The sequence below is a fragment of the Platichthys flesus genome, chromosome 9 (assembly GCF_949316205.1).
Source record: "Platichthys flesus chromosome 9, fPlaFle2.1, whole genome shotgun sequence".
NCBI lineage: Eukaryota > Metazoa > Chordata > Actinopteri > Pleuronectiformes > Pleuronectidae > Platichthys > Platichthys flesus.
In genome coordinates, this window is record NC_084953.1 from 14,375,362 (window position 1) to 14,515,880 (window position 140,519).

Genomic DNA, 140,519 nt, shown 5'->3' on the forward strand with positions numbered 1-140,519 from the left:
GCACCAGAGGAGAAGCAGGTCAAAAAAGTCAAACGTATTCTGAAAACGAGAACAGGATGTTAAAGATTTGCTCTGGTGATGTCAAAGCCCTCTTTCGGTGATTGTATTGTTCCGTGTCGCCAACCTCGGGCCTCCCGCTGCCTGAAGGATCATGAACAGGCGGAGTTACTGATGATATTTCAGACAGCTTTCTCACATAACATGTTATCTGCCTCAGGTGGCCTCCTACATGCAGGCTGTGAACGACGTCTTCGACAAGGTGAACTTCGATGGATTCAACCTGATCAACTTCAAAGTGAAATCTCTCAGTGTAAGAGGCTCCTGTTCTCAAATAAACACACTGTCGACCCAAATCATCACGACTGCGTTTACATGGTTATAATCTGCCTCATTCTGAATAAGACATTACGGTGATCATAAGGTTTACATGAGTTGCTCATAGAATACTCCATTCATTTCCCCACTTACAGGTGTTATTAGTTTCCTGTCAACATAGACACATTCTTTATTGTCCCCCAAAGTGTAACCATCACAGCCAGCACTCAAACGTGCACCTGAAGCAGCTCCTGGTTGACAGAGGGAGACATTTGGTCCAACGTCACGTTGACTACATCATACTTCCGATGTTCCAAAGACCTTGACGAAAACATTGTGTTGGTTGCGCCCATTTGAAAACTCAAGTAATGTGACTTCATTAGAATACCAGTCCTGTGTGCACTCAAACCCAGTACATGCATCATCAATTAGATGACGTATCATCATGTTGCAAAATGCAGTGAATACTCCACATCTCTTATTTGATGATTGGTTATCACACTATACTGTTCACATTATTGTGTTAATCGCGTTAATATAGGAATATTGGCGTCCATGTTAACATGCCTACTGCTGCGCCTCAGATGCAGTCATCTGAAAACTCCATGCAACCAGTGATCCTGCCTGTCACACACTAAATTCCTTCTCCCTAAACATGGCATGACCCTGTTAACATGAATGGGAGGTTTTTCAATGAGGCATTGATTAAGATAATCAGGTTAAGCCACTGGGTGTCAGGCGCTGCCCATACGTCTGCTATTAGTCGTACTTTCTCAGCGCTGTGGAGCAGTGAGTGAATGTTTGGGTCCTACGGCTCCTCCATTGATTTAAGAGTGTGACTCCCTTTCTTCCTCAGGTGATCACAGAGGAGGATGAGAGCAGTCCTCTAAGCCCTAAGTTCATTGGGCCTGAGAAGCTGCTGAGTCTTTACTCTGAGAGGAACTGGGGGAACTTCTGTCTGTCGTTCCTGCTCACTGACAGAGACTACAGCGGAGTGCTGGGACTCGCCTGGGAGGGCAGGGCCGGTGAGTCACTGTGTTAAAGTGTCCAGTATGACACACTGCGCTGCTCCATCTCTCTGGCCTGCATGTGTGACACAGGATCACTGTAGGTAAGGTTCAGTGTCTCCAAATAAGTGCCACCGAGACACCGAGACAGAGCTGAAGATGATTATAGAAAAGGGAAAGCAGGTGTAAAAACCTCTACAAATTCACACTGGATCTCTAGTTCATGTTTGCCAAGGCGATGCAACAAGTTGTTTACAGTGCAGCTCCAATGCTTCCGAATCCAACCTTGGCCGAGATGATGTTGTGGCACAGAGAGCTGCAGGACTTATTCAGCTTCCATGTCAAGCCTGTTACTCAGGCAGGGTTTTGGCTCCAGAGAGCAAAAGCGAAACGTGACTGAACTCCTCAATGACCAAACCTCAGTGATTTGCATAGACATCTGCCTCGAACTCCACTGTTAGACTCCAGCGAAGTGTGATTACAATTACAAACAACATTAGAGACATTATTGGATAGATGTACATTTTTTTTTTCGTTTTTTACATAAAAAAAGAAAGAAATAAGAGTGAATCATTTAAAAAAAATGGAAATAATTTGGGTTGTAATAAGAGCATTGAAAGAAATGAGAAGATGAAAAATAAATTGTCATCCAGAATTTTTAATGAAATTATAGATGATAATTAAATCTGGAAATCAAATTGGATACTACAGGTATAGCAAAGATGTATACTATATAAGAACATAGAGGAGTGTTGGATGTGGTGATGTTGGCCTGTGTCACACTGAATGTATGACAACACTGTGTGTGACAAGAGAAAAAGAAAATATATAAAAGTTTGCTGAGCCGACTCTGAGTTCTCGTCAGTGCTGCCCTCTAACGTTGCAACAGCAAAAAGTTTAAATGTATGTTTCAATCCTCAGGGAAATCTGTAGGAAATAGAGACATAATATCACAAAAAAGAGAAAGTCCCAAATGTCATGTCATCAAATTTTTCATCAACTGTCATTGATCGCATTCATATAAACTGAATCTGATTTAGTCTGAAAGACTAAAAACTTTGTACCAAAAGTTACTAAACTTTCAGTCGACTTTTCCTGTTAGTTCATATTGTTTCATGTGCAAAAATACAAATATTGAATTCAACATACCAAAACCACAGAAGAACTAAGATGACACATGAGTTTTTGTAGTGGTGGAGGAAGTTGGTAACATATGTGGGAATTGTTGTGGTGGGAGGTTCTTCTTGCTTGTCTATAGGACATTGTCTCATACGGGGGCTTTCGATTGGCTGAACAGAGGGGCGTGAGATCCGACCACCAAAATGACATGTGATTAGGGTGCTCTGAACCTTTGACACACACACACACACACTAACACACACACACACACACAAACACACACACACACACAAACATATATGGGACGCATACACACCACACCCAGACGTCTTAGTGAGGATCGGTGACTGCATTCCACAGCGTGATTGCCATGGTAACAGCTTATGTGAGGAGCTCACACACGGTGGATTCATAGCAGCAGTGACATTGTTGAGACTTCTCAGTGTCATGTGACCGAAAGAAACAGCCGAGCAGTAAAGGTGGATGATGTTTGACCTCCATGAAAACTCCAGCGTCTCACTCTCCCACCTATCACCAGGTCATCAGTGTTCATGGGTAATGGGAGATATTCACCCACTGCACCTTAAACTCCCAGACCCTGATGCCTCCTCAGCTACAGCAGGGTGCATCATGCACAAGCATGCAGACACACTAACACACATACACACATACACACATACACACACAACCCCCATCCATCACAGCGGGCTCCTCCACTGCCCTCTCCAAGTCGCGTGTTCATAGTTCAGTGGATGGTTGGGGAGTCGGGGGTCGGGGGGTTAGGGGCCAAACGTCTCCAGATTTCGACGAGTAAAATTCCTTCTCCTCCTGTGACTAATTGAGCGACAAATTTTCCACACAATGTGTTTTGTAGTGTCTATAGGGGGTTTTACACCACTGGCTGGAATCACTGTCACGTCAGTGTGAGTTTTGGATCCTCAAGAACAATTCAATAAAACAAACGTTACCGTGAATGTTAATTTGTATGCCTCTCTATCGTTGTGCCTGTTCATTAAGTTTAGAAGATCAGGTCAGGAAGTGCAGAGTAGTTATACAGGTTAGGCTGTGAGAGGTGTTGAGAAAGGAGCCGCTCTCAGAGGAGATGACTCTTCAAAAGGTTCTGCTTCTGGCCTCTGCTCGGATTTCTTTATCTGGCAGCTCGTTCCATCACAGAGGAGCACAATCAAGAATAGTCTGGGCTGCGATCGTCCTGTGTGTGTTTCTTTTGGCCAGAGTTTTTCTATTGCTTCTGGTAAAACAGCAAAACCCTTCAGAACCTCTCAGTCTTTACTTTCCAGGTTTCTGTGACAAACTTTTTCTTTTGCATTTTCATAACTCTTACCATCCGAGTGTAATCCATCACTCTGGTAGGATAGGACCCATTGAGTAAACGTTTGGAAAAAGCAACAGTTTTGCAACCTCTGTTGGAAAATTAACGCAATCTATCAGATTTCAGACAGTTTGGAAAGTCTGTCTGTGGACAAAATCTGAAACTGTAAAAGTGGTTGCAGTTATTCCCTAAGCTGTCTTTTGCAAATGTTGTAAAATGTGTCTCATAAATTATCGACAAATCTGTTTTTTGCAATCTTAAAATGATATCAACTGTGATTTTGATCCACATTTTAAATTGAGTTGTTTTATATTTAAGTGTTTTCAATATCAACATTTCTGTACTTTGATTAAATTAGTATCCTAACTGTTATCAGTTCCCAGTGAGTGGTTCATATGGCCAGACATTTTATTGTGATATATTTTTCATATCTTTGATATTGATAATTATCCGTATAAAAGTAAAGTTATTTTTTCAGTTAAGTTAAAAGACTGGAAGGTTATGGTTTTAAACTCTATGAGAAGAGAAAGACAAACAGTTGCAAAACACCCTATAAATCTGAGGCAGATAATTTGTTATACCCCCTCGCTGTGTTTGCGCAATGCATAAAAATATATTGATACTTACTGGACTTTTGGTATATTGCTGTTGATGAGAAACATATTGGGATGATTATTGCTATGTTTTTATTGCCCAGCCCAATCAGTGACACAAACAAAGAATAAGACCCAGGTTAATTATGATGTGTGATTCGTTCCAGACACATTACGTCTTTTGTTTTCTTTGAAAAGTTACAATACGTCTCACGATACTGTGGCAAAAATCCCACTGGAGTGTTCAGCCTGAAGGTCAGTGAACTCTGGAGAGGAAAGGAGCAGTGGAGTCACAGGATGTTGTTAGATTATGTACCTGCGTCTGTCTGTAGTTTTCTGAGAAGTGTGACCGGTGTTATTCGTGGTCCGAGCGAAGGCCACGTCTGTTTTTGCTGTTAAAGGTGAGACTGGGACGCTCGGACTCCCCCCGCGGGTTTATGCAAGGAAAGACTGCGCCTTCGCTTTTGTTTGTTTGTCCATAATAAAGCATGTGAAAGAGATTTGTTTAGAGTGTGTGTGCATTAGGTGCCAGTGATCCACAGGATTGTTTGTTTCGAGGGACCGTGTTTATCCAGCGAGCTAATAATAGGCGTCTTTCATTACGGCTGCTTTCCGCGGCAAAGACGAGCAGGAGGAGGAGGAGGAGGGGACGAATTCACTGGCCCTGTCAGCTCCTGCTGCCAAAAACCACAGCGCAGGCTTCCAGAGAAGTTCTCTTTCTAGGAAAACCCAGCTCCTTGAAAAGCCCACCAGGAGGGACATTTTAGGTCAAAAGCAGGGAATGCTGGAGAAATGCATCCAGAATTCTTGATGAAAGTGGCCTGGGGGGTATTGCTTGGCAGTTTTGGGGTATTAAATCACTGTCTTTTGGCTTTTTGCAGTGAGAGGCTCCATTAATAATGACAAATCCTCTTATTTTCACTACTCTTTGCATTAAAACGTACAAATCTCAGCTTTTTACTATTTCTGACACAAGCTATCATGTGGTATCAAAATACAGAAAGTTAAAAGAATCTCAGGTTACAGTAATGTTGCTGCAGGCTCCTCCACTTGAAATGTTGCCTTCTGACCCTCACGGTTCCCTCATTGTATCTACAACAGCAGAGATAGGGGGCACTTTTGTTTTGTGTTTTTCGACCTCTAAGCGTCCTTCACTGCCCCTGGACGTCACCCCGGCGCCCACCGCATAAGAAAAACATGCCATTGAGAGATCCAGATGTCCGTGACTGGTTCCCACAGTCCTCAATGACACAGGGTGAACTCAGATTTCTCTGTAACAGCATTGGCTATACGCAGCAGACGTGGACTTCACAAGCCGAGCCCACCCCCAACCTCCCCCAAAATGGTGGTGGTGCTGCTGACCTCATTGTGTAAGAGGCGTTACATAAGGATATCACAGCCCAGCCGTCCATGTGAATGTGTTCATGCAGCTGTTTGGAATTGTGGGAAATCGCTGTCAGGGACATTTTGTAAACTGAAAGGTAAAGAAGTCCATCAGTGAGAAAATGGCTGTGTAGGCTTTGATGTGAAACTAGAGGAGTACAGCAGGAGGTCTACTGGTGTGTCTGTCTGCAGCCCCCCCCCCAACCCATCCCCCCACCCCCCCAGGACCCAGGGGCCTCACAGGTCAATAACACTGCACTGTTGGTTTAAGGTATTTACAGTAGCTCACTGTCAATTATGAAACCTTACTGTACTACAGAGTATCAAGATGTAGTTTAGGTTAATTTGTAATAAATGTTAACTAAATACATTAGTTTTTAATAAGGTTAACAGCAGCCATTTCTATTGTGTCTCCATTGAGTCTGCATGCTCGTCACATTTGTTTCAATAGGATCAGGAATGTGATCAAATGTGAGACTGTTATTTGAATACACTCATAAATATCAGTCACCTAAATTTGTACAATTGTCTTCATGATGATCCATGAAGCTTCTCAGAAAAATCAGAAAAAACTGTGAAAGAAAAAAACCTTATCCCAAAATGTTAAAAACAATTCCTGGATTCTCCCCCTAATCTGATCCACACCAAGATTTAATTGGTTCTTCCCTGACCAACACCACACGTGGGAATCCATTTGGCAGTTAATGCATGATCCCGCTAACTGACGAACATGCTAGAGGAAAACTAAAACATGTGTTCGAAAACATGTGCAATGGCTTTGTGAGCTGTCAACCTTGCAGTCAAGGTTCTTGACTTTACTGTGATCTAGTCTGCATCTAATCATTTTTCCATTATCGACGCAGACTAGATAGCAGTAAAACAAAATTGCTCCACCATACACAGTGACAGGTCATCAAAGACACAGCCTGATAGCTCTATGTTTATCTTCTGTGTCATTCAGGTAACTGGGGAGGAATATGTTCAAAACACACCAGGCTGCGTAACGGAGGGATGTCCACCCTGAACACAGGACTGGTCACAGTTCAGAACTACGGACAGTTCCTGCCCCCTCGACTCGTCCAGCTGACCCTCGCTCATGAACTCGGCCACAGCCTGGGATCTCCGGTCAGTCGCCGTCCGACAACCTCTTCACCTTCATCTGCCTGATTCACACAGTCCACGTTCAGTCAGTCAAATCAAGCCAAACACTGCAGAGCGCCCAACATAGCAAACCCCTGACATGCACCTAACAGTTTTTATTTTTTAAGAATACACAGAAATAAATGATGATGTGAATAAGAAATGGCCAGGCCTAAGATAAAAAAACAGAAGAGGATGATTTTTTTCTTCAAGAATGAAGTCAAAATGTCAAAAAAAGTCAAAGTTGAGAATAAAGTCAAACTGAATCTTATAAATCTTGAGAATAAACTTGAAATTTCAAGATTAAAGTAGATCGGGCTGCTTCTACAGAGGAATAAGCAAATTTGTAAAAAGGAATTTCTTTCTATAATAAATCAAGACTGTGTGAATATGCACTTCTATAGTTTATAGTATGTATTAGGACTCAGCATAAGGAGTTTAAGAAGAATGCGTCTGTTCAGCAGGAGAAACAACACAAGCTTTGAAGAGGTGGCTCCTTCTGTGCAAACCAAAATAGCTGGTCATGGACACATGCAAGGATATTGATGGATACACCAACACGCAGAGAGCGGGTCAGCCACTGCTCTAATTCCATGAGAAGTTAACTTAGTTATCACCTTTCCTCTTTATTCACAAAAAGTAATTCAACTTTATTTTTGAAATTGTTAGCATTCTCCATACCGAACACAAGGGCAGGTTTAAAGGATTTGATTCCATTTTACTTTATTTATGTTGGAGGGGAACAGGCTGGTGATGCGGTGGCAGGCTGGCAGTCAAACACTAGACATAAATAGTAAAAACCAACAGAAACGAACATATAAATACACAATTCAAGGGGCCAACTCTACATGTGACAGTAAGTGAGCAGACAATCAGGCAAAGAGACCGGATGAAAGGCCGGGTTTATATGTACTGCAGGGTTGATGTAGATGGGAAACAGGTGTGCGGTGAGAAGGAGGAGGAGGAGGAGAAGGAGGAGGAGGAGCTGAAGAGGCTTCACCAGGTAATATTATTCTTGAAATGCGAATAAATCTTCCTCTGATTTAGTTCAACTTAATTGTTGAATTGTTTTTTTACTCCTCCATATGCCCTGAAATAGAACCCACACATTATATTATTTTAGATGTGTGGTTTATATTTGTGGGAATGAGGGAATGTGAGATCATTTCCTGGCACTGCCTCACAGACAGTGAATAATGGAACAACTGTAGGACGACATTGAAACAACCATGGTGATTTCACTTGTAAATGACCACTTTTCCCTCTGTGCCCTGCATTCATTTAACTTGGATGTAATAAAAGATTTTACAAAAACTCCAACAATAACCTGCTGACATGAACTTGAGTAAAGAGGCTCAGATTTGACGTTTCGGGTTCAGCTGCTGTTAAAAGCTACTGAAACAACAGTTTAGGCGGATTATGTATTGAGATTGTTGTGCATTCAGATCAGGACATATCATTAGTAGTGTAATAGTAAACAATATCATGCTGCTTTGTGGATGTTGTAGGTGCTGCAGGCTAGACGAACATTTTAAGGTCACATGGCAGGTGAGCAGTGTGGGGCACAGTGAAAAATCGATTTATTATAAAACTGGTGTTAGTAAGCCCAGCTTCTTCTCAGTCTCCTAACTCATATGTCACATATTATACAGTTAACGCATAGAAACCAACAGTAGACAAACAAAGTCGCTCCTCAGGCTCTGTTTGAAACAGCGAGAACGGAAAACATATTAAAAATCTTTATTTAGTCAGGCATATTATGACTCAGCGCGATTTGGACCTCATAATATGGCAGACACAGTTAAAACAGCACCTGGTACTCTTCGTGTACGAGACAGCAGAAGTAGCAACAATGAAAAAACATATTAGATCTAGAACGGCATCTCCCGCAAGGCCCAACAGTCCCCTTCTGAAATCAAATTTAAATTCCGCAGGTCCAGATTTTGTTTTTTATTTTGATCCATCAATGATTCTCTGAGGAATCAAAGACAATGTTGAAGTGATTAAAATCCTTGATACGCACTCAAATGTAAGTGGTGCTTTCCTGACCCACACCACATCATTCCACCAAGTTTTGCGGTAGTGCGTCAGGGGTAGTTTTTGTGCAATCCCACTAAAAGACAAGCAGATAAAAACCTAACTTCCTTTGAGGAGGTATGAACCTTCAAAATAACATCAATATAAGTATCATAAAAGAGAAAAGAGAAATTGTGGATGATGCAAATATGTTCTCTGATCGAAAACGGTGTCCGTCGCCTCATTTGCACATCAGTGGAGCTCAGTGTAGTATTTCAAATGTTTGCTAACATTTGGCCAGTTTAACTCTGAATCCTTCTCAGGGCCTCACTCAGCGGTAATTCAAACACATGTTAGCTCTACACGAGACCGTGTGGGTTATGTGCTGAATGATAATTCCACATGACGAATGAAGCTTGCCTCACGTAATTCTCACAAACACGGCTGTTGGCTCTGCAGCTGGACATGTGTGTGTCACTGATGTGGATGATCTGAATTCAAACAGATGCATGCACCTGTCTCTGTGTGACACAAACACCTGCAGCCTTTCTCCCACTGCCCAAAGTGACGGTAGGGCCTCCCGTCCTTTGTCACCCTGCTCCCTGTTATTCACACTCACACGGACCACAGGGTGTTGAGAGTCGCTCCTGAGCAGATTCGTTCTGCTGTGTCAGACCCTGCAGGCCACAATAAGTTCTCCTGCTCTAGCCTGGTGTCTGTGCTCCTGTGACAAGCGTGTCTCATTGTTTCCAGGCCGCACTGGTTGGAGGAAGCACATGAAGAGATTATAAGAGCGGGTTTCAACTGAGATATGTGACCGGACAGTGAAAAGGGCGGGCAGCGAAGCAGAATGAATTCTGGGTAAAGAGCTGCTTTAGCCTTTGCCCTACTTTCCCCTTGCAACTGTGGATCTGTGCTATGGCTTTAAAAAGTTTACACTGTCTATCAGTTTGTTTCATAGGAACATTAATAAGACAGATGTTCAACACAGGTCACAATAAGTACAATACAAAACACAAGATTTAAAGAAGATTATAGAAGAAATTTAGGTTACATCAAACCACAGGATAGACAAACACACACACACACACACACAGTCAACACAAGCCACTTTGTGCAGAATACTACTAAAATACTGCTGATACTATATAGGCTGCTAAGAATGTGAATTACCTTTTATTTGAATAAAGCCAATGCTAGCTGACATTGGGCCTGGACAGGTCACCAGTTTAGCGCAGGGCCAAGTCAAGTAACCAATCATTAGTTTAATTTGGTCATTTTAAATAAAGAAGGAAGAGCTCTTTGTCCTGCGATTCAGATTTGAAAGTATACAAAGATACCTGCAATGAACATTGTACCTGAATACAAACATTAACTGTCTGCAATTACATATACCAGGATTCTGAAATAATAAAGGGAGTAAATTCTATATTTGAAAATGATATGTGAAAATTGCAGAATAGTGAGTAAAACAAATAGGTTTTCCCACTGTTTCTGTTAGCGGCTGAGCATTGGGAAAGGAAATTACAAAAACCTTAACCTATCCTATATCTAGAGAAATATCAAGAAAGCCTGAGTGTTCACAGACGCTTTCTGTAATTTTGTCTGTGTTTCAGCACGATGAGGGCACTAACTGCGGGGACCTTGGCTCCAGCGGGGGTAAGGGCAGGTACCTGATGTTCCCTCACGCCACCGACGACGTGCGTGAGAACAACGACAAATTCTCCCACTGTAGCATCAGACACATCAGCAAGATCCTCAAGCTGAAGAAGGACGACTGCTTTGTGGGTGAGGAGGAATAAGATCTGAGGATGTGGTTTTGCATGTGCAGATTTGGTTAAAATATTTACACGGATCATGATTCACTGTAAATCGTTTATCTCGACTTTCAGTGTGTGTGTGTGTGTGTGTGTGTGTGTGTATACATGAATACACCTGCTGTTTGTGTTTATCTGTATGTTTACTCTGGTTTTGGCCAGTCAGTGATCAGCCCATCTGTGGAAACCAGATTGTGGAGGAGGGTGAGGAGTGTGATGTCGGTCACAACCACACGGACCTCTGCTGCTACAGTGCTAAAGAGCAGACGGGAGTCCAGTGTCGCCTTAAGCCCGGTAAAGTCTGCAGGTAACGTGCACGTACATTTATACACAACATGAAAGTGTGTGTGAAGCTCTACCGAAGAAGATCACAATAACTTGCAATATCTGCCTTCAGACCATACACTGTAGATGAAGACGCACGATTTTACAAAAGTGAATCGGTCAATGACTCTGGCTCTAATATGATTTTGTCGCCGCAAGTCTAATTCAGCCTTGTTGCGATGGTTTGTTCTGGCATTGTTTCAGTTTTTTGTGGGATATTGTATCTTCAGGTTGGAAAAGTAAACCTGTCTTTCATGACATTTCTTTACACAGCAGGATATCATTTCCAACCCTTCTTCTCAGCTGTTTTGTCTCTACTTCTTCCTAGTACTGTCTCTGTCGGGTTAATATGTGGTTCTTACGAGTAGCTGTCACCCTGACCGTATGTGTGGGATGGCTTTTCTCTCCTCCATCCATCAGTCCGAGTCAGGGCCTGTGCTGTGCTCAGGACTGTGGTTTTAAGCCGGCCGGTCAGACCTGTGACGAGGAGACGGACTGTCTGAGAGAGAGCGAGTGTTCAGGTCTCTCCCCGCTCTGCCCCGAACCATTAGCCAAGGAGAACCTCACCGTCTGCAGCAATGACACGCGCGTCTGCATGAAAGGGGTGAGGGGGCTGATTTACCATCCGCCATATTCGTAAATAAGTTACAACAGCTCTTCTCTGTAGTTTACTATGAAAAAGTATCCTCAGAAGATTTAAGAACATTATTTGGATCAATCTCTTCTGAACGTATCTGTGTCTGTGGTCGTACCTGCAGGTGTGTGCCGAGTCTGTGTGTGTGAAGCACAGCCTGCAGCAGTGTGACTGTCCTGGAGACTCCATGAGAGAGAAATGCCACATGTGCTGCCAGCAGCCCGGTAACCACAGGGCCCATATGTGCTCCAATACTGAGGAATGTGTTTACACTTTGCGGCCCAACAAATCAGCCTGTGTCAATTTGTACTTGGGTTACACTCGCACATTATCGTTTTCCATTAGATGACATCACAGGCACTGCAAGCCAACCCATCTGCGGCGATGGTAACAAACAAGGAATCTGGTGTTTTGAAATGATTTATGAATGTCACACTTTTGAAGTGTTTATTATTGTTATAAGTTATTAGTAAGTAGTGATTGTTTCTCAGAAAAATTGTAAAACGGTTTGACCATCAACAGGGCGTCAGATGTTCTCAAATTCAACCCTAAAAGACCCTAACTACTTGTTGGCGGTAGATTGCAACATGGTATGCACTTTTGTGTTGTAATTATCTTTTCTCTCTGTCCGTGGCAGATAAGCCAGAGACATGTGCCAGCACCACCTCCTCCGTGCTGTCTCGTCACTTCCAGACAAGATCGCTGCCACTGGTTGATGGCGCTCCGTGCTCTGGAAACCAGGGATACTGCGATAGGCTACACGTGTGTCGCCTGCTGGATGCCGATGGCCCCATCGCAAGACTGAAAAACTCCTTTCTCCATTTTGATGACTTCGATGACATCGGAGAGTGGATGAAGGTGAACATTTACTACGATTCGCCTTGATAACACATTTAGCGGATATGAAGTCATGGTCATGTCGTAGCATCATCCTTGTCAGATGTAGAAAGAGCTTTCTAACCAGTCTTAAGCAATTCAATGCACTTTTAATCAACCATCATAAAACAATCAGTGCCATGAACACAGGAAACAAGAGCAAAGACAGATGTAGTTCTCTGATTTGCTAAACACAATAAACAAAGGCTGAACTAAGTCCTGCAATCAGATGACAAAGGCCAACCTATCGATGATACAGGAAGTGACTAGGTCATGGAGCTGAAGGTGACTAAGTGTAACAACTGACAACTGAAAAGGGGAAACACAAGGTTATAAATATAAAAAGAACAAATTGCCAAATGAGTAAGAGGGCAAAATCACAATAGACACATTAGGACAGTCATTTCAAAATAAAACAGGGAACACAAACTGGCAGTGAGTCTATTAAGAGGCATATGTTAACACCAATATAATACAGTCAGTGGTTTTGCTGGTACAATCTTTCTTAGTGTGGTGTAACCAGTAGCTCATGGTGGCTAATATGAGCTAATGCTTGAAAACGTAGTAACTTCAATTTCTTTGTATAACTCATGTTAATTAGTTTACTGAATGTCAATCTTCTTTACTTAAGCTACAAGTGAACCAGAATTTAACGTCATCCAGTTGTTGACTCATGCACGTCGCTAACGTTCACCTTAAAGGCACAGTGCAGAGTTGTTGACTACTAGTAGTGCTGTAGAGCAACATTTGATTTAGTTTAGTTTAAATCTTGTGCAGGCTACCAACAGCTGCTAGGGATGACTAAAGGATTCCAATCCAAGATGTGTCAATAAATGCTTTCAACAAATATGTTTGCTACAAGGAATACACATTGTGAAAACAAACTTAATGGGATATTTTAATCAATATCACATTACTATTTTTAAAACATCCTCTCAATCAGGTCCTCTTGTATTAACACTACAGGTTTGGACCTCAAGCTACTGCATGACTTAAATGATCTGAACATCAGGTCAGACTAGGGTTTCCACATTTCTATTGTGTGGTTGAAAAATGACCTCCTGTTCTAGGTGAGGAAATCGTCTTTGTAAAGAAGCAGCAGATGTTTGCCAGAGGTCGCATCCTCAGCTAAATGTGGTTGTTAGATTTCCCATCATGTCGTTCAGATGTCTTTAATGGTTCAGCCGAGCTGCCTTTGAGCTTGAGTTTCTCACGACAGCACGGAGAATCAGGAATGTTCACGTGTGTTTAAATGCAAGCATCAGCCATGACTGGAGGCAGAAACCAGCCTTCACTTCAGGAGCCACCGTTTGTATTTCACCGAACCCTTCTCTCTGTTTTGTATAACATGGACATGGAATTTTCTTTATTTCTCCTTTAATTGTATTTTATAGAAATGAGTTGTAAAATGAGCTCAAACTGAACTTGTTACCAATTGAATCAAGCACTGCTGCACACTAATAACAGAACAGTATGAAAAGAAAAGCAATAGTGTTAAATACATTTTAAAGAAAAAACTGCATGAAATAATTCAATATTTAGTCTTATAATCCTACACTGTGAAGGTTGTTATCATTACAATATTCCTCTGTGAAAACAGATGTTTTGAGCTGAGGTGATGAACTAAAGGTCATTGGTTGCATTTCTTATTAATTCCAGCTGCAGGTTTAGTAAGTTGGAGACATACTGACACTAATGCAATGGGATTAAAAACTGGATACTTTTGTAAATAATTTGACTGATGTGTTGCTGTGAAATATAGTCATCAGTAATCCGACTGTGTTAGATCTCCTTAGGTCCAGACCATATTGAAAAGACAATATCATGTGTGTGTCTCTGCAGGCTCATTGGTGGGCCATCCTGCTGGCTATCCTGACTCTGTCCGGAGTGATGGGCTGCACCGTCTGCCTCTGCGGCCGCCCCCTCGACACCAGCGACCCGGAGTAACCTCTGACTGTTGATCTCTCTCACCTCTGGGGAGACGACTATTCTCAGGATGACGCACAAAGTCACTTAGTTTCGTTCATAAGGGATTTTAAATGGTCAAGGCCACATTGAGCAGATTCCTTTTTTCAACTTTGTTCCATATCTGCAAGAGTGAGCGCCGTGCGAGTGACTTGTGAACGCCCCTCGCTCTGTTTGGTTAACTCTTTTTCAACTTCATTATGCATCAGACAGTTCGTTTCCTTGTGTGACTTTGTCCCCATTTAAACATTCTACCGTGCCATCCATGTGTTGTGGAAAACGTTACTGTAGCTGTGGAACAGTCGGGCATTAGAGGGAAAACATACCCCACCAGTTCACCTACAGTCATTTAAAGCCAAGTGTCCTGACAACGACTTGTGGAACTCGTTTTAGCTTGCTATGTCCTTGCGGCTTTGTGTGAACTTGACTGCTAATTTCAGCCTCGATAAACATCCAGCTGTCTGTCGCAGATATTTTTAATGCGGTCACAGGACGATAAGATTACAAGTTGGTGGCTCTCTACTGTACTGACATTTACATTGTGTGTTTGAATATGGAAAATGCCCTGATGAGGTAATAAAGCAACACTGTGTTTATCATCTTAATGAGTAACAGTGATGGTACCACAAGCAAGGAGGAGCGGAATACTGGCAGGATCAGGTTCTGAATGATGGACAAACAGGTAAGTACAGACAAGTAGTCTGTAGCAGGCACATAGGTCACATTGAGACAAACTGTTGGTTGGACAAGGCACTGACAGAAATGCCTGGTTTAAGTGCTGGCTGATATGATGTCTAGCAGGGTTGGCAGACAATCAAGTCAATTAAAGGTTCAGTGTGCAAGATTTGGGTGAAAGGGATATATTGGCAGACTTTGATTATAAAACAATCCCAGTGTCGTGTTCCGAAGTGTGTAATCATCTAAATTGTGCAAAAAGTTTACCCTAGAATGGACCCTTTGTTTGTGAATACATTATACTTACATCGGGAGCAGGTCCTCTTAATGGAGAGCGCCATGTTTTTAAACAGGGGCCCAAACTGGACAAACTAAACCCCTCTTGAGTTCTTATGACAACTGCAGGCTACCACAGTTTCTCCATCATGTTTGGAAGGAGAGGGTGAGGTGAGGTGGTATTCAGCTGCAACATGCAACTTCACCACTAGATGTCACTAAATTCTAAACAGCAGGATGCTAGCTGACTGAGGCCTGGTGCAGACAAGGTCAATTGGTATTTTTCTGTTGATTATAGTCGCAGCTACATAAGTACGCAACATCCGGTTGGTGACGCTTCCCGTTCAGCTCACTCTCATTGGCTAATGTGGAATTATGCTCAGAATTGGCAAACATGTTTTACGAAGATATATCAAATATGTTTCCGGTTTTCGATATTTCAGATCGGGAAGGCCACGACACAACCTGTGCCATTAAATTGATTTCCTTAACCCCCACACGTCATGATTATTTGGGCAGATAATCTGTTCCGACTGTTGTCAGGACTGATTGTCGGTATGGGCAAGTCGGGTCAAAAATCGGTTATGCTCTAGTGGGCTAGAGCCCTAAAGTGCAAGTTAGAGGCTAGCAGGCCTGGTGCCCACCAATTTAGGTGAAGGTTAGAGGCTAGCAAACCAGACGCTAGCGTAATGAGAGACTGGCGGAGCATTAAGGCTACGAAGGAAGTCCTGAGTCCCCGAACAGATTCCTTAGCAAAGGCTCAGAGGACTTTCCTCCGGATGACATAGAGCAGCATCTTTGTACCCTCTGCTATGAACCTCCTCTTCCTCTTCAAGTCATATAACAATTGTTTTGATAAAGCCACTGCTCGCTCCATGGCTGACAGTCCAAAGGCAGGTTCAGGAACCTTTGATTGATTGAATAATGACAGTCACGCTTACAGTCAGACAGATGGACATAGAGTAACAGACAAAAGTTTATAATTTCACTGTTATTGTAGTAGTATTTTTAATAAGGTAAAAAAATGTGAACATAAATGATTTAACTGTTATAGCTACAAGCCAAATTGTGAGATGACTCTAATGCTGTCTTTGGATTTTACTAGAAAATTGACTACCCTGATTCATTCTATCTCTTCGTCACCTTGACACAGTCAACAGGCATGTGGTGTCACACCTGCAACTACACGAAGGAGACTCAAATCTATGAATTTTAACAGTTCCTACAAACTTTATATCAAAAACAGATGTGTATCACAGTTTAAATTGTCAAAATGTTTTGCATCGGACACATTTGACTTCGATAATACGTTGAAAAGTCATAACAATGGAGTCTTTACGGATTAAATTTAGGATGAATCAAAGCTTGTCATCATTTCACTGTTGTAGCATTAAAATAAAATGTCAGAACGACCTCTCAGGTGGCAGATTTGGTTTATTAAAGACTTTATATAGCACAGCGAATATTTACATTTGGTACAAAAGATTGTAGAAATATATACTTTACAGAATAACTTCCTCCAAAGGTGAAAACATATAACTAACAGTGTTCCATACTACAAAACCAAACCACCATTATCATTATTATTATGGTATTTACACTAAATTTACTGTACAACGTCGTCCAATGTTTTCAGTGCAAAAGTGAAATATCTCCTCTTTTTAAAAGTAGTTGGAAATGAAATCACAATGTTTACAGTACCGATCTCTAAAAAACTGAGGTTTAAATATTTCTTATAGGAAATTTACTAGTTAATATTGGAGAAATCTTTAGCACAGAAGGAACTAAGGCAGCAAAACAAAGTCACAACACTGAAGCCTCTTTTATAGAGTGTGCTACATTGCAGTTCAGAGGACCCCCTTATAGTGCAGTATAATATTTAAAAAGAGGTGGAACAATAATCCCCCCATTACCATGTTTGTACCTTTTATTTGCAGTTTGAACTGACTGCATAAAAGTGGCTTGTGATTAACCACAGCCTCTACGTCACACCACATACCTCAAAAAGTTTAGACACAATCATAGAAAAATGTCAGACAAAGTGTCAGGCAATTCCTTGAGGTAACAGCTTTCGAGTAACGTCTTCCTGCAGAGTTGCTGCAGTAAAAGAAAAGGGTGTTTGAGGATGTTGGGGATTGTACGTTTGTACAATAAAAACAGCAAGAAAGCTCCAAGTTGAGAGACAAGTGTTCTTTTAGCGACTGTTTCCAGTAAGGCACACTGATCCAGGTCCCACAGTCACGATTTGTGCTGAGAGCCACAGTGGTGAATGCTCTGTTGGATAATCCATTGGGTAATAAATTGTAACCTATTGCATAAAACACCTAAAGAAATTCACATTTCACATTATTTTCCTCTCCTCTTAAGAGGTGACAGACGTCTGGGGACATTATTGTTCACAGTGCTTGATATTGACTTAAAATGTAACTAGAGGTATTTTACACAATAGGACATTTATACCGCCAGAACGATTATGGTATGTTCAGTCATCAGGACTCAGTCACTATAATCTGACTGAATAATCCATATCTATCGAAAACATTTACTTTTTGTACAACAAACAAAGTACAACAATGATGTTAGAGAATATTACACGGTAATTTACATACACGTCGTTTTAAATAACCTCTTATTATTTATATATATATATTTTTTTTTAAGTGCTAAAAAAAAGAACCAGAGAGTTTTCAACAGTTGGATCTTTTCTTCAAGGTCAGTGGTTCTCCAGAGTTACTCTACAGACGGAGACAAAGTTTAAAGTTTAACAAAAGTTATTTATCTGTCATTAATAGTAATGGTCATAATGTAGAGTAAACACAGAGTCTAACTCACCTTTTGGGGATTGTCCTCCACGAATCCTTACATTTAACAAATGTGACCTCCTGTGTTAAGCTCTGAGCTTCAGGGTCTTTTACACAGAACACTATCCTGAGGAAGAAATTCATGAATCAGTTATATTTATATATAAAATAAATAAATGGAGTTCCTAACAGGTCTTTTTTCCTTTTTTAATCCACCTACTTTTGCTGGGTCTCTCCAGTTCGAATACGGATCTTATGAACCGCCATGTTCGCGCTGTCAGAGTCGCCGGACCACCAAGAGGAAACCATCTTCAACATGCTGGAGGCCGACCAGCCGTTTGTCTCTTCCCATTTGAACTTCAGCATCAACAGGTCCCCGATGTCCTTCTCGGTCACCAGCAGGAATGAATGTGTCTTATTTGTCGCTAATTTCTCTTTTCTGCCACAAACAAACAGAGACAAATGTTACAACAAGCTCTTGATGGTGTTTTATTGGTCTTAGCTCCATAAACTATAATATCAACAGTGGCTGTGTAACAGTTAATGGTTGGTTCTATAATGGTTCTTCAGCTACTGTGCAACTGTTACAAAATAGCACATAACTCGTAAGACACAAGTCCCTGTTGTGTAACTCTGTTTTATAAAAGGTTTATAAACTCACAGTTTAAGCTCAAGGTTCTCAGCGTCTCCTTTGGCTCCATACAGCGAGACAGTGAGCGAAGGCTCCATCTCTGAGCGGTTCACCTTACTGGAGAAGTGGATCTTCAGCTGGTAGTGGTAAACTGCAGAGCGAGAGAACATGTGGGAAACTGTAAACATGCATGTAGACTACTGAAGCTGTAAGATGTTCCAAATCCCTCAGTTTAGCAAAAGTAAGTTGCAACGGATCCGCAGCAGCTGCATTCAGGATTTGAAATTCCACTAAGCATAGAAACTCTTCACATTATTTTAAAAATGTCTATTATTTCAATACAATTTTTTTCCCTCTGTCAATAAGGTTATGTTTTTACCCTTGGTTGTTTGTCTGGTGGTTTGTTCAAATTTCAGATGGATTATGCAAAAACTGCTGAGCGAATTTCCATGCATCCATCTATAATTATCTCTAATACTGCGACATTGTTATCGACATTTTCGACCAATTCTCACTGAATAATCAATGTATCTTGATGAAACATTTGTATACTGATGTATATGATTGTATGAAATTGGGTTAAGATAGTGTGTATCAATTCTATTGCATCAGAGCGACGCGACTACACTGTCCTGTTTCGTTGAGTGCTTCAAATGCAGCCAACAAGTGACGAACCCTTTTTTTAAAGCGGTAATGGCAACGGTAAGCGACGAGGCATCAGACGCTGTAGTATCATACTTCAACTCAACGAACCAGCTGACTGTACACATGTTAAAACACCAAGGGGCATTGAAACGTTCTCATCATGTCCAACTGCAGCTCTGTTGCAAGCCGACAGCAATAGGGGCAGGACAAGATGGTGAAGGCGATGTTGGAAATCCTCAGTATACCGGACCATCTCATTTTGATTTAACCTTTATGGTCAACATCAGTCAGGAAGAATGAATTTGAAATTAGCTGAAGTGTTTCTAGATTTGGCTGCTGGACCTTGTTTTTGCAATACAGTACAATCAGATGACTTGACTGGAGCAAGTGAGGAAACAGTGCAGTCGTTTGTGTGTGACAGCAATGATGAGTTGACACAACACATTTCTACTGCTGAAGTCCACTGACCTCTGAAAGGCATGGACGCCCGTGTGTTGGTGTACATGTGAACGCTGCGCGCCTTGCGGACCTTGCTGATGTCGTAGCCCAGCGTGTTGCAGCGGTTTTTGCGGCAGCTGAGACACATGCCGCGGTTGAACATGTCGCTGCTGCCGCATCTATAGGCCTTGGCGGCGTCCTCCTTGTTCAGCAGGGAGTCGATGAACAGGTGGACCGAGCGCTCGTGTTCACACTTGACTGCATCCGTGATCGCTGAGGGGGGAAGAACGATGGAGATTTTAGAACGTGTGCTTCTTAAAGAACACAGCAGACACATAAGCGTTCTCACTGCCCTTGACTGATCAATCTGAAGTTATCCTCACCGAGCATCCCAAAGTTGGCAATCTTCTCGAGGGCGCCCCTGAGGTTGCAGCCCGGCTGGAAGCTGCCACCGTTGGGGTAAATGTCCACGTGGCCGACCGGCTGCTCGATGCCAATGCTGAGACCCAGGGAGCCCCGTGTGAAGGTGTGGAGGACGTCCACGAAGTAAGCATCATCTGGGGACAGGCGCCTGTGGGCGTGCTCCCCCTCAAAGTCAGGACCAGCCGGGTCCAGACCTGCAGACATAGAATTAACCAATCATCCGTCAGTTCACCTTATTCACTTATCATCATTGACCAAATCACACGTCACATGTAAGGTGTTGGGGTCTTCTGTAAATTTTACCAGTTATTCTTCCGACTTTATTGGTTGCATGGCTGCCAGCAAATCCCGCAACATGGGCTCCGAGGCTGTAGCCAATCAGGTGGATGTTCTCAAGAGGCATGTTGGTGGTTTTCTAAAACAATAAGGGAAATGTCCCCTTTATTTTTCACAGTTTTCACAGTTACACATTTTAAGCAGTCACTAATACATGTCATCTTGTGTCAGAGAGAGTGTTTAAAAAAAATGGATAAGGATGTGAACGCCTGCTCCCACTGACCTCGATCCAGTCGATGAAGCGAGCGATCTCCTGCCCCACTGCTCTGGTCTTCTGAGCTGCGACCAGATAGTGGTTCTGTGCCGAGCTGAGCCAGTCCACTACGATGACGTTGGCCGTCTGTTCTCGCTCATACAGCGCTAACACCAACTTCTCCACCCAGCCTTCAAACATACCACTCAACTGTTGAAATGACACATAAAAACACTGACTTTACAATGTGTTATCACACTGCAGCAAGGACATTGATGCTGATAACAATAAGATTGTTGAAGGTCCAGGTATTTAGCTTCTTTGATGTGTAGTGTCAAATCAAAGCCAACTCCTCTAGTATTAACTACAACATGTTGTTGCATGACAAGAAACTTAGACATTGTGGGACCAGAATTTTGTGAAATAATGAAACACTAAACCCGTCGTCACAGGTGTTTTGGAACCAAGCCCTCTGGGGTTTTAAGACCAGGGCAGGTCACAACAGGCTAAAGCATCTCCACTCACCGTCCATCCGTGGATTACTAGAAAGGTTTTGGCGGTGCTGTTGAAGGTGCAGGCTGCCAGGGACTCAGGCTTTCCAGGAACAATGTAGCACAGGTCATCGTCGGGATGGGATGCTTTGCGGAGGGAGAATTTGGCCACAGACTGATTGCTGTCATCTTTGTGGTTGAAGAGGTCATTCAGAGGCTCGAGGAAGTTACCTGAAAGACAATAAGGTTATGTTTTATGTTTGTTATTTTAAACCATTTATGAAGAGACAGAAGACACTGGAGCTTCCTGTGTGGAGCCAATGCTTTGGTCAGATGTGTGAATCGGATCTAACGTTCTGGGTGTTTGGAGATGCCTGACTAGCCGACTGAGTGACTGTTTCCAATAAGCTCCAGCCCCTCGGGGCCCCTCAGTAAATGAGCTTCTACCTTAGACCAGATCAGTTCTCAGGGGTTACAGGGGTTCACTTGGTCAGACCGAGCTCCATAGAAACCACCTTCTCCCAGCTTTGTTCCTGCCACCTCACCGACTATAATCTGCCCAAGTTTCAGTGGTCCTCACAGAGTCAGCTGACTCAATTCAACTGCTGTGCTGGATTACAGAGTGGGGGTGGATGTAGGAACCACAGAGACATTTACAGGGATTGGAGATGTTTAAGGATCATGTTGTAAACATAAAAGAGGATGTTTCCACTTCATGTTAATCGTTTGACAATTAAGTTGCCTGGACTTTTTTAGCACATGGATATTCTTATTGTATTTTTCATTCAGACATCTAACAGCCAGAGGAAAGTTGGGTGTGTGCCAAGACGCACAAAGACCGGTTAAGTCATAGACACGTGATGTATAGTACGTCTCATAAACCGTTTAACTTTTTCTCAGTTTCACTCACACACACACACTCACACGTGCGCGCACGCTTTTATTAAACCCTCCAGTCCTATTTTAAACTCTGCCATTGTGCGTAAAATAGGATGAGGTTGAACTGGCAACTCACCAAAAATAGAGTCGGCGAGCTCCTCTTCCAGGGACGTCACATTGTGCACAGCTGCGATCAACACCAGAAAGTCCCAGAACCCGACTCGCCACGCTTTCATTTCTCTCACAACCTTTTCCTATTCGAGAAAATACCGTTAACAATGAATGGAATCGAGTTGACGCGGCGGAAGAAGAGCCTGTGAAGTATTTCTCCTGAGATGTGGTCCTGTGCGTCCTGTTGCGCTTAGAGCGCTGATATCTGAGCCACCTTGAACATGCCGCGTCTTAAATAGTACCTCTGAGCTGCCATTGGCTGACGGGCCCCGGGCGGGGAATGGAAAAATATGGGTAAAGTCAATCATTACAGTTTTATTAGAAGAGCTAACAACACTGGTTGCTAGTGTTGGTTATCATTAAAAACCAGTATGTTGCATTAGTAATGCACCATTTCACTTTACTATAGGCCAATATTTTTGTACCAGTTCCTACATAAGAAATAGATTCCTGCTTAAACTGATCATTCATTGCCTATCTTCTGAATTCATTGATTAAAAATTACATTATTTATTGATTGTTGTACAAAATGATAATGACATTCCACTTTTAAATTTGGCTAAATCTAATGTAAAACTATAAAAGTATGTTCAGGAGTTGTATGATGTGTACATGGGACGTGGATGTACACATGCAACTGCTGAACATATAGCGACCCAGGAAACTGAGAATCTTCCTGTAAAGGTATGATCAATAATAATTATGAATCTGCAGAAAACACAACTATTGTCATTGCTGTGCATGTTCTCCACAGATAAGGGATAATGAAACTTTATTTGTAGAGCGAGTTTCATGCGAAAAGATACTTCACCTCATTTAAAATATAATAAAGACTTATTTTTAATACATACTGAGTTCATTTTAGATAGGACAAGATACAGTAACATGTCAGGACAAACTCAATATTGAGAAGATGAGATTGATTGATTGATATTGAGAAGATGAATTTCAGAATTCCTTTTCCTTTATTAAACCAGCCTAGATAAAGAACACGGTATTTAGACGATAACCACAGATGAACTTTGAGACCCATACTGTAAACTGTTGTCAGTGTCTACAGTTTGTTGCATCGACGCTGCAGGTTGTGTGTGTTTTATGAAACAGGAGCTGCTTTAGTCTAACTCATATTGTACAGTATGTGTCAGCGGTCACCTACATGGCAGACTCTCTCCCTGACATTCTAGGACACAGACGGCCTGGCTGGATCTTCTGGGGCCCCTCACTGATCTCCTGTTGTCATGGCATCAGAGGCAGAAACAAATCTGCTTTGTGTAAGCCAGACGTCTTCTTAAGATGCTCTGAGCTCGCAACTGAGAGGTTCTTTCAAAATATAAGTGATGGTTTTTGTATTCTTATGTGTTTTCTTCTTTTTCACGATCATTGCATCAAACAATAAAACAGTCAAGTTGAAAGTCCTTGGCTGACCTGCAATGTCATTGGAAATCACCAACTCAGTTTCCATTGTTTCAAATGTTTTGATATTTGACCTTTGACCCATTGCAACAATTACTCATCAAATGGACTAGTGTGTAGTTACAATCCAGCTGGAGATACTGTGCCAATACTAAGGGAAACAGACTAGTTGGCTTCCTCTGGATAATTTGTTTCCCAAAACTGTGGCAGAGGAGCTGATGGTCAAAGTTTACAAGGGCGTTGGTGTGAAGGTCGAACAAACAGTGACACGTTGACCCAAGTTACAACAAACCACTGATATTATGATGAATGATCAGGTAGTTTGAAGGTTGTGGTGGAAGTATAACTTTTTGATATAACAAAAACTGGAAATTGCTGTTACTCCCAACCTGATTGATTGATTGATTGATTGATTGATTGATTGATGGAATATTGATTGATTGATTGATCAGACAAACTAACCCTAGGTATTAGACCTTTATATAAAGTTGTGCTACAATAAATACTCACAGAAGTGTCAGACCATTAGATGGGACATTTGTCATACAAAATCAATCTATATGTACAGGAATAGACTTTAAGAGATTCAAATTAAATAATCCATTTGCCGTAATTCTATATTACATCAATACATTTTTGAAAACCAGGGACAATATTTAAAATCTGAACTTTCATAGGCTAAACCATGGCACTGCTTTCAGCTTTGTGATGATTCACTTTTCATATTGTTCAATGGGTTTTAGTTTTGTGTTCAAGTTTGATGGAAAGATTCGGACAGTTTTCTTATCCCATAACAAATCTTAGTCCCATATTTTATTTTAAGAAAATTTTAAATCATGAGCTCGATGGATTCAGTCAGGCGGGTTTGCAGCATCTGAAGACTCTTACAATCTGAGTAAGAGCTTTACATTTAAACCAATCACAGCCCAGTGCTTCAGATCCATCTAAAACTAAATATTCATACAAACCTGCAGATAGGACAAACCTTGGGGTCACAAGTCTTTGTTTATGTGAGGGCAGCACAATAAGCTACATGTACAGGCTGTTAAATATGATGTCGCTCTTATCATCACAAATGAGGTGTGTGAGACACTGTCTTTGTCTTTCTTCCTCCTCGTCCTCCACACACACACACACACATACATACACAACAGATGTTGCTCCCACAGCAGAGCAAATAGAAGTTGGATCCCAAGCTTTTACTCTTTCTGTGAACATGACAACGTTTTCCTTGAAAAGCAATGACTTTACTTGCTTTCCCACTCTCTGGCGCCTGATGTTCTCAGAAAGACTCCTGGGTTGAGGAGGTGATGAAAGGCAGAGCGAGTCAGTGCCAACAGAGGAAGTGAATAAGAGGAAACTACTCCCTCAAGTTTGGGGACAACAACATGTCTTACACCTTCTTCACTTCAGTCAGAATTGTTTTATTTGCCAAATGTAAAACAGGAATTGGATGTAGTGATGGTATACAGTATATGTGTACGTAAACATAACAGTGCATGCTACTGAACAGGTTTTAAAAGTCACCTTTGTGGGCTCAACAACATGTGTCCACCAACACATATGAGGGAATATTTCCACAGTGACCACCTCGACAGAGATGATGGACATTGGAGGTTAAGTCTGCTCCTCACTGGTAATATTTGTTATATTAACAGGATCCAATTCTCTCTATTCTGATTATTTTCCCCACAATTCTACATGCATAAATTCCTGTTTTGCTGTTTTTTAGAATGTAAGTACACTTCAGAAGGTGTGAAGGATAATGTCAGAGATATCTTGTATGAGGTCAAATAATGTGTATAGAAACAGCTTGTTCTCAATGGAGGATGTTATAAGGAGCTGTAATTGTGTAGATAATGGAAACCAGTACAGAATATTGAGCAGAAATATAATAGTGGTATAATATATTTTTTTGTTGAGTATGATACATTGCTAATTACGTGTTCCTTGATGATGAAGCAAGATAGAGAGCATAATAACAGTTACAGAAAAGGGAACATTCTCTTTTCTAAACAAATGGTGTTTCAGAGTTTAACATAGAAAGTAAAAACCTTTTCACCAGATATGAAAAAAAGACAAAAACTATGATTCAAAAGGAAAGGAATTGCAGTACAAATTACTCCTTGTACATCCATCAAACCATTAACTGTCTAAATCCGGTGTTTTGCTCAACATTTTTCTGATTCCTCAGTTTGATGCCAATCACTTGGGAATCACTTTCACAGAAACTGGGAAACATGTTTTCTTCCCTCAGTCATTCTGTGGATTGGCTTGGGGGTTCGTAATATGTTTTGAATTTGTAGTAAAGCTGGCTTTGTGATAACAACATGTTATGATCCAATACTATCAAAACACAATGGATGTGGCCTCTGACTGTATTCAGATGTCAACCGATCCACTTTGATGTTTGTGTGTGACGAGCGCGACTGTTAATGCAGTTGTGAGCCTCGAGGGAAAAGTAGCAAAGCCTAATAATATGAACAAGAAGCTACAAACTGTAGCAGGTTCCGTGTTTGGTTTTAATGGATCAGTACGATGTGTCTACACTGAAGTCAAAGCAGCACATCAACAGCAGCAGTGTCCAACATTAGAATCCACTGTCAGTGTCTGAACAGGAAGTGTTTAGGCACAGAACAAAATGGAGGTCACGTACTATACAAGATGCCTAAGTGTGTTTAAACCAAGACCAAAGAAAATCTATTTCTATCTATCTGTCTGAACCTTTCCTGTTACGACCTCGGGCTCGACTGTTGCACTGTTTATCTTCTGTCTGATCCCTCTCCGATGTTTTCCTTTATCTGCTTGTGTGTCCACGGGATCTTGTTTTTGACAGAGAGTAAACGTCAGTTTTCTTTTTTGTCTGACTCTACACTGAGTCTAAATAGTTTTTACTGATCCGTAACACAATAAGAATTAACAGAACCAAATGCTTGTGCACTGAAGGTGTCCATGCAGTCGTTAGATCGGGGTTCATGCCTCAGCTGGTCAGACTCAGCTTAAGTTTTATATTTGGATTTATGCTGTTTTTGGCATGTTAGCACACTATGTGAACATAATCTCAAAATACAACTTGGGATGACATGAACCATTACCAGAGTCACTGAGGCTCGTTCCTTAAGGAGCAGGGATGTATTCACTAAATCTCATCGTATGGAAAGTAAGCAATGCATTAAATTGGATTTAGAAATGTAATATAAAGAAGGAAATCCCTTCAGTGTGGTTCACAGACCTTGAAGATCAATCCTGTACTCTGTGTCCTGGTAGGAAATGAAATGTGTCTGTTAACAAAACAAACACGGCATAGTTCCTTCAACTCTCAATGTTTGCTACTCATTGTGGTGTTTTGTAATGTGATGTTTCCATGTGATGTATATGTTTTAAATTAAAATACTGCAGATCTTTTTCAACAACAGTATTTTACCAAACTCTTTGGAGCTGAACTGATGAAAAGGACTTTCATTTAAAAAAAAGTGTGAATAGAATTGCTAAATGCTCCAGCGATAACTCTAAGTAGGCTCTGTGTACGTTTTGTATCTAAACTGTTCTTATCAGGGTATAAGGGGCACCTTGCATTGAGTTTGCACAAACACGTGCTGTTTGCATCAGTATTCAGGGGTTTGCATTATATAACAAATGATGTGATTGTCAAAGCTGTCATTATATGATGTATATATAATATTTAGCAAAGATCCAAATAATTTTTTCAGTATTTAATTTTTTCCATGCATCTCCATTTTGTTAGAAAATGTACCACAGGAGATGTTTGACCACCACTTCCTGACTGTAGCTTAGTAGGTCAGATGGATCATCTGTCAAGTTCTAAAACTCATAAATAATTAATTATATAAAAGCAACTTGAGCAGTGTGTAGTATTGAATTATCTCTTTATTAAACCATCCCAGGCTTTTTCTCGATACAGTGCACTTAACAGCTTGCATGGAGACCAGTTTGATCAATCGTTCCAAAGCCTTTTGCATTAAATCACATTTTATAAAAACACACACGACAATGGAAGCCTGCCAAAATATATTACAGCTTAATATACAAATATATAAATGTACATTCCATAAATACAATATGAAGTATTCTTGAGATGTATTATGGCTATCATGTAGGCCAGTCCATCACAAATTACAAAGGCTTGCATTTTTGTATTTCTTTCAGTGATTTAGTAACGCTTGACCTTTCAAAAATAAGGGCATGTCATAGCCTGAGTTTAGTCATTGAGGTAAACTGTTTCAGGTGAGACACTGTTGACCCATTCATTACATTTTCAAGTGCACTTAGCCATTACTGGATCATTAAAAGTGACCTTCATTTTCATGACAAAACCTAAGAACGCGTGACCGTGCTGGACGGCACTTTCAATGACCTTAACATCAAAAGCAGCTGCAGGGGACAAAGAGCCTTTTAAAGTGACCAGTGACACAATAACCAAAACGCAATCAAAGAAAAAGCAAGGCTTCAAGAGATCAGATATCAACATATAACTCATATTCAAAAAATATATATATAATACTGATTAAGAAAGGTATGTACATTGACCACTGGGATTTTCTGTTCAGTAAATATTTCTTTGGTCCCTGTTGATTGTTGGGAATTACTGGTGAGATGTAGATGAACGTTCGGGACAAAGTGATCAAGTTGCACGATAACAAACAAAAAGCGAAAAAAAAGTAAATTATGCCTGTCACTCTGAATCATTTTTCTTAGATTAACAATAATCCAAGTTCACATAGGCAAAGAACACCCGCCAGTTCAGAGTTTGAAATTACATTATAAATCAGTATAAACAGTAAATGACAGATTCAACATAAAAAAACAATGATTACAAAGATATGCAGTGAAAGCTTCTCAGAGTGTGAATTTATAAAAGTGTGACCACATCATCACGAACAGGAGAGCTTGTGAACAGTGGGACGAGGGTGTGTTGGTTGCACTGGGAGTTTGAGTAAAGATAAGCAGGAAGGATCATAAAGACTAAGCAGTGTCTCTCTCTCCCTCTCTCCGTCTCTTTCTCTCTCTCTCTCAGTCGCAGAACAAGGCTTTCACGGGGTGCTGTCCATCTTTGGCTGTGTGTGAAGAGATGGATAATGTGCAGGATGTGTCTGATCGAGTGCAACTTCAAGCGTCGTTCTGCACAAAATTACTCCCTTGCATTTTCAGCTTGTGAATCCTAGAGACAACAAAAAACAGACAAAAGAAAACACAGTGAATAGAAGAACTTCTGCTCCTGATGATACATACAGTAACAAGGCTCTTTGATCAAGCTGGACATGTTTTGATACCATTTTTCTCTTCCTGGTACGGTATACTGATACCAAGAACTGTTCCGATAACGATTCATCTAAAGACATAACGTATATAATGTGTTTCAAGAGCTGTATTAACTCTATATGGAAGTGCTATGGCATATTCCTGGAGTTGTAACTGGCAACACTAAAGTCCTGCAGGTGGTACATGCTGCCGTTTAACTTGTGTGACGTTCCAGCGTGAAATATTGTTGCCAAATTGACATTTTCGATGCTGGTATCGGAACATCTCTAGTCCAGGTGGCACATCCAGACTCAATATACAGGAAGCTGTTTCTTAACTTACAATTTCTCTTTACGGCTCATGTTGTCTTCTTTTGACTTGACAAACACTGTATCTTCTCCTCCCCTGACCATGTAGGCAAACTCTCCTTCCTTTGGACTGAAGATCACCCTGAAATTACACAGCAAATAAACACAGATGTCAATGGAATTACATAAATATCACCGGGTTTATTCTGTGTCTTGGCGTTAGTGACCTTGCTGACAGCTTACCTGGACTGGGTCTCCCCGGACTTAATGCGCATTTTCCGGATGTGCAACTGTGTGCTGCTCCAGAAGGACCAGCTGATGATAGAGTCCTTCTCCCAGCGCAGCTTGACGATCATCAAGTCTCCGATATTGACGTCGGTGGTGATCAGGAAAGAGAGGGTGGTGTTACCATTCAGCACTGGCCTGCAGGGTGAGAGGAGCAGAGACGGTGAGAGGTCAGCTGCTCAGATCGAACTATTTTCTGTCTGTGTGCTGGACACATGTGTGTGACCTGGTTTACTTTTTGAAGTACATACAGGACAAAGGGGATGTCCTCCTTCTCTCCGTTGGTTCCAAACAGAGAGATCTTCAATGGCTGCTCCGTGAAGCTCAGACTGTCCTTACTGAAGAAATGCACCTTCACTTGGTAATGGAAAACTGTGAGAGCAGAGTAAACAGTTTACTGAGGGTCAGCTTTACACTTCAGACACAAACACAGCCTGTCGTGTTCCCAGCAACTGGCCCACGCCTCTCAGAATGACACTGAAAGTAGGCTTATTACTACATTATAGTGATATAATAAACATTAATGTGACTGTCACATTACTGCATCTATAGGTTATGCTTTAAAGTTTCAAAGTTTTAGTTTTTACCATCATTGACATCCAAGTTATTATTTGAGTGCGTGCAATTTGTTGAGTGCCTGATTATCCAGAGTAAACTGATAGATCACAAATCTATAATTAGTATTGCCAATCAAACTACAAGTAACAGCTTATCCCTCTTAGAAATATTAAGCTCCTGCATAAATACAATATATCTATGACCAAACGACGTTTAATAAACATACTAAGCCTCCAACACACATTAGCATCTCTAAAACATCATCAACATTCAGCTGCACCACAATAACACTGCTGACTTAAATCTTAAATAAACCTTTCCACTGCTGGTATATGCAATGGTGTCAGGTTACCAGCATACCCCCAGCCACTAAAATACCCATGACCTGCTCTCCATGTGACCTTCTGAGTGCTCGCTACTTGTTGGACACAAGTGTTTGCATGGAGTGTTTATATATTTATGTGAAGCAATCTGTCTTGCGTAATGTGAATTGTGCTAAATTATTACATTTGCAGCCCTGTATTATCATATTGTAAACTACCAAGTCCTTTTTACATAAACGTCATTGAAAGATACCATTTTCCTTGAAGGTACATGTCTTTTTTCTCAGTATTTACCTTTGTAGGGCATCATGTCGCGGGTCTTGAGGTACATCTTGGTGCTGCGGGTGGTGCGGACCTTGTTGATGTTGTAGCCCAGCTTGTTGCAGCGGTTCTTCCTGCAGTTGAGGCACATGCCCTTGTTGAAGGCCTCTTTGGAGTTGCAGCGGTATGCCATGGTCTGCTGCTCGGTGCTCAGCAGAGAGTCGATGTACAGGTGGACCGAGCGCTCGTGGGAGCATTTGACGAGCTGGTCCATATCTGTAACACACGCAGGGCAAAGATACAATGAAACCACGTCATGTGTCAATAAAAACATCAACGTCAAAAATGTCTGCCTCATGCGTATGTGTTTGTTTTATGACTCTTGACACGTCAGCGTCGACCAATTGCAGACCCATATGTAAGTTCCTTCTTGCTCAGCTGAAGCACTTGGCAACAGCAAAGGAAAGGAACCAGAAAAAAGACCAAGCTTTCATCTCTTCATGTAAAAGAACATGTCAGTGACTCCCTGGGAATCTGTAGCTGGTAGAAGCACATATGCTTTAATTGTAACCCCTGAGAGCTTTTATAGAGTGTGTCTTTTGACACTGTGTAAACATGCGTGACAATTCTTGAACATGTACAACACCATCGCTCCGATCATTCACTTTAATGTTGGCAGAGACGTGTACTTATGGTGCCGTGTGTCACACAGAGGAGGTGGAGAAGATTGGTACCATCAGGTCTGAGCAGCTGGAGAAACAGTTTCTCCCTAAATTAACTTTGACCGCTGTAGTCTTGGTGATGCTTTAATGATAAGGGCAGAAGCTTGCCAATATACTGACTGAATAACCTGATGCTGACAAACAAGCGTGCAATGTATGAATTAAAACTAAAGCAAAGTGATTAAAAGGCTGTACAATCAGCTAGGAGGGTTTTTGGGACCTACTTTGGAGGCCCTTGATCCCCCCCATTGAGATTGTCATCAACATATTCTGGATGTCACAGCCCGGCTGGAAGGTGCCACCGTTGGGGTAGATATCGATGTGTCCCACGGACCTCTGGATGCCGATGCTGCGGTCCGGGGAGCCCCTGGTGTTGGTGTGCAGGACGTCCACGAACTGGGCATCGTCACGGGACAGAATGCTCTGTTCGTCGGCGTGCTCAAAGGTGGGACCGGCCGGATCCAGACCTGCGTAGAAGAAGGAAAACGTTTTCACTTATTGTTGCCACACTACAGGAAGAGGACACGGATGAGGACACAAAAAGTCTATGATTGAACCAATACAACTGTACATTCAATCATCTGCTTCATTTGGCCTCTTTCCACCGTGTGCAGCTCTGAACACTGATCAAGCGAATCAGTGACTGTGGACTGCCGCTCTCACAATCAGAAGGTCTGAGAGGTTTCAAAGATTTCAGGAAGATGGATAGATTCACATTTACAGTACAGGAAGAAAATGGTCTAAATTTATGGTTTCCATAAAACCATAAATCCATAAATTTAGATTTTAAAATCCATCCAATCAGTTTGATGCTTGTAGCTGAAAATCAAAACAAATGGTCATAACAGACTGATTCATTTGTAAAGAGGAGGTGAAACACTGCGCTAATAAAGGCTAAATTCACATTCGAATTAAGGAAGTAGTTATGATTGACAAACCATTGGTAAAATGCTGCACCTAAAGTTAACCGTTGTGTATGTTTTGTTTAGAAATGTGATCTTAAATGTGTCTACAGCTGATTTCAGACATGCACTGAACTCCAGATAATCTCCTCACATCATCCAAAGGGGCTGCATGTGAGAACACAAATGTCTGAATCTGCTGCTGCAGACGTTCTCTGGAACTTCTCCTGCCGGTGCCCTGATGAAAATAACTAAGGCATACATTTAGAAGAAACCGAATAAAATGTCCTCTTGGAAAGACGGGATTTCACAATAAGGGTCGAAAACAGTTTGGCTGTGCTGTACATGATCTCTGCAGTGGAATCTACACGTCATGTCCTTGGTGCTCTACCCAGGCACCAGCCCTCATCTGAACACTCCACAGGTTTGTTGTCACGAACGTGTCTGAGACGGACAATCTCCTGCCGGGTTCTTTATATGTGGAAGGCAAAATCTGGAGAATGTCCGGATCCCAATTTTTTCAGACATTGTCCACAGTTCATGTCTGACCACTGCTAATGTTTCCACTGTCTGTATCTGTTGATGTTCTCACCTGTGATCCTGCTGATTTTATGGTTGGTGAGGTCTCCGGCAATTCCAGCCACATGTGCTCCCAGACTGTAACCCACCAGGTGAATCCTCTCCCAGGGCAACTGCAGCTCATTCTGAGGGGTCAGAGATGGATGAGATGTGACAAGATGTCACCCTTAAACAGCTTCAGATTAATACCGTAGAGTGAGATGTTCGTGGCAAACTCGAACAACTCTCTGTTTGGATCTTAATAGACTTTGGGACATTGTCCGGGACTTTGAAAGACTTTTATGTTTGAAGCCACGTAAACAAACAACAAACAAATGAGAGCGTCACTCGAGCCAATGGGCCTCAGATGATCATTCAAAAGCTGTGATACACTAAACACTGAACCTCGTAAAGAGAGGCTGCTGTGAGCCACAGTCACGGCTATAAAATGCCTTTATGGGGTGTTCAAGATCATAACCTGTGGGAAAACATATCAGCAGCAGCACTTCTATGTAAAATATAAATATATATATCACATTATGAGATACAGGTTCACCAGCGGCTCTTATTTCTTTGCTGTCATACTAACATAATGATGATTCATTCAAAAGCTGTAGGCCAAGTCCAAAAGTGAACAAAGAGGATGTAGGTATTCTGACCCAGCTGAAAGTCAGCCGTTCACTGAAAACACCCACTTGTATCCAGGTCACGAACTTGGCGACATCACGGCCCACCAGTTTGGTGTAGGCTGCGGAGGTCGAGTAGTGCTGGTTGGCGCGTGTCAGCCAGTCCACCACGATCACGTTAGCGTCAGGAACCCGTTCGTACAGTGCAGACACCAGCTTGGGCACCCAGCTCTCAAACATCCCTGTTACCTGTAACACAACACACACACACGCACACACTCAGTCACACAGATTTCTAAGGTCAGCAGCAGTATGGCGTGATATATATTCTGGGTGTCATTAGGTTCAGATGTTGTTGCATGACCGGCTCTAAATCACATTATGGGAGCAGATGCATGGACTGTTTGCACTAACTCAACTCTGTCAATGTGTTTTCTCAGAAATGAAGTGGATTTTTGAGGATCAGTTTGCTGAATGAATCTCATTCATCAGATTTAGTCTGATTCTTACAGAGATTAATGAGAAATCCAGGCTTCAACAGTTTGGACTGGGCTCAAGAATGATTATCAATTAGTCGGTTGTTTGACACAAATCATTATTTCATGTCTGCAGATGTTTTTGTTCCAACCAGACTGCTGTATTGGTTTGCCAATAATAATCAGCTAATATGAGCCTTTCACAGATAAACCGGTAACCTATGTTTGCCGATATGCAGCCATACAAAGACTTTAATCTTATTGAAGAAAAAATAAGGACAATTCTGATCTACTTTCTTAATTCAAGTCCTATATATCTGTGTTTTCCTTTCATTTACAGTTTTAATAAAGTTATAGTAAAGTTAGTGGTTGTAACTGTTAAATATTAAGCCTACTACGTAATGACATCTGAGGAAAAATTGCCAGTTTCTTTAAATATATATATATCTTCTGACTTGTCAGTGTCTGAAGTGTTTAACCCTGTGATTATAGGAACATATGTTGGGTGACATACCGTCCAGCCATGTATCAGGATGAAGCTCTGCGTCTGAACATTGAATTTACACTCCTCAATGGTCTCTGGCCTCCCGGCCACAATGTAGCACATGTCATCATCAGGGATGTCGGCTGTGCGCAGGGAGAACTTGGTCACAATGTCAGTGAAGTCTGCGATCCATTCAGCGGTGGTTGGCAGCGGAGCAGTGAAGGCTGTAGTGTTTACTGTGGCAACAAACAAATACAGACACACACACACACACACACACACACATACAAACACAAACAGAAAAGTAGATCATTAGATTGTTGTGGTATGTCAGAAATGTAGGACTGATGTGAGCCAGGTTTCTGACAGGGAAAAGTTTTTTTAGAGAGTTTATTACTCATACATCAATACAACAATGAAACCCCTTAACACAACTTGTTAACTTGCAGAAGCCAAACACACTGAAACTGACACCGTTTTCAATAAACAGCAACTTATTTTCCTGCAGACCACTAATCTCACCAGTGTGACTCAGGCAAGCAGCAACAACTCTGACTCATAGAGCATGACAGTGTCGCCCCCTTTTGTCTCCCCTGCATTTTTACCAGCATTAAGTTCAGGACTGAAAACTGTACTTTTTTTTTTGTTTGCCAAAGTTGAGATATATTTATTAAAAATCTATTTAAAAGTTTGAGCCAGAGTGTAAATGAAACATGAATAGGCCTAAGTCTAAATTGATTCAAGTGTAGAAATGTTATTAAAAATTTGAGATTTTTACAGGTAAACCCCAAAACCGGCTTATTTTTATACTGCAGCATCGAAAACAATGTTAATTTACTTCACTTATTACTATCAGTGTTTTTGAATAATCCGTTTTTTCATTTTAAATCTTTAGTTTTTTTCCCCCCTCTTGTGTTTCCTCAGACAAAAGGCCTGGGACATGGCTTTACCCCCATGCACACATGGTGAGAAATAGGATGCAGACCTGCAGACCTGGGGCTGTTCACGGGGGTTATTCCCGGTCAGCACGGCACGGCACGGCACGCGTTAATGGATCATGAACATAACATCCTGGCATCTCAAGAAAACAAGAAAAGTGATCTTACCAAACCCAGTGGTGGCTTCGGGGTTGGTAGAAAAAGCTGCAATGACGTTGACCAAAATTATCCATACAGTCCAAAAAATCCTATTTTCTTCTCCCATATTATTGAGACTTTATTTTTCCTATAAAACGAAGTGTCTGGAGTTGTCTGGAGGCTGCTTGTAAATCCACTGTGGGAACAGCCAGGTCACCTCTCTGTGCTGGTGAAGTTTCTTATGTTCTGTCACACATGCAGCTCCAAGTCATCTTTATGGTCGGCTCATTTGAATACCCAAACCTGATTGGCTGGGTCCGAGAGGTGGGGCGGGGTTCCAACTTCGTCCGAGCTCGGAATCGTTGAGCAAATATCATTCACAAGCTTCTTCACGGGGGAGAACACCTCAGCCCCCTGCACTTGAACTGCGGTGCTGTTATTATAATCTGTTACATATTAACATATTCATTTAAATTAACTAAACATGAGAGTTACTCCACACTTTGAACGTCAAGGCCTTTTGTGTGTGAAAGTTAATCTGATTTGTTTTTCCATGACCTAAAGTACAAAGAACAAGGCAGTTGGACTTCATATTGGGGGGGAAATAATTTGTGATCAAATGCTGGACGGAGGTGTTAGTTTTCCACCTCAGAGCCATAACGTTTCTTCAACCTTCTTTCACATCCCAGAGTCAGTATCATAAAATAATATATAAAAGAATAATTTCTCATCCCTCTTTAATTTGGGTTGACATGGGTTGAGTTTGGGGCTGACGACCCCCATCTGTAAAAATGAGCCTGTCACATAGACCAACGCCAGAGGTTACAGCTATCGTCAACATGTTGGCCGGCTACGGATTAATCTGGGTATCTCAGCAGAAACCATATTATCATTGTCTCTGATTTCAGCGTACACTCACAGCTTGGAGTTTGATTTGAAAGGATACGGTTTCCATGTTTTTAAATTGTGATATACATACAGCAAAAGACCAAACTGTCATCTAATATGTGTTTTCTGTTGAAATTGCCTTTACTTTCTCGACGTATAGAAGGAAAAAAAAACTATCTTTAATAATGGAAAATGTCCCCATAGTGGGACTAATAAAGGATTACCTTATATCATCTTATCTTATCTTAATATAAAATCAATCATCCCCACAGAGATCTTTCTCCTTTGTGAACTTAAACTGTTATAAAACTCAACAACAGAAACTACAATAAACTTATTTAGAGTTAGGGATGTGGGGTTAGTGTGTAAAAAGTACCAATAACACCAACTGCAGATATAGAAACCCACTTTATAAAATTGTAATGGATTTAATTTGAACTTTTCTGAAACACTAAAGACCTCTTGTTAATCATGATTTTTTATAAATTAGTGTTAAAAAGGGCCGGAGTCTCAGACCAAAAATGTATTAAAAAAATAGTAAAAGTAACTGCTTCATTTCACTTCATTAAAATCTCTCACTCTGCATGATTGAGCTCTATATTTTTTTTTCTAAATACAGACTTGTGTTTCTTTTCATCTCATAAATCTGAGTATATGTGTGTGTTTAGGTGTGTGTGTTTGTGTGTGTGTGTGTGTGTTTGTTTGTGTGTGCCAGGGATCGTTGGGAAGGTGATGCTTATGGCCGCAGCAGAAGGCCCAACCCATCCATTAGACAGGAGGCCGACGCCCCATCCCTCTCCCTGTGATCAGAGTCTCCATCTCTGCAGTAACTGTGCCTGACCCCGAGGGAGACGCGGTGATAAGCGACAGGGCAGAAATATTTGAGCTCGACTGTTACGCATTGTGTTTGTGACACACCCAGGCGGAGTAAAGATGTTTGGCTTCATGGAAGATGAGCTGTGACAAGACGACAGAGAGAAAGTGCAGTTTGGAGATGGGTAGAGGAAATGCAGCAACTGGTGTTTTGGTCTTACCACAGATCTGATGTATCCCGGTTTGCTCAGCCCACGATCCCTCCTGAGGAAATGAAAAGATCACTGCAGAGAGAAAGGAGATTTCCTGCGGTGGAGGAATTCCTTCTCTTTCCTGTCGCTGCTTTCTTCCTCAGGAGCTCTGCAAATCTGGAAGATTCACATTCCTGTGTTTGCGCCTCTGACAGATTACGTTGGGCTGTAACCTGCGTTGAGCCACACAGGCTGTGCTTCCCCCGGTCCACTGGGGGTTTGAGCTCTGCAAGGGGGTGTTCGGGAACTAATTGCAAATATTTGAATTAGCGATAAATACACTGGTATCTGCTTCACTTTCCTCCAGGGATTTAGACGTGTTTACAGGATTTAAAAGAGCAAACCACTGTTAACCACCCACACTCTGTAACTCCCATTTGTGGCAACATCACAGTCAGCTGTAAGTAAACAAATCCAAGAAAGTGAAATGTAGACTTTTTACGAACGTGTTTGAACAGCCGCGCAAACATACACTCGCACGCCCCCCCGACATGATGAAATCCTTGATACAAATGTTCATTCTGATGACTCACCGAGAGGGCTGATTCTATGAAAACCGGAAAAAAGGAGAATTTGGTTCATCAGCAACATGTAACATAAATAAATCTTGGTGAGTGTATCCGCAGGGGCCCATTGTGCCACAGCATGTGTGCAGCTTCTGCTCTGAAGGAGATGTTTGATCCACAGCCATGAGACAGGAGACGTGACGACTGATCCTCCTGTTTACTGGCTGTTTCCTGTGGACTTTGAAAATCGGATGACAATTTAACCAAACTTGATCTGGAGTTGCTCTTTTTGTGATTCTCTCTTGGTAGTTCCTGCAAACATGCGGCCTATTCAAGGTCGTCCTCTCGTTGTTTTCCATCACTTCATTGACACAAATCCTAGTGTGTTCCTCCGTTATCTGGATGTTTGCCCCGTCGCTCAGTCCAAACACATCCAAACTTTCCAAGAACCTTGAAGCCGGCTGGTGTAGTCAAACATGACCTTCGGATAAAGTCTGGACCCAGTTCTTCGCACTTTACCCCCAGTTTGCCTTTCAAACATACACGACAAAGTGAGAGATTCTCTGCCTTCACAATGGCAACAAATCCTCCAAGGTGGAGCAGCCGGGTGCAGCAGGCCGAGGCTGGAGCACATCGACACCTGCTTCAGCTCTTATCTCCACAAACTCTCCTGACATCTTTGTCTGTTTCTTCCATGTGTGGCTCCACTTTTTCACCCAGAGACATTTGTTTGGCTTTCAGGTTTTTTTTTCTTCACCAACATCAGATTCTGCTGACTTTATTCCAGGGGACCAGATAGAGAGAGTCCTCAGATAATCTGGAGGCTCTCACTCGGACATATTTGTTCACCCCTGCATCTCCTCAGGAGAACGTGCGGAGAATCTCCAGAGTTCAGTGCATGTCTGAAAGCAGCTGGTTTAACCTCTCATGAGATTTACTTTGTGAAATCTATCTGACACCACACTTTTTGCTGCAATTGCCCATTCATAAATCCATTACAGGGAAAAAAGACTTAAATGACCAAGGGAAAGAAAGGCATCTCTATGGGAGTCCAGACTTTTACGAGTCTCTTACTAAACAGTGGCATCATGAAAGCGCCGCAGAAAGACTCGTGGGGGAAGGCAGTATTTTATCCCTCTATTCAGGGCTGACATGAAGGGGTTGTGTTAACCACTTGTGCTGGCAGCTTAAAGAGGACATTAATTGAGTCCATGAATTGTACAGCATGTGAGTGTGTGTTTGCATGTTGCTGAAGGGTATTTACATCCCAAGACACTTGTGTCTATCTTGTGCCCTTGTGCTGTGGGTCCCTCTCAGTCCTCACTTCAATGACAAGTACTCCAAAAAGAAGTTGCGTCAAAATGTAAATTTAGGAGCTTAAAGAATTTTTCAGCAAGGTCAGCAGAACGCAGCATGCACAGAAACTGGCTTTGTTTGCACGTGCACAAGCCTTAAATGGTTAAACGCAGATAAAAGCACTTCGGTTGCTCCCCTGTGGGTCATTCCTCTTTTGCAGAGCCGTTTGTGTGTGTGTGTGTGTGTGTGTGTGTGTCTGTCTGTGTGAGACCCCATGCGTTCAGCAGGAGATCAGAAACGGCAACCTTCTCCTATATCAGCTTTGACATATAAATAAAAATATACTTGTCCAAGTTCAAGTGCGGATGTCGGACCCGTGTACCTGTTACATGCAGCAGCTCATTAGGACATTTTTGTCTGCCAGTTAAATAAGCCTGTGTGAGTGTGCATACGCTGAATATACTGTGCGTGCAGAGGAATGTTTATGTTCAGCAACTAGTTCAACTAGTTCCTCCATGAGATTGCAAGCCAACAATTATGATTTCACACTTTTTTGTACATTAGCACACTTACACACACACACAGAGGAATGTATGGGCTAGAGGCCATACATCTGTTGTTGTTGGTGCTCTGTAAACCAGGTCCTCCAGAGCTACAGATACATGCACACATGGCAGCGTGCACATTCAGATGGGTTTGAGATTAAAAGAAAAACCTGAATAAATAAGAGGAGAAACTAGACGAATGCAGGTGTTTCCACACAGGCCCGATGTATGGGACAATTCAGCACTGATCCAGGCTGTGGCACAAACACCGAGCAGCTGATTCTGGTTTGTATCAAGATGGCAGGAGAAAGAAAAAAAGTGACTTTGAAAGAGTGTTCATTCCTGGGCCATGGACGCAGCATCAGGCACAAAAACAAGATTGGCTGGTGTTTCAAAAGGAACAGTGCCTGAAATGACGTCTGCATTTAGATGATTGGGGAAAAAACATCAGTAAATAGGGTCTGAAACTGGGATTTACAGCTTTGATGCACTTCTTTGATACGTGAAGAGAACAGAAGAGGTTCGTCTCCTCAGGTGACTGACAGTGTCAACGCTGCAGGAGGTGATCAGAGAGTGTCAACAATCTGTCAAAAATATACCTAGGAAGGTCCTGTTGTACTTGGATGGGACTGTCGGTGGCAGCATGGCGTGACTCAATCTCAGATTCCATTGGCTGTCGTCCGATGATGAATTAGCCTCTGGGGGAAATGGTCCATATTTTGGGTCTTAGCGTAGACAGCGGAATGAGCGGATATCTGGGCAGAGACTCCGTCTTCTTTTCGCCATACATTGTTGGAGTCAGATTGGCGTGGGAAAGGAAGCACACAGCTTATTGAGGCGCTTTGCGTCACTTCTGCCTCCGTCCTCACTGCATTTTGCGCCCTAGGCAAATGTCTATGCCAGGAGACGCCCCTGCTTTGGGTCCACGGGACATTTTGGCTAATCCCTATTTACGGCTATCTTCATATGAATGCAGGTCAATTAAAAAAGCTAATTGGGATTTCCTCCTCTTTGCCACTCCAACTTTTTGCCTCCAGGCAACCAAGGCCTCACTTGAACTGGTCAAACCAGACTCAAACCAGACTCAAACCAGACTCTAAATTATTGTCCCTCACCTACAGATGCATTCATCACATTTTTGCTGTAGTTAAGTTCCTTTTTATTCTACGTGTTGCCTTGTTGCCTGTTTTATTTTGACACTCACACTTTGTCGTATTTCCTGATCCTCCTGTGTTCTCCACTCCTGCTCTTATGTGTCACACCAGTGTCTCAATGTCTCCCCTCCTCTTCAAGTATTTAGTCTGGGAGTTTATCTTAGTTTTGTAAGTTTGTCTTGACACCTTTAAGTTCAGCAGCCCTTATGTATGACCTTGGATCCTCTGAGTTATTTTTGCCTTCTGCCTGATTTTGATATTTCTGCTAATTCAGATGTTTTAGTCGGAATCAATTTGTGTGAATTCTGAGTCTTTAGCCCCTGACCACTGTTATATATTCACAAGGGGCGGCTGTGGATCAGGCGAAAGAGCGGGTTGGCCACTAACCAGAAGGTCAGCGGTTTAATCCCAGTCTCCCCATTCCACGTGCCGCAAGCCACAACGCAAACTTGCCGTGTGTCTTAGGCTCTCTCACACCTTCACACTCCAACCAAATCGAACAAAATCTGAAATGAGGGAATATCATCTGGAAGAATTCTGGCCTGGTCATTCCTCCAGCGGCCAAATAACTAACTTAAACACATACTTTGGGTTCTTCCTTAAATGTATCACCTTTGCAATATGTCTTGATGCACACACGCTTAAAACAGACAGTCTCCAGTTGCTGCTTCTGCTCAGTCCAGTTATCCACAGTTTTTTTTTCTTTTCTTAAATTTCATGCATTAACATTACGTAAGCACTTATGCAGTGCACACATGTGGTCATGGTTTATCTGTATGTTATGAGTGGAATGCAGCAGAGCAGAAGCATGAATGAGTCCTATGTTCGGTTCACGAAGACAGATGGTCATGCTGGTTTAAAATGGAGGCTCAGGTCACTGTGTGTGCAGCAGTCAGCAGTAACAGTCTGACCAGACTTTCTCAACTCCCTCATGTCCCCACTTGAGATTTCGTAACAGTTGCATTATAACTGTTTCACGAGATGTCTGATTGGCAGCGGAGAGAGAAAGCTGCACACGTAGAACTAACCAAGTCCTTTGTATAATGTGGATTCAGATCCCTGTCGTCTCTCCTGTTAAAATTAGTTCAAGTATTGTTCACCCTGATAAACTGCAAAATGCACAGTACATCGTGCCTTCACAAACCCCCCGTTTGGATTATTGCAATTCCCTCCTCAGCTGCCTGAGCCAACTGTTAAAAATGACGCCTCATCCTAAAGCTGTCATCCAGACCTCTCAACCAATCTGCTAAAAGAGAGCATGTTACTCCAATTTTGTGTTCTCTTAATTGGCTTCCTCTTATATTTTAGGATTAAATTACTGAAATTTAAGACCCATTGTGGACTTGCAACTTAGTTGATTTCAGATCTTTTAACAGCCCTGCTGGTCATTCCACAGTCCAGGCTGGGGACCAGAGGAGAGCCGGCCTTTACAGTCAGAACAATCTCCCTGAGGAGAGACTCCTTCTCCTCTATCAAATTTCTTATTTAACCTTTTTGTTCTAATGCTGTACAATTTTCTAAATGTTTTTTTAACTTTTTCCTGTTGTTTGCCTTAAAGTTTTCATTTCTAACTTGCAAAGCACCATTTAACTGTGTTTTGAAAGCTGCTACATACATTTTATATATTTTATATCTATACATCAAACTAGGTCATTATTAAAACTAACGTTGGTTGACTCTCCACTTGTTTCTCTCCCTGATTAGGTCTTGGACTGTGCAGACTCAGCCTGGATCCGATCTGACCTTTGCTCTCTTTCCATCTGTCTGGGTGAAATCTTTTGGAGACTTGGTTTGCATCACGATGTTCTGCAGATATGATTGTGACAAACCTCTTCTTACAACAGTGCTCAACAACACAACAGTAGACTGCACCCAGAAGGGAAGGAAATAAGGAATGAAGGATTTGCCTCCTTGTCCGTGTTGTCCTGTTGTTACTTGTCATCATATCTGTTTATGGTTTTTGCCCAAATTCTTTAGAAACCCTGATATTAAATCTGTTTTAAGGGTGACAATAACATACTCATAAGTTCTTGAAATGTCTCACGTTCAAAGCATTCACCTTCTCCATAATTAGATCCACATAAGAGCCATAGATTGTATCAGTCAATGCATTTTGAAGATGAAAGAAATCTTCCTGTGAGATCGAAAGGAGTGAGCTTGCCATATTTCTGTAATCTGCTTCACATCTCAACTGGAGGTTATAGACAGTAGCCTGTAGCATAACACACCTGAATTTCTGACAAAATACTGCCTGTCAAGATGCATTCTGGGTGAAGTGGGTGCTGTGAGAGATTTATCAAAACAGGTAACATCTCTGGGTCTGTTGCTTCAAAATGTTCTGCGTTTCAAGTGTATCTATTGATTCTGACAGAGTTATAGGATTACAATGCAAATACCAGGGGAGAATTCTTCAGAGGTTCAGTGTGTGGGATTTAGTGACATCTAGTGGTAAAGCTGCAAATCAGAAGTAAGCTGAAACAGCTCACCTCACTCTCCTCTTCCATTTGTGTGACCTTCAGGTGACGTAGTAATGTTTATCCATTCAGGGCTACTGTAGAAACATGGGGGTGCAACATGGCAGCCTGCATTGAATAGCTCCTACTCAGAGGATAACACAGGCTCAGTGTAAGTACATCATAACACACCAATTCTTAGATTCAGGTGATTCTACAATAATAACCTTTATTTTCCAACTGACAGGTTCTCATCTTACTACACAACGGACCTTTAAAGAAACTCAAAATAATACATTTAAAAACAGAGTGGATATTTATTTATTTTCCCTTCCAGTTTTTAAATGAGTGCTTAAGTCTTTAACAGGGGAAAATGCATGCAAACACAACTTCTTTCTGTTCACACTGTCTACGTGGATCTACCTCTGTCTCTGCATATGACCCGGGACACTGCAGACCTTCTCTCTGCTGCAGGTCAGGCTGCTATTCTGAGCTTCACCCCTGCTGAAACATAAAAAGGATGTTGTCTCAGCTTTGTTTTCCCTCAGCTCCGGGAGAGGAGGCTCCTGGTGGTTTCACCTGTGGTGGTATCAGGGCGGCAGCACAAGAAGAGCGTATGCACATCCGTGTACCATCGAATGAAAACATTGCAACACAAATGTACAAGTCCGACTGAGCTCCCCCTGCCGCAGCGTCTCACACGCACCGCCACTAAATTCAGAAAACAAGCAAAGCAATGAAACGAAATTCTTTACAGCTTGTAAAGTCAGTAGCCGGTAAAAATAGACCCAACCTAAATATCAGACCCAGCTTTTGACTGATAATTAAACTCACTAGTCAAAAGTTCATAAACTGAAATTGATAATTGACACTTTAATGATGCATTCTGCAGATGCAGTCTGCAAAGCATTCTCATTGTAGAAACCTTTTGTGAAATACATGGCTTCAGGAAGTATTCAGGCCCCTTCACAATGTAATGTGTTGCTGATTGTTTCTTTGTGGTTCTCCGAAAGCAGGAAATTCCTACAAAAAAAAACTTGGACCAGAGGCCACGTGACCAGGGCTTGTGGGGGACGGTTCACCTTTCAGCACGACGGTGACCCCGAGTGCCCAGCCAAGAGTGGAGTAGTTTGGGGTCAAGTCTCTGGAGTGGCCCAGTCGAAGCCCCAGACAAGATAATTGGATAGATTAGAAGAAGTCTGATCAGTTACCCCCCGTCCATTCAAACCAAGCCTGAGAGGATCTGTCAGGAAGAATCTGAGAAACTGCCCTCCCCCAGGTCTGCAAAGCTTGTAAAAAGAAAATATCCTTGACTAATCCAACAAGCCAAACAGACAAAGATCTCACACAATTAAAAACAGATCACAGGCAGCACACAACTACAATAAACTCAGGGCAAGTTAAACTTGAGATCAGGTCTCCTGTGGTAAAACATCTGAGCTACTTTCAGCTGTGGACAAATTACATTACATTACATGTCATTTAGCTGACGCTTTTATCCAAAGCGACTTACATTTTTAGAACACTCATCATTATGAGGGGCCATCTAGGGGTTCAGTATCTTGCCAAGGACACTTAGGCATGCAGATGGGATAGAGTGGGATTCGAACCGGCAACCTTCTTGTTGCAGAGCACCCGCTCTATCCCCTAGGCCACGCTCTCCCCTACAAATGGTTTGTTTCTAATAGGTGTAGATATGCAGAAAGTAAAAAAAGAGGACAGAGACACGTCTCATACACAGACCTGAGAATAGAGAATACAAATGCAGGTTTAGTGGAGGAATCTGTCCCAGAATGTGGATAAATGATGTGACACAGCGGGGGGGTGACATGGAGGTTCAGTGGTGTGTGTTTCTCCACCTCACACCCTTTAGGCTCGTCTCCCCGGTGGCTCACGCCGTGTTGATTTAAGCTGTTCCTTCTACATCTGGCTATTTAAGAAGCGTTCAAAGTAATTTGGGGTGAGAGGATGAAAAATGAAAACCAGCCGCGGGGATCCTGGTTCGTGTCTGATTGTATTCCCCCACAGCCTCTCACCCACAAGTCATGTCTAATATGTCTGTTTTCCTTTTGGGGGGTTTGTGTTATTCGTGTCCACGGGGAAGCAAGAATGTTTATCTGCAGATTTACTGGCTTTCTTTCACCAAGTCATCACACTGACTTGTAATATTGTATTTCCTCTCAATGCTGATTCTACAGTTGCATTAATCTGCTCAATTGTGTCAATTTAATAGGATCAACTTTATGAAAAGATCAGTTTCAACTTGTATTCGTGATTATATGACACCCTCTAGTGGAAATAGGAAAATAACAGGGAAATGTGGACTGGTTTCGTGAACTACTTGTCTTGCCTTCTTCACATATTTTCATGTTAAGCACAGGCACGTGCACAGATAGACCCCTAGTGGTGCTCAAGCACTGGCTCTTCATTCATCAATATTTAAGAATAAAAATTACTATCTCTGTCATCAATTGATGATTGCTGGTTGTACATCAAATTACCCTTGAAGGATATTAAAGATTTTCTTTTATGGACAACTTTGGTTACTCTCAAGCTGCACAAACCAAGCTAGAGCAGCAGAGCAACCCAGCAGCCAGCAGGGGGCAGCCTCAGGACATCACAGCAGTCTGTGATTCTGGTAAGGCTTCTGAAGACAAGGTTGGAAAAGTACTGGGTTATTCTCCAACAATAGTTTTGTTAAGTATGTTGAATCATCCAGTATCTAAAAGCCAAAAATATAAAAGTAACTTTTAAGTAAGGCTGTCAAGTATATGTAGTAAAGTAAAAAATATTTTCTCTGAAGTTTTAGTGATAATTTGTCAATAATATTAAATTGCTTAATTCCTCATGGCAATCTTCTGGTCGTGTGGCCTAGTGGGCAAGGCGTTAGTCCTCCAACAAGAGAGACCCAGGTATGAATCCCACTCTTTCCCATCTTCTAGCAAGCAACATAATGAATTCATAAAATTGGCTAAATTAGCTGCTAAATGTATAACATTAATTAAATATAACAGTAAAACATTTAATTAAAAAAATATATATATTTTGGTTCAACATCATTTAAAAAAAATTATCGACTACAAAATGTTTTAATAATATTGAATAAATCTTCACGGTCAAAATTAAACTTTCACTGGTGCTTGGATGGCTATACATGGTCTGATGTTGAGCAATTCCCCAGAAATAGGATCCAAAGTGTGTCATCCACAAAATGTAATGAAGCCTGATCTGCAGTCTTGGAAGATGAAAGACTTACAAGAAAGAAAAACTCCCCTTGGAAGGATCTTGGTGAAGGTTACAAATAGGACAATTAAGTTAAAAGGATTATATTTTTGTAATACTCCATTAAGAAGGAACCATATAGGCAGCTCATTACTTATCCAAAAGTGACAAGTAGAAAACTCATAACCTGAAATGCAGAAGTCCACAATCATCTAATCATTTCCAGTTGAAAATTAATATACACTCTGAAATGAAAAAAGCAAAGAAAATATTAGGGAAAACACTGAGGTGCATAGAGAGGGAATGACTGGATACTGACCAGATCATCCACTGGTTTTATTAATGCAACAACCAGCTTCTCATCTCATTTCTTCAGTATTGAGCTGGAGGTAAAGAAGAACCATGTGCAATTAATCCATTTTCACTGGGTGACACTACCTGTCATTTGGAGAAGTTTATGCAGCAGTATGATGCCAATGAGATACAATATGTGACACTAGAACCAGGTTTTCAAAGGTTTAGTTGTGACGTAACATTGACTTCAAAGAGCCGAAATGGATACATGACCCAAGAAATTCTTGTAACTACCTTATGCAGTGTACTCGTTGGAAATTTCAAACAGATGCTTCAGTGCATCACACAACTTCTGAGTTGAGATTAGTTTTGATAAATATGAGCAAATATGCTCTGAAGGGCATTTGTTTTATTAGCAACACAAATATATGAACAATCTTTAACTGTTTAAAGATTGTCGGCTATTTCAACCTGTGAATTTAACCCTGTCATTATAATAAACCAAACAGAAGGACAAGAAAACTAAACTTTATGAACAAAATCTAAAAACAGATTTTAGTTACAGAAAACTTGTGCTGCAACACCACAATTCAGTTAATTTGAGATTTTAATCACAGTTCAAGGGGATGTACTACCATGATCTGATAATCACACTAATTAAACGCTATGTACAAAAATGCAGTGATTGAAATATAAAAAAGTAAGCTTGGATAATCAGAGTGAGTCATTTAATTTAAAAACATTTTCTTCAGCAGGGAGATCTTATCGTCCATTTGTTTTAAAAAGACAAAAATGTCTAAATGAGACCTAAGCTCTGAACTGCAACAAAAATTCATTTAATGAGAACGAAAAGCTTTCAAAATGTTCAAAATGTAAACTGGGATAAACATGGGAAACTGCTGATGTCCATCGATTTACGTGTCTATTAAACATCTGCACTGAAAATGTAGCTTTGATGTGAACAAACAAGGTAGGATGGACTAAACCATAAATACAAGGCAGAAAATCACTAAGTCACAAAAAAACAGAACCAACACGAAAGATAAAGGTTTCCATCAAATGGGGATTGGAATTGTGACAAAAAAAAAAAGAGCAAAGAAATCACGTTTAAGACAAAACATTTACAAAAACAAGATGGCCACGTCCTCCATGACGTGACTTCATGAAAGAGTCCAACTAGCGTCTTCAGATAGACACACATCAGTAGCGTCGACCAAAAGCTCCACCCTGCAGCCCGCCGCCCTGCATCAGCTGGTTCTGTCGGTTCAGAGCTCCAGAGAGAGACTGAGATGTTCCTGTGTTGATGTAACCTCCACGGCTGGTGAGACAAAACAGAGGCAAAGATCAACAACGGTCTAGCAATTCGAATTGGCCAAGTCGGTGATGCCTTCAAAGACAAACAAGCTCATATCACAAGAGATGTTCCAATACCAGCATCCGCGATAGTGCCTAAAATGTCAGGGCGGGAATTGCAGTGTACGTGAATCTATGCATGGATCTGTTACCACGTCTTTAAAGTATATTAGTTTCAGCCAGATAAAACTGCAGTTTTCTTTTCCCGAAAATCGCTTCTTCTTCATTGCTTCAAAACAACAGTAGCGCTGTTCGGCCACTGGTAAATGCTGCCAGTATCGGCCAAATAAGCCAAGACCTGGGATCAGACTTGGTACCAGGAAGGGAAAAATGTTATTGGAACATCTCGTATATCAACAATGAGTGGGCGGATATTCACTACGCACCCTGCAATCCCTCCACGTGCAATGTGGCTCTGGCCTGGAATAGCACCGTCTCTACCTGGAATTGAAAGCAAAACATCAGGACCACAGCAGTAAAACATGTAGACGGTCACTAAGCACAATACAATCTATGCATAATTTTTCTGCATTCATATGCACATTCAATCCAAGTGGACTTTAAATGTAAATCACAATATTACAAAGCACAGAGCCGTCAGTGTATAGAGCTGTATCTTCATTAGAGACACAATATAGCACAAGCATTTCCTACTTTGCCATGTTCTGTCTCCTTCCATCTTCCGTCCAGATTCCCAGTCTCGACCTCCTTCCCTAAAAAAAAAAAAGAATAACACATCTTTAAAAAAATGTTGCACTCTATCAGTAAACATGTCTACATCTGCCTCTTTAATATGGCTTAAACTGAAGAAGGGCAGCTCACCTGGGGTTCATGCGCTTGTCGTATCCTCCTCCAGTCCAGGGCTCTCGACCCTCTCTTCCATGTCTTTCTGACCTGTCTGAGAAGTTCTGTAAGAGATGAGGCAGAATTCGAGGTGTCAAAGATTCATGTTTTACTGTTGTTCGAGTAGCTGCACATCACTGATGCTCGTGTCAGTTAAATGCCAAGCTGCTGACAGCTTCTCTTACCGGACCATCTCGGTCTGCACCTACACCACGGGTGTTATCTCGCCTATCAAGCATCACGTCATCCTGGTATCGGCCGCGGTCTCGGTGGTCAAAGTCCTGGTAACGTTCCGGTCGTCCAAAGTCCGAGCGGCCGCCTCGGTCATCCAAGGCGATGCGCTTCTCAGGCCAATCGTCTTTCCTGAAATATAGAAGAAAAATATATCAGTGTCATCTAGAGATTAAGGAGTGAGTGATATAAAAGTCAGTTAAAGCAATAAGTTCCTTTGTCAATAACACGCGGCAGCATCACAAAACCACCCTGTCAGTTATTATTTACCTGTTGTCCATGTCATACGGCCTCTTAACAGGGCGTCGGTCCTGCTCATAACGCAACTGGTCCTGCTGCCGTTTCAGCTCCTCCCGCTCCCTGAGGATCCTTTCCTGCTCACGCCGCCGCTCGTATTCTATACGAAGCCTTTCGCGCTCCAGGAACTGACGCTCCATCCGGTCTGCATCAAGGCGCTGCCTCTCAGTCTGGGAATAAGATATTCTTCATTACTATCAGCAGCTCTTACATCATATATGCATTAAAGAACTACATCTGGGAGAATATAAATTTTGACAAATTGGAAATATTAAATCTTTAACTTTATAATTGTAAAAAAAAAAGTGTATCTTTTTTAAAACTAAGATTCAAATCCAAAGAGTATATAATGCAAGACATTTGGGAAAGATCACAGCTACGCAGTGTGAGAAATATTTTTTTTCGTTACCTCCAGCCAGTGTCTCTTCCGCAGCAGGTGTTTTCTCTCCTCTCTCTCCCTGAACAGACGGATTCGCTCACGCTCACGATCCGGGCGGTTGTCACGATCACGGTCACTGAAAGTCAACAGCGAAGAATAATTTCTGTTAGGTGAGTAACTAGAATAGTAACTATGGATAAAGTCCAGTAAAGAATCAGACTGATCAAAGCTAACTCCCTTTTTCTGTAAATAGCATCCATTTTATTCTACAGAAGAAAAAAAAGCCACTTATGTAAAAGACAATATTTCACAGGGGCAACCACAAAATACAAATTTTCAAGAAGTAAAACAAAAATCCTTCCTAAATTTTGATTAACCAGATTAAAGTAGAAAACGTTTCTAGCTCCTTACGTGACTCTGCGTCTCTCCACCTCCCGGACATCCCTCTCCCGCTGTCTCTGCCGCTCCCTCTCCCGCTGCTCCTTGATCTGGTCAAATGACAGGATGTCTTTCTTTTCTTTACTGGGGGACTTACGGTCACGACTCTTTGAGCTCTGGAGAAAGACGAGAGGGAAACAGAGGATGGAAAAAAAAAATAAGTTGAAGGCTTATTACAAAAGCCCACAGTTACATATTGTATATTACACTAAGCCGCCAATCTGTGGTGAATCAGGTGTAGCAGTTTGGGTTTATATTTTCACTTACTCGCTCTTTGCTTTTGGTTTTGACACTGATGACGGGTTCTCCCTTGGACTTGTCCATAACTACAGTCCTTTCATTTCGCCCTGTGAAAAACAAATATTTTCACAGGGTTAATATCATTCAGAATAAATTAAGACAAAAATTCATGGTTTTGAGAGGCAACTTTTTCCAGCCTCAACTTGTCTCACCTTTGCCATCTTTTCCTTCTCCCTCAGATTTCTCATCCTTTCCATCAGACCTACAAAATATGTTTACAGTGTAAGCTCCTATCACTGTTACAATGACAAACATTCTAAAAACAACAATCTGGAGTTCAGTGACTGGTTTACTTTTTTCAATACAGTTGACAGCACTTCCACTCATGATTTATAAAAGCTCAGGAACTCTTAACTGCTAACGTTACAGCAGGGTAGGGTTGGGCGATATAACTTTAAATCAATATCATGATTATTTCAAACTTTTACCTCAATTACGATTAATAAAAAGATTATTTTATGTGCGCGTAAAGGGTTGGACTTTTTTTTGTCTCCAATGTGTTTTAATACGTGTCTGAAACTCAAAAGCGAATCAAACAAACACAAAGTAAACATCAGTACTGTTTAGATAAGGGTTGGGCTGCTGGACGATGTCACCTGAAGCTAAAGAAGTAGGCACCGAAGATATTTGAAGTATTGCATCATAATGCTGCAGGGTCATTTTTAGTGTCAGACTGTTGTGAAGGCCTTACTTGGAGTCGGTGGAGTGTCTCCTCTCTTTCTTGACATCATTCTTGTCTGCTGGCTTTTTCCCCGCTGGCTCATTTTTAGCCTTCAGTGTTTAAACAGAAACATGTTTGATCATAAGAGTCAAATCGACAGGTTCAATTTCACACACTGATCCAACCAAACAATGAAAAACGAACTATAATGACCACCTTACCAAGTATCAGATTAATGGTAAACACTTTAATATGTTCAAATTAAATAAATAAATAAAGGAAACTTGTGTTCTGATATTAGCTGTCCCAAATATAATTATGTATCTTATTCTTTTTGTTTAACCAAAAGTTTATTGTTGTTAATATATATTTTATAACAGTAACTTTGTATTGTCCTCTTTTCTATCATTGATCGCTTTGTGAGGCATTAGTCTGTAGAATGGGATAAATGATCTATGCAGCTCATCTGGACGGGACTTGAGTTATTAGAAAAACAGCTGCAAAAGCAAACGTTCTGCCTCAACACTCACCCGCTCCACAGAGATCATCTTTCCATGCAACTCATTTCTGTGAAGGTGGCTGATACACGTGGTGGCCTCCTCTGTGGTGGACATGGTGACGAAGCCATAGCAGCGAGCCCCGGGGCTTTTGGCGTTGGTCACCACCTTAGCTCCAACAACCTTCAAGGTGGAGAGATATGAGAGGGAATGCAATGACAGAGGAGGACGAGGTGAACACATTTTAATTTACATACAGGTCATTTACAAATTCAAACCCTGGTGACAATGGTTAGATAACTAACCTTGCCATATTTGCTGAATAGGGTCTTCAGATCCGTTGCTCTGGTAGTGGAAGAGAGACCGCTGACCCACAGATTTCTACCGCTGCTTGCTGTAGCACCACTTCCAGCAGCTGCACATATACACAGTTAGTCAATATGCACATGTTCAAATATGAAAGACCAGAATAAGAAAGAAACTCCTTGACTCACTCACTCACTCACCATTTTCCTCTTTTGACTCGGTCTTACCATCTTTTTCCTCAGAGCTAAAGACAAAGAAAAAAAACATGAAAATGCAGGACATGAGGACATCTGGGATCTCCTCAAACAAATGTAATGTGTTTAATGATTTATAAAAATTGACAGTGATCAGCCCATTATGTACCTTAGTGCTTGCTTTAGTAGTGAATAAATATACCTTATGACAATCCCAATTCATTGCGCCTAGAGGGTAATAAAGTGGTAACAGGGTGCACAGAGCTCGAGGCACGACAAATGAAAACAAGACAAAAGACAAAATGCAAAGAACATTTTACCTCCAAAAGATCATCCAATTGTTTCTAGCACAAAGGAGCCAATGCAACAGAGATAGCCATTTTGGTTTCTAGTAGACAGAAAGCAACAAACCTCTTTTTCTGATCATCGCCCTCTACAGAAGAGGACTCTTTCACTGTCGAGGCTGAGTCCGCAGCTGCTTTCTCTTCTTCTGTCTTCTCATCCTCCTCACCCTTCTTAGACCCAATTTCTGAATCAACAGTTTCACCCAGAGCGCCCTGTTCGCTTACACTAACAGCCTGCGTGCTTTTGTTTTCAGCGTCCATGGTCTCTTCTGGGACATTAAGGGCGTCCCCAACCTCTTTGGTGTCAGCCTCCACAACATCTCGGTCGCTCTCCACATCTCCAGGGGCGGCTTTGTCGGACTTGGAACCAGTATCGGACACACTGTCTTCCCCTCCGGTGGTGGCGGCTTGCTCATCTTCAGGGCTCGTCTCGTCGCTCTGGTGGCGATCTTCGATAAGCGGCTCAGATAAACAAGACCCGGCTACTTTGTCATTTTCTACGGATTTAACAGGAATAGAATGGCACAGAGTTTAATCACTTCTGAAACACAGCAATGGTTAACGAGGAACTGGCAAGGCCTGGATTAGGAACGTCATGACCATTCTCCTGTGCTCTTAGAACTATGTATTAAAACCATGGTGTAGACCCTGACGAGAGACTGGAGGAGAACCCAAAGGCTGGGGGACAACCAAGCAACTAGTGCGGCTAACACTCAAGTTGAACCACTTCACTTTGTTCACCTGATCCAAAGCAGACAAAGAGTTCAGTGCTGAGGGGGAGCCACAAGATCAGCAGTGCAGAGATAGAGGCTCAATGTAGTCCATCTTCTTTCAGCCTTTGACTTTCCATGTGTCCATTCATATTAACCAGAACATCCGCTCAAGTCCAGCATATTCACATCCAGCTGATTTCTGAGTCAGTGTCTTTAAAAAGATGCAAAAGCCGATGAGTCTTGATGAATCTTCTTAGTCTTGGTCTTCATGTGGCAACCTAGAAACACTGCATTCACCTGCAAGAGCTCAAACCTCCCCGACCATGAAATGTAATTGCTGTCAATGTGCATCAACTTGTTAACCACCGATCTTTTACTAATTTAAGAACATCACTGGTAACTTGACCAATATCGTAGTGAAATTATAAATTATGGATAATCAATTTCAGCACAAAGCCAGCAACTTCCTTTGGGCTTCCAGTCTCTCTTCCTAATCTAAGTGTTTGCATTCCAAGCTCAACACTTTGCAAAGATGTCTCCATCTTTTCCTCAACCACTCTCTAAAGTACCTGCGTCTTCTTTCGCGTCGTCTGCATCTGGAGCCTGAGACAAAAAAAAAAGAAGTCTATATTAAACTTACTGTTTATGACACTTAGTTCTACTATATCACAAGTTTCAAATTATGAAAGAACATACCATATTGATTGATGCGCTTGTCATATGGTCATCCTTGTCCAACACCTCAGACTCGTCCATCTGCTAAATTTCACACAAGCACAGCAAAATTAAAACTTTCTCATCAATAAAATAAAAACGAGTTGATGAGTTGTTCATCTCGTTTTACCTCCGGAGCTTTCGCTTCATCTTCTGACTCCAAAGCTTGGGTGTCAGTTTGTTCATTCATCACTTCATCATCATCATCTCCCTGCAAATATTCCGCTTCATTCTCGTCATCCTCAGCCGGTATTCCATTGTCGTTCTCCGTCTCATCCAGCACGCTCATGTCGAGAATGTCCATCTCCTGCATGTTCTCTTGATCATCTTGTGAATCCTCCTGACAAAGAAAATGGGACTTTGTTAGAAACAATGTGAAATCATTACTGAGAGCCTCACAACTCTACAGTTTCTAAAGAGTGGTACTCATAGTGCAAACACTTACATGTCCGTCATGAGCGTCCTCCTCGACAGGGCTGTCCTCTGGTTCATCATTCTCTGGTCTTGTGTCTACAAACAAAATATTTTAGTCTAAGCCAAGTCTTCATCTGGTGTCTTACAGGTCAGGGTTTCTGATAGGGCAGGACAATGTGCCTTAAAATGTTATATTTGTATGTATTTATTTAACGTTGTTAGGAATAATTATCAATTTGACTGTCATATTTTTGTTTCTCTTAAAGTCTCAGTTATGCTCCGGAGTGAACGCTGTGTTTTTAACTCTTCCTTCTGGACAGAGAACGACAAGCATTTGATAAAAAGCTAAATGTTTCACAGATCTGAGGTGGATCAATTAAGTGTTACTCCTCCGCACTGTGATTATGCTTCACAGGGTAATACATAGATATATTGAGCCTTTCCCAAATTGCAAGATAGTAAAATTATACAGCATTCATTGTGGCTACTGTTTTATTGCCCAGCCCTAAACAAAAAATATCACTTAAGGTCAAAGTTAATTGCATTTGCAGAATTGTTGAAAGATAAGAATACTACAATTGTCTAAGTGGAATTAAAGGAAATTGTCTAAAATCAAATAACTAGAGTACATTTGATTTTTGCTAAATACCATCTGTGGCTCATCTCTTTTTTAGTCTGATAATTTTGAGATAATCAGATTGATATTAATAGATTGTCCAGCCCTAGATTGGATATACATTTTCTAGCTGCAGCTCATCCATAGCCGTTTCTGCAGACATTTATTTTTTATCAAACACTGATCGCAGGCATTATTACATATTATTCAACAATTTCAGATATTAGCTGTTCAAATTTTGTGAAAGGGAAACTGGGAATGTTTCCATAAAATATGCATGATCTGCTCAATCCAGCAAGTGGCTCATATGTAAAGTAGATCGATATGACCATACACTAGCTAGTGTCACCGGAGCAACGTGCACGTGCAGGAAACACCAGGAGATCTGGCATCATGTTGCAGACAGAGGACTGTCCATGCACAGAGGCTTCTATGAGACGAGGGTCCCATTATGTTCACATTACTAACACAGCGTGAGACATGTTTGTGTAGCGTTTGCAGACTTCACCTCTGGCAGCTCGTTTGGGTGCAGCGTTGCTCTTCTTCGGTGCAGAATCTGGAACCACAGTGATCTCATCGGGATTTCCGCCCTCCTCCTCGATGGCCTGTTAATGGAGAGCAGCACTATTAATTCCGAAATGTAGTGTACTGATAAAGGAGAGTTTAAAACGGAAGCAGGGTCGATTGTCCATCACGCCATAAGAGCTCGAGCTTCTAGCAGCTTGGCGCAGACGTTAGCTAACAGCTAGCGTTAGCATACAGTTTGGGGTGAATGGCGCCCGTGTGTTAGCTTAGGGTTATACTGTTTAAACAGGGTACGGTAACAAAGCGGCCAAGTGCAGGTTATGGAGTTAACTGGGAGCACTGGTTGAACCGGGGAGCTGTCAGCGCACCTTCTTCAGACGCTCCGACAACACGCTCTTGACGCCCGTGGTGTCCTGGTTTCGCTTCTTCAGCTCGGCCTTCAGGTCGATGACTCGCAGCTCGGACAGTCTGCGAACCTCCGCGCCCTCCGGAACCTCCACGTCCGCCGCCGGGTCAGTCATGATGTCGTCCGTCAAGGGTTCGTGCTCAGCTTCAGGAACAAGGGTGAACTTTATGTGCTCAAACAGCCGCGGCTCCAGTGGAAACAGCAGAGGTTGAGAAACGACTGCAAAATGGAGGCCTAGGCCGAGCCGGTGACGTCACTGCGCAGGCGCAGTGCGGATGCGGCGCAGAGGAGCGGAGCACGCAGACATGCGTGAAAAGAAGTTTACTCATGAAATACACGATCAACTTATAACAGCAAGAACAACAGACAATTTTATCTGAGTAGTTTATTTTAATCATTAACTGGATCTGAACATAGATAACATATAGCCAACTCTATCCATCTATCTATCTTTATATCTTTATTTATTTAGATCTATCTATCTTTCTAAACAAGTCAAGAAAAGGGCTCAATGTATCTTGGAATACCTTGGAAGATCTTGAGAGTGAAAATCTAACTTTTTTGAGTTTTAAATAATAGAGAACTTAAATAATAGAGAACTCAATCCAGCGGTCGTTTGTTGGGGAACGGGTGAGCTTCCAATTGCGTACGATCAGTAGCATCACACTTTGCTTTGAAAAGGAAATACATGATAAACAAACTTTAAACAGCAAGAAAAATAAACATTTTTATCTGAGTTGTTTGTTTTTTATCATTTATCTTTACATGCGCATATATAAGTACCTCATCAAGCTTATTGTGAAACACTTTTCATCTGTGTTTTGAAAAGTTCTACATAAATAAAGTTGATTATAACTATAGACATGGGTAGTTAGTGATGATAACAAACCAACAGTTTTCTTTTACTTTGTAGAAGAGGTTTAATAAATGTTTCAAAATATAAAAAAAAACTGTGTTTTATTTCATCACCCTTATAAACACATACCAAACTGGATCTGGTATAATGCATCTATCTATTTTCTTTTTAAATGTAAAGATATGACCTGAGTCCAGGGTCAGGTTTCCCTGAGATATTCCCAAACTTTTGACTTTTCTCTTTGTTTACGTGTACTCTTTATTCTCAGGATGTAATGGTCAAATCAGGCCTAAAATTATTATTGCGAGTGAAATTGTCTCTTAATTGGTAGTTTGTGTCATTAACTTAGGCTGTGGGACAAGCTTTCGACAGCAACAAGAGGTTTGGGTTTGTTGCATAATTCAGGGCTGTCAGTCTCCTCTGGGATATTTGCACTCCTGGATGAAGTCAGAGAGTCAGTGGTGGAAGATTCTCTGCCATAATAAGTCCATGAATTAGAGGATGCTCCCTCAATGCCCTCAACGATGTTGAAGGAGTCGAGGCTGAAGGACGAGGACGTAGAGCAGGCACGTGGCGGTCGCGGTTCATGGAGGTTGAGTTTGGAGACCAGTGGTTTGCCAACTGTTACTGACTGCCTTTCCTGTACTTCGTCATCCATGTTGCAATAGGTGTAATGAAGACAGACAGTGAACGTGAGCTCCCTCTGTTTAGACATAAAAGAGAAGGGTGTGTTTTTAGCTTTAGACAAGGAAATATAAAAAGGGTTGAGAGGACCTGACGTCTACAAAAACACAAAGAAGTGTTGCTAGAAGTAGGTACAAAATATCATACTTAAATTTGACTCTTAGACTTTATCAATTCTTTTTCAAGATAAGCAGTCATTATATTGTTTTAAAATGATTCCCAGGGGCCTAGGAAGATTTCATTTATCCTAGGTCAGAAATAAGAAAAGTATTTATGAAAAGAACAACCAGTGTCTGACCTTCAGTCTCTGAAGGCTGCTGATGCGGGTGTAAAGACTGGGGACCTCTGGTGAAAGAAGGTCGTCCTTGACCAATAATAAACTACCAGCTTCAAGGAGAGTTTCCTGGTTAGCCGTCTTCAGATCGACATCCACATCCTGCCAAGCAAACACATTGTAAAGATCAGTAAGATCAGCAATAACTACTGATTTCCTGCTTAGACTATATTGAGAAACACTGAATGATTCCAGGTCCCATGCATGATGTGTGATGATGATCCAGAACCTTTGTGTTATATCTACATAAGTTATTTCAACCAACAAACCAAGGGGAAGTCAGTGAGCTGAGCAGAGCAGGAAACAATGTCTTTGGGCTGGTCCAATATCCGAGAGTAGATGACCATGATGTTGGAAAACTCTGCAGCAAACCCAAGCTGAACAGTCACCCCACAGTCAAACTGCAGGTACTTGCTCGGTGGCAGGACTACGAAGATATGCATTTGAATTAGGTTTTTTTTTTATTTCATGCCAACAAGAAATAAAATAAACAACAGATAAGGCAATATCTCTTGCTACATCTAAGAATTTTAGTAAACTTTTGTGTAAATTGTACCATGAGCGATGGCCCACTGCAGGTTGCGAGCTGAAAAGGATTCAGAGCATTCAGACGTTTGTATCTGGTCGGTGAGGGAGCGTCGTTCAGACAGATTGCTGCGCATCTCCAGAGCCTGCCTCCCTCGTGTAATCACACAGCGACCCATGTCTGAAAAGAGTTAAGAGGTTTTAATGCACAGTATATGGATTCATCTCAACAGCTAAAGACAAATTCAACACTTTTTTAGGGGAACAAGGTGCTGGGTTGAAGCCTTCCAAATAATAAAAAAAAAGAGTGTGGATTGTGTGGTTTAACATGACTGAGTGATATTTGTCCAGATCTGCAAACAGTTCCAAGTTTTTCAAGCATCTCTCTGGTTTTCACTGCGTTCATGCACCAAAAGAAACACTGAGCTATTAGACCTCTGCTTATTTTATGCTACGGCTTGGTAACCACCTGCACAAACGCTTTGCAACTGGAACATTCTAAAAGCTTTCGTTTACAGCAGACATTTAGACAGTCATAGCAGGAAACGCTCAGGTTGTTCTAATGATGGTAATGAAGGCTCTGCTCAGGAAATCAGGTCAGTGAGCCGAACATGCACAACAACTCTGAAAGTTAAAAGGTAAATCAGACCACGGTGAAAGACTCAGGGTGAATTACATGTATGTGAGGGGTTTGAATGCACAGACGGCTCACCCCGCTGTTAAATATAGCACAAAATATTATAAGATGACATTTATTAGATGCATTTCCATACTGGAGTTGAGTTGCACGTGATTTTGAATAATCCGTTCAAAACCAATGTCACATATGTGAAACGTACCTTAAAATAGAAAACAGCTAACTGATTGGCCAGTTGGTGCAAATCTGTGATGGGTCTGTTTAGCTCCACATACCTTCAGCGACTCTGTCCAGCATGACTGTGACCTTCTCATCTTCACAAACTCGCTTCTTGAGGAAGTTGATGAAGATGCCGTTGGACACGTCTTCCCTCTTCACTTCAAACGCCTCTGCATCTACACATCTAAACAAAGTCAAGTGTACATGAGTGGGACGTCACTGGTTAAAGTAGGAGTAGAGTGTCACATGTTTCAAATCTAGTATTAAATAAACACTGGCCTCAAACAGGGGGAGGGGATCAGCAACTTACGTGGCGTAACCAAAAACTATATTTGCTGTGACCTTCAGAGGTCCAGGTTGTACAATGACATCATCATGTGGGTTTCTGAAAGGAAATAACATTTTAAGCATAAAGAAGCACAGGTAGATGAAATGAAATCTGAAAGATAATCTGAAAATGAAATCTGAATCTGAATCTGAATCTGAATCTGAACCTGAAATCTGAAATCTGAAATTATGTAAAATAAAAAAAAAACAATACAATACAATCCTTGAAATGAATATTGGCACCTTCTGCGACACATGTCCAGCAGGAACACGTTGAGCCCAGTCTCTTTCTCCTGCATCCTGGTGAGGATGTTCTGCACACACAAGCAGTGCTCTGACGTGTTGGAGGCCGGAGCATCGATGGGAATCATGAAGCTGTTGCCGTAATTCTCATAACCATGACCAGCAAAGTAGAGTAAGCCTGGGTTAAGGAGGACAAAGAAGCGTTGTAAACATGGATGAGTGTCAATGTCAAAGAGAGTCAAGTTGTCAGATAATATTTGTAAGATAGTGACACAAAGCCTGTTTCAAACATATAATCCTGGTGGACGAGAGACAGACCATAGACTCCCTTGTCAAGCAGCAAGAGGAACTCCGTCACAGCGCTGTGCATCTCCTGCCAGTTGAGGTCAAGCAGTGAAACCACCTTGAAGTCCATTAGTCTGAGGAGGTTGGTCAACTCGTGCACGTCAGCAATGGGAGCACACAGCTGAGTGTGGTGGCGGTAGTTCATGTTGCCGATCAGCAGAGCGACTTTGTCTGTTGCTGTTGAGGGGGGAGACAGGACATCAATGAAGAGCCACTAACCTTCTAAATAATTAACACACTGTAACTATTATTAGTGATCTACAAAAGATGACAGCATTTGTTTGGACCAAATTCACCATGGAAATGTTTGGATGGCGGCGGGTGACTGGCCATTGGTTGGAGGTGATGTATTCCCGGTCCAGAGGTTGACCTGTTGATTTCCTTTGAGTCTGGCAACAGTGATATGGAAAATATATTTGGATTAAAAAGTCCCATATTGTTTGATATTATATAAGAATGTTTGGACTTGAATTTGGACTCTGAACCCACTACCAACTGCTTTGACTCACACGATGTAAAGCCACATGATACTGTTTTACATTTCACTGATGTGCTTACAAAGAAACAGGAATTAAAGTGATTAAACATTCCAGAGAATGACAGAGGAACTAAACTTTGACCCAAGTTCCTTTATTCACTGTGAAATATTCAGGTGGAAAAAAAATACACACCTAGTCCACGATCGCTTTCTACCCAGGATGCATCGGTAATGGAACTGGGGCCTGCAAAAGAAATGCAAAAGGTATTATGGTCATGTGTGAATACCTTTTTTCTCGTCTATAAATTTACACTCTGAATATGAAAAATGTCTCTTTGTCTCACCAATTGTGACTCCTGCTGTGTCGCTCCACATCTCATGATAAAAGTTGAACACTTTACATCTGTACTCTCCTCTGTGTGCTGTGGTCACACACGGGATCTGCAGGAAATGATACACGACATCAAATGTAACACAGTGTACTTCTACAGAAATGTCAATCTTCATTTAAAAATATATAAAAAAATAGTTGTCATGTTTACACTCATTCAACTTTCACAAGTAGTCTCTAGAATACAGATTAAAATCCAAAGGTTGTAAAGCTTTACTCCTTTTAATTCAATGTTTTCATCCTAACAGGTTTCAATCTGACATAATGACTGTTATATGCAGTGCACAGCAGACTCTGTGGACATACTTACTTTAAATGAACTTGTCTTGTGTTCTTGCATCCGAGCCCTGTTGTGGTACCACTCGTACTGGGCGGGCGGGCTGGCCTCTGCTTTGCACACCAGGAGCAGAGAGTCACCTTCAGACACCGTTTGGGCCTCAGGCTGGTGGATGATGCGCAGCCCACTCACTGAGCCCTGAAACAGACTGCTGCCACAGTCTGCAGACGATGAGATTCACCAGAACGATACATCGCACATCATGAGATGGAATGAAACAAGGGAAAAAAGGAGAATAGAAGGATCGGAGGAAGTGGGGTACCTGGACTGGAACCTGCAGAGGACACCAAGCGAACTCGAGCCCACTGGGAGAAGATGCACTTTTCTCTGTGGTTGACTCTGCAGATATAGTGACCCTGGTGGCCCGGGGCTAAAGGACACAGAATCAACTCTGGTGTGCACCCGGATTTATCCAAAACCTACAACAACAAAATTATCAGTGAGCTATTTCCTGACAATTGATAATATCCATCTACAGAGCAATTTATTTGTCTCACTAAAATTACATCAACGGGATGTAAAGGTGACAGATTTTTTCCAAAAAGTTACATAAATACAGAACTTATCAGGATCTATGTTGGACCAACCTCTTCTTTGCCCCTGAACCACTGGTAGCTGAGCCCAGGAGGACCAGCAGCTCTGCAGGTCAACACCACCCTGCCCCCCACTGTGGCCTGCTGACACTGTGGCTGCACTGTGATCTGAAACATCTCTGCCACTGCTACACTCACGCACACACACACACGCACACACACATGTAAATGTAACAGACACCACAGTTAAACCTTTCAGATTTCACAGCCATGACAAGTCAGACTCTCCCAGATGAGAAGTTGTCAGGGGCTAAAAAATGTACCTTCCTGATTTCCACCTCTGCAGATCACTGTGTATGGTGTTTATGACTCAATATATCAAGAGCTAAAGGTCTTCTACCCTGTAGTTATAACAGAAATTATACCCGGTCCCTGGATGTTTTTTAGTTGGAGTTGATTTTTATACATTTGCATATGTGTGGAACCACATCTCCTTCTTGACTACCTGTGCTGCCGAGGTACTGCACAGCTTCCTGGTGGTCCACCTTCCTCAGGCAGTGGAGCAAGAAGTCCAGGGTGCAGGAGCGATCGGCCAGCTGAGCCAAGAGGGTGCGAGCCGGGCTGCCTGCAGGGCTCAGCGCCTGGAGCGAGCAGCAGGTCAGCTGACTCTCACTGCAGAGGGGTCAGAGGTCACAGTTTTAACAAGGTGGTGGCACTCTTGTGGACCCCCAAGTTCTGTATCCGATCTCTATAAATTAGAGCTCGGATACAGAAATACAGTAGCCTATACTGTTTGAACTCCACATTGCTTTTTGAATGGTTTCTAATTGTTTGCCATCAATTTGTAACTTTTAACTTGTAAAGCCCCTTATATATAAATAAGGTGTATCATTGTTATTACTAATATAAAGGTGTATTAACTGTGGGACCATGTGTGGAGCTCTGCTTCCTCCGATGCCTTCGAGGGTCTCACCTGCAGCAGAACCGCGGCTCCTCGGACACAGCTCTGGCCAGCTGCCTCCATCCGCAGGTGGAGTTGTCCAACATCTTTGACAGTCTGTTCAGGACTTCTTCACTCATGTTCCCGACCACCATGTTCGTCTCTTCCATCTTCTTCTATATCAGCACTAACAAACGCAGCAGAAAAGCACGGGGGACATTTAACGCTGAAACTCTCGGCGCGGAGCCTTGCCTCGGTCCAGGGGGGGATTCTCCTCCGGGTGCAGTGGGCTTATTGTCGGGTGAGTCCCCCCTCGGTCGCCCACGCGGCTGGTTCAGTAACAGGGGTTCATCTTCTCGGGTTTCCCCCCTCGGTCCGCTATATGTTCGTGTGAGGCGCACACACACGAAAGTGAAACTACAAGTTGTCTTCGGTACAAGTAAGAACAGCGCAGCTCACCTCCACTTCCGGCATTAAAATGTTCATCCAGGTGAAAGAGAAAAGTTTGGACTCACCAGTCCAGTTGAGCAGAGGATCCGGTGAGTGCTGAGAAAAAGAGATGTCTGCTTTATATTACACACGGTGACACACTATTGTTCCCCACATTATCCACTTCTCTTCTCTCGGTTCCTCTTATTTGTCATCAATAACTCCGTCATTTGCATGAAGGGGTTGTCATAGCAACACCGTTTATTGCTTGAATTCATCCTTTCACTAAACGATTTAAACAATAATTCAGAACAAAGCTAAATCACTTATAAACTATCTGGTGTAGATTATAAGGGAGGAATACCACTGACTGACTCAGCGATGCTTCAGAACCTGTCCATAAGATCAAAATAAGTTATTTTCGGTGTAAACATATTGTATGTGTATATAATGCATTTTGATTCAAGATATTTTTGGTTTTGAGTAATATTGCAATGATTTAGATTTATGTAGTTTCTATGTAAAACACAAGAAATAATGATAAGCTATTTTCCAATAATGACAACCCTCGGAGAAAGAAATCTATTTAGTCATAGGCTGCTCTTTATAAATGGTTTATTAACCATTAATTCGATTTTAAACCTTTCATACAGTGGAAGCAGGTTTATTCGAGAGGATTTTGTAAGAATTTAAGACATTGTTTGTTGGATTGTATTTATTTATGATAAGTCTGCAAAAAAAAGTGGTAGAAAAAGGAGAAATTGTTTTGTGGAAATATCATCAGACCATTACCATTACAGACAGAATCAAATCCCATTTGATCAACCTGCATCAAATACAGTAAACACTACATTTTTGAGATCGCACAACAAAGTCCATTATGTAGCTGCTCTGGTGATTTAAATTGTGTCACAGACGCTACTAAGTGGAGGTTTTGGTGAGATTGAGTCTGAGGTCAAAATGAATCATCCATAATTTGTTAAGCTTCTGTTATTCAGTTGTTGATGAGATTGGGGTATCGTGTTGGATTACACAGCATTATACGCACTGCATATCAGTGAGATTCCTCACTGTATTCAACATGACCCGTCATACACTTCCTGAAGTCAGCCACAAACACTTTCAAGCTTTCATCTTTCAAACAATGTTCCCAGAGGAGCCAATGCAGTTAAAAGACTGAGTATGCTGGGTGATTTCAGCTAACCTACAAGATGAATTGCAAGTGGTGAAGAGTTGGTGTCATGATAATTCTCTCAGAAACTTAAGATGTGATCTGAACATGTAAAAAGTTGTCATAATTCAGTTCATAATATTCTGAAGCACATCACTGTACAGATCTGTCCACTGTCCACAATCAAATGAAGGCTCAAAACTTCTTCCCCTTATGGAGTCTGTTGAATCGCCAAATGTTTTCCTTCCTCAGACGCTTCCAGTATTCCCAGTTGTCCGACTCCAGCTCGTGCAGCTTTTTGGGCTCTCCCAGGTTCAACTGGTACAACCTGGAGAAATGATTAAAAGAGGGGGAAATCAGATGTGAAAATTTATGAAAAGCCTCCCTTAACCAGAATAGCTAGAGCTTTTGTATAAAGCATGATAGATTATATGAGCCAACCAGGGTGGTTGTAATACTGTTATAGCTTGAATAACAGGTGAGCCTTCGAAATAAAAATGAAATGAGAGAAATTGTATAATTCTAATCAAGTACAAGTAGTGAAAAGTGTTGCTGAAATGTATGTATATGTGCTCTCACCACTCTGGATATTCCTCATGGGTCTTCAGTATGGGATCATCTCCCTGTTTAAAGATATTGGCCCCGACTGCATGAGAAGTCAGTCTGGCGGTGTCCTTACACACCTCTGGACCTTTCAGCTCTTCCTTCGCCATGCCTTTACCTTTTCCTTTGGCCGCTGGAAGACAGACGAAAAGAGTCAAGTGTCATGTTGTTCATATTCACACTTCAATAAGTTTAAGGATAATCTACAAAGGTTGACTCCAAACATGCTACCAGTGCTTTGGTATCTAAAACATTGATTTAAAGGCATATATAGGCACAGCCAGGCGATTCAGACAGGTGTATTACCGTGATTATTACTATTATTATTATTGGGGTATTATTGCTAAATCACAACACCATATCCAATTGCTTAAAACAGGTGAAATGGACTTGGTTGAGTTTCTTGAAAAACATGACGTTATCCCAACTGGGCCTTTTCCAAAACCACATTAAGGAGAAACAGAAGAGAGAGGTAGGAGAAGAAGGATCAACGTTGGGATCCCTGATGTAGCTGGAGTATCTGAAAAACACCCCATCCCAGTACATCCCAAGCCTGCCAAGACACTGAGGCAGAAACTGGTCCATCCCAAAGACAAATAACACATAATGCATTAGCAGAGCAATGCAGTATATGCAGCAGAAACTTCAAGAAACTCAACTAAGTCCAGCTGACCGGTTTTTAGCACTTGTAACATAACATGACTTGGTTACTGAGAAGCGCCACAGACATAAATCAAAACAGCTATTAGACGCCATTTATTATCATTATCATTGTACTTATATCTCAAATGGAACACTGTGGTGTGAAAATCAGTCAGCTAAGTTTTCACACATACATTTCTTCAGCAGATGCTATTTAAACCTGGTACAGAGGAGCATGGAGATGTTCAGTAGGTGAACATTGAATAGACTGAACAGAGATGTCCTCTTTACTCACCAACTTTCTTCGCATATCCTCGTGTCTCTACTCTGCTCCACGTGTTGGACCTGCACACGGCCGCTGAAGCGTTGGATGTGGCGCATTTCGTTAAGGCTACTATTCTAAATAAAATGTAACCTGACATTTTTAATTCACCCCAATGAACATCCCGGCTCACCGTGCTACAGTTTGACTTTCATAGATGCTCTCGACTTCCGTTTTCTAGATCGTCTGTGTCAGAGGAAACAACTACCGCCCCTCTCTGGACGGGATGATGCACTACAGCATGGCTGTATCAGACAGGTGCTGCAGCTGGAGCCGCCAGGGGGCGATGCAGAGAGATTAATACATTTGAACCCAAAGCAGGAAGCGGAACCACAGCTTCTGGAAGATGGCGGAATACGCAGCGACCCAGAAGAGTGCCCTGAAGTTTAAAGGCAAAGCTAACATTTCAGCCGGGAAAAAGTGAGTTTGAGTCATCTGGTGACTTGTGTTAGAGAAAGAGGGAACGTTTAAACTGGCAACACTACTTCAACACCCACTCGTGACTGATTAAACCCCCCTGGTGTAGACTAAGCTAACGTTAGCTTGTTTGCTAACCGATAGTATTGTGGATAGTGTATTTAATGGCATTTTTTGAATATTTGTAAATGATTTTGGTGGTAATTCACATTCCCACTAAATCCATATATGCAATGACGATATTGTAACGAAGTATTTTTTCCCGAGTTCCGACTTTCAGTCGTTCCAAGGCAAGGCGGTAGCACGACGTCAAACGTAAACAAACATGGCTCATCGCGAGAAGCTGATGTTTATTTGGCTTGTGGTGAGGCAATTCAACTTTGACCAGTGCAGCCTTCTTTCATACATAAACATAGCAGGGGCATGAGGCATCAGTTGTGATCAGCGATATATACGCATTAAATAAAAGCTGTTATTAACATGAACAGTTAACCGTAGGACATTCTTAGATTAAGGCCAATTAATACTAGGGGTGTAATGATACACAAAGTCACAGGTCTGTCTGCTTTCGGTACCGTAGAAACAAGGAACAAAGTACCTTAAATATATTATTTAATTCAACCCTGGTAAACTATGGCTCTGGTTTTCTGTCCTACATGATTGTCAGAAAGTGAAATAACTGCATAAATACTCATAAATAAAAATAGCAAAATAAATATCCATTAAGGTACAGCATGTAGACAGGTGTGCTTCAGCTGGAGCCGCTAGGGCTCCATGCAGCAAGACAAACCAATATAAACGTCAAGCAGAAGCGGTACAATGGCTACTCGAAGATGGTGAGACAGCAAGCTCAAATCTTGGCTGCAGCAGCTCTTAGAGGCACTTCAGGTGGCAGCTGAAACTGACACTGACTTGTAAAACCAGTTGCTGTGATTTTGAGGCAGCTGTTACAGTTGCCACAGCTGCCACCCTGTTTGAAAGTAACTACACTAACACACTAACACAAGAGCATACAAATAATGAAAAGCCAAGAATAAATACACAAGATCTGCAGTGAATTTATTGTGTGGCCATCTGAACTAAAACTCACTGGAAATAAATGTGGGCTGATTAAGATATTTAGGTATAAGATAAGAAATACAAATCTGAGGGCGTAGGAGAAGGTAACAAAAGTGAAAGAGCCTGCGTACTGAAACAAAATATAAATACAAATTTAAAGATAAATATTTGAAACGATAACAAAGTTGTTCCTTAGATTAAGATAGCCTGTTAATTATGGAACAGCAGATGTTAAGTGTATTAAAAAAGGGTGCCACAATAAAACTTATAATATATAACAGTAGATATATAATGATCAAATCAAGATAAAATATATGAATATATGTACAGACCTAAAAGACGAAAACTGCTGTCGGCTGCTGACCTGTCCCACCGTTTGACGGCTTTTATAAATAATATTAACAGATGAACTGAACCTAAATAACCCCCTATAGTTAGTAGCCTCCACACAGGCAGTGTGTGGCCGTGTTTCATTGTCTATCTCAAGCCATGTATCAACTGTCATTTCATGTCTTCTTTCATATCTTCATTTAGGAAGAAGAAGAAGGATAAAGAGGCTAAACTTCGCCTCGAGCAGGCTGTGAACAGTTACGAGGAGGAGGGGAAAACCGACAAAGCTCCTGTTGACAAACGGACACCGGCACAAATTGCCTTTGACAAGATGCAGGAGAAGAGGGTGAGTTTTTGTTTTCTCGCATTAGAGGCATAGTTGTATTAGGCAAATAGCAATATAAGTAATTTAATAACACTCTGACACTTGTCATGTGTGATTTATTGTGACAAGATGATCCTGCCTGTTGCTATGGACAGTCACAAATGATGACAAATCCAGTACAGCTACAGATAAACTGAAAGTTCTGTGCATTTTCTAAATCATTCATTCATTCGGTCTCTGTCTCTCTCTCTCTCTTTCCTTACAGAAAATGGAAAGGATTTTGAACAAGGCGTCCAAGACTCATAAACACAGAGTGGAGGTAAGTCAAACATCAGATATTGCAGAGCTTTATTCTGTCTGTCTTGCAAAACAGCTCAATACTACAAGTGAATTAATTTGGGCAATCAACATACAGCTGTTTTTATAGATATTAAATATTTAGGTTTGTATCTTTATGTTTCAAGAGGCACACAAAACGCTCTTATATATATGACCACATAAGTAAATGTAGCAAAACTGAATTAATCTTCTGTTTTTCATTTGTCTGCAGGATTTCAATCGCAATCTGGACGCCTTGACAGAGCATTACGATATTCCCAAGGTCAGCTGGACCAAGTAGAAGAGGAAGAAATGTCCTCTCCATTTTGTTTTTTGTTTTTCAACTTGTAGAAAAATGTCACAACCATCTTTTGGAAATGTTTGTTATTTACTTATTTTATCTATATACAATAAAATTCGATTTTTATTGTGTGTTTTGTTGCTGTCCCTGGTGTATACAATATAGGATTTGAGTAAATAACATTTTGTCAAGTTTTTCCTTAGCTTACATACTGAATATACTCGATGACCAAACATATTGGCTAATGTTTCATTGTGTGTGTGTGTGTGGGCAATGCAAGAAAAATCTCAAAGTCAGAAAATATTTTTTTTTATATAGGTTTTCATTTGAACTGACACATTGCACAATCGATACAGGAACTGTAAACCAGAACACACGAGGTACAGAAGTCCATGTTTAATTATTTGGGATGGCACAGAGTCAATATGGGAACTGAAGTGCGTGTACAAACTAAAACGAGAGGCACAGAGTGAGACTATTAATACCAGAACCAAATAGTATATTTGCATTTTACTACAGAAACAGTTGTAGAGACGGTGTGAAGAGACGGGTGTATGCAAAAGTTATGCACTGCTGACCGACAATTCAATTTAAGACATGCAGCTTAATGTGTGACAAATCAATCATAAATAACTAGAGTACTAATTGATAACATTTTGTCTGTCTTTGCATCATATGTTGCAAATTTTTGGCCAATTGAATAAAACTCAGTGGCTCAGATCTATTAAGGATGCAAGAACATGTTTGAGTTCAACCACATTCAATGACAGTGAGCTGAATTAACACCTGTAAGAAGCTGCATCAAACAACAGCAGATGATTCTCAGTTTATATTAAGTACGAGATGTTCAGGTTTTGTGCAGACAGCTCTTTCGATTGGACAGAAACACTTCTCCCAGTTGATAGGGTATTAAGTGTGTCGAGTAGTGTCCTGTGAGTTTCTCTAAAGTTTACTTTGGCCCCAGCATGTCACTGGGCTTCACCCACTGGTCGAACTGCTCCTCGGTCAGGTATCCCAGCTCAATGGCCATGGCCTTAAGCGTGGTGCCCTTCTTGTGAGCCGTCTTGGCGATGGCGGCTGCTTTGTCGTAGCCGATATGTGGGTTGAGTGCTGTGACCAACATGAGGGACTCATTCATGAGCTTGTTGATCCTCTCGGTGTTGGCCTGGATCCCCACCACGCAGTTGTTGGTGAAGGAGACGGACGCGTCGCCCAGTAGCTGTGCAGAGTTCAGCACGTTCTTGATGATCATGGGTTTGAAGACATTGAGCTCAAAGTGTCCATTGCTGCCTCCGATGGTGACCGCCACGTGGTTCCCCATAATCTGGGCCGCGACCATGGTCATGGCCTCGCACTGGGTGGGGTTCACCTTGCCCGGCATGATGCTGCTTCCAGGCTCGTTCTCTGGTAAGATGAGCTCCCCGAGGCCGGAGCGGGGCCCTGACCCCAAGAAGCGGATGTCGTTGGCAATCTTCATCATGCTGACAGCCACAGTGTTCAGGGCTCCACTCAGCTCCACCAGGGCATCATGGGCCGCCAGGGCTTCGAACTTGTTGGGAGCCGTCACAAAAGGCAGGCCTGTGAGAGAAGCAACGGTGGAGGCCACTTTCTCAGCAAAGCCAATTCGGGTGTTGAGTCCTGTTCCTACTGCTGTGCCACCTGCTGCCAGCTCATACACCCGGGGCATGGCGGACTTGACTCTCGCTATGCTGTACTTGACCTGTTGGACATAACCACTGAACTCTTGTCCCAGTGAGAGTGGCACAGCATCCTGAGTGTGTGTGCGCCCTATCTTGATGATATCTTTGAACTCTTCAGATTTGGCAGCCAGAGCATCATGGAGAGCCTGCAGGCCGGGCAGCAGGACATGGTGGACCTCTGTGGCCGCAGCGATGTGCATGGCGGTGGGGAAGGTGTCGTTGGAGCTCTGGCTCTTGTTGACGTGGTCGTTGGGGTGGACGGGATCCTTGGAGCCCAGCTTGCCTCCCATGATCTCAATAGCCCTGTTGCTGATCACCTCGTTGACGTTCATGTTGGTCTGGGTTCCAGATCCAGTCTGCCACACCACCAGAGGGAAATGATCATCCAGCTTACCCGCTGCCACCTCGTCTGCAGCCTGGCAGATCGCATCTGCCACCTGTGGGTTGAGGCCGTAGTCCTTGTTCACCTCAGCAGCAGCTTTCTTCAGGACCCCAAAGGCCTTGATCACTTGGAGGGGCATTCTCTCACTCGGCCCCCCGATCTTAAAGTTCATGGTGGATCTGACAGTCTGGGCGCCGTAGTACTTGTCAGCTGGGACCTTCAGCTCACCGAACGTATCCTGCTCCACCCTGAACTGTGAGCAGCTCATCCTGGAGGTGCAGAGGAACCGTCTGGAGTGGACGTTGAGTCTTTGTAAAGCCTGGAGCTTGCAGTTAAACTGCTGGACGCTTCTCAAAGACCGAAACATGGCTTCTCATTAGAGGTGAATGCAGGAGGAGGTCAACGCAGCCGAACACATTGTCCCCTGTCATTGGACGAGGAGGAAACTGATCTTGCATCAGCCAATTGGAGAGTTGCAGAGGCGGAACTTCCGCTCGGGTTGGCGTATCGCGTGGAGAAGACTCAGCTGCTTCATCCGGATCCGTGAAGCTTCACACAATATGGCATGACTTCATATCCGCAACGAAAACAGGATTCAATCGTCTTACTAAAGTACAAGTCGATTACCTTACCTAACTAGTTATTTACCCTACAAATAAACGTTAAAAAAAATACAGATGTGACATTTCTGACATACTGATTTTCTGATATTTACTCATAAACCTAATAATAACGCTGATGTGTGTATTTATCAATGTGTGAATGTGTATGAGACTTGGATTGATGTTTAACATGTGGTGGATTTACTAATTTTCAGAAAAGACATGTCATGTTTTCATTGTTAAAGCCAAGTTTTACATTCATAAACTTTGAATTAAATGATTATGAATGTAAGTGTTAACTTCACTTCAAGCCTTACAAGGGCCCTCAAAATCAAAAAGCATCATTGAGGGAACTACCCTATCACCTACAATGACGGTGGACTGAATAATAAACAACCATCTGTACAATAAACACACCCTTCATGGTGACCTTTAACCTTTAAAAAGCTTTAATAAAGAGACGATGTAATAGTCTAAATTTGTTATTAGTTTAGTTTACCTAATACACTTCTAACTGAATGCGGCAGTATAATACTATCCAACCAATCATTAAGTCAGACTTAATTTGTGTGGCACTTTTAAAACATACAGAGCTTTACAAAGAACTTTACAGAATAAAAGCATTAAAACAATATCTGTCCATACACAGAGCAAAGCCAGGAAATGAGGAAACAATGTTCTACATGTCATAAATTAAGTAAACAAAGAAAAATATTCTATATTATAACAAGATACGATCATATAGATATTTAAAGAGATAAAACAAAAAAATATATATAAAAATAGATGACGAAAAAATTGAAATAAATTAATAAAGAACCAAAGGAGATGATCAAATAAAGAAATACTAATTAAAAAGCTGGGGGAGGAGTAGGTGAAAGTGGTCGAAGAGGGATACAAAAGCAGTATGTGCATCCTAACCATTCAGCTATCAGGTTAGGATGCTTATCATATAAAGCTTCAAAGTAACAGGACCTGAGCTCAGAACACCCCCACAAGTTCATTTAGTAAAAGTATATCTTATTCAATTGATAATACAAGTTTTAATTTTCTGCAAATTTTGGTAAGCATTTGAGCATGTTAAAGCCCTCAACAAGCCAATTCATTTGCCTGAATAATAATAATAATCCTTACAATTTCAATAGGGCCGCACTGTCTGTGAGTGCCTCTCAGTGCTCGGGCCCTAATTAAATTCACTTTACACTCTGATAACAAAGGTCTGCATCCTCTGATATATGATTTTGATAGATGTTCAATAATTTCAGAAGTTTCGTTGACTTTGAATTGCAGGACAGATTACAATGTCACCATATTTTCGTTTCTAGTAGAGACCTTTATTTTGAAGCGCGTGCTGAGCCTGTGCGTTACCCTGCCGCCGTGCTTACGTCGCCGCCTCTACTCGCGCTAACGTTAGCGCACTGTTAGCCTGCGAGCTAACCCCATCGTCTCCAGGTCCCGTGTCGACCTGAGAATAGCAGACGGCGGAGAGACACGGACAGGCCCGCGCAGCTGAACACTGTCCAGAGCCGCAGGCTGCACCGAGGAGCGGGACGATGCCGCACGACTTCCAGCCCGGAGACCTGGTCTTCGCTAAAATGAAGGGATACCCCCACTGGCCAGCCAGGGTGAGCAAGTAGCGTTAGCAGCAGCAGCAGCAGCAGCCGGAGGGGCGGAGGGAGGTGGGCTGCTGCTGCTGGAGAAGGTTCTCTGTGTATCTGTGTGTCCAACATGGACACCCATCAGAAAACAATCTGAAGTTCATACCCCAGCGAACTGACAGGCTGCGACACAGGCCCGCAGCTAGAGCACCAGCAGCGGCTCCTGCATCAGATGCTGTCGACCTCTTCAGTATGGAAGACGTACAGCAGCAAAGCCAACTGGGATATTCTGGAAATAACGCTAATGGTCAGATCCCCCTGATAAGAGTGATCGTCTCCATGTCCCCACTTGTTAATCGTGCCCCATATATCTATATTTTTCTTCCATGAGTTGTCATGTTAAGTCCTCAGGAGAGTTGTGCATAATTTCCTCTCTGTCGGATGGTGTTTACCTGAAGGTCTTGTTTGTTTACAGATTGAAGATGTGGCTGATGGAGCAGTGAAACCTCCTCCCAATAAAATTCCTATTTTCTTCTTTGGGACACATGAGACGTGAGTACAACACAACAACAACAACAACAACACAACTATGGTTGGGCGATCTGGCTAAACCTTAAAAATGTTCCTATCAGGGGATGTGGTTAATTATCGTGATAAATATCACATTATTATTGTTTAGCGTCGTTTAATAGACAGGTATTTGCTCCTGAGTTAAGTTTGTGTGTTTTAAATTGTCCTTCTGTCAGCAAAGCTTGATCAACTCCTGATAAGCAGCTCAAAATGTTACTAATCTCAGGTTGATCAAATGCCTCCTTACTCAATCATGCACAAGCATTATATTGATATTCAATTCAATTCTACATTTCCACAATGTACATTATCTCAAAGCACTTTACGTAGTGAGGTCAGGAACGTAGAATATTACAGAGAACCTCAACAGTTCCCACGGCAAGCAAACCCTTTGGTGCCAGTGGAGAGAAAAAAACTATTTTATTGGGAAGGAACCTGGAGCAGACTCTCTGTTGGCTGCCATTTTCCTTAACCGGTTGGTGTGAGAAGATGAAAAATATATGAGAGAGGAGCGAGAGAGACCCAGAGCCGTTGTGTTATCATTACATAGGAGCACTGTCAGATTGGGTGTTACAATAATATGTATTGGGATTTTGTAATATTGCTCAAATGACTATTATATTGTGATAATTACTGATATTGTTTTATTGCCGAGGCCCAGAACAGAACAAAGTATCATCCAAAAGCAAAAAGTTAATTCGATTTTTGGAGCTAATACAAGTTAGATGACTACAGTTGTCTGAATGGAAATAAATGACATTTGAAAATTCATTATGAATAGTACATTTGATTTGTTCATTAATTTCATAATTCATGGTTGAGCTGTACGTTTTAGTTTTTAATTCACGCACTGACTCATCCTGATATCGTCTTTTTGATATGAAATCTCAAGTCTCTACTTTTGTCTCTTACCGCTGCGTGTTATTCGCCTCTCATTAGCTTGACTCTTCTCTGAAGGTTTCTTTGTTTACCGTTTACTCGTGTCGGTGTGAGTCAGCGTGCTGTATGTGTCTGAGAGATGATTTCTCGTGTTTGATCCACCATCAGACAACATCCCTTTGACACAAGATGGCACCTGCAGTATATTAATCCTTCACTAGGTGGCACAGTCCACTTTTATAGAGTCTCAACTCAAAGTCAAACTCCATGTCAACAACCTTTTTTATTTCAAGATCACATTGGTTTTAGTTGATCAGTCTTTTCACTTTCTTTGTCTCTTTTTCTCACAGAGCATTCCTTGCTGCGAAGGACCTATTTTCATATGAAAAGTACAGCGAACGCTACGGAAAGCCCAACAAAAGAAAGGGATTCAATGAAGGTTTATGGGAGATCCAGAACAATCCACATGCCTCCTACAGTGCCCCACCTGTAGTAAGTCTGCTCAATACCAAACAACTTCCATAATGATTTGGCAGAAACCTGTGCTTAAAAAGATACATTTTTGTTTTTGTTTGGAATAATTATGTTTATTATTTTAGAATTTGGTGTTTAGCATGTTTTTTCTTCACTGAAACTTACAAGTTTCCTCCAATTTCATGTTCGGTCCATCAGTGTATGCTGCTGCCCCAAAGAGTGCAGTTCGGGTCAGAATGTTTTGTGCATCAGATCCTAAGAGGTCCTGGCTTGTTGGGACAGATGTAACACTCTAGTGCCCGGCTGAGTTTGCATGTGCTGGTCCAAATACGTGCATATTGGGGTTAGATTAATTGGAAACTCTAAATTGACCATAGTTGTGAATGTTTTTTTGTCTCTGTATATTAGCACTGTGATATGCAGGCGACCAGTCCAGGGTGAAATCCCTCTCGCTCAATGTCAGCTGGGATTGGCCACTGCTCATCCGCGATAATTGGCATACATAGTGGATGGAATTATTTCTCGCCTCCGTTTTCCCTGTCTCAATCCTTTGTTTTTCCTTTTTCCTTTCCTTGACATTTGCACTGCAAATTATCTGGGAAAAGCGAGAGGTCATCTTGACTCGACTGCTTTTCATTTCAATGAAGCATCTGTATTAATCTTCTTATCGTGGTTGTTGTGCAGCAAGCCAGCTCATCCGACAGTGAGGGCAACAACGCCGGTGGAGGAAGTGATGAGGATGAGGAGGATGAAGAGACCCCGGTACCTCAGAAAGCGGAGTCAGGAAGTGAGGTAGACTCAGACTCTGGAAGTGAAGACCGCGGAAAGGGAAGAGGCGGAGGAAGAGGAAGAGGAGCAGCAGCAGCAGCAGGAGGAGGGGGAGCAGCAGAAGCAGCAGGAGCTGGGGCAGGAGGAGGAGGAGGAGGAGGAGGAGGAGGAGGAGTGAAGAGAAAGCCACCGGCTCCAAAGGTAGTTCTTTAGACATTTTGGGTTCATTATCAAGTAACCCCAGCAGTAACACAGGTCAAAAGAGATGCAGTTAGTATGTAGAACCCTGATCGTATTTTGTATCAGGCGTTGTGATAACAATGAAAAAATAACAATATCTGAAGTAATGGATCTTGTTTTGACATATAAGTGGGTTTGGCTTATATTATTTATTGCAAGGACAAAAAAATGGTCATAATAAAAAAGATTAAATTCATTTCTGTTTTTCTATTGCTTGTGTTTTCTGTTTCAGCGGCCTCCTCCTCAGAAGAAGAAGGCTCGAGGTTCGTCCAGTGAGCGAGATGTAGTGAGTGGATCCCCCTCCGAATCAGAACCAACGCCCTCAGAGTCGGAATCTGGAAAGAACAGTGACCAGGTAGGTAGTTACACACACACTATATAGGATCATTTTTGGGTTCTCGAAAACAGCCCATGAATGTAACACCTATCTTTCCGATAGGATTTTACTCCAGAGAAGAAAGCAGGGGGACGAGGTGGGAAAAAAGCAGGAGGGAGAGTGAAGAAAAAGGTGAAAAAAAGCATCTGGCATCTTTGTGATGGAATTTCTCGATGTCTTGCCCTTCTCCTTCTGATTCCACCTTTTCTTTCGTGACGTTGCAGAAGGGATCATCTGACTCAGAATCAGGATCCGGATCAGGCTCTGGCTCAGAGAAAAAAGTAGTGGAGAGTGACTCGGAGGATGAGAAACCTCGACCGGCCCTGTCTGGCTCAGAATCCCGGTCCGGCTCAAAGTCTGAGTCAGACTCTGATCCACCTCCTCGGAAAGGCCCACAAGCACGGAAGAAAGGTTCCACAGAGAAGCCTGCACCAAAGCCTCGTGCACGGAAACCCAAACCCCCGCCGGCAAAACGAGCACCTGCATCGTCCTCCGACAGTGACAGGTTAGGAAGCTTCCTTTTACCCACTCACGCACCACAGAGTAGTTCACATGTATGAATTGTAGTGTGTTTTAACCGTGTGTAAATTACTCCCTCTTTTGCCACAGCGACAGTGAACCCGACCGCATCAGTGAATGGAAGAAAAGAGATGAGGAACGGAGGCGAGAGCTGGAGGAGCGCCGGAAAAAAGATGAGGCCGAGGAGCTCCGCCGTCTACGTGAGAGGGAGAAAGAGGAGGATGATAAAAAGAAAAAAGACAAGGGGGATAAGGGTAAAAAGGGAGACAACAGTGACAGCAGCAGTAGCTCAGATGAGGGTGTAGATGAGCACCCGTTGAAGAAGTCCAAGAAACCCCCTCCAGCTCCGATTCCTGCACCTTCCGACTCTGATTCTCCAGCACCAGCTGAGGTGCAGTGGCTTAATGAAAACACGCCGTAATAGAATTAGAGGTGAGTCTTGGTGCTATTGACGTGTGCAACTTCTTGTGCTTTTCTCATCAAAAGGCGAAGAGAGCACCTAAAAAGCCAGACAACCAGAAGAAAGCAAGAATAAAGAAAGAGAAGGAGAGAAAAGAAAGGAAAGATAAGAAAGAGAGACGGTTAGAGGAAAAGTCTAGAACCAGGTGAGTGTTCAATGAAGAACAGGCGAGAGTGTGCGGTCTGACTTTTGATGAACCTCATTAAAACACAACCCATACACAGACCTCAGAGTTTCTTCTCTTTCTATCAGAGCTAAGCCTGAAAAACCCAGACGCAAACCAGAGAGGCCACCGGAGAAGAAAGTGGAAAAGAAAAAAGGTCTGTGTCTCATATATTCTCCCTCAGTTCCACACGGGCATGTGTATTTCCTGGAAAACCTGGGTACCATGCAATACACCACCAAAAGCCCAGGTACTTATTCACTGCCTTTCTGTGTTCATATGCAGAGCCATCACCAGAGGAAAAACTACAGAAACTCCACACAGACATCAAGTTTGCACTCAAAGTTGACAACCCAGTAAGTGACATCTATGGGTTTATCTTAAGTTTTTCTGTTTTCTGTGCGGTATGTCAGTTTGGAATTCAACTTCGATGCGTGTTTATCCGTGTGTTTTCCAGGACATAGATCGGTGTCTACAAGCCCTGGATGAGCTTGAGGCTGTGCCCGTCACCAGCCAGATCCTCCACAAGAACGCTGAAGTTATTGCCACGTTAAAGAAGGTGAAGTCTACTGTCTACTTGTTTTGGCTGACGTCACACATGTTGCATTAAAGCAGGTTAATCCACATTTAAAATGGTTCAAGGTGCATTAAAGATGGATTGTACGTGACACCATTTTTAATGCACCTTCTCTTTGCCTTCTCTTTGCTTTGTATGTGATCATTCAAAAACAGATGCAGTAATATTGGTGCTGTAATAATCAGGGCCACCCTTCACTCAGGCCAGTGAAGTATGTTTCTCATTTCAATTATCCTCCCCATTTAAATGCCTATGGTTTTCATTAATAACAGATCCGGCGGTATAAAGCCAGCGCTGCAGTCATGGAAAAAGCCAGTGAAGTGTACAATAAGTTAAAACTTCGCTTTATGGGCAAGTCAGATGTACCAGGTAAACCTCAAACAGCCGACAAGGATGCAGAAGATGATGACAAGGACCCAGAAGAAGCAGGTACAAAACAATACAAGCCCATTTTGGATCTACTGGGTTATACATTATGTGTAGAACCCAGCCTTAATAGTCTTGTTTTGGTTTATTATGCATATTGATACGAATCTGAATCAATTTTGTTTTTTTCTAGACTCCATTCCAGTGAACGGGGACTCTGAGCAGAAAAAGGACAATATGGAGGACGAGGCAAAACCGAAATTACCGGCCCAGGAGGAGGATAATGACGCTTCAAGTCCTAATAGGTGAGTGTCACAGTTGAAGTAATATACCGTATCTTTGTTCTATTTTCAGTCATTCAGTCATTATGACACACACTTCTGAAAGGATAATAAAAACGGTTTCTTTGGACAATAAAACGATGGTATTCTACTTTGGAAAATACCACATTTAGATATTACCCATTGCGCATCTTTACTTCGCACTTGGACTAACAGAGTATAAACCTGTTAATGCGATTAATCTTTGCAGCTTCCATATTTTAATTGAACTAGTGCCGTTGCTGTTCTAAACCTGCCTGTTGTTTGCTTGGCCTGTGGTAATGCTGGTCGTTGTTTTCTTTATGAAACTGGGAAAGTGACATGCAGTAATTGAGCTGCGGCAAATTAACACGTGCTGCTGGACTCTCCAGAGCTGTGAAGCCACCGCTGCCCCACAAACAGCTGTTCACCTGTTTATTTAAAGTTCAGTGAAGCTCGACTCAGTACTGTCCGCCTATTTAATCAAAGTTTATTAATATTGAATGGATGAAACGTCGACATCACTACAAAATTTGACACTCGTCGTGATATGCAAGCTATAGTCAGACAGAATTCTAAGATAAAATAGATGGTAAATGTGATCTAAGCACAGTTGCAGTGGTGACTGACTGTGCTTCATCTGTAGACGGAGCCCAAGCACTCCTGCTGACCACCAGACACACACCTATGAAGAAGCAGACAACTCCATCTCTGCAGAGGCAGAACCACCTGCTGTCGAAAGCTGAAAGACCCTGAACCACCACTGCAGGGGACCAAGCAACTAAAAGAAGGCGGTGGTCCCTTTTGTTTGGCATCGTACAGTGCTCCCAGCTCAACAACATCGAAAACACACACCCAGCATCTCCGACAGCATCTGTTACATCAAAGTTGATATGTTGGATATTTTGTACTATAATGAAATCAAGCTAGAACGCCCTGTTGCTCAATCCCTTTGGTCCATTATTTATCCCAGCACAACAGGAAAGCTTATTTGTGTGATAGTTTGTGGTGCGGTGTGAAACCCCTTTTTGTTTCTGAAATGTACGTTTTTTTTTTTTATACGACACTTGGCCCGTCCTGGATCCTCAACCTGAACCCCTGCTCTCCTGGCTACTTCGTTCTTCGTACCACATTAACTCTTACTTTGGTCTTTCATACCGTATGTATATTGAATGATTACATTTTTAGCACTTGTAACCAGAATTTAGGCTGGGGTAGTGTGAGATCAGACTTTAAAATGATTCTTTGCGGGGACATTGGGTGGAGACGGAGCCATGCTTTGAGGATTTTGTGCAGCCCTTAAATTTGTTGGCTTCATTTTTTTTTTTTTTTATAAAGCCTACGAAACATCAACGCCTCCTGTCCGTGTGTATGTCATTGTGAGAGTGTTGATAAACTAATTGTGAGTCTTTTTATTATGTTTTTTCAGTATTTTTTTAATTATCTGGTTTTGATCCAGTTAATCCAGTCTTGACGAGTTGTGTCACAGTGAAACTGAACCTGAAGCCATGAGCTGAGTCTCTTAAATCTGTTTTCCAACTGAGGTCCACCTACTTTTTTTAAATGCCTCGTTTTCAAATAATTTCATCTTCACTTTTGTCTAAAACAATAACTGCTGTGGAGTTACACACCTTGCACTCTCATCTCCCTGTAGTGTCTGCGTTCAATAAATTGCATAATAATAAACAGAATAAATGTACAGGTCGAAAAACTGCCTTTTAAGCAGTCGTGATCTCATGTAGCTGCAGTTTGTTTTGACATTTCCACATCATATGCATACAACAGGTGTTTTTAGTGCTATATAAATTGGTAAAGCATTTCTATCACTTAGTTGAGACTTGAATAAAAATCTCAGCATGGCTTTTGTTTCTATCTCATTTCTTGGTGTTTATGAAAAACTGTTCCTAATGACTTTTCCTCTCCAGCTGCAGCATATTATTATTGGTTGGTTGGTGGTTTTGTGCAATATAGCATGATTCACATACTCCAAATGTCATTGCACTCATTCAAAGTAGTTATAAGTGCTGGGCAATAAAACATAATCAATAACTCTTGACATAACTCATGATTTAACAAAGTTACAATATACACACACAAATGTAATGCATATGTATTGTATAAGTGCAGTGATGGGGTATACAATTGGTTAGGCTTTACAAACCATACCTTCTCTCAGGAGCTAAAATCAGTCTTTAAATTAAAAATAAATACTAATGTGACATTCGTTACGATAATTCTCGATTGATCGACTGATAAGAACATTCCTATCTTGATATCAGTTTTCCTAGTTACCTGCCATTTATTACTATGTATTTTATATTTTATTACTATAGACTGTATTACTACATTTGAAATGAGCAGTGAGGTAACAGTTTTCAGATTCAAGGGCTCCAGACCTGTAACTCAGCTCAGCACAAATTACTCTTCGAGCTAAAAATCAATAATAGTTTGGCATTTATAATATGGCTAGAATTACCTATATAAAACGTTCTTACGTAGTTCCGATGCTTTATTTAAACATTTGAAATGAACAGTGAGGGAACGGCCGTGTCTGTGTCTAGGGGCTGGACCTTTAATTCCCCTGATTCCCAGATGAGAGTCTCGCGTAATACTCCAGTCAGCTGACTTTCGACGCCATTTTGTCAGCCATTTCCTACACTGATCCATTGCCAGCGTCTCTTGCGCGGTACGGGACGCCCCATCTGGCCTCAGTCAGCTTCTCCTGCCCCGGGCTTGGTCAGCAGCAGCGGACCCCCCTCCCCTGCACGCACGGGTGGATGAGAGACGGTGTAGCGGGTCGCTCGGCTCCCACCAGACCTCCGCAAGGCACTCGGCCCCCCGCAGGACACACTCACTCGGCACCGGAGCGGCACAAGTCCCAGACTCAGACATGGCTCTGAAGATTGTCAAGGGGAGCATCGATCGGATGTTCGATAAGAATCTCCAGGATTTAGTACGTGGCATCAGGAACCACAAGGAGGATGAGGTAAAGAACCACCGGCTAGCTGCCGCTGCCACTGTTGACATCTTGAACTCCTCCTTAAAAAGGGATTGAAGTCCCGCTGAACGCCGCTGGTACCGTTAACCAGTCGGCTAGCGTTAGCGTCCGCTCAGTCATTTCCCCCGCTAGCTTACAGCTACACTAAACACCCATTATATTAGCCCGAAAGCTAATTCTACGCTAGCTAAATAACACCTTGACACACACACACACACGCCTACTCACTTAGCACGAATGCTACCTGTCAGGTTGGAAGCTGGTCAACCTGTTGTCGGCTTGCTACTGACCGCTAGCTACCCTGGCTAACAGGGAGCCAGTTTAAGGAAGCAGCTTGATAGTTGATCACAATTCAGCAGATTGCTCCTCTGCATCACATGCAAGTGCATCGCTGCTGTCAACATCTATTTAGCAAAGGTCGCTAGCCTTGTTGCTGTGTTGCCTCCAGCTTCATGTGGGAGAAACAACCGAGCTTTTAGCTTCCCTAGTTATAGTCATACCTATTTTGTAGTGAGGATACCAGAGTCATTAGCATGGATTAAGTGATGCTCAGATGCCCTCTAGTTATATATGTGAAATACATAGAGCATCACTCAGGATGTTGATGATTGAATGCATCTTAATCTTCATGTAAACTAGTTAATACAAGGAGCACACATCGGTGACTGAGGGTGATGTCATCCCTGTCAGAGCTCTTGTCCGCGGGTGAGGACTCAGCTTCTGGCTCCATCACACAGTCTATGCTCCAGACCTGAGTGGGAGGAGGAGGAGGAGGAGGGGGGTGGGATGGGCCTTTAGAGGGCACATTTTTGGGGCAGCCACGTTCCCATCTACAGCCCCAGCCTCCTCCCCTGAAGAGATCCGAGTTGGCTGTGTCTGTAAACATGTTGTTAAAATGTTATGTCAGGTAGCACCACAAGGTGGGTGTGCAGCAGGATCCTTGGGCTGCAGAGCTGTGCGCACCTGTGGGGACAGAATCAGCTGTATCCACATTGTCATGTCATAATAAGAACAAGGCCGTCTGTGTTGCGTCTGTGATGATATTGCTTATAGAGAAGAAGCAGCTAGATGAGTGGTTCTGTCCGAGGCCTTCGGATCCTTGATCTCTTGATTGAGTATGCGGTCTTAGCTGTTCGGCGGTGGTAACCCAACCTGGGAAGCTTGGATAAGGTGGCAGTCCCCCCCTGTCAACACCGGACAGTGTGCTGAAATATTCATACAGTGTGTGTTGTGTGCGTCGGCACCTGAATGTGTGTTGACCAGGCTAGCCCACAGTTTTCTCATGCGCACTATTTGTCTTTCACATGTGTGCTCTGAGTCTCTGCACGGCTCATTCATTCACTCCCACGCCTTTGGAACAGCGGGCATGTTGGAGAGGTGTGAGGATGTCCTTGTTCGATTTAGGGAGATCACTCGCTAGAGTTTGAGGCCTATTTGCAATTTTTGTTCTTGTAAAAAAAGAAAAAGAGTAGCATCATCAGCTTACACCCTCCTTTACTTGGAAAGTGTAGGTCCTCGAGTGTGTCTCCAGCTCAGCTTGCACTACAGACAGAAAGGTTTGTCTGTGTCGGCCCTCGGACAAATATTTCAGCTATTTCAATGGGTTCTGAGTTGGCCATTGAAGAAGAGTGAGACGGATCACTTGATGCTGTGTTGAATCAATCCCTGCAGGCCCTGCTAACCACAGTTTTTCTAACAGCAGTGGCAGAAGGACCCCCCCCCCCCCCCCCATTTCGGTCCCATGACCAGCACACATGACCAGCACACTCACACACTCACACACACACACACACACGCAGCTATACGTATATGTGTTTGTATATAAAGGTTGCTCCTCTCAACAATGGTTGACTGATTGGCTTAACTAGAGTTTCCACTGAGCCTGTCGTCCACCATTCAAATTTAATTTACCTGCCTATTTATAGTCGGGGCTAGATAAACGTGGCTTTTTCCTACAAATTTTTGACTCATTGGTGAAAATGCATTATGGGACTTAAGAGCTGCTCAGTCACCCATCACCTGTTAGATCCACATAAATAACCTGTGGTAAGCTACTATGTAATTAGAGTGAAACAGATTCAACCTGAGCTGCTGATAGTGTGTTTAAGTGGGTTTTAAGAGCCTACATCAACAAAGTTCCTACATTTGATGTCATTATGCTTGGTGTCACTTTGAATAGCATCATTTCCTTAACTTTCCTTAACCTTAGAGTGGAGCTAAGATTAATGCTAAAGGTATATTAAATATAGACACCTACATTCTGTAGACGTTTTCAGACATGAGCTTCCAAACAGACATTTTTAGGAGTTTCCCAGATTATCCATGTCAGACGCGTTCAAATGATGGGAACCTTTCTGGAACATTCAGGGGAAGGGAGGTTACTGGGTAAAGCATGCAGGAGGCAGGACATTACACATGTTGTGTTTACAGCATATCAACATTGTCGTCTGCCGTTCACCTAAGGCTCTCAAGATCTTTCTAAATTGACATCGTCGTCTGTGTCCTCTTTGTGTATATTTCAGGAAAATATCCAGACATCAGTGCATATATGAAAGCAGGTTATTACCTCATAAAGTCTAGGACCTTCCTGACTATTTTTGGGAATTGCCAAATCATAATTCAGCTCCACCGCTGTGGGCTAGTATCCTGAATAGCAACAATAAGCAGAGCAGGATTCCCCGGCTCTGTCCTGGTGCTTGGTACCAGACGAGCACTTGATTTCACCTAAACTGATTTGTTGTCCGTTGTTTGTCCTCTCGTTTGTCTGCCCACAGGCCAAGTACATCTCCACGTGCATCGATGAGATCAAACAGGAGCTCAAGCAGGACAACATCGCCGTCAAAGCCAATGCTGTGTGCAAGCTCACCTATGTAAGATCTGTCGACATCCTCAACTGACTGAGTCTTCCTGTATTCTCTGTATATGGCTCTCAGCTTGGCCCCACCTGTGTTCCTTCGGATAAATACACACAGATCATCTGGCTTGTTTCCATAGGGATGCTGCAGTCTCGCTGTTCCTACTCCAGTTCATTATTCACTATTTATCTTTTGTAGGTGTGGCATATTGACTTCATACACACACTCACACAAACGCACACAATGTGGAGGGGAACCACACACAATCGTTGTATGTTATCTCCTCTTTTCAAACAGCGGCATGCTGAATCAAAGTACATTGTTTTGACCCAAGCCTTCATCAGGGTCTAAATATCTAACCACCTCACACGTTAGCAGAAATTACAAAGCTACTTATGAAAATGTTGTTTTTATAGCTTAAGATTAGTCATTAGAGATCCAGATACCATGCAGCCTGCACTTATTGAGAACAGTGCAAAATTGCAGTTTAAATCGATGTACCCATTTAGCCTCTGTGCACCAAAAGGACATTTTACATCCAATCTCTCCTCCTCCTATTCACTCATTCCTCAATATGTTTCTGCTGTTTTCTGCGTTACAGCTTCAGATGCTGGGCTATGACGTCAGCTGGGCCGCATTCAACATTGTTGAAGTCATGAGCTCCTCGAAGTTCACATACAAGGTACGACGAGTAAAAAAAACCCATGTATATGTAGATACCTGTCATTAGGACACTTGGACTTTAGAGCGGAAGACCAAGTCTAATGTAGTCAAAACTACAGTTTGTGAGACTTCATTGAGATCTCTTCATAGATAAACTTCAGAAAATAGTACAATGAATAGTGACAGAAAATGAAATACGTTGTGCAGATGAATTTCTATGGAACTGCTGCAAGGCCACATATGCTAAATGAAAAATACATTATGTAAGTACACTATTAAATTGCTGCACAATGCTTATTGTTTTTCCTACAGAGGATTGGCTACCTGGCGGCTTCTCAGTGCTTTCATGAGAGCACCGATGTCATCATGCTGACAACCAATCAGATCCGAAAGGTCAGTTATATTCTCTGTCTGTGCACTCTTTGAACATCCCTGGATTCTGCTTTTATCCCTCAGCCAACACTTCTGTCTCATGGCCTTTCTATTTTGTATCCCTCCTCTTCCAGGATCTCAGCAGTCCCAACCAGTATGACACAGGCGTTGCCCTCACTGGCCTCTCCTGTTTTGTGACCCCTGACCTCGCTCGGGACCTGGCCAATGACATCATGACACTGGTGGGTCATTGAGAGAATGTCAAGAGGGTTACCCACAGGGCTTAACATCTTTAGTTGTTTTTTTTTTCTTGGGTCACAAGCTGAAATCATGTCTACATGGTATTTGTTGTGTCTTTCCCTAGATGTCGCACACTAAACCCTACATCAGGAAGAAAGCTGTGTTGATCATGTACAAAGTGTTCCTGAAGTACCCAGAGTCCCTGCGCCCTGCTTTCCCCAGGCTTAAGGAGAAACTGGAAGATCCAGACCCAGGTATTAGGAAAACAAACCATGTTCTCCGTAACTCCAAAGGTTTTACTGCACAATTAACTGCTGTGAAGAAAATATATTTTTGTCATGTCAGTGTCATGGCCGTGTCTCCTGCGTTAGGCAAAATAGAAATCTTTTCCACTTTCACGTAGCTAAATCCTAGACAGTACCGGTACGGCTGGTGAGCGGCATTCGGTGTCACCTGAACCCTGTGAATTATTCAGCAGCCAAGAATATGAGATCAGGAACGGCTCATTTGTGATTCTGTCGGGGTTATGTAGGAACACTCAACAGCTCACAAAACTATTTTTGTTGCACAGATAAAAAAACATCTCTCAGGACATTTATCTGACACAAGGATTGTGAATGTGGTCTAAATTATTTACCGTTTGTAAGTTAGTAAGTTTTCACTGGTTTTAAATTCTGCTTTATCTTAATTATAAAACCTGTTTCCAAGTGCTGTCAAAAAGATAATTCAACAGTTTTAAAGGTGAAAAGAAATCTAAGTTAAAACAATATGTTAACCAGTTTTGATGGCACAAAAGCTGGTTACACACATAAATGAAAACGAACAGATCTAAATAAATCTAAATAAAAAAAATGCATGCAATAAGCACAGTTTTAAAAATGTAGTTGTGTCCTTTATTTTTGGATCGATTTCCTCTCTAATCTGTTTCCTCCTCTTAAGGCGTCCAGTCAGCAGCAGTAAATGTCATCTGTGAGCTGGCCCGCAGAAATCCCAAGAACTACCTGTCTCTGGCCCCGCTCTTCTTCAAACTCATGACCTCCTCTACTAACAACTGGGTCCTCATCAAGATCATCAAGCTGGTCAGTCGACAGCACACAGGGTTTCATTGTTGCTATGTTCCGTTTGTAATTCCCAATACTGCACAAATCGTACAGGGACATATTGATCAGAATAGAGGAATTGAGCAAAGCTCCTACTGCAGCGTTAGGCTCAGAACACACAGCAGTTAAATTTTATAAAAATAATTTAAACACATTTTTCACAAAATTACTAATTTAATGCACTGAGGATTGTCTGTATTTTTGAAGGTAGAATATTATACACTTTATAGTAAATTAATATTCATCCCATTCATTTAGCTTATATGTGTCTTTTGTGTTTGTTTACAGTTTGGTGCGCTCACACCACTCGAGCCACGGTTGGGGAAGAAGCTGATCGAACCTCTGACAAACTTAATCCACAGGTGAGATGAAAGCTGTGAATCACTCTTAACCCGATTGTAATATTGGTCTGATGTGATGAAAACAACAAAATAATCTGTCCTCACTGTCTCTCTCTCTCTCTCTCTCTCTCTCTCTCTCTCTCTCTCTCTCTCTCTCTCTCTCTCTCTCTCTCTCTCTCTCTTTCTTACCTCCTCCTCCTCCTGTCTCACAGTACCTCCGCCATGTCTCTGCTGTATGAATGTGTCAACACCGTGATTGCAGGTCAGTACTGCTGTTCCGCTGGCTTAGCTTAATGTGTTTGGTAAATCGAAGAAAACAACTCTTTTCAATATAAGTGATTTTTTTTTAAAGCAGACTTTAAATAATTTTTCGTGTCCATGTTCAGGAATAAACTCATATATAGAACGTAGTATTCTATAGCAGTAGTGTCTCATTTACGGGTTTTCAATCCTGCTCAATGATGAAACCATAATTTAGTCCTCTCTGCTTTCATCAGTTAATTTGAAATTACGTTTTGAAAATTAACTTTTTAACGCTCCCCTACTTTAGTATTCTTTTCACGTTTCCCTCATACAAATATCCCACTTTGAGATTGTTTCTCTTCTCACAAAATGTTAAGTTCAAAATTCAAATCTAATTTATTCTTTTTCTTCACTACAGTGTTGATTTCTCTGTCCTCGGGGATGCCTAACCACAGTGCTAGTATCCAGGTAAGGTATTGGTTATTTGTTGATTTTAATCATTTCCACTCCAGATGAATCACACTGCATGCTTTCACCATTTCTCTCCATTCACTCGTCTGTCTGTCCAACTGTAGTTCATGCGCAAAGCAAATTTCAAACAGGCTAGTGGAGAGTTTGATTTCTTTTAAAAAGGCTGTTTTGCATTACCAGATATATTTCACAATTTCTCCCAATTGAGTTTGTCTTTTGAATCATGCCTGTATGTGATGTTAATGGCTCTCCACTTCTCCCTTTCTGTTTCCCTCCCTCTTCCTCAGCTCTGTGTGCAGAAACTGCGAATCCTGATCGAAGACTCGGACCAGAACTGTGAGCCCTCTGTCAATGCCTGCAGTGTGTCATTTTCTCATTGTCTGTGTGTTACTGACTGTGGAACAGTCCTTCCATTTAGACGACGGAAACGTAGATGCCCCGGCTCTGGATAACTCGAACATTTCTACCTTGGGATTCCATTTAGCTTAAGCCACATCCACTCATAACCCACATATGGCAGAGAAAATGAACCACATCCAGCTTGGTTTTCTCAGTGTCTCGCATCAATCTGAGTTGATTGATGTGATATAAGTCACCAATTTCACTCCCTCACCCACTCCCAGTCAGAGCTGTGATTACTGCATCCAGCCATTCGAGTTATCTGCATCCCCCTTACGTAGATAGTTACATGTGGAGTAGATTATAGACCTCTGGTGTTAATAGAGTAGACTGTGAACCTGTAGTTTATTGTTTTCTTTATCCACTTCAACTCTTAACATTGATGAGTAAAGGGACGAGGGAGCAGACCTGCCCTGGATTCTGAACCGATAAAATCAATGAAGTGGAATTATTTTTATATCAATTCAATAAAATGTATTTAATCCCTAAAAGATAGTCAGCTGACATATATGCAGTATTACACTTAATGCATTAGATGTGTTAGTGTCAACTGAGGTAGGAAAATCAATTACTCTTGAGTCAGTGTTTTATGTTGCTAAAACACCCGATATGTTAGATTTGTTCTATTTAGGTTTCATAGCTTTTGTGCAGTTGTGCATTTTAAAGGACAGCAAAAACCCTGGGAATGAATCGATTGAAGGTGTTACGTATTAAACCATTTTTTAATATCTGCTTACTTGTCACATTTCAGTCCACAGTTGGGACTGACACATAAATGCAAAATTTGCACATAGTCCAAAAACATTTTGCCTAACTGCCCCTGTCAGTTTTTTTCCATAGCCGAGGCCGATGCAGAGGTGATTCCTGTGACTTGTTCTAGGTCCTTTCTGCATTGTATTCACTGCAGTGACCAGCCTCACCTCACTGCAAGGTCACTACTCGACATGCCCTCATCGATTCATGGAAACTGAGAGGTCTTTGTCTGTGCCAGATTAGATGATCAACATCGTGATTCAGCACATTTCTGAATTCTTAAAATACTTAATGGTGAGAAGGAAAATCAGTCAGGGATTCAACAGCGGATAAAGCAAAACAAAACTACTGTTTCCAGTGGATGTTTGTGTTGTCCCGTGTATGTGTTTGTCCTTTCCATTGTTCTGTGTCTGTTGTTCCTTTCCTTTTGGTATTTAGTTTGTGTCATTCACATATTCTTCTTCTTTATTATATTTGAAGGTAACTTATCCACACCAGACTTTTTTGATAGAATACATGTAGGTAAATGTAATGTGAAGTAACAGTTTTTAATTACTAGTCCAGTCCAAACCAGTTCATTGATCTTTTGTAAACCATGGACCTCTCCTGTAAACACATATTGTATTTCTGGTTTGTAACTGCAGGATAGTCGGTAAGGTTAGTACAAATGTCACATATAATGAATAAATATGATCAACTTTGTTATAAATTCCGAGAATGATTAGGTCAGGTAATAGAAGTAAGAGATAAACAGAAGTTTCCATCAGCCGATGCATTTAACTAAGAGTGTATGACTGTTTTGCTAACACCATGTGTGTGTCTGCACTTATGTAGTGAAGTACCTGGGCCTGCTGGCCATGTCAAAGATCCTGAAGACCCACCCCAAGTCAGTGCAGTCTCACAAGGACCTCATCCTCCAGTGTCTGGACGACAAGGATGAGTCCATCCGCCTCCGAGCTCTGGACCTGCTCTATGGCATGGTATGGAACCAGAACTTTCACTAATGCATCACTTTTAATTGTCGATCTTATTGTTAAAGATATTAGAAGCTTTATTGTCAGTTTTAGCAAATTATCTCTGACAGTAAAGAACTTGTTGCTGCTTGTTCTATTTAATAACTGACTTGATTTGTACCACAAGGTAAAACGGATCAAGTAAAATTCGAAGTGACTCATATGCAGAGCAACCAGCTGGCGACCACTTTATATCAGTTTATGGTTGTGTGATAATTGATTATCAATGTCGTCATCATTTTTCAATAACTGAGTTGATCCTACAGCAAGTGATATAAATTGCCATTTGAACAAATTAATGTAATTATGACATAAAAACTAAAGCGTGCTTGAAAAATTACAATTATGCAATGAAATTATTGTGGAATTTGTGTCTCTTCTCTTTAGGTTTCTAAGAAGAACTTGATGGAGATCGTAAAGAAGCTGATGCTGCATGTGGACAAAGCAGAAGGAACCACCTACAGAGACGAGCTTCTCACCAAGATCATTGACATCTGCAGCCAGAGCAACTACCAGTACATCACCAACTTTGAATGGTCTGTCTCTGAGCCAATAACTCCACACCTGCCTTGTTTTAATGTTCAACTCCAAACTATACATGTTACTGAACTTTATTATCCACATCTGCATGACAGGTACATCAGTATCCTGGTGGAGCTGACCCGGTTAGAGGGCACGCGGCACGGCCACCTCATTGCCTCTCAGATGTTGGACGTTGCTATTCGGGTCAAAGCCATCAGGATCTTCGCTGTGGCCCAGATGGCTACTCTGCTGGACAACGCCCACCTGCTGACCGGCAACATGCAGCGGAACGGCATCTGTGAAGTGTTGTACGCTGCAGCCTGGATCTGCGGCGAGTTCTCAGAGTGCGTTTATTTCTCCCTTCCGGATGCATTTATATTATCACTGGTATAAGGAGGAATAGGTAAAATAAGAACGGCTGTGAATACACACTCAAACTAACATTAGTTTAAGCACAACAAAGACCATAAACCTGTATTGAAGCAGCAGACCTGCATTAAGATTAAATGAGAGTAATGGGATATCCTATTATCTCAGTCATCTGTAACAATGATCTATAGGAACATTTCTGACATTTGAGTTCAGATCTTGTGCTGCCTCCCTGTGTGTTCTTGCTCTCTTCTGATTCAAGCACAAGCTAACCCCGAGAGCCCAACTTTAGCCAAGCTAAACCATCTCTCTAAATTGGACTCTGACACATGTGGTAGTTTTTATACCTAAGAAAAACACTTTCATATCCAATTATACATGAATAGTACTATTTCAATTGGTGATACAATCTTTACAGAAAGCAAAAATATGTAGCCCATTTCTGAGAGAAGAGAAACAGGACTAAGTAATATACTCTTTGTCATCATAGACACCTTGAGAACCCAATGCAGACGCTGGAGGCCATGCTACGGCCAAAGGTGGCCACCCTTCCCGGCCACATACAGGCAGTGTACGTGCAGAATGCAGCCAAGCTGTTTGCCACCGTGCTGAAGAGCCAGGAGGGGAACACTGAAAGCACACCCGCACAGGAAACCAGCCAGCTGATGGTTGAGAGGCTACCGCTGTTTGTCCAGAGCGCCAACCTGGAGGTGCAAGAGAGGGTAAGAGAGGAAGTTTGAGAAGAATGAGTCATGTCTGGGGGTTTTTCCCCAAACCATAGTAGATATGTTTACTTGTTACCTTATTAACAAGATGACTGCCATGTTCCCAGGCGTCTTGCATCCTGCAACTTGTCAAGTACATCCAGAAACTGCAGCAGAAGGATGTAGAGGTAGCAGAGGAAGTGAGTGCTCTGTTTGCTGGAGAACTCAACCCTGTGGCACCTAAGGCACAGAAGAAAGTGCCTGTTCCTGAAGGGTATGTATGCTATGATGTTACATGTGAGATCTACTTCAGTAAAATCCAAGGCATTTAAATTTACTACTATGGTGTTCCAGCAAGAATTGCTGAATGTTGAAGTTAAAGTCTTGATCTGTGACGTGTAACTGAGTGTGTCTCTGCAGTTTGGACTTGGACGCCTGGATCAACGAGCCTCCGTCTGAGAGCGAGTCTGAGGATGAGCAGCCCAAGGCTATTTTCACCAGGGAGGAGCCCAAACACTCCCGCCCCCGTCACACAGAGGTGGACGAGAAGGAACTGGCGAAGGTGAGCTGGTTGACGATAGAAGCTTTGTTCAAAACAACAAGGATGATTTTATATATATAGTTCTTAGCCACACCCTTGTGAGCTTTTTGTAAGTTTATTGTCTAGCCCTTATCTTTATTCTCACCCATTTGCAAATATTATTTCAACAAAATCCCACTTACAAGTACAAATAATCACAACCTTTACACTAAAATGCAAACATTTGCAAAAGTGGCCGTAATCATACATATTCTATCTCTAAAACTAACAATACCAGCAATATTGACCGGTCTCATCTGTTTTCCAATGTGGTTCCCTCTTATGCGTGGAGGTGCACTTTTCTTCATTGATTTTAATTCCTGTTATTGTTTTTCCTTCCACTCCCAGAGGAGAGAAGTCAGAAAGCAGGAGCAAGCCAACAACCCGTTCTACATCAAGGCCTCCCCGTCCTCTCAGAAGGTTTGTTTACCAGTCCTCACCAGGATGTTTTACAGAGCACTTTGATTTAAGTAATTTATCCAGTACGTTTCAAAACCCTGAACGTATAAGTCAGAAATACAGTAGTCGGTCTGGCATTAAATGTAGTTACACTTGTGTATGAAATGTATGCGCTAACCAGTGTGTGTCTTTGCAGGTTTATCAGGAAACCCATGGAGTGGAGCACATCCCAGTTGTGCAGATTGACCTCAGTGTGCCTCTCAAAGTCCCAGGTGGGGCACCACCACAAGACACCAGTGACACACTCATTCATTGTATTCTTATTCAATTTTGATAATTATTAGAAAGTAATAAATAACATGTTTGTTTTTAGTATCTGTCTTCTTGTAATACACCTGTGGCTTTCTCTTGTCCCCCAGGTCTGCCTATGTCTGACCAGTACGTCAAGCTGGAGGAGGAGCGCCGCCAGAAGGATAGAGCAGATAAGAAGAAGAAGAAGAAGGAGAAGAGGAAAGACAAGCGCACTGGACGAGGGAAGAGAAATGACTCCGGCCCAGAGAGCGAGGAGGACATCACCCCTGCGCATATGGTCGACATAGTTACTGAGGAGATGCCAGAGGTACACCGGGCTGGACCTGCGCAAACAGCACAACATACATATATATAAATATACAGAATCATTAGATCGTAGAAAAGAAAAATGTTTAAAATGTGCAAACAGTTTTCTTTCTCCTACCACTGTATGGTATTCGTGTTGTGAAAGTAAATCCAAATCTTCAGGAACACATTATTTTTCCTTAATTGAGCGATCATTTTAATCTTAGATTGAAGTGCTTTTTACACAGCACTGAGCTTTGTTGAAAGCGCAGTAATTTTACTTTTTATTTTAGCTGTGGAAAATAGTAATAGATTACCCCTCTCGTTGCTCCAGAATGCCTTACCCAGTGATGATGATGATAAAGACCCCAATGACCCTCACAAAGCGCTGGACATCGACCTTGACAAGTGAGTCTGCACAATGCTCCCTACACATGGATCCTATATCTACACATTCACAGATATTTGTGTAAATCTATTGTTCATTTTTACACATTAATGTCTAAGCCAATTAATCATTGCAACTTTGATTTTTCAGCCCAAAAGTGAGGAAACAAATCTTGTTTACTTCCTGATTATATCTTGAGTTTCATGGCGACATCCTCACAACCAGGGTGACTTGGCCCTTTCCCTCCTCTCACTCCCTCTCATGGCGTTCTGCTTTCTGCTTCCTCTTTTCTATGCCTACACACACCCACTACTGCCTCTTTGTGTGGGCAGCTTGTTGGAGACGGCTGGGCGCAGGTGAGTAACACGGCATCAACGGAGCCTGGCCTCCAACGCGCACAGGGACCGCCTCCCTGTCTTTTTCTTTTCCTCTCTACAAATAGCTGTCTTGCTCCTCTAACTAACATAGCTCTCATTTCTTTACTCATTTGGAGTCTGCTATACCCGCTTCTGCTTTTTTTTACTCGTCTTTCCTTGTTCTCTCAGTTTCAATTGTTAAACTGAAGCATTTGACTTAGAAAACTATCCAATATCCCTTTTCGTAACCTTGCCTCCCATTTTTTAAACTTGTATAATCCTGACAATATCAGCAGTTGTTCCTAAACAGTGTGGTTTATATTTTCATCTTAAGAAAAGACAAGTTCCCCATCTCTTTGATAAAGAGAAAGAGTTTTATTGAAAAAAGGTTTTTAAGAGGGTGGTGCTGATCTTCTCATGACTTAATCTTGCACCACCTGTCCTCTTGGAATAGGCTCCTGAAAGCCTTTTGGCACTTGTTTTTCTTGGAAAAGGTAATTGGCATCAACATGCTTTTAGGAAAGCTGTCCTTAGGGTCAGGTCCTGTAATATATTTGCTCTGAGTTCCCAGATCCTCCTCGGTTGAATTTAGTCTTTTTTTTTTAAGTGGATACTCCCCGTCTGGCCTCGGGGGAAATCACAAGCACATGTGCCCTTACACCAATGCTGTAGTTTACATCATTTGAAATTATTTTTATAGAATTGGGTTAAATCCAAGTTTTAGATTAGGCAATGAAGAAGAGTAGTGATTGTGCTGGAGTAATTGGAAACATCTGAAAGAGACTGACTGCAGAACAAACTGTACATTTATATAGTGACCTCATTTTACCCAAAATGACTCAAACTTGTTTTTTCCAGGCTGTTTCAGTTATATGTCCTGCAAGCTTTTTTTTTATTATAACTTTAGACTCTTGGAATGCATTCATTACATAAATAAACGGTCAAAAATCTTTGTTAGAAAACACTTTGAATCTTCTCATCTTCAAATTGTTAAAATTGTTATAATGTCCGGGCTGAATAGTTTCTTTACAGAGAAGAGCCAGCATGGGGCTGTAGTGAATGTGCTCTCTGCTTACAAGGTCCAGGCTCGGGTCAAATAAACTTAACAGCTCGTTTCAGTTGGATATAGAGGGATTTATTACTTTAGTTTCTCGCTGTTTTTGAACGTCTGCTGCTTCCAGCTGTGCCAGAGGAATGGCTTAACTCAACACCCTGAATGAGACCGAATATGTGCCTGAATTCAGTGGGTTGCTGCACCCTGCAAGCCTTTTTTCCCTTTTCTAACAACCGAATGCTCACTAAAACGAAAGAAGAGAGATTGAAGATGTTTTCCAGAGGATGGCATCAACTGGTCCCCCAATCACTTCACAAATCCTCTTCTAAGCAAAGTTAAGATGTATAACTGTGCTGTTTTCTCTGTCCAGGCCCCTTGCAGACAGCGAGAAGATACCAGTCAGGTCACACCGTGCAGCAGAGGCTCTAAAAAGCCCCGGAGAAGATGGAGACACAGTGAGTGCCGCCACTCTTGAGCCCAGGAAGAAGAGAAGCAAAGAAAAGAGGGAGGAGAAGAAGAAGGACAAAGACGGAGATAGGAAGGTGAGGTTAAAGTGTTTCTTCCTCTTCTGTTACTAGACAGCCTCATTCTCTCAAACTGATGAGACTTCCACTTCGAAACCAGTAACCAGATTTATGGGGTGGTTGGGAGCTGTGAGCCACATAACTTTCTGAACCGCATTGTGACACCGAGCTGAATTTATCCTCCTGTTATTTGCAGAAGAGCAAAGAAGAAAAGAAGAAGAAAAAGCACAAACGTGAAGAAAAGGAGGAGAATCTTCTCAGCGGTCAGGCAGACGAACCTGTGGTCCAATCAGAAGAAAGCAGTCAGGTGGCGGCACCGCCCACATCGACCAGCACTGAGGTATGCTGTTGTAGAAGGGTGGAGTAGGGCTGTTTCCTACCTAGCAACAGAGGTTGTGTCTAATATTTGAATTAAAAAACATGATAACATTAAATATTCAGAAAAATATAAAAAAACCATACCATTGTAAATTTAAAATACAAACATATTATATTAAGTTGACATTCTCTGCTGAAAGGTAACATTCAAACAAAAATATATAATCATTTTTATTGACTCAACACTTCTTCCCAGCCTCTCTTTCAATCAGCTTAAAGGGATAGTTCACCCAAAAGTGATAATTCACTCATTTTATACTCACCCCTATGCCGATGGAGGGGTGTTTGAGTCCCTAAAACATTTCTGAAGTTTCAGGAGTAAACAGTGAAGCAGCCGAATCGAATACAATCGAAGAAATTAGTGACCCATCTTCAGACGTAAGAAAAAACATGCCTACATACTGCTCATGTGGTGTCTTCGAACACTGTATATCCCTAAAACTCCCAAAGTGTTCTGTGGACTCAAACACCCCTCCATAGCGTAGGGGTGAGTAGGTTAAGTGTGAATTAGCATTTTGGGGAGACCTATCCCTTTAAGTGATCAAGTATCTGTTTCCTCATCTTTTACCAAATACTTGAAGTATTCATGAAATAAACCTGAGTATTCTCCATTTTCACGAGAAGTAAAATACAGAACCTGTTTGGCCCTCTCACCTCCTCGCATTCCTCTCCTCCCCTTCCTCTTCTAGGTTTCGGATCTGGATTTCTGGCTCTCAAACGCTCCAGTGCCCTCTAACACCCAGGTGGAGTCGCCCCCCTCCCCCCCTCCTCCCTTCATCTCCTCAGTCATCACATTCCATCCTTCACTACTCCATATTTTATTGATCTACCTCATACGTTGGTCTTTGCCACGCGATCTCCCTCTATTTCTTGTTTTCTTTGTTTGTGTAGTTTTTGCTCATCTTCCACTTTTTCACACAGCTTTCTCTCTTTGGATGGTCACATAACACTTCCTCTTACATCTTCCACTCTCCGTCTGTTTTCTAGCATGTGCTTGTTCTCACAATGTCAGTGGTTCTCTCCCTCAGCTGTTGTTTTGCTCTCTGGATGTCGTGTCGGTCTCGAAGTGAAAGTGGTTGCTGTTGTCGATGGTGATCAGTGAGCGCAGGTTACCTGAGCTTCCATGGAATCTGACTGTGTGTGTGTGTGTGTGCGTGTTCTCTAACTGCTTCCACTGTGGTCACATGTAGTCGTGCTTGTCTTTGTTTTCATTTTTTAGCATCACAACTGACTCACATAGAACAGAAAACACGCTCAAAGAAAGAAAGTACTCTAGGGGCTAGTTGAAATTACCCAAATGCTAAAGCCTATATGAAGCAGTATTTTTATAGCCTGACGTTGTCAGACTCACAATTCTAGTCAGAATGTGAGTCTGAGACCACTCCATTGGGCTTTCATTATGGGGCGTGTTTCAACTGACCAGGAAGTAAAATTCCTCTTCGCTCAATTGGATAGACCTACAACCAATCAGAGCAACGTAGTATGTGACGTATGCTAAGCAACGCATTGTGAGTTATTTACTAACCCGGGTTCACACCGGACGCTTCAGCGCAGCGCCAAGCCTTAAATAACAGCTGGCTCCCATCCACTCCCATGTTAAAACTTTGTGCCGGTCACACCTGAGGCTGAAGCGGCTGCCTCGCGGATTCAACCCAAGGGCAACCCACGAATTCAACCCAAGGGCACTTTGATGACGTGGTTGATTACGTTACCGTTGATCATCTGTCAATCATCGTATGAAGCCCGCCCTGACAATCTGATTGGCCTGCTCGGGGCATAATTCTTTCCCAATGGAGCGGATCTAGACCGAACTGCCCGACCAAAAATGTTGTGGGCGGGGCTAAGTTCGTCTGTTGCTGCATGCGACACTTTTCTTCAGAAAAATCCAGTTTGTGTTTGTGGTATCACATAACTCAGTAGGATGCAGGTGGTTTTGAATGACCTTCTATGAATGAGAACTCACTAACTTCACTTACCCCTATCAATACAGAGATGGCACACTTCTGTTGGTGTTTATACTGTGGTTGCTCTTGCTAATGCTATTGTGTGTGTGTGTTGGTGTGTGAACAGGAAGCAGTAACAGTAGCAGCGGCAGCAGAAGCAGCCTCTGTGTCCGAGGTGGTCTCAGGCACAGCGCCAGACTCGGAGCCTGAGGAGCCTAAAGATGCCGAGATGGAGGAGACTGTGAGTCACCGCCGATGATGATAATTACAAAGTAGAAAGTTTGGCCGTGGTGCTATAGATCCCAGTTCGCTGTGACCTGACAGCACACAGCACATTGGCAGCTCCTCTTCTTCTCACATGTCTGTGTAAATGGTGCACCAGAGACCTGACACTTCTAATGGTCTCTAAAATATTTCATCCAGCAGCCAGGTATCATTACCAATTCTGATTCCAATGTGGGGGGTTTCTAATAAAGTGTCTGTGTCTTTTTTCTGTCTGGGTTTTTGATGATAGAAGTCCTCCAAACACAAGAAGAAGAAGCAAAAGAAGGAGAAGGAAGAGAAGGAGAAGAAAAAGAAGAAGAAGCATCATCACCATCATCGCCACAGTGACGCAGGTGGCGAAGAGTCTGTGCAGAATGGAACAGTGGAGGAGGAAGAGCCTCTGCCGGTCTGTGTTTAATATCCTAAACTCCACCGCAAGTGTTCAGCAAACATAGTCACATTTTTATTTTTGATGCGATCATATTGGCTTAATGTCATGTTGTTCCACTTTGGTCAGTGTGATTAACTGTCGACTCCATCATGATGTCTATAATTCAACTAATTGTTTTGATAAAAAAATGATATTACTTAACTAATACAACATCCTTGCGTCATTCTGTATTTTGATCTTGATCTAATATTTCTTTTGTGGTGGAAAAACAAGTCACTGCCCGCAAAGCCACAAATAACTTGATGCTGCATGTAGGCAGGAGGATTTATCATCGCCCTTATCTGATCTGTGTAGATCCCACTATTCAAGCCTGCTGACTGACACACACACACAACCACACACAACCACACACACACGCACATGCACTCTCTAACCTGCACTGCTTGTTATACATGGGCAAGATAGAAGCAGCTCCTGTTGCCTAACTAGCATATTGTGTGACAGAGCCTGCCAGATCTGACCTGAGCTCTTATCTCATTTCAGTCCATGTCCAATTACTGCCTGCTGGCGGAGAACTCCTACATCAAGATGGTGAGTGATAGCAACTCAGATATTTCTGAAAAAATAAATGTCCCCCCCACCATTTTCGCTTATTTTTTATCACAATATTTAATTATTTTTGTTAATTATATCATCAGCATTACTGATGTTGATATCAGATTGTAATACAGTCCTTATCTGCCAGATTTTATTATATATTTTATCCTTTCATCCACTTTAAAATATAAAGGGAAGAAGAGGATCTGCACAAGAAATGGGTTTACTCTTGAGATGACAACAACACACACTTCTGTGTAGTTACTAAATAGGAGGAACATCTGATCGGCCTCATGTGACATCTGCCCTCAGTTGACCCAGATTTTATGTTGCATCACTGTCTCTCTTCATTTCCACATTTGTGCAATACAATTAATAAGTGAAATATTGTAACCAATTTTAAGATCCAGATTATGGACATACCCTCAACATGGAGCATAGGCAAAATGCAAATGTTCCTGTTTAGGTTCATGATTTAAATGTAAAAGTTTTCTAGGCAACATAAGTAGTTAAATGTGTAGATTTCTAATGTATATCCCTCTCTTTAAAGATGACGGAAGATGCTGATCAGGTACTGGATAAAGTTGACATTTTTTTTTTCTTTTAGACGTCCCTCTGTTTTCTTGTTGCTCTTTACAACCTGGCCTCTGAGACTAAAACAAAGCAGCGTTGCTCAACTTTCTGAAAATATTTCTGTGGTGTGATCTTCCTCGTGCTCAGACTCGTTTCTTGCAAACAGTGAAGTGTGCTTTGGTGTTGGACTTGCTGTGTTTACTAGGTTACTTCTCTAAGTAATCGTTCAGTGTTAAAAATACAAGGATGGAGCATTAGAAACAGTTTTTCCAACTTCAAACAATTTATCTAATAAGAATAATTTTCTTTTTCACCCCACCCCTCTAAGGTTTATGACATCCAGGGGAACCTTCAGGATGGCAGTCAAGTTGTGGTGTCTGTTATATTTGAAAACAAGTGTGACAGCTTCCTCAAATCCATGGAGTTCAACGTCCTGGACTCGCTCAACTCCAAGCTCCAGAGGCCAGAGGGCTCGGGTCCACATGATGGCCTCACTGTCCCCTTCCAGCTTCCACCAGGTCAGCGGTTATCAGCAGAAGACACATCTTTAATATAAGCAATGAGGTTTAAATCCTCATTGTGGGCAGTTTGGTTGAGTCTGAAGACCTAACTCTTAGCTTCTCTCTTGTGTTGCAGGGGTGTCCAATGAGGCGCGATTTGTCTTCACCATGCAGAGCATTGTGATGCCCCAGAAACTGAAGGGAACACTCACCTTCATTGTCAAGGTAAGGAGAAAAACCTGTAGTGTACATCCACACAGGAAACACATCCACACTTGCTACACAATTTTAAATTACACATCCCAGTATGTTAAATATAAATCAGAGAGGTTAGATATCGTGGAATTGTGTAAATGAGATTTTTTTTTTCCCCCTACAATTGTTTGTTATTGTGGTGTGTTCCCACAGAATGACGACTCCTCCACTCATGAGAAACTGGACTTCAAACTGCACTTTACCTGCACCTCCTACCTAATTTCCACTCCTTGCTACAGGTTGGTGATAGACCTGTCAGAAGATGAGATTTTCTCTAATGGTTACTGGGGCCAAAATAATTTATGATAATGATATAATCACAATATCTCTTGAAAGTTTGAAAAACATGGACATAATACTATCATTCACTTTCATGGTGAACATTGTTTGTGTGTTTTATCTCATTTTTGACAAATAAATCATGTTGAAAATACTACAAAATACTAAAACCAGGTTTGTTCAGATGGACAAATATTTTGTTGATTAAAGGGTTTAACATCACAGACCGTGTAATATATATATATATATATTATTATCTATGATTTACCAATGTAAATTAACAGTAAATATAAAGGTTCACTGTGTAGAATTTAGTGACATCTAGTGGTGAAGTTGCAAGTTGCACCATAGTTTGGCCATTCTGGGCTACTGTAAATTAAACTGCCGATATAAATATAAAGTATTTAAATATAACGGCCCCATTCAAGGGTAGAGAAAACAATTCCTACAATATAGGATAAACACACTAGTGAAAAAAATCACAAGGATTATTTTATATAGAAAAGAAGAAATTCTAAATGTTTTTTTCCCCTCCTTATTGTTTTTTTTTTCCAGTGATGCGTTTGCAAAGTTGCTGGAGTCAGGGGACCTGAAGAGCAGCTCTATCAAACTGGAGGCGGTCATTATGCCCTTCCATCACCTACTAGCCAGGATCTGCTTCCACCACCACTTCTCAGGTACATAGCTCACCGGGAAGTACTCTGCATTTGTGTCAAGTGACAAACAATGATTTTTGTCCACAGATATAAAGGTATCAGTTTGTCAGGTGTTCCACATACAGAATATAACAATACGCTGCTTTTCAGTAAGTTAAAAACAACTGAGAAATGTTTTCACAAGTGACTTCTTACTTTTCTATCAGGGTAAACTTGGATGGCGTGTTGGTGTTGTTGTTAATGAGTTGTAAATGACCATAACTTCATGCAGTTCAGCATTGCTGACAGTTGTGTTGTTTGTGTCTTCTATGATCAGTTGTGGAGAGGATCGACTCCTGTGCCTCCATGTACAGCAGGACTATCCAGGGTCACCACGTCTGTCTGCTAGTCAAAACTGTAAGTGGACCGGTCATACTCCTCCCTTAATCTCTGTTAACCAATGAATTCAGTCTACAGTTTTTTTTTTTGTTTTTTTTTCTCTTTTTTTCCCAAAACGTTCCCACACTCCTGACTTGAATGTGTCCGAGCCCTCGGCAGTCTCAGTTTTATTATTCATCTTTATCTAATTAAATTAGACTTACTTTTAACACACCCGTGATCACTAAACCATGTTTGGACCAAAAACAATGTCGCAAGAATTACTGCACTGGAGTAAATAAAAAGAGGTTGGAAAAATTTGAGCCTCCCAAAGAAAACGGGGAACTACAGATATGCATGAGATGGAAAAAGTGAATAATGAATAAGAAATGATTAAGAGTGAAAGGTTTTAGGAAATAAAAATGAGAAATTATTTTATGACTCACATGTGTTATAGTGTTTACTATCAAATGAAAAAGTAGTCAGTGTAATGGTGCAAGATGTGGGCAATGTATGTTTCAGAATTGTTACACCGCTGATTTTGAGATACTCATTAATAAGTAGTTTTCAGTGCAGCAGCTACAAATAATAATAAAAAAACATGAATCTTCTAATAGTGACCCTCTCTCCCTCCCTCTCTCCCTCCCTCCCTCTCTTCCTCCTCACAGGCTGATCAGACAGTTTCCATCGACGCTAAATGTGACGAGCCGACGCTGCTTGGGAATGTGCTGGATGAGATCAAGCAGACCTTCTCTCAGTGCTGATTGTGTCTGACAGACCCGCATTGCCCCCAACCCGGCCAATTCCCCCCCCCCCCCCCCCCCCCGCCGCCTCTCCCTTACTGAAACGCAGTATAATCACATTATGAAACACTGAGGCTGGCACTTCCATCACCGTTCCTCTGGTCCTGAAATTTCCAACATTTCTTTCCCCCTTACCTTCCACTTCAGCATTCTGCAGTCTGTTTTTTCCTCTGAGCTCTGTGGTCGCTCTCCCGACTCTCTGTGTTGTTTTACAGACTCGCTGTGTCCACGTTCCGTCTTCTCTGCAATGCACTTTCATCTTCCCTTCAGCTCCTAACAGCCGCCCCCCGTTTCCAGCCCCGACTCTGTACTTTTACTCCTGTTTCTGGACGCCCTGCGTACTCTGCTCTTTCCTCTATACCTATACGCCCTCTACTCTGTCGGCAATTCATTCTATGACAGTCATGTAATGTAATGTTGAAAACTGGACTTTTGTTGTTGATGGTTGAATTGTGTTTTTACCATTTTTAAGTTTTTGTTTGATTCTTTGTTTGTTTATTTTGTTTCATTTTATTTGTCTAAAGCCTTCCTGCGCCTTTGTCTCACCCCTGTCCGTCTGCTCACTTAACATCTATTTAAGCCTGGAACAACCATGTGACAAATCCTTCTCTGATTGGCCCTAGCTGGAAGAAAAAATGGCGAGTGTAACCTGCTCACCCATCTCTGATAAGGGGCCTAGAGGAGACCAGACACTGGGTGACTGCAGTGAGAATAGTGCAGAGATGAAACCAAAGCTACATACAAGGCCAGGGTCTTGAACTAGTATCACAGCTGTTCCCCTGTTGCCTTTCTGGCGAGGCTCGGCACAGGTCGGCCAGTGCGAGTGTGAAGGAACGCTTGGTACTAGGGAGGACTTGTGCAGCAGACCAGTGGTTTCGCTCTGTGCCTTTAGTCGTGCTGTCGTACCTACTCCAGCGCTTCAGGAGCCTCATAGAGCCCAACCTCCCTCTCCTGCGCATTCGCTCCTTCGTCCAACTGTGCCACGCTGCAGTTTGCCACAATCCTCCTCCTGCCCCGCCACCACAAGAACGTCCAACATATCATTCCTGTCACAAATCAATGAAGAAATTGGAAGAATGTAAATTGAATGGAAAGAATCTGTCAACCGATCAGAAGTGTGATGTGAGATTTCTGTTTCAGTTCGCTGTCAGGCCAATGCCGCCTTCCTCAGCCTCTGCTTCGACTTCGGGATGGAGTTGTTAGTTATAAACAAGATGTTACATTGTAATTATACAGAAGCTTTGTCTTGTTTTTTAAGAAGCTGCCGTGGTGCTGACCACCTTCATGTGTGTCACCACATGAACACGTTTGTGACAGATTAATCTGAAAAGGACGAGAGCTGCTTATGTTACATCACTGTCTTGCAGCCAATGACTTGCTGAAGGATGACATAGTTACACTGTCAACCTCCCTGCATTTTTTAAACCAGCTGCTCTGCATATCAGGTTGCTGTAGATGCTCTCTCTGTAAGCAGAGACTGTGAAATGGTCGGTGGTTTTAGGTTCTCCTAAATTAGCAAGGCAACGTGGCTTCCACGCTCTGTCAACAGCAGAACAGAGTTTTGCCTGTCTCCATGTGTTATCATGTGAAACATATGTGTCTGTGCCACTTTGGCATCACGGTAGCTGCACTCAGGCTAGCTGACACTCAGCTGGCGTGCATCCAGATAAATCCCTGATGTTTCTTCTCCCTTGTTAGAAACTGCCTTGCCACTGTTTTATGCATCATGAACGTGAAAGGCCGATCTTTAAAAGAAACAGCCTCCACTCAGAAGTCTCTCAGAGGTACTTAGATGTTTTTGTTTGCGTCATGCATCTCACTACATAGTGCAGCCCGACTTAATCCTAGTAGTAGCAAAATAAAAAAACCTACTTGGTAGCGTCTCTGTTCATATAGCCTGATAAGGCCCCTTCACATCTGTCTGCTTTTGTAGATAAAAACTATATGATAATGATGTCTGGGGCCTGAGGGTCACATCGGCCATTCCAAAAGATCTTCTGTCCAGTAATAGTGTCTGAATACAGAGGTGATCAGCTGTATATCAGGAATGTCAATAGGAAACGAGTATTTATGTAATCCCTGTATTTTCCTGAAAATGACCGCTATCAGTGAAAGTGGGGAAAAAAAAAACTTCCCTAATCATACATTGTCCTTTTAGTATTTTCTTGTGCATAATGTTTGATTAAAATTTGTATAATGCATGATTAGGAATGTACACTTTTTATTTCCTGTTCATCGGACATGCTAACACAAACAAAAACAAAGTCATTCCATCTTGTCCTTTTTCCATAGTCTTTTTTTTTATTATTATTATACAGTTTAGTTGACCATTTTCTGTTTTTGATGGTATTTTGTTTTTATCTATTCTAAAATCATTCATTTGAAGAAATGAAAAAAAAAGATACTGTTGAATGTTTTAAATTATTAAACACAGGGAGGGAAGGGGGTTCTGTTTGTCGTCATGACGCACAGGGCTTGGGGCTCCGGATAGTAAGTTGAGGAACACGGGTCACGATGTGAAGCAGTGTACTGAGAGAAAACCCACTCTTGTCTTAAATCTCTATTGGTTCAGTTGTAGTGAGTTATTTTACCGACATTGGCTTGTGAGATTGATTTATACTCCAATATGACTGATTTCTGAAGATCCTGTCTTTTCATTTCTCCATAACTCGATTCTCCAGCTGTGTAACGTAAAATGTTTGAAAGGGGGCAACACATTCCCTTTAAAGAAAGTCCAACCCAAAATAAAAATTAAAGGCTTTAAGAAGCTGCTGTAGTCATTTTGTTTTACAATGAATCAATAAACAAACACATATACCAAAAATATATTTTCTGTGTATGTGACTAAAAGACAGCAAGTGTGTAAGAGAATGGCGTGTGTGTTTATGTTGTTCCATGTATTAATTTGTATTATTAACGTTTGATTAATCAGATGTACTTTGTATGTGTCCCCATGAACTTCTAGTCCCAGAAAGCATTGCGTGACAGCAGAACATATAGGCTGATTGTGGATTTTTGTATTTCATTTAAAACGAGTTTGTTTGAAAGTTAATGTCTTTTATTATGAGAGCAAGAGAGCATGCAGGTTAGATTTCGTTAGCATCAACACAAAGCTAGCGCGTAAAACTTTCTGTGTGTATTTTCAATATAAAAGCACTCCAGCTAAACTTCTAGTGTGTACTTGAAAACGTACGTGAAAAAGACACGACTAACACCAGCTGCACTACTAAATCAAGAAGAAAACTTTAAAGGACATCGTATATTTTGAAAACATGCATATGGCTGAGTAGACTAAGTTGAGGTAGCATTCATAGCGAGCTAGCAGCTGAAAACTGAGGGGAGGTGATGTTTTTTTTCACAGTCTCACTTATAAAAATAATTGAATTTCATTATGAAGTCGTAAGCCAAACAATGTGGCAATAAAGACAGCTGCCTCTAAAAAGTGTGGCATCCATAGACTGTATGGAGGCATAAGGGGCAGCTTCCTCTGGTGGTATCCATACTCCTAACAGGCCACTGGCAGTTTCTGATAACACCGGAAGTGCCTCTACGAGCTACCGCTGCCACGATTCGAGCTTGCCCTCACTGAACTGGAGCTCCGCTGGACTGTTCACAACAACAGAAGAAGAAGAAGAAGAGGAAGACGCTCCACTTCGGACCGACAGAAGCACGGTCGCGATTTTCATAAACAAGAAGCGTCTTCGGAACCAAACCCCACAGAAACCAGCGTCACTCGTGCGACGGGGCTTCGCTTGTTTTTGACTTAGCGGCTATTGTTCGCAGCGAGCTCGCCTTGTCCTCCTTCTTCGCAGGGACAGCGGTGGTGGTGGCGTCGGCTGATACATCCGATACGAGTCGTTGTGGAACATGGCTCAGCATGGGCACCATGTAGCCAGTTCCCAGAAAGCACTGATGCTGGAGATGAAGAGTCTCCAAGACGAGCCGGTGGAAGGGTTCAAGATAACTTTGGTGGACGAGTCGGACATGTACAACTGGGAAGTAGCGATATTTGGACCCCCGAACACGCACTACGAGGGTGGTTATTTTAAGGTAAGTGGCTAATGTTAGCTAGCAGGCGATCTATTGTTCTGTGGCTGCTGGATTTAGCTTGTGTTAAAGTAGTTCCCTCGCACAGGACAGCGTTGGCCTTTCAGTCACGGTCTTTATTAACAGCTGGTAACAGTCGACAATATTAACTCGGCTAATTGGCAGATGTTTCCTGTTTACAGCGATAAAGCCGTCTCCCCCTCTTTGTTCAACTTTCAATCAACTCCTCTCAGTCGTGATTATTAGATTTTGTTCGTACAAGCTAGCAGACGCTGAAACTTTCTGCCTGAAGCTCATTTTTAAACCAGCTAGCAAGGATACCCCCTTTAGTGACCGTGAGCGTTTGGCCGTCACTTCTACGTAGAAACAAACGGTTAATCTGACCGGACAAGCTCACCATCCAACTTTGTGTTCCATCATTACAAACCCACAGCCCCGGGTTAAAGGCCCCTTTTCTGTTTGTATACTCAAACGTGTTGCTGGTGGAGCTGTGGACGCTCAGCGTGTCGACCGCAGGGGAACGCATGAGCCATTTAATCTGTTTGCTGGCCAACTTCCTCCGTTGTGATTGAAGATGTGTTGCTTTCACAGATACAGTTGTGTTACTGGCAGTCGAGACAGTAGCAGATCTAGGTTGTTGCTATATTTGGGGCCACAATTTACACATGGGGCCTAACATATATATATATATATATTCCTCCCTGTTCGCTGGTGGCTCTATAGATTTGAGCTACACCGTCATTGAATATATTTAGATAATTGTAGCTTGTTCAAGCTGTGTACCATTTAAAAAAAAAAAAAAAAAAAAAATTCCTAACAAACTGTCATTTATTAATTGTATTTAAAAAAACTGGACCTGTCCCTGCAATTTAGACATTTTAATTTCTTCTTACTTACTATTAACCATCATATTTAAAGGTTCAGGGTTATCAGCTCTCCTCCTCATTACAGCCATGACTCTGACCTACAGTTAAACTTCTGGTTGTTTATCATTTTGGCAAAACCGATGAATACACACAAACTGCCTCACTTTGAGTCCCAGCGTAACATATACACTTTCATTGTAAATGTAGAATAGCTTTGCATTTGTTGACACAGCAGGGGGGCAAGAGTTGACTTGTCTCAAACCTAAATGAGTGTGTGAGAAAAACAACTTCAGATGTTGAAAAACAATGAACAGATTGTTGTTAACCCACATGTTCAGTCCTATACTGATGTGGTTATTCACCCTGTAATCCACTTTGATTTATGACTTTCTCAGTCAAAAACAACAACAAACAAAACATCATGAGCTTTTAATATTGTGCCACTGCCACAACATTCCTGTCTCATTGAGAAAAAACACAAGGTTAATATGTTTAAGGAACCTGAAAGGTTAAAAATGTTTCTAATGAATGTTTTTTTTAATACATGGTCTCTTTACAAGGGCTTTTTTTTATCATATGCTCATAATGATACGCCCCACAGTATTCAGTGGTTTCCACATAGCAACTACAGTTGAAGTATCAGTAATATCTCCAACTGTGTTCAGCCTACCCAGCACATTGCATCAGTTAAGCCATACAGTGCTTTGTGATTCCGTTTCTTGAGAAGCCTGTTCTTTTAGCCTCTGGTCTTTTTTCAAGCCTGTAAGTGCAGGCAGTTGGCTGCCCCGACCAGGCTACCGTAGACAGCGTTCTCTGTTCTCTTTGGGTGCTGTGTACAGGATTCCTTTGTCGGGCCAGGAATGCACAGGCTAGCTGTGAAATCCACCGCATGGTCGTGACTCATTGTTCTGTGCTGGGTTTCCATCCAACCTGTTTGCCATGCGTATTCCAACAAGAAAGAAAAACAAAAAAAAACACAATGTTAGGACCAGGTTACCCAAACAAACCAGCAGTCATGACACTCCGCAGCTGCCTGTTCATCAGAAACGGGGACGGGCGTGACGTCACACAAACCCGGGCTGAGTCAGGTATTTATTTCACAAGGGTGTTGCTCTCGAAGAGTCACACCATGGTAAATATATCGTGACCGCAGAAACACTGTTGGCCGATACATACTGAATTGTAATTCAGACAGAGTTAAATAACTGTCCTGGATCCACAATACATTAATAAAGACTACCATATTGTAACAAACTGACCATTGACCTCAGGGTCTCACAATAGGCCCTTAGCTATTTTACTGGTTCTGAGGTAGTTTCAAGCTTTAAATCCTCTGTGTGTGTGTGTTAGGGCCCGGGCCTGTCATACAAAACAAGTTCAACATACTCAGGATATCTTATCGTTAACTGGCTTCACTCAACCTAGCGTTGGCCCTGCTAAAGAAGAAGTGCACCAGCTGCATGGGATGGAGAAAACAGAGTTAACCTTGACATTGCCTTAATAACAAAGATTCCTGCTACGTACTAAAGTAGGTAGAGCCCTCGTCAGGCCCTCCTCCAGCCAGGGTCCTAGGTCAGTGACTCAGCAGCCCCCTTTTATATAGAGATCACACTATCTATTAAGAAGACCCATAACCATGCCACCTTTCCATGTTTACACTGCACTTCACCAGCTGGTATGCTTTTTTATTTTCTTGTTTAATAGATTACATGCCCGCGTTATGTGTAACACAATAATGTCAACAGAGGATAAGCAGTGACACCTTCTGCCAATGTGTTTTTTGTTTATGTATGGATTTAGTTCAGTTGGCTGTTATGATGATACAATGACTGAGGTTTAAGCTTTAATTTATTTAACACAATCTAAGCTGTTAAAATAAAAACCTTGAAATAGGGATTTGATTTTAGAGTTTTTATACATTCAATTAATGTGGAGGCTTTGTAGTTTTATGGTCGTTTTGCTTCAACTGTGTGCCGAAAATATTGCATAATCATGATCAATTATGTGACATATGACCTGCATCCGTGTTTTTTCTCGTTGATCTCTCCATTATCACTAGTTAGCACATTTTCATAACCCCAGGGACATTCTAAGATTCAATAATTCATTAAATAACACAATCACACTCCTGTAAACATCACTTCTACCCCATCGGCTTACTTACCAACTGGTATTTGGGATTTCACATGAAAAACATTATGCTCAACATAGTCAACATAGTCCTTTTCTATTGTGATTCTTTGTTTAGTTTAATTTGCTGATGAGATACGTAATGAATCACAGCAGATTTTCTGCTTATAATAATACAATCTAGATCGGTTGGTGTGACCCCAGTTTAAATCAAGCCACTTCTCAACCAGCCAAAAGTAATGACTGTATTTCCAGGAGTCCGGGCAGTGCACTGCAACAACAGGCTCGACCAATAGGTTTTAACTTACATGGCATAAAGTACATGGTTTGAAGCTATGATTTAGTTGTGCTCTTTTAGTTTTAGGTTCAGAGTGTTCCTTAAGTTAAGTTTAGTTACACCCAGATTAAAACAAGATTTTGTTGCTGGAAATGAGTGCTAAATTCACCGTATGGTTATTTTCAGTTTCTCGGTATTGGCATTTTTTGTATGTTTTTGCTATTACCAACTGCGTGGTTTATTGACATAATTGCCAAACCCACCAACTTGATTGAGCTCTTTCTATGACATGGCTTTTTCTGTGTCTCCAGAGACTGCGGTTCACAGCTTTAACCTTTTCCTGTTCTGTTTCGTCTCATGCAACACAACAGCAGAGATAATTGCCTGTCATCCTAAAAACGAGGCCATCTGTGGCCTCATATCTGTGTTATACAGAGAGGTTTCTCGTGGGGAGTTACAGGATAAACTATGCTCTGTTTGTAGTGACCCGGGGCTGTAAAGCTGTGACGGTGCTCTGGATCTCTGAAACTGCTGCTGTGTCAGCACCTAGCAGCATTGATTCGAATCTTGGTTTTGTGTAATTATGATCTAAATGGGGTCTCTTGCATATCTCAATGAGTTGCTTTAACTGACCGACTACCTCTTCACGGAGAAGGGGAAGTGTGGCCCTTCAGTTATGGCCTGGGCCTCTCTGTATCTTTTTTAGCCTCTGACAGACCGGGGGTTGTGTCGAGCAGCTGACGCTGTGTTTGTGCCTGCTTTCTTTCCTCCTCACATGTGTGCTTCATAATTTGTGCGAGCTCTGTGTTAGCCTTGCTGGACTTGTCTGGGCCGGGCCTGGCTGAGCAGTTGGAGTCATGTTTCCCCCCTCTGGCTGTGTCACATAGAAACAAGAGCCGGGCAGAGGGGAAAAAAGAAGGAATACAGAAACAGTCAGATCAAGAGCAGACGGAGCCCTTCCTCGCTGTGGTGCTCTTTTCGAAAGGATAGCCTGCTGTGAGCGGAGGTTAGGGTGAGGCCCCGGAAGTCGACTATGGCCGTCTCCTTAAGACCTGGCCATGTGCTCCTTGTCTCATACTGTATGGGATATGAGCGTGGTAATCCCACCTTTGAAACATGACGCAAATGTTGGCTGGAGGTTTTTAATTTTCCATGTGATACAGTCACCAAGGAACCAGTTTGTAACATAACACCCCTGTTTGATCCTTTTCCTCTCCTCTACTTCCTCCTTATAAGTGGAGTTAATGCTAATCAGCGGAACCTGTATGTTATATGTATGTGTGAGCCAGAGAGAGACAGGTGCAGGTGGAACATAATATTTATCCCCCTATTACGGGTTTTGCATTGACCTGGTTTACCTCTCCCCCCCCTGTCATTTTCCACAGGGTGGGCACGTTCGGTCCAATTCCCATTATCATCTCAAAGCAGCTTTTTAAAGTCACATCCAAGAAAGAGTTTTCGTACACCAAGCAGAGTGATCTTTAATTCTTGTATCGTTATTAAAAGCTAGTCAGGAAATCGTGTGCACTTCCTGTACACCGATTTAAATGAGCTGTTCAGAGTGAATCCCCTTCGGACCAAAGACTGTATTAATTTAGTGGGCAATCGGATTATGAAGCATGACAGGAAATCTGTTTATGGCATGTTGCAACAAATGTACTGAGGTTAAGGCTTTGTGATGGACAGAGATCTTGGTAGAACTTTTGAAGCAATACCACTACTCCCTGATCCAAAAGGGTTGTGGATGCAGAGTGAGGAGAACGTGAGTGTTCTCATGATCACACTAGAATATGACTCTTAGAAAGAGGGTCATATCTGCAAAATCACAAATCTTTTCATCTGATTCTGGCCTCCTTAGACCCTGCTGTGTTAGCCCCTGCCTCCTCCTCTTTGCGTTTTCTTTGCTCCGGTCTTCTCGGTGCTGATGAGACGAGCTGCTACAGAGCAAATGAGCAAACCAAGCAGCCTGTCTTTGTTTAGTCCAGTTCTGCTCTGCCACTCTGAAACCAATACATCCAACTTCTCCTCCCTCCATCCCTGCCTCCCTCTTTCTACCCCGGGTTTGGTGTCAACTCGTTGCTGGGTGGACAGGTCAAGAGTTACAGCACTCTCGTCTTCGGTCAAGTGAAGTTTTACTCAACATTGTCCTTTTTTATTGTCTCATGTAAGTTTTATAGCACAAGCATTGGGGACTAATAGCTCTGCAACTATTCCCAATTGTTTTTAAATCAATCAAACCACAAGCAGCCTCCTCACTTTATATTGATATTTTGTATCGCAGCGCTTTTTAACGTAACTGAATGCATTACTAGTGTTTGCATTCAGTTTGTGATATTGTGTTTCTAGGAAAATTACTCCTGGTTAGCTGCATTGTGAAATCCTACTGGGAATGATGCATATCCCCACCATGCTGCTTTACTTGTTGATTGTATTCACAGTATTTAAAGCTATTTTATGGCAAATTTTGATGCGTAATTCTCCCAATACCAGGCTACACACAGGCAGTGGTCTAGTGGCAGAAACTTGGACTATGGGCAGAAAAGGTCTCTGGTTCGACTCCACGGAGAGACAACAAAAAGACGAACCTGGATTGATCTGTCCAAAAATCCAAGAGGATTCTCCCTACCCTGTCTAGTGCCCCTAAGCAAGGCACCTTACTCCCCCAACATCTGCTCCCCGGGCACCGTACATGCTCGCTCACGGCTCTGTGTGTCCTGCACCAGATGGGTCAAAAGCAGAGGTTAAATTTCCCTACCTGCATGAGTGTGCCTGTGCATTTCTGTGCATGTGTTTGGGACAAATAAATGCATCTTAATCTTAATCTTACAATGAGACATGGAATCGTTTTATATTTATTCAAACTTATTAAAATTCTTCATATGATGAAAGGTATCCTTTTTCTGTGTTTGACCAAAGAGGAAGGTGTCTCTGGTTTTACTTTCCATTGTTGGATGGAGTTTTGGTTGTCTTCCATGCCGCTCAATCAGACAATCCATGCCAAAAGATTTTATTTTGGTGGTCTTTTGGGATTCTTTTAATCCATCTGAATAGATCTGTGATTTTCAGATTTGGTACTGCTGAAGAGCTTTTCATTCACAATCTGTATTGTTAGAAAAATCTTATCTGGAGACAAACAAAGTGCTTTGCTGTTGAAGTGTTGGCATAAATTTGCTCTGTTCTTTTTTGCACCATTTCCATCTCTTTTTGAATTGGATTAAAGGGTTTTCAAGTTAATGCTGATGAGAGCAACTGTAGCTTATTTAAAACATCCTCGCTGGCAGATGTTGCAGTTCTTGGCTCTTCTTATTGAGGTCAACACTCATTTGAACAGTCAGTCGCACATGAACTGACGGAGTGAGTTTTCCCAAAAGCACAAGCAAAGATTTTCTTCTCCGACTGAGACCAGAGATGAGTTGGATGCTGATATTGTTTGAGAAGACAAACCAAGCCCTCTGTGTTGCAGCCTTGGCCTCTTCTCCATGTCACCTTCCCTTTTGGCTGGCTGCTATATCTTGCACTGTTGCCAGCCTGTAATCTGTACAATGTTGGCTTGAACCCTGCACTCTGAAAGTCCGCCGGTTTTGGCCAAGTCAGTCCGACCCTGGTATTTGGTTCTCTCACTCTCACACAGGCAGCATTCTCTATGGGCTGAGTCAGTGTTTCCTCTGTGGTCTGAGAACAGGTTTATTCTGTCAAATCAGGAACTGGTATCAGGGACTACATCCAGTACCAACAAATGTTGATCCAGCACTGGAGGTCAGGACATACTGACACACTGACACGACCAGCAGCCGCAGCACAGTCGGGGAACATTAACGCATCACATTTGTAGACTTTTGCTCTGAACATTGTGTTTGAGCTTCACACAGCCTGGGTAGAACGCTAACATGCAAAGAGCACTAAAGGCTTACAGTATTATATAGAGCACAACCTCCATTATTCCAACTGGAATCCCCCTTCCTCCTCCCACTACCACTCCACCACCACCTCCCTGCTCCCATGCAGCCGTCAAGCCACCCCTCACCCCCCTCCGCTTGACGGCTCTCTGTGGCGAGGACCAGCTGACCATGCCGAATCAGCAAATGTGTGTGTGTGTGTGTGAGACAGGATATTTGGGGTTCATGCTGTGAGTGAAGTGTGTGTGTGTAATCAGTGTAGTTGGTGTCCTGTGCAGATAGTGGGGTGTGTGTGTGTGTGTGTGTGTAATCAGTGTAGTTGGTGTCCTGTGCAGATAGTGGTGTATGTGGGGGGGAAGGGGCTTCAGTGTCAGGGGTGTATATAATAGCAGAACATGGGGTACGAGTAGTGGATTGTTTTGGGTTTGCGGTGACAGCTGGAGAAGACAAACCCCCACCATGATGTCCCTATGCCCCACCCGGCTCCACCCACCCTCCTGGTGGTTCTCTAAGCTCCACACACACTGAATGCACCTCGCTCCCTCACTCGCTCCCTCCCTCCCTTCCCCTACACCATATTACATTACTCTGTCATTAGCTCCTCCACATCAGCTCCCCCTCACTAGAGTTTGCCCCAACACTAATGCTACTATGTATAGGTTTCCATGACTCACTATTAAAGCTGATGAATCTGATTGTGGAGACGTTTTAGCTGCTGTTTGTTGACATCTGAGCCATAAATGTATGTATATGAAGGTGTGTGAGTGTTTTGCCTCTGCAGTATTGTACAGACTTAAATTCAGTGATACCAGAGGGAAGTAACCATGACGTGACATGGACAGGACTTCTGTTGCAGAGGGAGAAGTGTAGATAAACCGCCTGCCGCTCACTTTGCTGTTATTTCTCTTCTTTCACCATCAGGCTCGGATCAAGTTCCCCGTCGACTACCCGTACTCGCCACCTGCTTTCCGCTTCCTCACCAAAATGTGGCACCCCAACATTTATGAGGTAACTGATCCGTGGAAATCCAGGTTAAAACTGTACACTGAATGCTGGTTAAAATTAGTAGTAGCTTCTCAGAGTTTGTTAATAAACCTGAGATCTACTGCTTGTATGCGAACGACATAAAACAGTATATGGTTGAACAATAGATTCTTGTCATGTGATTCCAAATGAGAAATATTAAGGTATTTAAGACAAACTGTGTAGAAGAGGTTCCAATGCCTAATATTTTCTCCTGCGTTCCTAGAATGGGGATGTGTGTATCTCTATCCTGCACCCACCAGTGGACGACCCACAGAGCGGAGAGCTGCCATCAGAGAGATGGAACCCCACACAGAACGTCAGGTACACAACACAACCCTCTAGATTTCTCTATATCTAGATTATCTTGTTAAAGAGCAACACAGAAAACCACATCTGCAGAGTTACTCTTCATCCAGTGCGAAATAAAATGATTGGAATTATCTGTCGGGTCTTAAACATAGCAGTGAGTTATAATTAGTACTTAGCCAGTTACACATCTGTGCCTTAGGTTTACATTAATATAGAAAGGACAGTGTGGGAGAAGTTGCCCTTTTAATGTAGTCTGGACTGGGCTTCAAGCTTTCTGTACCATTTCAGGGTTTTTTGCCAGCCAACCTGCTGCAGTGTAAATGAAGCAAACATCCAAACATGATGTATAATTCATACCCCTTTATTTCAGATATTTACTTGACACACATTTATTCAACCCGTGCAGCTTCCCCATTCTCTCTTCCTCTCCCTAGCTTTGCCTTTTAAGCATTATGTTAATGCACAAACTGACACAGTTGAATAGAGCCATGTACCACAATAAGGGCTCCTGTGTAGGCCCCAAGTTGAACAACAACAAAAATGGAAGAAAGGGAGTTGAGAACGGCGGTTCTCAACTCCCAGGGAGATTACAGGTGTGAAAACAGTTCAAGGGACGAGGTGGTCTAACAGTCAGTCTTTTCACTCCCCCTGTATGGTGATCCATCACTTGTTCAGTCCAACTATTGATTCAGGTATAAATATTTAATAATAGTATTGTCTATTAGTATCTCTATAAGGGCTGAGAACTAAAAGAGACAAATGGATGTGTTGCAGGCTGCTTGTCTTACTCCAACCTTCATGTCTCCCCCTCCCCCTCTCTTTGTCCACACCTCCATCTTTCCATCCCTGTGCACATCTTTGTCTTGTGTTCTCAATGTCCCTTGTCTCGTCATACCTCCATCTCTACCTCCCTATTATTTTTCACTTTTCCTCCCTCTGTATTTCTTTCCTCTATTTTAATCTCGCTCCTCATTTGCCTTTGTCTGTTGCTGTCTCCTCTGCAGGACCATCCTGCTCAGCGTCATCTCCCTTCTGAACGAGCCCAACACCTTCTCCCCGGCCAACGTGGATGCGTCCGTCATGTACCGCAAGTGGAAGGATAGCAAGGGCAAGGACAAAGAATACATCGAGATCATCAGGTGCGGCACTCCTCCTACACCAGGGAGTTTTTTGTAGCAGGTAATGACAGCACCAGGGGAAAAATAGATTCTATGTGGTTACATTTTCCCTTTTCTTTCCCTTTCACAGGAAGCAGGTGCTGGGTACTACAGCTGATGCAGAGCGGGACGGCGTCAAGGTTCCCATCACATTAGACGAGTACTGCGTCCGCACCCAAGTCCCGCCCACAGACGACGGCTCAAACCTTCTATACGACGACTACTACGATGACGAGGAGCTGGAGGACGATGACGATGAAGACGACAATGAGGACTTATGCTACGATGAAGACGACTCAGGCACCGAGGAGTCCTGACCTCGCCTCGCTGTGACGCCAGCCCCTCACCGCTGACCAGTCCCTGCCCCCTACCCCCACCCACACCTCCCTCCTCTATCATGGACTGAACTTTAACTCCCCGTCTCCCCAGCCCTTCTTCTTCTTGCCCTCAACCCCTCATCATTCTCACTTGGCACAGGCCCCACTGTCCCCTCCTGTCACATGTGCAGTCACCGTTGCACACTTAAACCTGATGCATCGAAGAAAAGAAGGCAACAGAGTTATTTTTGTTGGTTTCCTTCATGTGTTCTTATATTGTTTCATATTTTTTGTCCGAATAGAGGTTACACACACACAGCAGGAAAAGTTATGGCAACAGTACTTCCTCGTCTGCTCCGGCTCGTCTGCTCCGGTAACTTTGTTAAAATTGTTTTGAGCTGCACAACGTATTTCTTCCTCTGGCTTTGAGAAGAACAACAATAAGTTCTGTGGTCTGTCTTTTTTTATTTGGTCACCAACTGTCATCATCATGATGATCCACAGCAGCAGCAGCAGCAGAGAGGAATGTGATATCACAGGTCAGATCAGAGCGTAGAGCATTTGCAAAGTAACCTAATTTAGAAAAATTATACTGTGTGTTTGTGTGCGTGCGTGTCTGCGTGCTTGTGTCTTGAAAAGCCGAGTCACGTCCGCCTCTGAGCCATGTGTGTGACTTCCAGTTACCAGGCCGTTTGAAGGCCTGTCATGCCTCACCTTTGACATTTCTAGAGCCCCAGGGCTCGTGCTGCTCCAAAAAAGGGAAGCCGCTCACTCTGCCTTGTGCCTTCCCTCGCTCCCTGATACCGCAGATCTGAACTGCTCATGGGGCAGACGGGTCACAGTGAAAAAACGTTAGCGGCCAGACAAACAAAGGTTGCAGGGGGAGATATTCAGTCTCACAAGGTTTCCGGTGATGAAAAGGAGCAAGTTATTAATAACTGCTTCCGTCAGATTTTGTCCAGGGTTGTGAGTAAGAAAGGTGAGATCCAACAGCTGAACTGAAGTATGGAATGAAGATCAGGATCGTCCTCGACCGACTGCCACGCAGCCTTCATCACTCAAGCACGCGCTACTTGTGGCCTGGATGCATTAACAAACAGCTATCTGAGCCTGCTGCTGCTCATGAAATCCAATGTACTGTATTTAAAAGAAAAACCTATGCAGTCAGTGCTTGAACTCACTTCTTATGCAGTGCTTTAAAGCGTGGCGGACTCCAGCTTGAGTTTTACAAGCCAACGACATACCTGTTTTATGTTTGTCAATGGTTAATTATTCCAAACCGGAGGAGTACACGTCTCCAGAGGAAGAAGAAAGGTTCTACACGTCACAGAGCACAACCCCCAAGTGGCGGCTCTGTGCACAGGCAGCGTGTTGTTTTCTTCTACTCAGAGCTGCTCAACTAGGCCACATCTGACTCATCTGAATCAATGCCCCCTGCTACCTGAGAGATCAGGTCACAGTGCGAGTGATTTAAGAATTGGCCTGATGGAGGGTTCGGGTTTTCTGCCTGTACTCTGTCAGGAGTCCTCTGTTGCACGCTTAAAGACACAGTACCACCATCCAGCAGTATTTCTGATCAACATTGCTGTAACAATGTATCCGTTATGTGTGAATGAGTGAGTGAATATTACGCAGATCGTTTATGAGACGCTGAGAAGTTGTGGAGAAGAAGCACAGAAATGGGAAGGCACGGGGGGGAATAGGGTTGAACTTTGAGCATGAACAGGAGAATATGGTTCTTCACTAGCATGCTGTTAATGATGTGTTTTTGGTTTTAGATCTGCTATAAGGGTCGGGATTGTGTCCAGGGACTTAGGTTCTCAATTATTAATCTAAAACTGTTGCATTGTGAATGGCCTGAGGGCTGTCCGATTTATTTTTTTGGGGGGCTTCTTTTGCTGTTTTTTTATGTATTTTCAAATTGTGGTGTGAGCTGCAATGTTTTCTGTCTTATATGTATTAAGTGCTAAGAATATTGATCTGATTGAAAAATACAAACAAAACAAACAGGATTGTTCGGAAGAGCGAAATAAAATGTACGGCCAATTTGATTTCACGAAAATCCCGAAAGTAACACAGAACCAAATTGACTCGGCACATTTAACAGTTACTCTCTCCAGCACGGCTCAGCTCTGAACGCTCAGCGATGAGTGATCATTATTCCATAACTGACTGATGTCCGTTCCACAGCCTCTGAATGATTCTCCCCCTCAGTTATGAGTGTTTTTAGGGTGAATGGGATTTATTTTTTCTTTTGTCAAACCACTGTTGTTTTCATCGCCTCCTCCCCAGTTCTCTGATCTCTAAATGGTGGCAGCATCACTGAGGGGAAAAAAACCCTAGCAGTTAATTACAGAAAACAACAAGAACCTCAGGAAAAAAACAAAAAACAACCAACAAAACAAACAAATCATTTTCCCCTCTGAGTGAACCTGACCCTGGGGAGTCTCACTTTTTGGCTTCACAGGACTGTTTACAATCCCTTGATATGCACATGTGGATTTTTTGACTATCACTTGATGTTTTTGTTTTCTTGTTTATTTCTTTTTTTCTTATGGTTTGTAAATCTATTTAAACTCTGAAATAAAGATCTTTATTAGATATTGAATTCTCAATTTAATTGTTTTTTATGGAAGGTGGTTTTCATTTGCTCAGTTTGAGAGATTTAAAGATTTCTGTGTTCTGTTCTAGATGGAGGAATGCAAGTGAATGCAATTTGTGTGAAACTCAGGTTCTAGCTCTGAGAGGTAAGACTCGTATTCTTCCTTTGCACTGAATTGTTTTATGAACCTTTCAGTGGACAGCAGAGCCCCCCTGCTAAGCTCAGAGGAGCGTGGAGACTTTAAAGGATTCCCTGATGCTTCCCATGTTTTATATGTTAAAAGTTAGAACTGAAGAAAACCTCCTTCCTAAATGACCTCTTTTATTTTACTGCTCTCGTCTTCACTCTTTGCAAAGCGGTAAGATTCATCAATGCGCTTGAGTCCTCTAAACACTTCTGGAGTTTCAGGGGTAAACGGTGTTGCAGCCAAATCCAATACATTTAAAGTAAATGATGACTGATTCTTCAAAGTAAAACAAAACAGGAAGAAAAAAATAAAATGCCTCCCTACTGCTCGTATGGTGTCATCAAAATGTCAGCAATCCAAATTTAAATTCAACCCAAAAGAAGGTCGTTTACACCTAGTTTTAGCCCCGAGACTCAAAGTGTTAAGTGGACTCAAGCACTTCAACCTCCATTGGTGCGTCGATGGTGAGTGAATTCTGCTTGGGTGAAATATCCCTTTAATATACAGTACATTCATCTGGACTAATCAACAACTGGAATGTGACTATATAAAGCATCCAACTTGTGCTGAAATAAGAAACCATTCAGTGGACTTCACACTGTGATGAGCCTTTTTAAACTAAATGAATATTCGAATAAACCAAACGATCGATATGTGAGTTTCAAATAATAATGGATGTGATTGAACAAGACCCAGTGCTGCATAAGTTTGATGCTTATTAATGCCGGGGTGAGCAGGACAAGTCCACTAACAATGTTAATGATTGACACACTGGTTGTAAATAACATTAGAGTTGGTAAAAGCGCTATAGCTGCACTATATGCAAAAAAACTGTTGACAATAAACAAATGGCAGTTGTAAAAAGACAAATCAGAAAACAGGATCTGAAAGCACACCTGTTTTTTTACCGTTTCTTTTCTTCAGAGAATCTTATCAGAAACAAGGCACATATGAGGATGTACCCTACTTTTTTTTTGGTAGCTCCTTACTAATTTGACATCACAGCCATTCTTTTAAAACTAACTATCAAGGTTCCCGTCACTGTGTCTTTTTGTACAGATGCTTAAAGACTGCCTGTGATCTTGTGAGTCAGTGAGACAGTATTTGTTCTTGATTGAGACACATGATCTCAAACAGTAACGGCTCTCAGTGCAGTTTTATTTCTTTTCCTTTCAGCTCAAACAGATAAGGTCCTTCATTTTATCAGAGAACTGGTGAAATGCAGCAATCTCTCCTCTTTAAAACTCACGCATCAAATTAAATAGTTTGTAGAATTTGTTCAATGACTGCTTTATGCCTCTAGATGGCAGCAACAGCTTTATTCTAGTTACCTTTTCAGATTGGTGTGACCACAAAGACAACAAATGAAATAATAATAATAAAGGTCCTTTTCTGCCATTACTATGTTTTGTTCATTTGGTAATTTATAGTTTCAGCTTATTAAAGTTTGTGATTCTTTCTATTCTCAGTTCAAACTTCTGTGATACAAACCACTGCCTTTATCCTCATCTAAGGCTCATTTCCAACTTTTCTCATCGTCCCCTGTGACTCTGTGAGTAAACTCAGTATCGCTCACATGCTCCATGCCCTCCATGATTTATACTTGTATGGTTTATTATTGCCATTGTCTCATTTCCTCCCAGTAACGTTGAGGAATCCGTGACTGCAATGGGAGTCTGTAGTGAGACTTGAAAATGAAAATCATCAATCTGCGTGACATCGTAAAAGGAATTAACACTACAAGATGCTTCATGTGTTTGAGGCCGGGTCGGAGAATCAACTCTCCGAAAAATTATACTCTCTTTTTCTTGCATCATTTCACCCACACTCCCCTTAACTCCACACTCATCCTATTTATTCCCCCCCCACACACACACAATTTTACCATCCCTGTAGCCGGGTCCACCCAAATTTGGTCTGATCTTTTACCCTGCGTGTATCCAACCCAAATGCCAGTTCAGTGGAGCAGAAAAAGTCACACACTCAAAAGGTCCCTGGCATTTGCAGGATTGCTTCTCTCCCTCCACGGCTATTTCTTCCATTCTTCACACTATGTGACTGGAGCGACTGCCGGATCAGAGGGGCCAGATGTCACAACCTGTGGCCCCAACCCGTGGCCCTCTGACGCCGTGAGTGAGCTGGATAGCTGCATGAACTGTACCAGGCCCCAGTGGTGGAAACATGTGAGATTAGAGGAGAGGGATTGATCCCTATGTCAGAATACATGTCTCCAAGGCAACAGTGGTTATGTGGAAAGTGGGGGCAGGTTGTCAGGAAGAAGGAAAGATGGATTGGCAACAATAGGAGGCAGTGTAAAAATGGAACCTCATGACGTGTCAGGCCTATTGAGTGGCCGTACAGTTCGTGCTGCAAGTCAATGCAGGAACAAGAGAACGAACCTGGAGGTGCAGTCGACCTCCTGCAGAGCTTTTGTTCGGCTCCGGTTCGGTCTGACGTCCTTGTTTCTCCGTACCAGCCGCGACCCCGCCTCCTCTCGTCCTTCCAGGAAGCCGGTCGGATGTCATCAGGAGAAGATGTCACCCCACAGTGACGAGACGCACTCTGCATTGACTCCTTCAGCTCCTTTATTGACATGTAATCACCCCATCGCTCGGTGCATCTGTCCGGATGACAGCAGAGAACAGGCCAAGCACAACCACACCGAGTCAGATCCGTGTTATTCAATTACAAACTTGAGTTCTTTTCTTTTTTGTGTGTTTTTTTTTGTAAGAGCTGGTGTTCCTCTTACATTTTGGGAACAGACTGAGATCCAGGGTCCGTCCTCTTAATTAGAGCAGAACAGACACATTAACCTTTTCACAGGCTGCAGTTTGCCCTCGTCTCTTCTCAGGCGCCTGTGAATCGATGTCATTATTTTGCAGAGGAAGTTGGTCACAGTGTGATCCTGCAGCTGTTCACAGATCGCTGTGACATTCAAGTATTTCCACATGAGATATTATTTCCCTTTTAATAAACAGTTTTTATTTAACAGCCTTTCTTGTTTTTTTCTACTGTAATAAAAAAGAAAAATGCTGTTGTAATGTTTAGCGTTGAATTGATAAGCTGATTTAATGAGTTATAAACATACAGATGAGTAATCAATACTTTGGAAATTCACAGAATTAAAGGAGCAAAGATGCTGAAACATTCACTGGTTCAAATTTCTCTTCATCTTACTTATTTTGTATTTAATATCTATATGTAGTTTGATGGGTAAAAAATAAATAACATCACATAGAATATCAAAATTGTAACAAAAAAGTTTGAATTACCATATTGTAATACAATTATAATGTATTTTTCTTTTTCTTTTTTTCTTTCTTATAACCAATTTTCCTCGTAAGACTGCTGGTCTCACGAGGTGAACAACCCTTAAGAAACATAAGTTCTGTATAACTATATACAAAGTTGATCATCTTACCTATACAAACTATAGGTAAAAGGATGAATAAAAAAGTTGAAATATATGCATTATAACACAATGTATTTATAGAAGCCAAATAAGAACATGTAAAAATACAGTCTATACAATAATCCAATATATAAAAGATGACTTATCTCTTATTTTATTTGTATTCTTATACTGATATAAACAATATCAAGCATTACTTTGCACCGTTAGTAAACTACAACAGTTTCTACGTTTTTCTGACCTGAAACTTTTAGCAAGTGCAACCGGTCGAGTGACTGCAGAATGAGTGAGTAAAGGTGAGAGTTCACATGTTCGTCTGCAGTTAATAAGGTGAGTGGCTCTCTTCAAGCGACGATTCCATCCCACTGTGACCTCTGTGAGGACCTCTAACAGGTTTGTCATTATCTCTACTCTGAGCATCAAATGGTGTCTTTGTGATGAACCATGTAATGTCTGGGTCCTGGCCAAGACCGTGATGTACGTATACAAACAGTCAGGCACGTGCACAGACATTTTGGGGAGCAACGTCAGTAAACAGCTGGACAAGGCTTTGAAATCACGGAGTTTTTGTTTATTTTTTAGGAAACGTCGGACCAGTTGCGACGTAATGTTTTCAGTGGCGCTAATGTTGTGGTTCATTTATCACCACACAACGTCGGGGGATTGCACAAACACCGTCATTACCTGTTTGTCTGATCCTGTGCAAGTTCACACCTCTCATGAACTAGTTCATAGTTCAGTTCATGTCATAGTTTTAAGGTGGAAAGTGAGAATGAAAGACTTAACTTGTTAAAGAAAACCTTATCCATCACTACCCCTTGCCTTTACTGTCGGAATCTTTATCAGACAGTGTGTAAAAATCCCTCTCTGCTTTCTCTTGCCATCTGTATATGAGACCGAGAGCTGTTGTGTTGCAGATAGGGCCTGCCCCTTTAAGGAAGTTTGTAGTGTGTGACGTAGTGCACCAGGGTATTGTGGGAAAAGACGCTAAAAGTGTGTTTACATAACGAGAAGTGACGGACCACCTACAGGTGATGCGAGTGTTGCTCCTGCTGTATGTCCGCTTTTAGATGCTGGATGATTTAACATACTAAAAACCTATTGTTAAAGAATAACCCAGTACTTTTCAAACCTTGTCTTCAGACGCCTTACAATAATCACAGTCTACTGTGATGTCCTGAGGCTGCCCCCTGCTGGCTGCTGGGTTCCTCTGCTGCTCTAGCTTGGTTTGTGCAGCTTGAGAATAACCAAAGTTGTCCATAAAATAAAATCTTTAATATCCTTCAAGGGCTTGAGCAACACTAGGAGTCTGTCTGTGCACATGCCTGCAAACAGTCATTGTGTGTGGATGGGTACATGTTACTAACTCATGCACCTTTGTTGACCGTCAGGATTGATGTCACACAAATAACAATCAACAATACAAACAACCAACATGTGCTTAATGTGTGAAAGGGAACTTCGGCTCAGGTGGCTGCTGCTGTTCTCAGGTCTGTGGGTGAGGCCAGGCAGCATCATGATCAAATGGATGTGAGGACGTCATATGATGTACGTGTCTGAAAGAACAAATCCAAACTGTGGTCGGTTGATCTCTCTGTGACTCACCTTTTCGTTAGAAAATCTTCTCAATTATGTTTAATTTTCAAATTTCCATATTTTGATAAGAATATTATAACTGAATATGGAAGTTCTTTATGTTTATCTAACATTTTGTTTATATATTTTAAGGGACAGTGCTCACTCTTTTAAACAAAATACTGTAAACGAGCCAGATTTAGCTTTATAGACACTTTTTACTAGGCAAACTGAAAGAAATAGAATGACAGATCTTATATAACTACTATTTGAATCTGAAAGCTATCGTTTTGTGGCTGTTTGATTCTTCTTCCAGGTCAGAGTCAGTCATATTTCATCAAATGAAACCTTCATTCCCCATAAAGCAGGTCAGATAAACTCCTGCAAGAATTTTAAGCCCCAAGGCTCCAGAGATAGCAATGTTGTTTGTTCAACAAATGTCAACTACTATCAAATGGATCCATATGAAAAATTGTTGCAGACATTCGTGGTTTCCAGAAGACGACTCACACAGACTTCCGAGCTTGACTGCACACTCTGTTGTTTAGAATCTTATCTTTGATTGTTGCTCATATAAACACTTAATGCTTCCAAAGGCTTTTATTGGAGGCTGAAATTCAGATGGAGGTCGAATCGGCTCATTTACTGTAAAGCGTCGCTTGCTTTGCTCCCAATTAGCTGTTGGCACGAAGGGCAGCTGCATCCAGAGCAATAAAGCTCATCTCATTTTCCGTCCGGCGGCAGCGGCACCTCCTGCAGGGCTGCTCACGTTAGATGTTGTTAATCTGCTGTTTGTGAAGCCTCAGTCTCTCACTGTAACCTCGTATCGGCGCTCTACACTCTCTGACATCTAGGTTTCTAAGTTTCTCCCTCTCGAGTCAATGCAGCTCTGCCATTCAGCTCCATATGCGGCTGCTCTGTGATAAAGCAGTGACACTCCAAACCAACCGGTCTCCATAATACAGGTTTAGTTTATCAATCTCTCAGGAGCAAGCTGCCTGAGGATATGTAAACAGAGGGATGGAGAGAGCGGTTATAGATTGGAAATGAACCGGGCAGGTTGTTGCTGTGTGACGGAGAAACAGAGTGCTTTTTGTGCGGCAGATCAATGAAGTCAGTGGGACCCTTTCTATTTCAGACACACAAATGTATTTGTTGCCATAGCAAAGTTTCCAGGGTCGCTTTAATCCCGAAGAAGGAAAGACAAAAAAAATGAAAAGAGGAAGAGGAGGAATAAAAGGCTGTAAATTGAATTAGGGCACACAGGTGCATCTGCTCCACATTGCATTGTCCGCTCAGCTGGATGTGCTTTTCCTGCTCAAATAGGCACAGCCATATTAGATATAATGGGTTACTGACACACTTGAGCACTGTGCAGTGTGTGTGTGTATGTCTGTGTGTGTGTGTGTGTGTTTGCGTGTGTAAAATGGACAAATCTGACAGACTGGATGGAGCATGGTGATGAACGAAGAGTAAAGTCTGTCTCTGATTTTCATGATTTTCTTGTTCAAGTTTGATCTGAGCTCTGAAGGTTTGAGATGTAACAGACTATAAAACACCTTATTATATTAAGAGTGTGACATTTTTACACCAACACATATATGAAAAAAGAACACCTGGATGCTCACCTCTCTCTCCACAGCCACACTAACAGCATATAGTTCAGACTATTTGTTATTATATGAGAACAATATCTCAGATAATGAGCTTTTATCCATGGAAAACGACAAAACCTTTTCATTTATCATTATTATTGTCTAAGTTGTGTTCGGCTTTAAACGTTTCACTGACTTTGACGTTCAAGACAATTTAACGTAAAAGCAATATAAAAAGTTTTCATTTATTTGGAATATATTCCATTTTCTTCCCTCCGCCAAACATCTCGCGACCCCCACAAATTACATTTTGGTTCCAGTTAATTTGGAATTGATTTTGAAATTGTAATTCTTATCCTTGAAGGCCCAACCTCAGTATATCACCTCAGTATCCCTCTGACCTGCTCCCTCATTTTACTGTGAGCCACAGTCAGGCTATCATCTTTTAAAAATAAAAATGAGTATGGTCGGCTTGTTTCAATTAACCAACTTTAGTTTTTTTCTATCCCTATGATGTTTTTTTATTGGTTTCATGTTTCCTATGGGTGTAAAGATTATTTGTGTTAATATATATTGTATTCCTACTTTTGATATGTGTGTTTGTTTTGATCTGTGTCAAACACCTATCTTTCCACTTTCCACACAGTTTGCTGGTTACTAAACACTGCATGGTAGCTCTGGGCAGCACATGGAGCCTACTCCTGTAGTGTGCTGTCTAAATGAAGCTTCGTTTGCCTGCAGCTGAAAGATAACAACAACTAAAGGTGTCTTCAGTTTTGCGCAATGCTAAGTGTTGAATAATAGCTGTGGCTGTGCAGGATAGACGCGTTAACTCCACCTGTAAGATTCCTTACTCCACTCGGACTGTTCGTTTATGCATCTGCTGTGAAACACGAAACGCAACAGTTGGATCTCATTGGTCAGCCGCCGCCGCCGCGCGTCGCGTATAAAGCGCAGCGCGGAGCCTCCGGTGCAGAGACGGTCTGAGGGCGCAGAGCCGCGCCACGTAGCGCACAGTTCACCGGGGGAGAGGAGCCACCTGTTAGAGACGGAGCAGCAGGAGCAGCAGAGTTTTCTTTGCTTCTGTAAGTATTTTGATCTCTAGGTTTGTGTTGCTCAGATCTGTGTGTGGACTTGTCCCAGAATTCAAGGCGATGTTACATTTTAGAGATGTTGAGTCGCGCGTAAAGAGAGGAGACTTCTCGTATCTGCAGGATTTTAGTTCCCAATTTATACACAGAAGGTTTCTCTTCTACCTTGCCAGTTAAAACTCAAAAGCGCAACTGTTCTAAAGAAGCATAGAGATGTTAGATTATTACCATTAGAAATATTACTTCGCTGTTACAACTGGACAAAAATGGAGAGGGGGATTAAAAAGAAAATAAATTGTAAAACTGTTTTTTTGCCCAAATATTAAACATCATGTGTTTGCTGAAACTGAAAACTAGGTTTAGATGTGAATTGTCCTAGTTTAAAGAAAAAAAATGAACATAAACTGTTCTTTTCAGTGTAGTACATGTGGAATAGTGAAATAAAGACTCCCAATCAATAACAAGAATAAACAGTGAAGGAGCCTCTTTGTATTTGTTCATCGATTCCTACTGAGTCTTTATTTACTCTGCCAATCAATCGGCAGACTCACTTTCATTTGGTGTTGAGTTCTGGTTAATATTTTAAATCATTTGTCAGTTTAACGACTCTTGATCCTAAAATGTTATGAGCCTATTGAATTAACTTCAGTCCCTGCAGAAGCCGCTGCAGTTTATAGCCTGAATGTGAAAGATTTTATTCTCCAGCGTCTGTAGTTATTATCTCCATTATTTAAGCTCAAGTTCAATATCCTGAGTTTGTATTATTTCCTTGTTTGTTCAGTTTTAAACTAATATACTTTAGGCTTTAATCTCAGATTGTGTTCACACATTAGAGCTACGACACCTGGCTGTTATTTTATCCCTCTGCTCCCTCCTCTGATCATTTACATCTCCCCCCTGTGTGTTATTAATTGCAGACGCACTTGACTGGCCTCACACGGCGCCACATCCCACTGTCTGGTGGGACCATGTGGGTTCTGGATAAGATCCGCGGGTCGGTGGAGACCGGCATGCTGCGACAGGGAGAGAACGGGGACAAGAAAGGCATGGCCCCGACTTACAGCAACGTCCTCACTCCAGACAAGATCCCAGACTTCTTCATTCCCCCGAAGCTGATCAGCTGCCCCCCGGAGCCCGAGCTCCCTCACTTAAAACCCAAGGAGGGGCTGCAGCCGTCCAGTTCAGAGCACACTATCGGCAGCGGCAGGAAGATCAGCAGCCCGAGGAGTCCTCGTCTGGTGGCCAAGATCACAGGAGACACCAAGAACTTGCTGAGATCAGCAAACCGCCACATCATACAGATAGAGAGCGCTGATGACGTTGTGGCTGGAGACACCAATGCAGACCCCCAGTCACAGACAGCTATGTCCCTGCCTTACGTTCCCAAGACCCATACATCGTACGGCTTTGCCACCTTGAAGGAAAGCCCCCACACCCGCCGAAAAGAATCTCTGTTTCACTGTGAGCTCACCAGTCCCATCACCTCCCCGAACATACAGAGGAAGACCCCAGGGAAAAGCAGTGAATCAGGGAACCACCTGAATCCAGCTGATTTCAACACCTCTCACATGAATCCATATCGTTACTTCAGCGGTGGGGAAAGTGATACCTGCTCCTCGGCCGAGTCCTCACCCTTCAGCTCTCCTCTGCTCTCCCGCTCCGCGTCTCTGCTCAAGATCTTCACCCACGAGACGCAGGCCAAGGTCGTGAAGGCCAAGCGGACGTTCGCTCGCCACAGCTCCCTCTCCACCGACGAGTGCAGCTCGGCCGAGCCCAGCCCCAACATCCAGCGGCGGCTCCACGTCCCTTCCTTGCATGGCGGCGCCGGAGCATCCGACCACGGCCTCCAACAAGAGCACACCATCAACCTGCACAAAGGAGGCACGGTGAGGATCATGGCCAACTATGACTCCGGCACGTCGCGCCTGCTGATCCGCGTCCTGGCGACGGGGAGTCTTTACGACAAGCACTTTGACATCAAGAGCATCAACTGCTGCGTGTCTGTCTACCTGAACCCGGGCAAGCTGCAGAAGCAGAGGAGCAACATCATCAAGAACAGCCGCAACCCGGTCTTCAATGAGGACTTCTTCTTCGACTCCATCAGCTCGGTCCAGGTGAAGAACCTGTCGGTGAAATTCAAGGTGGTGAACAAAGGCACCAGCCTCAAGAGGGACACGCTGCTGGGGGAGCGAGAGGTGGCGCTGACGAAGCTGCTGTCAGGACTTTAAAGCTGCAGGAGCTGGAGGTCGGAGGAGGCACACACCAAGGATGCTGGCTGAAACTTAAATTTGATTTTTGCACTGGTTTCTTTAAAATCTGCTCTTTTTATTCGGATCGATTTAATCACTGGGCACAAAGGGAGAGGAAACAGGAAGAGGACAGATGTTGTTAGAAGAGAGGCTCTGAGATCTGAAGAAATTGGAGTCTCTTGATAACCGTGGTCCACATGCAGGATTTATCGGGGTAGATTTTGGCCTGGCTCCTTCTTTCAAACATGAAAGCTCATTAAATCATCTAGGCTCACTAGCGACAGATGAAAGTAGTTTTTTCCGGACATGTCTCCCAGCCAACTTCCGTCAAAAGGTGGGACAACACCTGTGCATCAGCCTGTGTCAGTGTCCTCTCGTGCACTGGGTTCCCGATGCGTGGCATGGTTTTATAACTGTAACTCGGCATAAATCCACAGCGGCACAGGACAAATGGAGTCTACATGTGTTCGGCACAAAGATGCCATTGTGAATCAGTGTGAGCTTTGAAGTGGTACTACATCCTGATGTGCAAATGATCCTTTGATCCCAGTAACCATGGTCCACATCCTGCAGGGGAGGGGGGGAGCAAAGCAGTCACGATAATCTAATTCACATGCCCCCAAAATGTAATTAGAGTCCAATTGAAAATGCAAGCTGAAGATTGCATAATGTGGAGTTAATTGGTCGGCAAAAATATAGTTTGAAATTAGAAAAACTGCAGTATAATTTTTTCCTTTAGAGACCTGGATTTTGTGTATTGATCCGATACCAGTGCATTAAGAGAAAAACAACTAATATAACATGTTTTAACAGCTGTATGCTCCTGACCTTTTGTGGAAGTGATGATTGTATCAGTGTTTGGGTTGAAGCTGGAGTCTTGGAGATGCTTGTGCAACTTTCCAGTGTGAAACATTTTATCTGACTCTGGACAACACTACACCACCAGAAAGCACTTCTGCTTCACTGCTCTAAAAAAAAAAACTCGCTAGGGACAGAACAGCACAACTGCTGTTTTGAAAGTGGTGAAGAAGAACTGATTTCTAGGTAAAGAACATCGCAGTTTTATCTTGGTGTTACGATATCAAATTGTTGCATAAATTCGAGTACTACTCACCGATACCCGACCGGCATTTTAAACGGTGTCTGCGGCCTTCCTGATGCTATCGCTATCGGAAGATTTCTATCTAAAATAGTAAACTACTTATCTCCTCATATAACAGGGCTATAGAGAGAACGTAAGAATATAGCGGTCAGAAAACGATTGTCCCTCAATCTTGGAAACGGGTAGAAATATTGACTTATGATGTAGGATGGGATGCAAGGACTGTCTCGTCTTAAGCAGCCACCAGTTATGTCTTATCTTCATGTAGTGACTACATGGATCCACGGAGTCAATGAATGTGGAGAAAGGAGCGAAGGCGTTCGCACGGTTAATCAAGTTCCTTCATGTAATCCACAATGTATATTTCTCACTGGTGAACTTTCTTGGACTTTATGAAGGAACCGTTGTGCATCTCGCTACACAACAGACTTTCAGCAAATGTGTGCACCTCCACTCTGCATTCAGACTGGTCGACATCCCCTTAGTGCTGTGGCAGATTCTAAACACCAGGAATAGAGCAGACGGTCACACATGTTTAAATTTCCCTTTCGCTTCAATTCATCATGTCAAATTCTTCTCTCCATCATTTTATTACACTATAATCTCAACTCTGTGGCCACGACTTTGTGCTTTACTGCTTTTTGTTTAACTCTGATTGCAATTGGACACACACACTATTTGTCACATTTGTTACTGTGTACTTAAATTAAATACGTCATTCATGTCACATTTTATGCAAACAGGCTCTTGCCTTAGTCACAGTGTTGGCAGTGGACCATGCACATGTAATAAATGTCTCATAAAAGAAAAAATTTAGCACACTGTACTGCAAAGTACCAGTTGCATGGCACATGCACATGTCAATAACACACTGGTGTTTGCATGACGTGCTCGAAGTTTAATGAAACCCTAAAGCCTTACCGTATGTGTATGTGTGTATGAGTGAGTGATTAAGAGGTATAGTGTGTGTTTAGCATGACATTTTGTTCAAAATTGTTTGGTTTATTTTCTATGTCGTATTTGTAAAAATGTAAACATGTGTGTTGGTTTTGTACTGAATATAACTACATACGTGCTGGTTTCTTCTATTGTCGGTGAAGTGCCAATCATGAACTAAAGTGAGTGAGAAGTGCTGATGAGAGGCTTTTGAATCATGTGTGTTTCAACTCTGATGAAGTCGACCGGACCGAGCACAAACGTCAAGAAAGACGCACAGAAAAAAACAAGCCTGACGGTACACTTCACAGCTGACACTCCACTTCGCCTGGAGAGTTTCAAGTTGACGGCAGGAGCGGCTGTCGAGAAAACCAAAAGCACAGGCTGACTGAAATAAAGAGCTTTCAGGATTTGTTTGCAGAATTGCAGGTGATTACAGCCTCAAGTGCTCGGCAGAGGAGAGAGAAGGAATCCGAGACATTAGACTGAGGATTCCCACACACTGGCCCAAAGCTTCAGTACAAATCCTGGGAGGCTTGACTCTCACATAGTGTTTGTAGCACACTTGTAGCACTGCTGTTGATACGCTCTATATTTCCATTTCTATACAGTGACACTGTGGCTCGGCTTCGTGTGAAACTCGTTGGAATCCCTGTTGCAAACTTACAGTGCCTGCACGTTAACAGTTGTTGTATTTTGTACTTAAACATCCTGAAATGTATTCACCCCTCTTGTTATCAAACCTTTGCTTTATTCTCGCATGACCTCAGTAGTGTCAGTACTAAATTTCAGTGGTTTCTTATTGTGCTGTGGTGGGTCGCCTTGTTCTCTGACTCTAGGTGGGGATAAAACAATGATACACTGAGAATATGGGTAACATGGGCCTGAGCTTTGTTTTTACAACTAAATGCTTTGACTGTTTTTATGTGGCTTCTTTTTTAATATACATTGAAATACAGGGCAGAATAAAACAAAGTAAAAATTGATTTGAGCAGAACAACCTTATCAATATACATATCTGAAGAATATCTATCATAGCTTAAAGAAAATGTCAAAATATAATACTTACGCTTGACAGGAGAGGAAAAAATCAATCTACTTTTTCCTTTTAAACGTTTTTGCGGTATTTTTTTCCCTTTGCTACAAGCCTCCATTGTTTAAAAATACTTTTAAAATAATTTTGTCATAATGTTCCACGACTGCTCTGACATAAAAGCGCAGACACTAAAAATAAAAAATGTGGAATTGACATTTTACTTGTGATAAATATATCAGCACAAAGACGCGTCTTCTTTTTGCTGCTATAAACCAAGGATTTATTAAATGGATTTGTGCACCTTCTGTTGCCCTTCGATGCTGAGCTGAGCTGGAGGCTTATTTCTAACAGAAACAAACCGGATAATGTTTGATAAGCTCTGACGAGCCCACATGTTTTTATAATTTTCTTTACAATTATATATATACATGACATAACAAACACTATATAAGGTTTGTTTATAAGCAACAGTCAGGATTCATCCTCTGAGGCCCATGAATATGCACCAGATGTGGCAACAGTATATTTTCCTCTGGAAAAAAGTTAAGTAATGCCTTTTTAGTGATTTGAGATTCTAACCTTTATTTAATCGACAGAGCTATTACCAAAATAGCTGCTTGATTAGCTTCAAGGAGGAAAAGCTTGATTGAAGGCATTTGGATTGAGTATTGAGTAAAGCGTTAATGTCTGTGTGTGAGAGAGAGAGTACTGATACGTTTGATGTCTTGTTTTTATATATAAATATACTGTTTATAAACTTATAAACATAAAGTGTCTCTGAAGTCTTCCTGTCTTGACAGGTTCTCTCTCTGAAAAATGAAGCTGCAAAGTGCCGGTCCATTACTTGACATTGAAATCTCAAATCTCTCTCCAGTTGTATATAAACAGTGGAGGCTGATTTACATGGGCTGTTGCTGTTCTTGTTTTTCTGGCTGTTTTTATTCTGTGATGCTTTACAGCCACTGACAGCTGATCTGTGGTTACTGTGTTAATGGGTGTGAAATACTTACGTTAATTCAATAATTAAAAGAAAACGTTCCCCAGCATCTCTGCTCATGTCGTCATTGATTCAAAAGTGATAAGTGCACTTATTTTTGTTCCAATCAATTCGGATTATCCGCCATAATGTTAGTTCACCAAGTTCATCATCACAGCAACTGCTTTAACTTACAACACAAAAAAAAGGAAAACAAAGACCTACACAGTCAGTTTGTAAACACAGCGGGGAGTTAAACCAGATATTTTCTTCAGAAGGTGGTCGAGAGAGAGAGCGCGAGAGAGAGAGAGAGAGAGAGAGAGAGAAAGATAGAAAGCCCAACAATCAGTTGGAGACAAAACCATGGCTACATAAAAGTCTAAATTATACTCTAATTATTTAACACTGATATGGCCATAATGGCTGCTCACTGACTTTCTATTGAAGGAAGTTTAAGAGGAAATAAGACGTAGCCCAAATAATCACAATCTTCCCAGAACAATTTACTGTTTGAACAATTCTATAAAATAGTTGGTCAATTGGATTGAAAATCACCTGATCTGGCAGCAGTGAGATCATGTCTAAGGTCTGGTTAATAACTTAACATAACAATTTACTCTCAAAATGATTGGGATACTATGAGAGATTTATCTGTGGAACTAATAATGTCGACAACTGTCTCGCTATAAATACAAACACCATTTTTCTGTTATTTGACTTTATTTATTCATGTCCATCTAGTTTTCATTTGTTTTTATTCCTTCTTATCATAGGCTGGTCAATCTGGCTTTCATCACAACAAAAGCAGGCAAAACACTCATAAACAGAAGAAAAACACACAGAGTGGAGGTTCTGCTTTCTGTTTCAAAAAGATTAAAAATAATTTCACCAAGTGATTTGTTATCTGTACCCTGGGACTTAGTTCTAACTCATTATTTAGTTATTACTGACAGCTTGGGATAATTTAGCTCTAAAAATGTTGCTCAACTAAAATGTCTGGAAGTGTAGATTTCTAATCTTATCGACTACAAGAGCTCAAAGAGTAAAACTGACTCAGTAAACAAACAGTTTTCTCAGGAAAAACTGCTCCTGATCAGTAATCTGTTTCACTGTTTGCATCTGTTCTTTGTATTTAAATTCAGGTCCCGATCAATTATTGTTCTGGTGCCTGTAACCAGCACAAAACGGCCTTAGTAAGCCTCAATTTTTTAATTCCAGGACATCAGTTTACAGCTTCATCGTGGTTTCACTGTGGCGTTTGATTTAGATACTGACAAAGAAGGAAGTATGAGTTTGACTGACAGGATGAAGACATCAATGTGGCCTTCCAGGCTTGTCTGACATTTTTTGGTCAGGAGAGCATCACCGCCGCCATTTCCTCCTCCTCGTCTAATCCCCTGCAGCTCTGCCTCAGTCCTGTCCGTCTTCATAATGACCTGATTCACCACAGTTATGTTACACCCTCACTTCTTTTTGAAGTGACCGCTCGTCTTGTTAACGTCGCGATCCCATTTAAAAATCCCATATCCAGCAGATTTTTTTAAGGCCTGTGGTCCTCCTCAACCTGTCTCCCATGAATTAACACTCACAGCACACACAACATTAAACATCTCGGCTCTGCCATGCATGCTCGCTCTAATTGGAGGGGTAAAAATACCACGCCATCATCATTAGCCTCAGGGAGGAGTCAGTCAGTTTGGAAGGGATGTGTGTGGGAGGAGACAGGAACTGATACACGCCAGGGAAACACTAGTATTAGCTGCTGCCACTGTCACATTTCTGTTCCACCGCACAAAATGTGACAGTTCAGCTCCACAGAAAGTTTTAGTGTCTTTCAGCTCATTTAGTTTCAACAGGGCCTCATATATGAAAGATTTTAGTTCACCAAGTTCATCATCACAGCAACTGCTTTTAACTTACAACACAAAAAAAGGAACACAAAGACCTACACAGTCAGTTTGTAAACGCAGCGGGGAGTTAAGCCAGATATTTTCTTCAGAAGGTGGTCGAGAAAGGAGAGCGAGAGAGCGAGAGAGAGAGAGAGAGAGGGAGAGAGAGAGAAAGAGAGAGAAAGAAAGAGAAAGATTGAAAGCCCAACAATCAGCTGGAGACAAAACCATGGCTACATAAAAGTCTAAATTATACTCCCAGAAAATTATACTCCCAGAACAATTTACTGTTTGAACAATTATATAAAATAGTTGGTTAATTGGATTGAAAATCACCTGATCTGGCAGCAGTGAGATCATGTCTAGGGTCTGGTTAATAACTTTAACAAGTGCATGTCAGGGCACGTCTGACAGCATCTTTCTGCAGCATAGGGGGTAGAACCAGATTTCCCACAATCTACCATGAAAAAGTATCTGATAAAGTATGTTATTGTTGCATCCTGCCCTATCGCTTTAACCTCAATTACAGCTTACATCAGCCTGACACATCTTTAATTTCCCACTTGTATAAACATAACAATTAACATGTTAACAAACTTGGCACCACAACCAAAACCTTGTTTCATAATCTTAACGACGAATACTCAAGACTGAGAAGCTGGCTCCTGGGTTGTCTGTGTGATAGTGAGACACTGCAACACTATCCCCACAATGCGGCCTTAAGATATCACATTCACATCACAAAAACATATGAGTTCATCCTTGAGTCCAAGTGAATGTTTGCACCAAATTTGAAGAAATTCCCTCTGGGCGTTCTTCAGATATCGTGTTCACAATGGGATGGACGAACAACCCAATCACAGAATGCATATTATGCTCTTTACAGAGACGAAGCAGCTGGAACTCTAACACTGCAGGTTGGAAAGTCAGCAGCTTGTCCTGTTGCTCGTGGTCTGATCCTGTGAGACACACACACGCGACTGAAACTCGACACTCTGACCTCACAGATGAATTTATTCAGCTTTTGAATTCGTAATGGCTGAAAGAGGCGATAATCTCGAAATCAATCAGCTCAACAGGTTCACAGACGTCACACCCCAACACACTCACGCACGCACTCATGACAGCTGAGAGATGTTTGACCGATGGTTAATCAGAAACACTGTTTCTGACCCTCTCCGACCGCGTCATTCAACAACCGAGTTACCTCGAGCAACTTTGCAGAAGCTATGACTGAACAGTTCCGCCATTTATTATTCAGGATCCCTCACAATCCCACACTGATTCTGTTTCTCTCCGCTCGTCCCTGCCGCCTCTAATTCATCACTTGACACGCATGCAAAAAGACGATTAGGTTTCCTGCAGCAGCTGCACATGAGACGCTGCCACTGCCCCGACACTGCTCGCCACAGCGGCAAGAAAACGTTTTCCAATATCCTTCATCTGCCATTGTTCATTTCCATCCCTTGGCGGCTGTTTCTCACAGCTTGTAAATTGATTTATAATGCTGTCCTCTCCTGAGTGCATTTGAGGTTGGAGGGAAAACACCATGGAGGTTGGGGGGGATCTGGGAAAGGGTGCAGGGTCTGGATGCGACGTGGAGGTGTAGCAATGAAAACGTGTATTCTGGAGAGCAAATCTGATTGGGGCAATTTTCAGCCCTGGCTTCCGTGGCTTCAGGGAGGAAAAGGTTTAGGGCTGTTATAGGCTTTAGGGTTACTATGGCAACCGCAGAGCAGATGCTCTCGAAGTGAAGGAATGAGATGAACGTGTACATGTGTGCATGTGTGTGTTTGTGTGTAGAGGTGGGTTGAGTATTTGCTGTGTAAATTACCATCCAGGGTAATTGTAGCACGCTGCGGTTTTTCCTGAAGCATTTTCCCTCAAACAAAAGGCAACAGTTTGTAAGATCACTGACCCTCACACTTCGCTGTTTGCTCCGTTAAATGTCGGGTGTCGAGGGTAAATTACGTATTCTCCCCTCAAGCCAATGTGGAGAATACGTAGCCCCCCCCCCTTTCTCTTTTTATCTTCATCACTGCTTGTGTGGCTGTAGTGGATGGGCAGAGGGGGACATTTAATAATGTCATTGGTAAAATTAAAACTCCAGGACAACAGAAGGGGAATTCAAAGTATGGGATGCATATTTGATCATTAATATCATATAAAATATGTCATCAATATCGTTTAAAATAATTTTTCAGTGTCTTTCCTGGCGCGATACTCTTGTGTTAAGCGCAAAAAATAGACTCGCCCCCGATCGCTGCACGGCGCGAGGCAGCCTTGGCGCAGGGCGTTTCAGCCTCCGGTGTAAACCCGGCGTTAGTAAATAACTCACAATGCGTTGCTTAACAAACATCACATACTACGTTGCTCTGATTGGTTGTAGGTCTATCCAATTGAGACAAGAGGCATTTTTTTTTCTGATACGGTTGAAACACCAATGGAGCGGTATCATACTCACATTTTGACTAGAATTGTGAGTATGACAACGTCAGGCTAAACTTTCTGCCAATTTTAGTAAGAATTTGAGCATGTTAAAGTCCTCAAAAAGCCAATTCATTTGCCTGAATAATAATAATAATAATAATCATTACAATTTCAATAGGAACTCACCTGACCTTTCATGTCAGTGCTCGGGCCCTAATGAAATGATCAGAATGACCTGGCAGGACAGACTTTATTGTCCTGCCAATTGCTGGTCAGTTTTAACCAGTGTGCCACCAGTTTCTGACCAATGCTTTAGTTTGTCTGAGAACTCTCCTGTTTGCACGAACACACACTGATATTCTTATAACGTTGTATGTTCACCCCCGACTGATGTGTATGTGCAAAACGGTTGTCATGCTGTCAAAGGCCTTTACGTTGATTGATATCACACCTCTGTCATCGCCCTTACAGTCTGTGTTATAACACTTTCAGTGACACAGTGTGAGTGCCTCTCTCTTGGTCTCTGGTCCTTCAGATGATTCTTTGCTCAACATTGATTGATCCGTTCCAGCTTAGCAACCGTAACCCCACACTTCACGGTCAGTCTGTCTTTGGAGACTCACCACAAATAGATTTTCTGGATGCTGCTACAGCCGGGTGTCATGCTGCTGCTGTTCTCTTCATCACAGGAGGCATTTTGATAAACACATGGGTAAATGATCACGTTTTTAAAGTCTGCTTTGTATTGAGGTGTGCAGGTCAGGGCCATGTAGCGGTAGTATTAGGGGGAGTTGAGGTGTGTTTGCAAACTCCTAGCTTAAATCAATGTTGAATTTTGTTCTTGTGTAACACTAAGTACATATAAATTGGTTTGTCTCGGTTCAAAAGAATTTGAATTCATGATTATTATACATCAGAAACTTTGAGTGCACTGTTTTACATGTGCACTAATTGAAAGTGATATAAGTCTTTAAAAACCAGACCGGTGCTGCACATTAAAAATAAAGTTTAAGAATCATAACACCTGTTGCAGAGTATGGGAACCACACAGTGGTGCTGAGTTTGTGTGATATATTGTGTGTAACCCTTCCATGCAACCTTTTTTTTTGAGAGAGAGAGAAACAAAAGTTACATCTCAACAACTCCTGGAATTTGTGTTCATTTACTAACCAGTCGTATAATCTGCAATTGTCATTTTCAGAGGCTGGAATGTCAACGGCAACCGGGCGAAGAATTAAAAGCTGTTTGAAACCAAAGATCAGTGACTTTCCACAAATCATTTTCTCAGATTCAATGCTTTACAGCCAACAGCAGTGACAGAGATGAGGTTTGGCTAAGAGTCAGTTCCAATCACATTTTAGTCCTTTGTCAGACGTGTGAGTGACTCTGTAGATAATCAGGCTCTGAGCCCACAGCTGCGTGGAGTCCTGTCATCGTCTGGTTACTGTATTAATCACCTGGCAGCCAGCAGAAGCTTTAACAATGAGCTTTGTGGGCCTGGTGGCCTTCAGTGACCCTGTGACCGTCTGCTCCCGGCGGCCCCAACCAGTAAGATGGCCGACCCTCCAGCGCCTCTGCTGCCAACCAAATCCACGGCGTTGGTGTTACCATAGCAACCAAGGGGACATTTGCACCAGGTTTCTGAGGAACATTGGGTGGTCAGTGTCGCAGAAAAGGCATTTTCTAGGTGTTTGAAGTCAGATGAAGCAGGCAGTGTGTGGGGGGGGGGGGGGGGGGGTAACAGAGCTATAAAATAACTCATCATTTGAACTCTAATCTTGACCATTGTCTTGTGTATCCCTACATTTAAATAAATTAGGGTCAAACACAAATGACTAAGGACAAATTCATGTTTTTCCCAATTGTTTCCACCGTTAAAAGGCAACAAATTGAATCATCACAAATTCCATGGTGAGTTTTGAAAGCAGATTTTATTCACAGCCTAAGACAGAATGATTTTAGTGTCACAAAAGAGTAACAATACCAGACCAATCCATCCATCCATCCATCATCAATACCACTTATCTTTTGAGGGTAGTTGCGGGAGCTGGAACTAATCCCAGCTGACATCAGGTGAGAGGAGCCCTGTGACACACCCAGCTACGAAACCCAGAGAAAACCCACGGAGGAGAACATGCAAACTCGACACAGAGCTGAACCTGGATAAGCGCCGGGAACCATATCAGAAAATTATTTATTTACAGATATCCACCTGCTTTTCATTCATTAAAGTTGTTCCTGATTATTTTGACTCTTTATCGATTCATTTACTTAATGGTTGCTTCATCTCATTGGTTTCATTTCTAAATTAGTTATTAATGTTATACAATGCCATCTGCTATACCAAAATAACTGA

The 140,519-nt window shown here is 42.1% G+C and overlaps 12 protein-coding genes across 21 annotated transcripts in view; 6 read left to right on the forward strand and 6 right to left on the reverse strand.

The window, feature by feature from the left end:
- Window positions 1-15,124, forward strand: part of si:ch1073-396h14.1 (disintegrin and metalloproteinase domain-containing protein 10) — a 29,170-nt gene extending 14,046 nt beyond the window's left edge. For all 4 annotated transcript variants that reach the window (XM_062396021.1, XM_062396024.1, XM_062396022.1 and 1 more), the window contains 9 exons: window positions 218-310; window positions 1,172-1,340; window positions 6,709-6,872; window positions 10,520-10,691; window positions 10,883-11,027; window positions 11,465-11,648; window positions 11,803-11,902; window positions 12,316-12,536; window positions 14,397-15,124. In XM_062396021.1, coding sequence (XP_062252005.1) covers window positions 218-310; window positions 1,172-1,340; window positions 6,709-6,872; window positions 10,520-10,691; window positions 10,883-11,027; window positions 11,465-11,648; window positions 11,803-11,902; window positions 12,316-12,536; window positions 14,397-14,501 — 1,353 coding nt within the window. In that variant the 3' untranslated portion in view covers window positions 14,502-15,124. The remainder of the gene's footprint in view (window positions 1-217; window positions 311-1,171; window positions 1,341-6,708; window positions 6,873-10,519; window positions 10,692-10,882; window positions 11,028-11,464; window positions 11,649-11,802; window positions 11,903-12,315; window positions 12,537-14,396) is intronic.
- A 1,762-nt stretch (window positions 15,125-16,886) lies between these two features.
- LOC133961077 (lipoprotein lipase) lies at window positions 16,887-22,691 on the reverse strand. The gene is made up of 10 exons (XM_062396026.1): window positions 22,444-22,691; window positions 21,463-21,659; window positions 20,968-21,147; window positions 20,712-20,823; window positions 20,369-20,602; window positions 20,016-20,258; window positions 18,933-19,053; window positions 18,492-18,710; window positions 18,303-18,398; window positions 16,887-18,205 (listed from the first exon to the last, which is right to left on the reverse strand). The coding sequence occupies exons 1-10, from the start codon at window positions 22,541-22,543 to the stop codon at window positions 18,184-18,186; spliced, it is 1,524 nt and encodes a 507-aa protein (XP_062252010.1). The 5' UTR covers window positions 22,544-22,691; the 3' UTR covers window positions 16,887-18,183.
- Window positions 22,692-27,761: 5,070 nt separating this feature from the next.
- lpla (lipoprotein lipase a) lies at window positions 27,762-37,982 on the reverse strand. 2 transcript variants are annotated; one of them, XM_062396431.1, is made up of 10 exons: window positions 35,760-37,593; window positions 34,684-34,889; window positions 33,763-33,942; window positions 33,102-33,213; window positions 31,832-32,074; window positions 30,919-31,161; window positions 29,995-30,115; window positions 29,702-29,881; window positions 29,493-29,600; window positions 27,762-29,070 (listed from the first exon to the last, which is right to left on the reverse strand). In XM_062396431.1, the coding sequence occupies exons 1-10, from the start codon at window positions 35,854-35,856 to the stop codon at window positions 29,019-29,021; spliced, it is 1,542 nt and encodes a 513-aa protein (XP_062252415.1). In that variant the 5' UTR covers window positions 35,857-37,593; the 3' UTR covers window positions 27,762-29,018. The 2 variants fall into 2 exon arrangements, with proteins under 2 accessions (XP_062252415.1, XP_062252416.1); XM_062396432.1 differs by lacking the exons at window positions 27,762-29,070; window positions 29,493-29,600 and adding an exon at window positions 37,652-37,982 and having other exon boundaries at window positions 29,698-29,881; window positions 35,760-37,574.
- Window positions 37,983-47,663: 9,681 nt separating this feature from the next.
- Window positions 47,664-56,628, reverse strand: safb (scaffold attachment factor B). Its single transcript, XM_062395303.1, has 21 exons — window positions 56,345-56,628; window positions 55,960-56,056; window positions 54,867-54,931; window positions 54,552-54,761; window positions 54,404-54,466; window positions 54,277-54,310; window positions 53,062-53,491; window positions 52,657-52,700; window positions 52,456-52,565; window positions 52,184-52,333; window positions 51,684-51,763; window positions 51,145-51,194; window positions 50,960-51,039; window positions 50,666-50,808; window positions 50,285-50,390; window positions 49,849-50,045; window positions 49,533-49,710; window positions 49,327-49,412; window positions 49,159-49,217; window positions 48,891-48,945; window positions 47,664-48,469 (listed from the first exon to the last, which is right to left on the reverse strand). Exons 1-21 carry the CDS (start codon window positions 56,495-56,497, stop codon window positions 48,352-48,354), a joined length of 2,508 nt encoding a protein of 835 aa, XP_062251287.1. The 5' UTR covers window positions 56,498-56,628; the 3' UTR covers window positions 47,664-48,351.
- A 119-nt stretch (window positions 56,629-56,747) lies between these two features.
- Window positions 56,748-63,806, reverse strand: malt2 (MALT paracaspase 2). The gene is made up of 16 exons (XM_062395304.1): window positions 63,265-63,806; window positions 62,797-62,963; window positions 62,346-62,479; window positions 62,021-62,177; window positions 61,732-61,919; window positions 61,375-61,471; window positions 61,224-61,274; window positions 60,849-60,941; window positions 60,526-60,729; window positions 60,208-60,385; window positions 59,948-60,022; window positions 59,694-59,821; window positions 58,813-58,962; window positions 58,526-58,683; window positions 58,221-58,358; window positions 56,748-57,941 (listed from the first exon to the last, which is right to left on the reverse strand). Exons 1-16 carry the CDS (start codon window positions 63,399-63,401, stop codon window positions 57,579-57,581), a joined length of 2,418 nt encoding a protein of 805 aa, XP_062251288.1. The 5' UTR covers window positions 63,402-63,806; the 3' UTR covers window positions 56,748-57,578.
- A 452-nt stretch (window positions 63,807-64,258) lies between these two features.
- mrpl54 (mitochondrial ribosomal protein L54) lies at window positions 64,259-66,591 on the reverse strand. Its single transcript, XM_062395308.1, has 3 exons — window positions 66,372-66,591; window positions 65,411-65,567; window positions 64,259-65,159 (listed from the first exon to the last, which is right to left on the reverse strand). Exons 1-3 carry the CDS (start codon window positions 66,496-66,498, stop codon window positions 65,027-65,029), a joined length of 417 nt encoding a protein of 138 aa, XP_062251292.1. The 5' UTR covers window positions 66,499-66,591; the 3' UTR covers window positions 64,259-65,026.
- A 77-nt stretch (window positions 66,592-66,668) lies between these two features.
- On the forward strand, window positions 66,669-69,279 carry fam32a (family with sequence similarity 32 member A). The gene is made up of 4 exons (XM_062395309.1): window positions 66,669-66,818; window positions 68,409-68,550; window positions 68,795-68,848; window positions 69,080-69,279. Exons 1-4 carry the CDS (start codon window positions 66,745-66,747, stop codon window positions 69,146-69,148), a joined length of 339 nt encoding a protein of 112 aa, XP_062251293.1. The 5' UTR covers window positions 66,669-66,744; the 3' UTR covers window positions 69,149-69,279.
- Window positions 69,280-69,440: 161 nt separating this feature from the next.
- Window positions 69,441-71,632, reverse strand: fh (fumarate hydratase). Its single transcript, XM_062395307.1, has one exon. The coding sequence runs from the start codon at window positions 71,595-71,597 to the stop codon at window positions 70,098-70,100; it is 1,500 nt and encodes a 499-aa protein (XP_062251291.1). The 5' UTR covers window positions 71,598-71,632; the 3' UTR covers window positions 69,441-70,097.
- Window positions 71,633-73,231: 1,599 nt separating this feature from the next.
- On the forward strand, window positions 73,232-80,981 carry hdgfl2 (HDGF like 2). Its single transcript, XM_062395305.1, has 15 exons — window positions 73,232-73,457; window positions 73,906-73,982; window positions 75,230-75,371; window positions 76,038-76,322; window positions 76,594-76,716; window positions 76,801-76,869; window positions 76,962-77,242; window positions 77,347-77,647; window positions 77,743-77,861; window positions 77,969-78,036; window positions 78,165-78,235; window positions 78,337-78,438; window positions 78,729-78,885; window positions 79,016-79,127; window positions 79,768-80,981. The coding sequence occupies exons 1-15, from the start codon at window positions 73,386-73,388 to the stop codon at window positions 79,865-79,867; spliced, it is 2,079 nt and encodes a 692-aa protein (XP_062251289.1). The 5' UTR covers window positions 73,232-73,385; the 3' UTR covers window positions 79,868-80,981.
- A 787-nt stretch (window positions 80,982-81,768) lies between these two features.
- ap3d1 (adaptor related protein complex 3 subunit delta 1) lies at window positions 81,769-105,825 on the forward strand. Of its 6 annotated transcripts, XM_062394909.1 has the most exons (35): window positions 81,769-82,107; window positions 84,894-84,989; window positions 85,576-85,656; window positions 85,950-86,030; window positions 86,144-86,251; window positions 86,374-86,503; window positions 87,189-87,328; window positions 87,638-87,711; window positions 87,903-87,952; window positions 88,352-88,401; window positions 88,692-88,740; window positions 90,391-90,536; window positions 90,957-91,105; window positions 91,205-91,435; window positions 91,951-92,182; window positions 92,293-92,438; window positions 92,585-92,726; window positions 93,093-93,164; window positions 93,340-93,415; window positions 93,563-93,762; window positions 94,075-94,148; window positions 94,461-94,484; window positions 95,909-96,080; window positions 96,259-96,402; window positions 97,130-97,183; window positions 98,511-98,624; window positions 98,898-99,053; window positions 99,582-99,629; window positions 100,186-100,206; window positions 100,537-100,726; window positions 100,845-100,933; window positions 101,117-101,202; window positions 101,798-101,919; window positions 102,215-102,294; window positions 102,924-105,825. In XM_062394909.1, exons 1-35 carry the CDS (start codon window positions 82,012-82,014, stop codon window positions 103,017-103,019), a joined length of 3,819 nt encoding a protein of 1,272 aa, XP_062250893.1. In that variant the 5' UTR covers window positions 81,769-82,011; the 3' UTR covers window positions 103,020-105,825. The 6 variants fall into 6 exon arrangements, with proteins under 6 accessions (XP_062250893.1, XP_062250894.1, XP_062250897.1 ...); XM_062394910.1 differs by lacking the exon at window positions 100,186-100,206; XM_062394913.1 differs by lacking the exon at window positions 97,130-97,183.
- Window positions 105,826-106,603: 778 nt separating this feature from the next.
- On the forward strand, window positions 106,604-119,684 carry cdc34a (cell division cycle 34 homolog (S. cerevisiae) a). Its single transcript, XM_062395197.1, has 5 exons — window positions 106,604-107,108; window positions 115,196-115,282; window positions 115,524-115,621; window positions 116,614-116,748; window positions 116,858-119,684. The coding sequence occupies exons 1-5, from the start codon at window positions 106,926-106,928 to the stop codon at window positions 117,081-117,083; spliced, it is 729 nt and encodes a 242-aa protein (XP_062251181.1). The 5' UTR covers window positions 106,604-106,925; the 3' UTR covers window positions 117,084-119,684.
- A 7,778-nt stretch (window positions 119,685-127,462) lies between these two features.
- LOC133960529 (C2 calcium-dependent domain-containing protein 4C) lies at window positions 127,463-130,461 on the forward strand. The gene is made up of 2 exons (XM_062395198.1): window positions 127,463-127,539; window positions 128,463-130,461. The coding sequence occupies exon 2, from the start codon at window positions 128,514-128,516 to the stop codon at window positions 129,771-129,773; it is 1,260 nt and encodes a 419-aa protein (XP_062251182.1). The 5' UTR covers window positions 127,463-127,539; window positions 128,463-128,513; the 3' UTR covers window positions 129,774-130,461.
- The last annotated feature ends 10,058 nt before the right edge of the window (window positions 130,462-140,519 follow it).

Coding starts and splice junctions, on each gene's coding strand:
- LOC133961077 (XM_062396026.1), bottom strand. CDS start 22,543: ATGAAAGCGTGGCGAGTCGGGTTCTGGGACTTTCTGGTGTTGATCGCA. Junction 21,660..22,443: donor GCTCGCCGACTCTATTTTTG/GTGAGTTGCCAG, acceptor ATTGTCTTTCAG/GTAACTTCCTCGAGCCTCTG. Junction 18,399..18,491: donor ACTGGAGAGACCCAGCAAAA/GTAGGTGGATTA, acceptor TTTCTTCCTCAG/GATAGTGTTCTGTGTAAAAG.
- lpla (XM_062396431.1), bottom strand. CDS start 35,856: ATGGGAGAAGAAAATAGGATTTTTTGGACTGTATGGATAATTTTGGTC. Junction 34,890..35,759: donor CGAAGCCACCACTGGGTTTG/GTAAGATCACTT, acceptor TTGTTGCCACAG/TAAACACTACAGCCTTCACT. Junction 33,214..33,762: donor AGTTCGTGACCTGGATACAA/GTGGGTGTTTTC, acceptor CTGACCCCTCAG/AATGAGCTGCAGTTGCCCTG.
- safb (XM_062395303.1), bottom strand. CDS start 56,497: ATGACTGACCCGGCGGCGGACGTGGAGGTTCCGGAGGGCGCGGAGGTT. Junction 54,467..54,551: donor ATGAAGCGAAAGCTCCGGAG/GTAAAACGAGAT, acceptor TGTGAAATTTAG/CAGATGGACGAGTCTGAGGT. Junction 51,195..51,683: donor AGACACTCCACCGACTCCAA/GTAAGGCCTTCA, acceptor CATATTTTGTAG/GTCTGATGGAAAGGATGAGA.
- malt2 (XM_062395304.1), bottom strand. CDS start 63,401: ATGGAAGAGACGAACATGGTGGTCGGGAACATGAGTGAAGAAGTCCTG. Junction 61,472..61,731: donor ACAAGACAAGTTCATTTAAA/GTAAGTATGTCC, acceptor CATTTCCTGCAG/ATCCCGTGTGTGACCACAGC. Junction 58,963..59,693: donor GCTGGACAGAGTCGCTGAAG/GTATGTGGAGCT, acceptor AACTCTTTTCAG/ACATGGGTCGCTGTGTGATT.
- mrpl54 (XM_062395308.1), bottom strand. CDS start 66,498: ATGTCAGGTTACATTTTATTTAGAATAGTAGCCTTAACGAAATGCGCC. Junction 65,568..66,371: donor AGGATATGCGAAGAAAGTTG/GTGAGTAAAGAG, acceptor TCTGTCTTCCAG/CGGCCAAAGGAAAAGGTAAA. Junction 65,160..65,410: donor CATGAGGAATATCCAGAGTG/GTGAGAGCACAT, acceptor TCATTTCTCCAG/GTTGTACCAGTTGAACCTGG.
- fam32a (XM_062395309.1), top strand. CDS start 66,745: ATGGCGGAATACGCAGCGACCCAGAAGAGTGCCCTGAAGTTTAAAGGC. Junction 68,551..68,794: donor ACAAGATGCAGGAGAAGAGG/GTGAGTTTTTGT, acceptor CTTTCCTTACAG/AAAATGGAAAGGATTTTGAA. Junction 68,849..69,079: donor CTCATAAACACAGAGTGGAG/GTAAGTCAAACA, acceptor ATTTGTCTGCAG/GATTTCAATCGCAATCTGGA.
- fh (XM_062395307.1), bottom strand. CDS start 71,597: ATGTTTCGGTCTTTGAGAAGCGTCCAGCAGTTTAACTGCAAGCTCCAG.
- hdgfl2 (XM_062395305.1), top strand. CDS start 73,386: ATGCCGCACGACTTCCAGCCCGGAGACCTGGTCTTCGCTAAAATGAAG. Junction 73,983..75,229: donor TTCTTTGGGACACATGAGAC/GTGAGTACAACA, acceptor TTTTTCTCACAG/AGCATTCCTTGCTGCGAAGG. Junction 78,886..79,015: donor CAAGGACCCAGAAGAAGCAG/GTACAAAACAAT, acceptor GTTTTTTTCTAG/ACTCCATTCCAGTGAACGGG.
- ap3d1 (XM_062394909.1), top strand. CDS start 82,012: ATGGCTCTGAAGATTGTCAAGGGGAGCATCGATCGGATGTTCGATAAG. Junction 87,953..88,351: donor TGTCAACACCGTGATTGCAG/GTCAGTACTGCT, acceptor TCTTCACTACAG/TGTTGATTTCTCTGTCCTCG. Junction 92,183..92,292: donor ACCTGGAGGTGCAAGAGAGG/GTAAGAGAGGAA, acceptor CCATGTTCCCAG/GCGTCTTGCATCCTGCAACT.
- cdc34a (XM_062395197.1), top strand. CDS start 106,926: ATGGCTCAGCATGGGCACCATGTAGCCAGTTCCCAGAAAGCACTGATG. Junction 107,109..115,195: donor ACGAGGGTGGTTATTTTAAG/GTAAGTGGCTAA, acceptor TTTCACCATCAG/GCTCGGATCAAGTTCCCCGT. Junction 115,283..115,523: donor GGCACCCCAACATTTATGAG/GTAACTGATCCG, acceptor CTGCGTTCCTAG/AATGGGGATGTGTGTATCTC.
- LOC133960529 (XM_062395198.1), top strand. CDS start 128,514: ATGTGGGTTCTGGATAAGATCCGCGGGTCGGTGGAGACCGGCATGCTG.